The following is a 144,179-nucleotide window of genomic DNA, read 5'->3' as shown; positions in this document are numbered from 1 at the left end:
TAAATAATACTATTACTTTAGCTTACATTCTTTATATTCATTCTACTTGCTCTTATCCCAAAAGTCAATCTATTACCTAATAGTTTGATCTATCTTAAATAACGTTTATACTAATCTAGTTCTCTCGATCTACTTTGCCTTTAGCCACATAAATTACGGCTACAGATTGTGATAAATTGGCAAGAAAGCCAGATATGTTAGAGGTAGTAGCAGCAATATAAGAAAAACTGGGAAAAGGTAAAGAGAAAAGAGCCAGGCATTTTGTTACAGAATTCATGTACCTGCAGGCTTTATACACAAGAAATTCAGGAGAACTTGGTGATTAGGTAAGATATAGTTAAAAAAATAGAAGGAGAAGTAAATTTCATTCATGTAGCTGTGCTATATAAAATGGTTCTCATATAAAAATGGATCATAGTTCTCTGGCCCAACATCGTAGAACTCAAAATCTGAGAACTTCTAATTCTTGGATGTCTTTTACTGAATCATTGGAACTTTGCATTTCTAAAGCCTATTCTAGATATCTGGAAATTACTTGTGTGCCTTTCATCTCCTGTAAGACTCCCAATGATGGTACAGTAACTACTCCATAAGATCCTATCGTGAACCAGTTTCTTCATGTTTAAGATTAACTCCAGATGAGCAGAGCATCTTCTCCATTTTTGTAGTTACTTCTGAAAGGCTATATATATATACACAGATATATTTTTAGCATTAATAAATCAAAATAACCACAGTTTCTATATTAGAAAAATATATTTCTAATCCCTCTATTTTCTAGGTTCTTCTGTGAACTGATCTTGTCACCTTTAAGGAGGTAGACTATATGCTTCATTGGAAGGGTGGTCTTTAAAAATATATATATTTTATTGCACTTTACATTCTGGAGTACATGTGTAGATCATGCAAGATTGTTGCATAGGTACATACATGGCAATATGGTTTGCTGCCTCCATCCCCCGTCACTTATATCTGGCATGTCTCCCCATGTTATCCCTCCCCAACCTTGCCACCCCCTGCCGTCCCTCCCCTAGTCCCTGCTAAGAGACCCCAGTGTGTGATACTCCCCTGTCTGTGTCCATGTGTTCTCATTGTTCAACACCCACCTATGAGTGAGAACATGCAGTGTGTGATTTTCTGTTCTTGTGTCAGTTTGCTGAGAATAATGGTTTCCAGATTCATCCATGTCCCTACAAAGGACATGAACTCATCATTTTTTATGGCTGCATAGTATTCCATGGTGTATATATGCCACATTTTCCTAGTCCAGTCTATCATCGATGGGCATTTGGGTTGGTTCCAAGTCTTTGCTATTGTAAACAGTGGTGCGATGAACATTTGTGTGCATGTGTCCTTATAATAGAACAATTTATAATCCTTTGGATATATATCCAGTAATGGGATTGCTGGGTCAAATGGAATTTCTATTTCTAGGTCCCTGAGGAATTGCCACACTGTCTTCCACAATGGTTGAACTAATTTACACACCCACCAACAGTGTAAAAGTGTTCCTATTTCTTTCTCCACATCCTCTTCATCCTTTGTGGTCTCCAGATTTTTTAATGATCGCCATTCTAACTGGCTTGAGATGGTTTTGATTTGCATTTCTCTAATGACCAGTGATGATGAGCATTTTTTCATATGTTTGTTGGCCTCATATATGTCTTCTTTTGAAAAATGCCTGTTCATATCTGTTGCCCAATTTGGAATGGGGTTGTTTGTTTTTTTTCTTGTAAATCTGTTTTAGTTCTTTGTAGATTCTGGATATTAGCCCTTTGTCAGATAGGTAGATTGCAAAAATTTTTTCCCATTCTGTTGGTTGCCAGTTCACTCTACTGATTGTTTCTATTGCTGTACAGAAGCTCTGGAGTTTAATTAAATCCCATTTGTCTATTTTGGCTTTTGTTGCCAATGCTTTTGGTGTTTTAGTCATGAAGTCCTTGTCTATGCCTGTGTCCTGAATGGTTTTGCCTAGGTTTTCTTCTAGGGTTTTTATGGTGTTAGGTCTTACATTTAAGCCTTTAATTCATCTGGAGTTAATTTTAGTGTAAGGTGTCAGGAAGGGGTCCAGTTTCTGCTTTCTGCACATGGCTAGCCAGTTTTCCCAACACCATTTATTAAACAGGGAATTTTTTCCCTGTTGCTTGTTTTTGTCAGGTTTGTCAAAGATCAGATGGTTGTAGATGTGTGGCATTGCCTCCAAGGCCTCTGTTCTGTTCCATTGGTCTATATCTCTGTTTTGGTACCAGTACCATGCTGTTTTGATTACTGTAGTCTTGTAGTATAGTTTGAAGTTCAGTAGCGTGATGCCTCCAGCTTTGTTCTTTTTGCTTAGGATTGTCTTGGCTATGCAGGCTCCGTTTTGGTTCCATAGGAAGTTTAAGGTGTTTTTTTCCAGTTCTGTGAAGAGGGTCATAGGTAGCTTGATGGGAATAGCATTGAATCTATAAATTAATTTGGGCAGTATGGACATTTTCACAATATTGATTCTTCCCAACCATGAGCATGGAATGTTTTTCCATCTGTTGGTGTCCTGTCTGATTTCTTTGAACAGTAGTTTGCAGTTCTCCTTGAAGGGGTCTTTTACATCCTTTGTTAGTTGTATTGCTAGGTATTTTATTCTCTTTGTAGCAATTGTGAATGGCAGTTTGCTCTTGATTTGCCTCTCGTTAAGTCTGTTATTGGTGTATAGGAATGCTTGTGATTTCTGCACATTGATTTTGTATCCTGAGACTTTGCTGAAGTTGCTTATCAGTTTCAAGAGATTTTGGGCTGAGACGATAAGGTCTTCTAAATATACAATCATATCATCTGCAAATAGAGACAATTTGACTTCCTCCTTTCCTAATTAAATATGCTTTACTTCTTTTTCTTGCCTGATTGCTCTGGCTAAAACTTCCAATACTATATTGAATAGGAGTGGTGACAGAGGGCATCCTTGTCTAGTGCCAGATTTCAAAGCGAACGCTTCCAGTTCTTGCCCATTCAGTATTCTATTGGCTGTGGGTTTGTTGTAAATAGCTTTTATTATTTTGAGATACATTCCATTAATACCTAGTTTATTGAGAGTTTTTAGCATAAAGGGCTGTTTAATTTTGTTGAAGGCCTTCTCTGCATCTATTGAGATAATCATGTGATTTTTACCTTTGATTCTGTTTATGTGATAGATTAAGTTTATGGACTTGCGTATGTTGAACCAGCCTTGTATTCCCAGGATGAAGCCTATTTGACTGTGATGGATAAGCTTTTTGATTGCTGTTGCAATCAGTTTGCCAGTATTTTATTGAAGATTTTTTCGTATGTGTTCATCATGGATATTGGCCTGAAGTTTTCTTTTTTTGTAGAGTCTCTGCCAGGTTTTCGTATCAGGATGATGTTGGTCTCATAAAATGATTTGGGAAGGATTTCCTCTTTTTGTATTGTTTGGAAGATTTTCAGAAGGAGTAGTACCAGCTCCTCTCTGTATGTCTGGTAGAGCTTGGCTGTGAACCCATCTGGACCTGGGCTTTTTTTGATTGGTAGGCTAATAATTGCTACCTCAACTTCAGCTCTTGTTATTGGTCTATTCAGTTTCAACTTCTTCCTGGTTTAGGCTTGGGAGGGTGCAAGTTTCCAGGAATTTATCCATTATTTCCAGGTTCACTGGTTTATGTGCATAGAGTTGTTTGTAGTAATCTCTGATGGTAGTTGGTATTTCTGTGGAATTGGTGGTGATACCCCTTTATCATTTTTTATTGCATCTATTTGATTCTTCTCTATTTCTTTTTTATTAATCTGGCTGGTGGTCTATTTTGTTGGTTTTTTAAAGAAATGAGCTCCTGGATTTGTTGATTTTTTTGAAGGGTTTTTAATGTCTCTATCTCCTTTAGCTCTGCTCTGATCTCTATTTCTTGTCTTCTGCTTGCTTTTAAGTTTTTTTTTTTTTTTTTTGATCTTGCTCCTCTAGCTCTTTCAATTTTGATGATATGGTATTGATTTTAGATCTTTCCTTGCTTCTCTTATCGACATTTATTGCTATAAATTTCCCTCTAGAAACTGCTTTAAACGTGTCCCAGAGAGTCTGGTACATTATGTCATCCTTCTTATTGGTTTCGAAGAATGTCTTTATTTCTGCCTTCATTTCATTGTTTATCCAGTCAACATTCAAGAGCCAGTTGTTCAGTTTCCATGAAGCTGTGCGATTCTGAGTTAGTTTCTTAATCCTAACTTCTAATTCAACTCTACTGTGGTCTGAGAAACTGTTTTTGATGGACCCTAAATTTTACAGTTTTATTTTTCATAAAGTATTTTCTTATTTTACATTATCATGCATTGATATGCATACGCTCTTTCCAGTGGCACTCTTAACTTAAACCTCACGTATTATCTGAAAAACAAGAATTTTGATCTATTTTGGCACTGCCTGACAGTCAGCAGTTCTGTTTGTCATTGTTGCCAGTTTTGTACTTCATTGTCTGAATATTTTATTGCATTTGTCCTTATTCATTTAGAAAATAATGGATAAATAGAAAAAGTGGTAAGTGTAGGTTTCATAAACTTCAAAAATTGTGACAAAGATTGAAATAATTGGCTATGCAAAACTGATGAATTTTTAGCTCCAGTTGAATACTCAGCTAATTGAATGCTCAATTATAAGGGAAAAGAATAAAATTAAAGAATATGTACAAAATGTTAGAGATAGACTGTCAAAACTGAGTATTAGAATTCTATAAATTTAAAATTTTATAGGGATAGATCTTTACCTACACATCCTAATATTTTCACTTCACTTCTACAATGTGAATTTTTATTGTAGAAAGACATTATAATTAAAAGTCATGTCTGAATTTCTTCTTTACTTTATTAACCTGTGAATGTTGTTTGGGGATTTTGTAATCAGAAAGAAATTAATTGTTTCTTCTAGATCCTACACACACTGCATTCAGTTGAAATGTTCTATTTCTATGTATTAGAGACATGTCTCCTTAGTATTCTTCAATATTCTGCTTTTTTGGGGGGGTTCCATATATTTTCAAGTGTTCATGTGGAGAGTTGCTCCACATTAACAAAATTTTAGTAACAGAATATTTTGAGAGTTACAAAATTAATTTTATTAGATTTTTGTTATAAGCACATCTCATTGATTCTCACTTGATTTTGCTTAGCATATTATTCTCTTGCTCAAGTCATATAATCTTGGCTGGATCAAGACTATTTGGTCCAGTGTATTCAATTATTCTTTCCTCCCTCACAAATATTTTCTTATCATTCATTCATTTATAGCAAGTCAAAATGAGTGTCTCTAGACTCAATTTGGTTGAGTTTGCTTTAGATATTTGCCAGAAAATTTCTTTTTCAATCAATGTTTTCCTCATGATGTTAGTTTATTCAAAATACTCCATCCTATTCCAGATCTCCAGATCTGGATTTCAGTATACCCCATCATCTTTCTCCTCCATATTCTGTTCCTCAAAAGCTTCATTTTCATTATTCTTTTGCTTTTATTTATTAATGAAGTCAAATTTATCTTCTTGACATATTCACATAGTATTTGTTTTAGCATTCAGATGGAGGAGAGGGAAGAAAAAGGTTGAAGGAGACAGTGAAATGAGGGAAGAAGTGAAGACAGAAGAAAGAAAAAGGAAGGTATCTGAAGGAGGAGAGGACAAAACAGGCTCTGCTCATGAAGTTCTGTACCTGGTACAAATTTACACTGAGATCTGACACGTCGTAGCAGTGGTATCTCTGTAAATTTGCACTAAGTGCAGAGCTTTGTGAGCAGAGCCTGGGATGCATGGCCCTTGCACCCCACCTGCCTCTTTGGGTGAGAAGGGAACAGTTTTTGTAGATGCAATTCCATGCACTTGTGTTGGGAAGCAGGAGAAGATGAAGATTTCTGTTACCAGGAGAAATAAATGTCAACTTACCCTGCTTTCCAGAACATATATTATGATATTCTTAGAAAGCAGGTTGTTCCTCATGTGCAAGTAACCCTTCCCTGAGACAGTCGTTATTATTCTGACCCTCTCTCCCTCCACATGTGCCAGGACCTTGGAACTCCAAAGCATTTGCTGTTCTTTCTCTAAAAGCTGTCAGCTCACCCTTGTAACTAAGGCAAGGTGCCCCTTCCTACTGAACTCTATCCGACAGAAACTTTTATTTTTCAGATGTGCAGATTGAATATGTTTCACTTGATAGTGGTGGAAGTGAGGCGCTAAGGTAAGGCACACAGAATATTTAATTGTATAACACCACAGGGGATCAGCTAAACTTAGGTATTACACTTACCTAAGGGTTGCTGATTTTTGTCCTTCCATATGTGAGTTCTAAACTTACATAGCATCTCACATGTATGTAATTGGATTATAATTTTAAGTTAAACAACTCCTTGCAAAAGGGCAAAATTAGAAATCATAGCACTCTTTTAAAGATGTATGATAAAGCTACATTACATGATTATTTATAAAATTTTAAAAGTACCAAAAAATTTTAAAACATCAGTTGTGTTATTATAGATAAAATGCAGTGGTATCTGTAATTAGAACTCTTCATGATTCCTTCTCTGAATTGTAAAGACTAACTTCTCGTAGAGGACTGGTCTGTTGAGGGAAAAATTCAACTCTCTAATGTCAGGTTCACATTGACTTTCTTGAGTCTCAAGAGAGCATTTTTTACTGTCAGAATATGAGTAACTAATAACCCAAAATATTTTTCTCTGACAGTCTCTGGAGCTTAAAAATTTTGTCAGAGATATATTTCTAGTACATCAGGAAGTCCACTTGTGTGATGTGACTCATTTTCGCTTATGCAGGCATTTTCAGAAAAAATATGTTTTGTGGATGCCACAACAATATCAGAGAACAGTATATTAGCATTGGTGTCTTTCTGCATATATTGAATAGTTTCCAGTTGCAAAAATTGGAAAGAGGCAATGAAATACTTCAGTCAATATGTCTTCAAAGAATCTGTGTGAGTGTCTAAAGGGAATGCATTAAGAAGAATATTCAACTGATAGGCTTTATCTTAATATAGAACACATTTGCTAAATGTTATTTCTTTTTTCTTTTAGTAGGTGCATAGTAAATATGTACTTTTTATTTCAATTTTTTATGGGTACATAGGTGAACATGGTTATAGGGTATATGAGATATTTTGATATAGGCATGCAAAGCATAATAATCACATCATGGAGAAAGGGGTATCCATACCCTAAAGCATTTATCCTTTGTAGTTACAAACAATCCAATTTTACTCTTCTAGTTATTTTGAAATATATAATGAAATTATTATTAACTGTAGACATCTTGTTGTGCTATCAAGAACTAGGTCTTATTTCAATTTTTTTTGTTCCTATTAGTCATCTCCTTCCACCTTCCCACTACCCTTTCCAGTCTCTGGTAACCATCCTTCTACTCTCTGCCTCCATAAATTCAGTTGTTCTGATTTTTTAGATCTCACAAGTAAGTGAGAACATGTGAAGTTTGTCTTTCTGTGCCTGGCTTATTTCACATAACATAATGACCTCCAGGTCCATCCATGCTGTTGCAAATAGCAGGATCTCATTTTTTATGGCTGAATAGTACTTCATTGTGTATATATACCACATTTTCTTAATCTGTTCATCTGTTAATGGACACTTGCATTGCTTCCAAATCTCCGCTATTGTGAAAAGTGCTGCAGCAAACATGGGGTTGCAGATATCTCATCAATGTACTGATTTTCTTTCTTTTGGGTATATGCCCAGCAGTAGAATTGCTGGATCATATGGTAGCTTTATTTTTAGTTTTTTAAGGAACATCCAAACTGTTCTCCATAGTAGTTGTACTAATTTACATTCCCACCAACAGCTTATGAGGGTTCCCTTTTATCCATATCCTAGTCAGCATTTTTAATTGCCTGTCTTTTATATAAAAAATCATTTTAACTGTGGTGATGTGACATTTCATTGTAGTTTTTATTTGCATTTCTCTGATGATCTGCAATGTTGAGCACCTTTTAATGTACCATTGCCATTTGTATATCTTTTGAGAAATGTTTACTTGAGTGTTTTGTGCATTTTAATCAAATAATTAGATTTCTTCATTTAGAGTTGTTTAAGCTCCTTATATATTCTGGTTATTAATCACTTATCAGATGGGTAGTTTGCAAATATTTTCTTCTCATTCTGTGTGTTGTCTCTTTACTTTCTTGATTGTTTCTTGATTTTAGTGTTCACTAAGAGAGTCTATCCAGAGATGAATACTGATATCTGCCAAAAATAACCCAATGCTTATGAAGATCCAAATATGCCTAGGTTAGTTGTAGCGGTAATGTGCAGTACCATCACTAGACTTCCCTTCATTATAAGACACACCTACTAGTGATATTGTGGAGAAGGAAGCTTCTAGACTTCACCTGCCTCTGCCCTAGGCTTTCCTACTTTTTGGAAACTAAAGATGACCACTAATTGGAGGTGTTTTTCAGAAGGGAAGAAGGACCTCTTCTTTTAGTAGATTGGCTCGTGGGCTGTAGGATCAAGAACTTGGCATTACCGGGGTAAAGAGCATTGAAACAGGTTAAACTCATAGTTGGATTGTGTGATAGAATCCCCACTGACATGTGCTAAATTGAAGCTCTGGGCTGAGAGCACTCCTTGATGTGAAGAGGCTGCTATGATCATCAGATTTTAATACTCACACATATGAAAAGATAGAAGCACCTACTCACAGTTTGTAACCAATCGACTTTTCTTCCAACATTAATTTCAAGTTTTATTTATGGAACCCAGTAGTGCTACTTAGATAGTGATGGTTGAAGTTTGTCGAGGACGCTTCTGGACCCTGAACTCCTGACCCACATAATAATTAATGTGCTTCAGTTGGTGCTGTGCCTTAGGGTGGACACAAAGATTTCTCAACCTTCTGAACTGGATAATTCCTTGTTATGTGTGTATATTAGTGGGAAGTTGTCCTGTGCACTGTAGGATGTTTAGAAGTGTCTGTGACCTCTACTCATTAGATGCCAGTAGCACCCCCCCCAACACACAATTATGACCAGCAATGTATCCAGACATTGCCAAATGTCCCATGGTACCAAAACTCCCTGTTGAGAACCACTGGTATAGACAAAACTAAGACATCCATACTAACACATCCACACATATAGCACACTATTGCAGTTAAAGTATTTTGTAGCATTTATAGACACTAAAACAACACAGCAAGATCTCCATAAGCAGTTATGTTAGGCGGTGTCTGCTTGCTTTAGTTTTCCTGCCAACCTCAACTCCACTGAGGGATCGGCTTAAGGAAGGTGTTGCAAGCCTGAAAGAAAGTGGGTCTTGATCACTGAGGTTTCTGATGTCCCCTTAGATTTTGCATTGAATGTCTCACATGGTCTTACCTTAGTCCCAGGTCCTGCATTTACAACCAAAAGGACCCACTGGCATTCACACCTGAGTTTCAATTGGTTTTTACTCATTCTCAGCTTGTCATTCCATAGCACATCAATGGCTCTCAGCAATAGCCATCTAATGCTACTTCCTCCACGGGTTTCAAATGCTTGACACATCACACCTCCTAATGGATTCACTTCCAAATCCACCACCAGTGAGAGTGTTAGGAGTTGGACTTCTGCCTTGTACTGGGGGCTCTCTGGCTCCTTTTACCTTATTGTCAGCTTGGCAGCAAGGATTCCTCTCCCAAACTCCATGGCACTTTCTCAGGTTATTTTTGGCATGGACTGTCATACGTTGGGTTTTCTGGATGCAAATGCTGAGATTGAATTTATGGTAAAAAAAAATGTTTGTTAGGAATTCACAGTAAAAAAACAAAAAGGAAGGAGCAGAGTGAAGTAGTTCACAAAACAACTGTGGTGGAAACTTCAGAAAGCCTCCAGAAGCCCTGGGGCAGTGGTAGGGGGAAGTCTCGAGCAGACATTGGTCTTCAGAGATGTCTTCTGTGAGGTTGAAAGTTCTGGGGCATTTTATTCCCACCTTGCTCAGCTTCCTGATGTGGGTGTCCTGGGAAGGGTATGACTTTGAGTGAGGCAGCTTCTTTGCAACTTAGGTGGACCCTGAAGGATCTGAGCATTAAAGATTGTCTGTTGACCACATCCATGCCAGTGAGGCCAAAAGTCTTGTCTTGACGGGAATTCTGAGTGGGCGTCTTCTGTTTCCCACATTACTGTGTATTCCTTTTTATACATCTGCAAAACCCAAGACCAGGCAGGCAGAGACAGGTCCACTCTTTCTTATTTGACTCTGTGGTTTCAGCATCTTCAATTGTCATCTTAAAGCTGAATCTAGGAGAGGATTGGAGTAAAGGACAACTTTGGCTGGACCACATCCTGCTGAATTCTCTTAGCAAGTACACACTTATTTGTGGGAAGTTAGTATGTACCCTACTTCCCCTTCGTCTTTGTACTTGCCTTTGGAATCCTTTTGAAAATTTTGGTTCTCTGACTTGACAATCACGATTGGCTGACTGATCTTCAATCTGATCACCTCTGAGTTTATGTGATCTCTTAGGCATAATCAGTCACAATCATTGGTTCCTTGGGCTCACGTCCCTCCAGATCAGCCATCTACCTGGAGCCACCCTTTCCCTGGTCACACTGACTTAATGGATCTCTGATGGTGCTGTTGGCGCTATTCTTGTCATCAGACTCTGATGTAGCCATAGCAGGGCTCAGTTTCTCCACTGGGATGTGACATTCCCTCTTCTTCCCACACCCTGCCCACCCACATATTCTCCAGTTGGAAAGGGGAAAGGATTTGATGAGCCTGACTTGCATATATACTTCTAAAAATGTGTCTTCTCCTGTCAGTCGTTCTTCATCCGGCATCCAGAACATTATATTGTAAAACAGTCCTTTTAAAAGAGTATTCTAAACCCATGGGAAAGACTTTCATTTATGGAAATTTGAGCATTATGAAAGGCTGGTGCCAGTGAGTCTTCCTGGCATTTCCATATTATATTAATAATAAGTTACTGTATAGACTGACAAGGTGTGCTTTGATTGTATTACCTAAATGAAAAATGGGAATACCATTCCAAGAGCATCGAATTCTGCCAAATTAGTCTAGGGCTTCTCTTGGATTATTTTGCATTATATTTTAAAAGAAGAATTTCTTTTTATGTTCAGGCTCAGATTTTATTTTGTTGGACAATCTCAGTCTAACAAAGGTTACAGGAGCACTACAAGAAAAATTTTGTTTGTTTGATCTTAAACCATATGAGAGTAAGTTGCTGGACTGATGATCCATCACTCCTGAATATTTTAGTTTATTTTTTCTATAAAGCAGGAAGTTCTCCTGTGTATCTACAAATAAAGCATCCATATGATGACATTAACTAGGATGCACTACAATCACCTCTTCTTCAGAAGGCATTTAACTTTTGCTAATTGTCCCAACAATGTCCTTTACAACAAAAAGTATGTATAACGATAGTTCAGGATCTGCTGCAATGTTTCCTTCATTTCCTTCAGCCTGGAACCATTGTTTAGATGGTTCTTAATTTTCATAACCAGACACTTTTGAAAATTATGGAACTTTATAGAATTTATTATCTCAATTTGGGTTTCTCTGATCCTTTATCATGATTAGATTTAGCCCGTGCATCTTTGACAGGGATGTCACAAGAATGATGTTGGGCTCTTTTCCCATTAATTAGCATACAATTTCAATTAGTCCTATTACTGGTGATAAGTTTGATCAGTTGATCATAGTGGCATTTGCCAAGCTTCTCTGTTAAAAAAAAATACTACTCTTTTGGGAATGAACATTTTGTAAGAAATTACTGTAGGACTATACATAGACCATTCCTCATCAATATTTCAATTTATTTCTGTCAGTATGGATTCACAGCTTCCTGTTTTAGTCAATAGATTATAATCCATTATCATCAATTTTCATGTTCAAACTGGTGGCCTCTTCAAACAGCCTTCTGTCATCTTTTGACACATCTTTATCTTTCTTTGTATACTTTCTTATTTTTTGGCACAACAAGATGTTCAAGGCTCATCTGGTACTTTCCTTGCACAAGCCTTGAAATTAACCATTTCTCTAAGAAGTTCTATTTCCTCTTAGTGGAGAGCAGTATTGAGAAACCAAGATCTAGACACTAGTAGTTCTTAGTGCTTACTGCCATTGAGGTGTGCTACTCCCAAACCCTCTGTCTCAGTGGCTAGAGCTAAGGAATATATGGACGAATTTGTGTACGCACATGTACTGTACATTTACATCTATATCCACTTTTTATTTTGAGACGGAGTCGTGATCTGTTGTCCTAGCTGGAGCACAGTGGTGGAATCATGGCTCACTGCAACCTTCGCCTCCTGGGTTCAAGTGATTTTCCTGCCTCAGCCTCCAGAGTAGCTGGGATTACAGGCACGCACCACCACACCCAGCTAAATTTTTGTATTTTTAGTAGTGATGGGGTTTTACTGTGTTGGCTAGGCTGGTCTTGAACTCCTGATCTCAAGTGATCTACCCGCCTCAGCCTCCCAAAGTACTGGGATTACAGGCATGAGCCACTGTGCTTGGCTACATTCATATATATATTTGAATATATTTAATAGATATATGTATGTATGTATGTATGTTTGTGTAAAATATGTAAACATATGCTCATAGCAATACCTGCAATTTCAACTCAACACCACAGGGTTTGAGTTTTTTCTCTTTTCATTTATGTGTATACTGCTGATATGTTTTGACTGTGTCCCCACCCAAATTTCATCTTGAATTATAGCTCCTATAATTCCCGTGTGTTGTGGGAGGGACAGGGTAGGAGATAATTGAATCATGGGGGTAGTTCCCCCATACTGTTCTCATGGAAGTGAGTAAATCTCATGAGATCTGATATAAGGGGATTCCCCTTTCAGTTAGCTCTGTTTTCTCTTGCCTGCCACCATGTAGGATGAGACTTCACTCCTCATTCACCTTCCGCCACAATTGTGAGGCCTCCTCAAGCATGTGAAACTGTGAGTTCCTTAAACCTTTTTCCTTTATAAATTAGCCAGTCTTGTGTATGTCTTTTTTTTTTTTTTTTTTTTTTTTTTTTGAGATGGAACTTTGCCTGTTGCTCAGGCTGGACTGCGGTGGCGCGATCTCAGCTCACCACAACCTCCGCCTCCCACGTTCAAGTTATTCTCCTGCCTCAACCTCCTGAGTAGCTGGGATTACAGGCATGAGCCACCATGCCCAGCTAATTTTGTATTTTTAGTAGAGATGGGGTTTCTCTATGTTGGTCAGGCTGGTCTTGAACTCCTAAGTCAGGTGATTTGCCTGCTCAGCCTCCGAAAGTGCTGGGATTATAGGCGTGAGCCACCACACCCTTCTGGGTAAGTGTTTATTAGCAGTATGAGAACAGACTAATACAACTCCCCTCTCCAGTAGTGAAAAAACTGATTCCTTTATACTTAATTAATTTATTTTTTGGTCAAAATCTTCCCTCTCTGTGCCTTGGCCCAGTGTCTAACTTTCTGTCATTGCATGTCCTCTTCTTCTATGCGGAGTGCTCTCACTACGCTAATTGGGATCTTATACCCTGTGCTAGACCACACTCTACCCTGGAGGCATACCTTTGTCACCCTATTCAGGCTACTCCAGAAGTATTAGGACCTTCCTCACCTGGACTGGACTCTGATATTCTGCACCAGACTGACCTCTGTGTGTGGACACTTTTTTACCCCAACTGGGCTCCCATATACCATGCCAGAATGCCCCTCCTGTGGACACTCTCCTCACTCCCCTTGTCCTCTGACATTCGCTCTGTCATCATGACCACCCACCCATTGCCTCCTCCACTCCTGCACAAATCCCAAAGCTTGCTTGGCCCCATCAGATGGTTTTTGTATTGGAAGAAAGGAGAGGAAACAGAAGAGAAGGTGGAAGAAGAGTAGCTCAGTGCTTAATCATGTTTTACTGGAATTCACAGTTTCTGTTAATTGGCATTCAGTCTGATTCCTTAAGCTTAATCTTTTATAAATTTTGCCAAACACTAATTTAACTTGTACATATCTATACATATGTTAACATCTAAATAAGCTTTATTCATATTCATTGACCCAAATTATAAAAAAAAATAAGAAAAGTGATGTGGAATAGAGCTTATTAATAGTTAAGTATGAGAACCCATTTTCTGCAAACGTCCTGATTTTTATATAACTCCTTTTTCAAATCACTGTGTAGGTATACACACACACACACACACACACACACACACACACACACACACATATATATATATATCATATATATATATCTATATATCTAGAAAGAGAGAGAGAGAGAGACATGTATGCATTTTCTCATGGGTAATGAGAACACGTAAACTCTAGAAAATCATGATTGATTATTGACGGATACTATGCGTTTTATTTCCCAAGTAAAAACTATCTTGAGCATGATTTTACAAATATTTACTGAAACACCTAAAATGAGAGAAACAAGCCAGTTTTTATTTAGAAATTTACAACACATATTTTTCAATGTTAGGCTCTCTGTGCAAAAGAAATCTCTTTAACCGAACTGTTTTGCAGCTGTTAAACAATGACTTTGAATACCAGCTAAAACTAAATGTCTTTGTAAAATAACGTTTTTGGAATTCGGTTAATTTTTTTTTTCTTTAAAGAAAGCTATTAATAACAAACTGGCAGTCACTAAATGTCACTTGACTTTAAATATCGTGCTTTTCATCTTCAGTGAACATAGGTGGGGGGTTCTCTTTTTGTTTCTTTTTACACAAAAATCGATTCTGAGCAAACTCATTGAAGATTCGGGAATGAAAGTGTTTGACATGGTTGTAAAGTAGAGCAACAAAAAAGATTGACTGCAGATTTGCTTTCTAAGAACCCACTTCTTACTCCCCTCATTTTCAAATCGAACACCACTGAGCATTGCTGTGCAGCTGTAAAACACTGCTTTTCCGTCAAGAAGACTCTTGCTCACCAGTTTTCTGTCAGGCAGGTACCTTATAAAGCCTCACTTAAGCTGCCTTTCCTTGCTCCCAATGCTATTGTTATGTCCCTCATGGGATGCTGTCATCTTCAAGGCTAGACAAAATTCCTTGCCACCACCAAGACCAACCTGCATCCAAGACTCATCATAGAAATGCTAGTTCTTTATAATTGCATAATTGCTGTTTCTCAGCTCCCTTCCAATCAATTAATAGCTACCTAAGGACCAACAAATTGCTCCCGACAATGAGAGGTACCATGAGAGATTAAGAAGTGGTAAAAGGTAAGATCTTGGCCGTATAATTCACCATTTAATGGGGAGACAGAGCTGACATACATACCTCAAGGTGTAACAATAATAAAAATGTAGTTTTTAAAGATTTTAGTGTAGCTGAACATTTTTTATGGCCAGGCCCAGTAAGTGCAAGTTCTGAGGCAGGAGTACAAATGAAGTTTCACCTATGATATGTTAATTTTTAAAATATTCAGATAAAGCTAGGAAGTTGTTGAATAAAATATGTTTTTATTCTTTCATTGACAAAGATTATTTTATAATGAAGAAATAAAAACATTTTGGCAAAGCTTTGGTCTTTATATGACTGACAGTTGATAAAATACCAAAAATGAGTGATTTCATTTATTATTTAGTATGCCTGATATTCTTTTGAGTCTTGTTAATGTTTAGATAACTCAATAAATGTACACATAATTCACAATTCATTATATGCTTATTCTATGAGATTTATTTTTTCTTTTCATCAAAACTACTAAGTATTCATAGTTACAATCTTCATACACTTTGTTTTCTAGTTACAGTAATGATTTAAGACACTAAGATCATTAATATAATTGTATTAGTAATGAATTTAAACATATATTTCTTAAAATATAAATCAATTTCTTCAAATAGTTTTTTTATTCTAAAATATTCAGTTAATACTATCTATCACCATAAATGGATAACTAAAAATTATATAAATTATAATTGAGAAATATCATAAAAGCAACATTTAAATAAAATTAAAATTTTAATTCTTTTTAATTTTTAAATTTTTATTTAAAAAATTTAAAAAAATTTTTAATGTTTTAATTTGTAGTGTAAAATGTTCTTCCAGCTGCCCATGTGAATAATTTGTGTCATACCTCATGTCTACTGCATCTGGTAAAATATGTTTTTGTAAATAAATAAATTTTGGAATCGTGAACTTTTTAACATTGCACAAAGCTTCTAGTCACTGTTGGTAATTGTTGCAAATGCCATGCTAAATTATGACTACTTCCACAAGCACAAATTGGATCAGTAATTGAAGCAAGAAAAGGGCCACTTACACATGGCCGTCCTGGGAAACAATACTTCGTTATGCAAGACTCCACTACAAGCATGCAAACTGAGAATAAAGGTGCAGCAACTTAATTTGTCTTGTCCTTTACCAAAGCCCATCTGTTTTTCAAATATCCCTGTGCTCTAAAGCCGTGTTCCTATCAAACACTGACAGTGCCACAGCTCAAGTTTTTTATGGTATTTAGTCATAGTCAGATGCACCATAGGGAAATAGAGGTGGAAAAGAATTTCCCTAGGACCTGAACAGTGTTGTCATAAAAGTGAACGTCTAGGTTATGGGCAGGAATATTTAGATTACGAGCAGCCACTACTAAGCAGTGGATTCTGATTTACAGAGGCACACATGTGTTCTTTTGTAATGCAGTGTGTGTGTGTCTGTATGTCTGTGTGTGTAGGGGAGGGAGAGAGGAAGAGAGAGAAAGAGAAAGAGATAGGGAGGGAGGGAGGGAGAGAGAGAGAGAGAGAGAGAGAGAGAGAGAGAGAGAGAGAGAGAGACTGACTGAGACCTCCAAAGTTCAAAACCCTAAGCAAGGAACTTTCTTGCCTGTGTCTATAGTAGTCTATAAATTTGGAAACGTCAATTAATTTAAATTAGATAAGACTTTGTAGTGAGGGTGGGAATTGACCCTAGATTCAGAGACCATACAGGATTTAGGAAGGAAAAGTGAAGAGGGAGTGAGCATTCTGGGCGGAGGTAACAACGCACACACTGAGAACAAATTTATTATGGCAAATGGTAGTACCTGCCTGACTAGATAGGAGAATTTCTGCTATTGGAAAGAAATGGCACAAGCTCACAAGAATAGAGACTACATGAAAGTAAAAGGAATTTGATTTAGGTAATTAGTTCATGTGCTGGCAGTGGCATGCTAATAGTGGTGTTTCGGAAGTGCAAAAGTTATTGACAAAAGAAGAAACTTGAGAGAGAGCAATTAGAAATGTAGTACAACAAATCTAAGTGGGATTGATAAAAGCCAGGATAGGCTAGCCATGGGCTAGAGAAAATAGGATGTGTGTTGGCGGTGTCACAAGCAGGTCATAGCCAGAGTTAGGTGCGTTTTTGTTTTCTTCCAAATTTGGATGTTAAAATTAAGGAAAGGGAAGTCCTTTTGTTGATAGCCTGCTAATTTCTATGTCTAAATTGAATACATAAAAGACGTATGGAGGAGGTGTAGAGAGGGAAGGGTATAGGGTTGATTAAAGCCAGGGACAATGGAAGAAATTCTCCTATTTCACACTTTTCAATGGATTTCACTTTTTGTGCTTAAGCAATTCTACTGTCTCACTTCTTTGCCAGCTTTGCTAAATCTTTTGTTTGTGTTGTGACATCCTTCATGTTATTTGGCCTTCAAGACAAAGCTGAAAGTTACAGAAGGCAAATTCAAAAACGGTAATTTAGTAGGATTGGGAATCAATGATATTATAAGCTAGCTTTTTGGCTAAGAAAAAGGTGCAGGAAATGCTTAATCATTAAGGTAAAATGATTAGGCTTGGCTTAATTTTGCTATTCTTCTAATTTGTAACAAGTTCAGGTCAAGCTCTCCCCAAAGGCCTAAATCAGGAGACATGGCATTTCAGGCCCTCTGATGGGTTAGATAGCATTGTTATTACTGCTGGAATAGTAGAATGTTCTATGTCAATGTGTGTGCATTCACACATTGTGAACCTTTCTCATGCCTGCCAACGGGGTTTCCTTTTCAGAAGTTCAAGGATTTTGTCTGTCTTGGACTTTGAATGAGGTTATATTTAGGAAGCTATATTTCAAAGTTAGTGAGCACATTCCTCCCATGTTTCCCTGCCTTCACATATTGCTTTTGTTATTCCATAAACTGGCTAAATGGAGTAGAAGGTTCATTTAAATTTCTATCTAATTTGAAATTTGTGTATCTGTGTTATTAATATTTGCATTCAAAAAGATGCAGTGTACTTTATGATTTTGAGGTAAAGCATGTTTTGCAATTTCTACTTGAAATGTCAGGACACTTCGGGGGCATTAAAATGACTAATGTGAATATGGATACATAATTTGTTAAAAGTGAATTGTATAGATTAGTTTTACATAAAACTAAAAAAGGAAAGCTACATGTGGTTAGAATATCATATATGTGTGTGTGTATATTTTGTGAATATATCAATTATATATAATATGTAATAAATATAAAATATCTAAATTATATATGGTAATACATAATATATGTATGTATGCATACAAACAAGCCAGTTACATGTAGATACCTATATACACACATACATACAAATACAAAATACATTGGAAAGAAGTTATGAAATTCTTAAGCAACATTATTTTTATGCTGTGGTTTTCAGTAATACGTTGCCTCCTTTGAGGAAACTCAAATTAAATACACAAATATTTCTTCAGTGCCTTATGTTTAATGGCTCTGTGCTAGGCACTAAACCATTTTATACAAACTTATATGGTATAAACTGGGGCTATATATGTTATATTAGAGCTCTTTAGAGAATATAAGGTGAACAGGCTCCTAATCTTGACTCCTGTGTGGCAAGTTTGTGCTGTGGATTTATACTATGGGTTGTTTAGAATGGTTAAATAACTTTTGAAGAAGTAGTTTTTGTTTGTTTGTTTGTTTGTTTGTTTTGAGGTGGAGTCTCGCCCTGTCACCCTAGCTGGAGTGCAGTGGCATGATCTTGGCTCACTGCAACCTCTGTCTTCCTAGTTCAAGTGATTCTGGTGCCTCAGGCTCCAGAGTAGCCAGTATTACAGGTGCATGTCACCACAGCTTGCTAAATTTTGTATTTTAGTAGAGATGGGGTTTTGCCCTGTTGGCCAGGCTGGCTCAAACTCCTGGCCCTAAGTGATCCACCACCCTGGCCTACCAAAGTTCTGGGATTATGCACCTGGCCAGAGGAGGTAGTTTTTAATGATTACACAAAGTATAACCTACTGGCTTAAGAGAGACGAAATTTCAATTTGTTTTAAAAAGTCATTTACAAAAATGCTAACAAGTGGCCCAGTGGAAGGCTGCCCAGAGTTTAAGAAAGGGTAGAGCTTGGGATTCAGTAAAAGCCAAGTCCAGAGGAGATGGCCTTGGCCAGTCCCAGGAGAGTAACAGAGTTTAGCAGTAGGATTCTGGACTCAGGCACCATACCGTAGCTAAAAGAGAACTCATTTGAATTTGGGAAGCAGATTCAAATTAGAAAACAAAAGACAAGGCTGGATGTGGTAGCTCACACCTGTAATCCCAGCACTTTGGGAGGCCGAGGCAGGTGGATCACAGGGTCAGTAGTTTGAGACCAGCCTGACCAACATGTTGAAACCCTGTCTCTACTAAAAACACAAAAATTAGCCGGGCATGGTGGCACATACCTGTAATCCCAGCTACTCAGAAGGCTGAGGCAGGAGAAACACTTGACTCCAGGAGCCCGAGGTTGTAGTGAGCTGAGATCCTGCCACTGTACTCAATACTGGGTGACAGAACCAGACTCTGTCTCACAAAAAAAAAAAAAAAAAAAAAAAAACCAAGCAAAGAAAAATGAAAGACAATTTACTGAGAATTGGGGAAAGGAGAAGATTTAGAATAGGCTGATAATTATTGCAGGGTTTTCCTATCAGAGCTAAAGGATTATAATAAGGCAGTCTCCTGTGTAGCCATCTTCTCTCTTGGCATCTTGCTGGATCATGGATAAACCCCCACCTCCATCTCCTTTTTTGGATTGTCCTGTATATACAAGAGATGTCCCCAGCAACTGTGGTTGTCTAATGAGATTTGTCCTTTTGACCATAGCTTGCTGATCCAAGTGTGGATTCCTAACCCAGGGGGAGTTAACCAAATTTACTTTCCTAGGAATGTAGAGATTGGAGCTGAGCAACACAGAAACCATCTACTTTATGATGGTGTCTTGATAAGTGCTGCTCAGACAGTCCTGAGAACAAATGCTAACTCCAGCATGTGCTGAGGATACCTTACCAATTGGAGTCTCACTTTTCCTATTTATAAATGGTTAAAACAATCTATTTCTTATACTTTTGTTGTGAGAAAATGAAATACAATAGACTAAATGCTTACTTGAATGAATGGCAGTAGTAAGTGCTCAGTGAGTGTTAGTTTCCTTTCAATGTATTCTCCTATCTTAAGAGCAGTGATTCCAGAGTTTTCTTAAATTATTCTGTCAGTTTGGGCCTTGGCTATAGTCTCTTAAAGCCAACAAGAAACTCTTTATAATGAAAGAAGAGTAAGACGTTGCAAATAACTTTAGCAGTTGCATTACCTTTATTTAGTTTTCTAAGATGGGACTCAATTGAAGAGAGAACAATCCTTGACTTTGAAAAAACGTGATGACATCTTTGTGTAGCATGCTTTATAATAGCACAACATTTAAAAGAGTTTGTGCCAGACTCAGAATCCAGTGAGAAATGAACATTAATTTATTTCATGTAAACACAAGTGTCTGAGCACCATGCCCTAGATTTTAGCACCTGAACAACATATGCCTTAGTTACTAAACTGTTACTCGACCTTCCTTTCTTATTAATTTCTGAAAGTAGAGCAAGTATTACCTAAAAAAGAAGTCACGTGGGCCCAGATTTACAGCAAAAATATCAATGAGGGAGGATAATGTAAACCAGCAACAGATCTAACCTGTATCTGAAATGTCAGGAAAGCAAGTTAATATTAACTGGAGACAGGGGTCAGAAATTCTGGTATAATATTTCTCTGTAGTCTTTTCACTGAAATTTTGATCTCAATGTACATAAAAATACCCTTTAATCTTTTTTTTTAGTGATAGGACAAACTTCATTGCACATATGCTCTACAGTCTCAAATATATGGTGGTTCTCTAATCTTTCCAATGACAATATTGCCCCCTAAAGTTTTTTGGCTCACGTGAGGAGTGAAGAGAGACAAAAGTTTTGTCTGAAATGTGATTCTGGAAACTTCTTCCTATTCTCCTTTTTGTGAATTGACATCAAAGCCTGGGTTGACATTTCAACAATGATGTGCAAATGGCTAACAGTTAATTTTGGGCTTGGCTGGCTATATGGTGGTCTAAGGGAACAATTCAAGGCTATTTCCTGACTCAGGAAGCTTTTATTATATATTGTTTCATAGAAGACTAGATGATCCCCTTCCTGGGCTATACATATAGGTATATGATGCCATATATGAATATATGAAGTTCAACAGGGACAGGGTTTCCACAGTGGGAGGGCTCTTTAGATACCCAATTCTGACCACAAAGGGCATGACTGCCTCTCATGGAGTGACAATGGGGTTTTGGGATCCTGCGCTCTTTGCTGTTCCTTCAGCCTTCAGTTGTATGTTGTCATTGATAGATCTCATTCTCATTGTTAAACTATGTGTCATTAGTACTGTAGGTCACCTTACACCTTGCATGACAAGTAGGTAAAGTCTCAGGCATATAGATGATGTAGTCAAACGTCTACTTATATTTAATTTTTAAATTCAGCTATACATATTTAACATATTTAAATATATTAATTCAGAAATGCTCTTTACACTAATATTTAGGAAACAGTTGTAGTCAGATGTGCATTGCAGCTTTGAAAGCCGTGCCTTTGCCATTATGACAATGGTATTCTGAACCATCTGACATGATTCTTTCCATGTCACGTCATCTTGCTGTCTAGAGTGAGGTGTTGCAATTTCAGTATCTATACATGGAGATGTTATTGGCATTTTTTCTCAAGCTCCAGCTTTAGGACATTAGGTTTTTAATTCATTCTGAGTGTATATTTATGTGATCTATATTGCTCTTCCAATGGATCTTTGAAAGGCTTGTTTAAAATGAAAACTGCAATAGAAACAGATAGGTGTCCACAGTTGTGTGCTGTCTTACACTGTTTAGAATCATTAATAGAAAGTAACTTCCTAGCCAAATTACATTTTCCAAGCCCCTTCCAACTAGTTGGTCCTAGGTGACTAGTTTTGCCAGTGAAATATTAATAGAAGCAAAGCACATTGCTTCTGGGATAGGACTCTTAGAAAAGATCTGCCTTTACTGCATTATCTTTCCCCACTTGTGGGCTGGTTGGCAACTGTTTTACGTAAAGAGCCAGAGAGTAAATATTTTAAGAATGTCTGGCTATATGGTCTCTGTTGCAGCTACTCTATTCTATGGTGGCTTCATGAAAGCAAACACAGGCAGCACATAAACAAAAGTGTTTGGCTGTGTTCTCTGGGCTGTACTTTGCTGAAACTTGCTGTAGAGGTTTGTCATGGAACTAAAAACAAAAATCTTGGTACTTGAATCACTGCTAGAGGAACATCTCTGGACATCTAAGAATGACTGCAGTTTGTAATTAACTTAGCAAGACCTAAACATTCATTGTTTTGAACAATGAATATTTGGGGATTTGGAAATGTATTTGTTCCTGTATCCAGCATTGCCCTAATATCAAATCCAACAGCAGACTTGGAGATATCTCTACAGAAATTATTACTAAATGCAAATTGTATTTTTTTGTTAGCTAAAAAACAAACAAAGCAGATTCTATCCATTTTCAGTGCCCCAAACTGGAAAATTGTTTTAGACTAATATGTTTTCTCCCAACTGCATTTACTGTTCAAAATAGAGTGAATGACAGTGTCCTCTGTAATGTAACAAATCTTTTTAAAACTCAAATATAAGGTGACTTTTTTCTGGGGGATAACTTTAGGGAAGAGTTCATTTTATGTTGCAATAGAGGTTGCTGATTATTTTTGCAGCTTTTATGGCACCAGGTGTTGGGAATTAAAGAATGCAATGTCAGGGAGAATTGTGTCAAAGTCTGGGTGAAATTGAATCATTCCCCTTTCTCAATAAGAATCTGTATTTTATAATAGAAAGGACTTAAACTTTGAATTTGGATACACTTTAGTTATATATTTGGCCCACCTTTTGACAATTTATTTACACTCTCTTAGCCCAAGTGTTTACTTGGAAGTGAATAATCTAACCTCATGGAAATGCTTTGACTATTAAATGAGGTCATGTGCATGTAATGCTTAGTTAACTCATTTCCCTCTTAAAGAAATCCACTTTCTTATTTTCCACCTGAATTAGGTAATATGCCTTGTGGTATGCTTCTGTATTAAACCAAACATAATCAAAAATTTTAAAAAATCTTCCCAAAAAAAAAAATGCAATTGGCTGGGTGCAGTGGCTCACGCCTATAATGCCAGCACTTTTGGACGCTGAGGGAGGTGGATCATGAGGTCAGGAGTTTGAGACCAGCCTGACCAACATGGTGAAACCCTGTCTTTACTAAAAATACAAAAAATCAGTGGGTAGTGGTGGTGCACACCTGTAATCCCAGCTACTTGGGAGACTGAGACAGGAGAATCATTTGAACCCAGGAGGCGGAGGTTGCAGTGAGCTGAGCTCACTCCACTGCACTCCACTCAGTGTGGGTGACAGAGCAATACTCCATCTCAAAAAAAAAATTATAAGATGAGCTACAAAGTAAGAGAAAATACATTCAAAACGAGCAAGGGAGCCATAGACTGAGAGAAAAATATTCAACATGCACGTATCTGACAAAGTCCAGAATAAAAAAAAAAAAAACTCGTACAGTCAATGATAAGAGGATAAACAAAACAAATACAAATGAGCAAAGCCTTGAACACAGTTCACAAAAGAATACAAATGATCAGCAAGCGTATGGAAAAGTACTCAGTACCTTGTCAAAAAAAACATCCACAAGAAGGACTAAAGTTAAGGCTTAAAACACTAAGTGTTGTCAAGACTGTGGCATAATTGATGCTTCAGTGGTGGAAATGGGAAATGGTACTTACTTTAGAAAACTTAGCAATAAAAAGGAACAAATCACTGACACACCCAATAACATAAAGAAATAACACAATTACACTGAACCAGAGAAACTAAAAACAAAAGAGTTCCAGATACATGATTTAATTTATATGAAGTTCTAGGACAGGTAAAATTCATTTATGGAAATAGAAATCAGAACAGTGGTTTCATCTGGTAGGAGAGATCAAGTAGAAAAGGATCAAAGAAACATTTTTGAGTAAGGGAAATGTCCTGTGTCTTGATTGGTATGTTGGTTGTATGAGTACATATATTCATCCAAACTCACCAAGCTGCACTTTTATGGTTTATACTTCTTAGCATATGGAACTATTACTTGATAAAAAGTATATTACAAAAAGAACATGAATAATTTAGATGAGTTTTTTCCTCTATAACTGTGAACCTAACACATTGTAGATATGCATAAAGTCTTGTACAGATTATCATTTTCAAGTCTGATTCAGTTTTGGTGTTGTAGGTTTGTTCTTTTTTCCTAAAATGCATTTCGTTGCTCATTCTTTCATCATGTTGGTACCTTCGTTTATGATTAGATTAACTGGTTCCCAATAAAATCTAAAAACTCCATGTGGTTTCTTTAATACATTAATTTTCATTATTTGAAATGTACCGTTTTGTCATACATACTAGATGTGTATACATTTCACTATTTTTATTAAAAATCTCTATCTGTAAAGTGAAGTTTTCCAAATCATATAAAAATGGGCAGTAAATTTTCACTTTTCTCCAAATCACTGACCAATATGCAATTATGTAAAATTTACAGATCTGATGTTAAAGGAAAGAAAGTAGCTGAAATGAATGCATTATTTAAGGACTATAATCTTCAAATCAAAGAGTCACAGAGAGGATAAAAATGACTAGGAAAGGATCCCTGCTGTTAATCACTTTGAATGCTTTTATAATGTTTAATTTCTTCTTGCCAAACAGAATAGCTGAATAGCTTATATTCATTTTTTAGCCAAAGTGTCCTGTTTTGATGTTGATAGTAAACACATTATAAACTAAGAACCAGATGTATTCTCATTTAGGATGAGGGCTTATGGCCTTTTGAACAGGATCCTGGTAACTTTTGATACAGTCTTGTGGTGGGTAATTTTATGTGTCAACATGACTGCATTAAGCAATGCCCAGATAGTTGGAAAAACATCATTTCTGGGTGTGTCTGTGAGGGTGGTGTTGTAAATGAGCATTTGAATCCATGGACTGAAGATAGAAAATTTACCCTCTATTAGGTGGGCATCATTCACTTTGTTGAGAGCTCAGATAGAACAAAAAGGCAGAAGGAAGGGTGTATTTTCTCTCTCTTCTTGATTTGGAACATCCATCTTCTCCTGTCCTAAGGCATCAGAACTCCTGCTTCTTAGGTCCTTGGCTTCTGGGTCTGACATCTGCAGTCCTCCATGTTTCTCCCTTCTTTAGCTTCAGACTGGAAGTTACATCATTATCAGCTCCCCTATTTGCAGGCTTTCAGTCTTGGACTGAATGACACCACCAGCTTTCTTGGTTTTTCTTCCAGGTTGCAGATGTCATGTTGTGGGACTTCTTGGCCTTCATAATCATGTGAACAAATTCCCATAATAAATCTCAAATATATATTCTGTTGGTTCTGTTTCTCTAAAGGATACTGATGAACACAGTTTTACCTGTCAGCCATGCCTCATGCATACAAAGAAGATACCCATTAGATATGTCTTAAATGAACAAAGGAGTAAATGCTTCTTCCAATTCCTTGTAACCCTAACTCTCTCAGCACCCACACTCTTCCAGGCTAGCCTGACCTGCAGCGAGGTCCTGTGCATCCTTAAACCACTATCTAGATATGGTGTAATGTAGGGGAAATGGAGCTCATTTACTTTGTCTGCAGCTTTTCTGGTCTTCTTCATGATTGTTCCCCCTCTAAGAATGAGGGATAATTAATTTTTAGGTAAGTTAGGTTTAAAACTGATATGGTGTGAATCTATGTTCATGCCAAATCTCACGTCGAATTGTAATCCTGTGTTGGAGGTGGGACCTGGTGGGAGGTGATTGGATAATCGGGGCAGAGTTCTTATGAATGGATTAGCACCATTCCCCCTTGGTACTGTAGGGTGAAGAGTTCTCACAAGATCTGGTTGTTTAAAACTGTGTGACACCTTTCCCCTATCTCTTCCTCTTGTTTCTGACTATGCGAAGTGCTGGCTTCCCTTTTATTTTCCACCATGATTGTAAGTTTCTAGAGGTCTCTCCAGAAACCGTACAGATGCCACCATGCTTCCTGTACAGCCTGTGGAACCATGCACCAATTAAACCTCTTTATAAATTGCCCAGTCTCAGGTATTTACAGCAATGCGAGATCAGACTAATAGAAAAATGTATCTTGATGAAACAATTTAGAAAGTATCTTTAGGAGGGAGATTCAAAATAGTTAATGATTATTATTGCACTGACATGAACTAATCAGAGGGTCACCCTGAACCAACAGCCATGTAGCTGCAAAGAGTCGGGGAGGGGAGGGAAAACTGAACACCTGTCCTGTCTTTAGCTGGTGTTTACTGTCTTTACATAAAAATATTTAGGTTCTCAGATTTCTATCACCATCCTCTGCTCTCCATGATGGCATTTTGTATTTGGGTTGTATGGAGAAGGTTGGGGAATCTAGGAGCTTATATTACATTGTGATGTGAGAGTAAATGGGCACCATGGACCACATGCTGGTTCTTGATAAAAACCCTCTTTCTACTAAAAATACAAAAAACTTAGCCAGGTGTGGTGTTGTGCACCTGTAATCCCAGCTACTCAGGAGGCTGAGGTAGGAGAATCGCTTGAACCTGGGAGGCGGAGATGCAGCAAGCCAAGATCACACTATTGCACTCTAGCTTGGGCAACAAGAGTGAAATTCCACCTCAAACAAAAAGCAAAAAGAATTTTCTGGGTTTTCAGCTGGTGTCTTTGAGTTGGGATGATTTTTCTTGGAGTATTCAAGAGTTAGTGGTCTCCTGCTGATTCAGCATTGCCTCAACCTTGATACAAAGGACCCTCTCCAAGGTCTGTGTTCCTTCTTCGGCCGGGTAGGGCCACTCCATCAAGGTCCTCAGTCACACTTGCACAGATTTCTGGTCTTACTCACATATTATGGTAACAAAAAACAACTTGAGTTCCCTTTGGATAAGTAAAAGTTTTCAGCAGCGTCCTTCAATGAATGATACCAGAGTAGGTTGGAGAGCAATGGCCCTCCATGCACGTGTATTTGGAGCATCCAAAATTGGACCAAGGCAAAAGCCTTTTGCCTGCAGTTCCTCTCAAATATCCAAGTGTTCTAAAGTCATCCCTTTCTCTCAAGGCTGGAGGAAGTAAGTAAAACAAAGAGAAAATGAGGCCCTGTGTGCCTTTCTTTCTCTGTCTCCCTTCATCAGTTTCTCTCCTTTCCCTTACTTTTCTAGAACTACATTTGACTAGCTCATCTTTTGTATCCAATTGTTCCTCTTATTTCTAACTTCAGTCTTAGGGTAAATCAAGCATGCAAAGAAGTTTACAAATTGTTTTGCTCATCACTGCCTGGATGTATTAAATGGCAGCTCAGGGAATTTGTAAAATACTTTAAAACAACAACAACAACAACAACAACAACAACAACAACAACAACAACAAATGGGTACAGTGGCTCTCACTTGTAATCCCAGCACTTTGGGAGGCTGAGGCAGGTGGATCACCTGAGGTAAAGAGTTTGAGACCAGCCTGGCCAACATGGTGAAACCCCATCTCTACTAATAAAGACAAAAATTAGCCAGGCATGGTGGTGCATGCCTGTACTCCAAGCTTCTCAGGAAGCTGAAGCAGGATAATGGCTTGAACCCCGAAGACGGAGATTGCAGTGAGCCGAGATCATGTCACTGCACTCCAGTCTGGGCAACAGAGCAAGACTCTCTAAAAAAAAAATTTTTTTTCTCATTCTGTTGGTTGCCAGTTCACTCTAATGATTGTTTCTTTTGCTGTGCAGAAGCTCTTAAGTTTAATTACATCCCATTTGTCTATTTTGGCTTTTGTTGCTATTGCTTTTGATGTTTTAGTTATGAAGTCCTTGTCTATGCTTATGTCCTGAATGATATTGCCAAGGTTTTCTTCTAGGGTTCTTATGGCATTAGGTCTTACATTTAAGTCTCTAATCCATCTTCAGTTAACTTTTGTATAAGTTGTAAGGAAGGGGTCCAGCTTTAGCTTTCTGCACAAGGCTAGCCAGTTTTCCCAGCACCATTTATTAAATAGGGAATCCTTTCTCTATTGATTGTTTTTGTCAGGTTTGTCAAAGATCAGATGGTTGTAGATGTGTGTTGTTACTTCCAAGGCCTCTGTTCTGTTCCACTGGCCTATATCTCTGTTTTGGTATTGGTGCAATGCTGTTTTGATTACTGTAGCCTTGTAGTATAGTTTGAAGTCAGGCAGGGACATGGATGAAGCTGGAAACCATCGGTCTGAGCAAACTGACACAAGAACAGAAAAGCAAACACTGCATGTTCTCACTCATAAGTGGGTGTTGAACAATGAGAACACATGGACACAGGGAGGGGAATATCACACACTGGGGCCTGTTGGGGGGTGGGGGGTTAGGGGAGGGATACAGGGCAGGTGGGGGGATTGGGGAGGGATAACATTAGGAGAAATACCTAATATAGGTGACGGGGGGATGGATGCAGCAAACTGCCATGGCATGTGTATACCTATGTAACAGTCCTGCATTATCTGCACATATACCCCAGAACTTAAAGTATAATAAAAGAGAAAGAAAAATAAATTGGTATATTAAAGAGAAAGACAAAAACAAAAACAAAAAGCCATCTTGTAACTGTATTATTTTATTTGCTCTATTATGCCCTCTGCTACCTTATATTAATGCTTCCTACCCCTTTTAAAAATTGTCCTTCCCTAAAGAGTCATTTTAGACTCTTTTCCCCCTGATCCACTTTCCTTTCTAAGGTTGGCATCTCCCCTTTGAGTCCAGATCTCATCCATCCATGCTTATGCATGGACATCACACTTTCTATTCTCTCCTCTCTTCCTTACATCATTAATTTTTGTGTTTACTGGAAAATTCAAATCAACATATAAACATGAGGTTAACTTCTGATCTTTAAAAATCCTTCTCTTAACCCCAGCTTCTCCTGCCAGTGCTTCATTCCTTTGTTTCAGCAAAAAAACTTCCAAGGACTTTATGTTGTCTGTATCTCCAATTTCCCTATCCTTCATTTTCCCTGACCCCAAATCAGACATTGTTTCTACTTCTTCCCTGAAAAGTGTCTGTCTTTTCACTGGAAAATCTCTTTCTAATGTCTCTAGTGACTTTCTTCTATCAAATCAATTGACAAATGATCAGTTTTCCCTCCACTTCACTATTGGCCCTTCTCAGCATTTTTTTTTAAATTGGATCTTCCCTTTCTTGCTGACCTTTCAATATTGGGCTCAACCTCTAATCTTCTTCTCCTGTCTATATTCACTCCTTTGGTGATCTCATTTAATTGCATCCCTCAAGCCATCTATATCACAGTAATTCCCCAAGTTATATTTTAAACTTGGACCTCTACAATTAGCTCAACCCTTAGGTATCCAAACTTACATCTAACCTTAATGTCTCCATTAGGTGGAATCCAACACCTGCTCCATCCACAACCATTCACCATCCCATGCGATAACAACTCCATCCTGCCATATGCTCACGCCAGAACCTTGGCATCTACCCATGACTCTTCTCTTCCCTGACATACAACCTTCTCTCTGCTAGGAAATCCTGTCGGCATTACCTCCAGCATAAATCTAGAGTCAGTCACTCCTCAGTCATCTTATCTGGGATTATTCCGAAAGTCTTTTTACTTATATTCATCTTTCCCATTTTTACCTCTGATAGCCTGTTCTCAGGTACACCATCAGAGTGATCATCTAAAATGTAAATCATGTTACTCCTGTGCTCAATATTCAGCAAAGTCTCCCATTTGAGAGTTAAAAGTGAAATTCTTAGGGTGGACAATAATCTCTTCTCTAGCCTGAACTTTTGGTGTCTCTGATCTTGACTCCTCCTCGCCTCTCTTCTTGCCAATGGTCCTAGCCACATGGTCTCCTTGGAAGGCCCTCAAACAAGCCAAACATACTCTTGCCTTATGACTTTTGTTTGGCTATTTCTTGTGCCTCAAAATATCTTTTCTCAAATATCAGCATGGATAACTTTCTCAGTTTCACATCTTTTTTCCTAAGTCACTTGAAAATTGCAGGCTGCTCTGACCATCCTACTTAAAATTGCAACCTGCTCATCTCTCAGTGCTACTCTGCTCCTAATTACCCCTTCCACTAGTATTTACCTTTTCATTATCTTTTTCTTACTTTATAACATACTATGACAAAGACCCTCATGCTCATTAACTTGGTGCTACCCTAGATTTTCCAGCTCTTATTGCATTAGCATAGGGGCATGTAATCAAATTTGGCCAATCAAATATAAGCAGAAATATGATGTGTTGTTTCTTAGCTGAGGGCATTTTTACCTCCTCTATTTTATCTCCTTTTGCCTCTCAGCACAGTGACTTTAGATGTCACTTTTTCAGATGATACATCCATAGGACGGTTGCAGGAACCCAGCACATAACAGACTGTACTGTGGGAATATAAACCTTTATGGTTATGTGAGTAACAATATTAAAAATTCTACAGCATATTTATGATGTTTATTTTTATTATCTCCCTTGAACTAGAATAGAAATACCATTATGATGAGCATTTTTCTTTCTTTTATTCACTGTTTTATCCTAAGTGCCTGAATCAGTGCCTGGGATATAGTGGACACCCAATCAATATTTGCAGAATGAGTGAATGAGCTGGGAAAAAAATGTATTTTTTTGCATTTCTCTCCCTGGCTCTGACAAGCTCTCTGTGTCTTTTTTTCTCTTAGTGCATGTAGTTTTATTTAATGTAGTCATTTGATTAAGCCAGAGAGGGTCCTCTTCTGGAGGAGATTAGGATATTTGCAGTGGGATGTAGAAGTGACGGAATCCACAGGTAATTTTACCTTTCTCTCTCTCTTCCCTGCGTGCAAAGTAAACAGCTCTCATCACACTATCCACAGGGTTGTTTGGAATGGGCCACTGCAGACCTTCCATTGCTGAGCTAACTACAGATCAACATCCAGGAGAATTTCATACCCTAAACTAAATCATTTTCCCGCAGCAAACCCCGATTCCCCACTTGTAGCATTGCACACCTAAGTGAAATCCAAATGCATGTTTGAAATTCTATCACAACAGCAGCACCAGGTTTATTGGAAAGCCTCCCCCGCAGTCACTGTGAACATGTTGGCTCGCTGTGAGGGGCACTGCCTGCTGTATCAGCTTCGCTTCCAGCCGCGACACAGCTGCTGTGTCCTTCCAACTTCCACACTTCGACGTCTGGCAGCCTGCAGCGTGGGAAGTTGACTTGAGTTTTAGGCTGTTACTGCGGGTAGTCTCTAGCAACTATTCAACTCGAAAGACTGAGGACTTTGTGATGCCATTATACAGGAAAGCATCCCTAACCTTCTGCTTCCTTAATGATGTGAACTTTCCTGGAAATAGATATACAGTCTCAGGGTCATTATGAGTAGTAGCAATACTTTTTTCTACATTTATACAATACATGACAAAACACTTTTACATGGATTTTCACTTTTGGTCTTCGGACCAGGGCCCACAACAGTGCCTGCAACGTAGTAAATGCATAATATTTGTTGAAGAAATGAATAATAAACAAGTAAGAGGTTTTTAAAGAGTAACTGTAAACACAGAATGAAAGGAAAATGCAAGGACAGTTTTAGCCTTCAGATCTTCTGCTTCATTATCCGACCCCTGAGAAAACAATTAGGAAGGATTATAGGTATGTACAGTGGGTTAGATGGCATTTAAATGCATTTTCGTTATTGTTATTGCTGCTGTTGTTTCCTCTCTTAGAAGGCAGAAGTCATTTTGGAGCAGAATTTCTTTGCTCTGGGAAGAATCCCTTGAGTGGACCTTATTAGTTATATAAGTGTAAGAAAGAAATAACATTGCTTTGAAGGAAAAATAGAATATTACCCTTTTCTTTGTTTTGACCTGACACTTAGTGTCTCTTCCAATCACTCTATGTATTTAAAGCTCCTCCTTTGGGAGAAAGTAAACCAATTTGCTCCTAAACGGAAGAGAATTGAGCCCTCCAGTCTTTCTTTTTTGAGATGCACTGCATGTAGCCATTGATGAATAGATGTTTCCAGCCTAAGGCTGACGATGCTGAGGAAGGTATGGCAGGTCCTCAGGAGGGCACTCACAGTGAAGGCAGAATGCAGCCTACTACATTGCTTACTTGGGGTGCAACGTTCAGACTTAGCCTGTCTTGCAGGCAGAAGCCCCTGGAAACCCAGCCCCCTGGCATGGAGGAGGGAAGCTTTGGAAACTAGGTAAATTTAAACTAAACTAGTGTAACCTTGGGAAGGAAAGCATAAAACCCTAGCGAACCCAGCAGTCTCGTACCTGTCCATTGGAAACTCTGCTCCTTCTCACTCCAGTTAACTGAAGGCAAACCCCAGATCTGATGGAAACGCAGGCTGAGACTGCAGAGAAAATATCATTACATGTGCATGGCGGGAACCTTTCCAGCAAAGTGCTTGTCAGGGTGTTCAAGTGTAGAAAGTGGGATTTCACTTGAAAGGTGCAGGCTGTGGGGGAATCTTTGTGCCTTCTGGCTAATAAATGTACACTGTGTAGAAGAATTTACTGAAGATTTGTTTTGTCTCATACCATTCACACATATGGATTTTGAGCATGTATATGAGAAGGCACATGGCTTTTCTTTCCCTGTAATTACTGGAGGGGACTCCTATTTCACAAAACAACCTGTCAGTTGTTGGAGGAACAAATTGGCTCAGGTCAGTCTGCAACACAGATATTATGGAAAAATTATGGAACTTCTTCAAAAGCTTATCTATGTAGGTTACCACAGGTCAGGTACAAAAGGCACTATGCAGATACATTAAGTCAGTGAATACATGGAAAATATTTGGAACAGTGCCCAGGTACATAATAAGTTCTATAGATATTATATTAAAGAATATAATCATAATTGTACTAAACAGCAAGGAAGAAAAATATGGGTTGTATTGGGAGCGTGTAATAGTGGAATCTAACCTGGCGTGTAAATCAGGAATAGTTCTCCTCAAAAATTGAAGCTGTTGGATTAGTTTGCTAAAGAGATGTAGAAATAGCACCCCATGCTGCAGATCCTGGGTTGGGGGTCAGGTTAAGAGATGTCAGTCAGGGATTGCTAGATTAGAAAAAGAAAAGCTTTGAGATATGGCTGAAGAGCCATGTTCAGGATTTTTGGCTTTATCCAAAGGGAACTGGCCAAAGAATGACCCTGGTTAATGTCCATTTTAATGAACTATTATTTTTTGATAAAAATATAATTTGGTTCTAGTGGGGCAAAGTGTGTGTGTGTTTACATGTATGTGTGTGTGAGAGTGCATGTGTCTGTTTGTAGTGGGGGAGGGTAGAAAAGAGTGGATAGTTGAGTCCAATCAGAGATCTATTACTAACATCCAGGCAGCAATAGATGGTAGCTTGAACTAATAAGGAGGCCGTAGGTTGGCGAGAAGTGAAGGGAGGAGGGATAAATATCTAGAAAGAAAAATTCTAAATAGTTGGTCATTTGATGGAGGTTAGGGAGGAATGTACGAAAAGAAAGAATGCCCCTAAAATCATCGTTCCCTGGTCCTTTTTAAATGGAGATGAATACTAAAACTGAAAAAGGTATCAGGGAATATCGGGTACAAATTTATCTTTAATTATATGTAAAAAAATACCCATCTCAGATTACTAAGGGGAGTTCTTCTTCTCCATGTATCTGATTGTTTAGTGGCAGAACCTAGACTAGAACCAAAGTCAGCTGCTTTTTTCATGATGTTTCCTTTACTGAATGGAGGTAGCATCTTCTCTTATATAGTAATATTCACTTATGGCTACTAAATAATTTTCTAAATATACATTTAGAAGCACGTTGAAGTGTTTTTCAACAGTAAAGTCTTAACATACATTTTCTTTATATCACAAACATTTTTGATTGGATGTGATCTTGCTTAACTAGAGTTTAGTCTAACTGATGTTATTTTCCAGCTTTGGGAAGAATCTGCAGCATTGTGGAAACTCAGATGTTACCACTAAAACTTTAGTATTTCCATCCTTCTACTCTGAATAAATGCCAAGAACTTTTCTTTAGAATTCTTTTTCAGATAATTCAGGCTCACAACAATCTACTATAAGTTTAATCAAGGGAAACCAAGGGAAAAATGAAATAAATGTTGCTATTCAAATGGCAGCATTTAGATAAAGGACTGCATAAACATGGACATTTAATTTTATTGAAATTTAAATGAGTTTACTACTCATTGGATTTAAGGTCTGTTAATTAGGGCAGGAGTGCCTTGTAAATCCTGGATGAATGCATATTTGCCACATACAGTTGTAGCTGACAACAGTCCTTTGTACAAAATGAAGAATAAATCTAAACCAATTAAGATACTGTATATATAATTATGAATATTATAAATAAAATGATGTGACTGTGGCTTGTGCATTTAAACATGTGTTAGACTGATACTTCATTCATTCTTGGTAACTTTTTGCTGATTATCCCATTCTAATGGAAAACTTGCTACTACCTAGCCGTCTTTCAGACAGGTTGATAAAGCCCCCAATAAAGAGATATTATATAACATTGGATGTAAATCTGGTCCCTGTTCACAGTCAAGGAGGATGATCAATGCAGTAGTAGTAGTGAGGGGGGCTTTTGAGATACTAAGATGAAGGTACAATTTTTATATCAGTGAACTCACAATCTTGTGGTGGGGGTAGACAGACACAGAAATGAATGGCAACTGCTGTTATAACTTGAAAAGTACATGGCTGGACACAGTGGTTCCTGCCTATAATCCCAGCACTTTGGGAGGTTGAGGCGGGTAGATCACTCAAGGTCAGGAGTTCAAGAGGAGCCTGACCAACATAGTAAAATTCTGTCTCTACTAAAAATACAAAAATTACCCAGGTATGGTGGTGTGTGCCTGTAGGCCCAGCTACTTGGGAGGCTGAGGCAGAAGAATCACTTGAACCCGGAGGCAGAGGTTGTAGTGAGCTGGGGTCGTGTCACTGTACTCCAGCCTGGGTGACAGAGCAAGACTGTCTCAAAACAAGCAACCCCCCAGAAAAACAAAACAAAACAAAAACAAACAACTACAGGTAGCACAAAGGAGATTGCTAATGTGGGGAGTTTGGGGGATTCTGAGCTGGGTTTTCAAAGATGAAAGGCATATTTCAGATGGTGAAGGGCAATGAAATCACTACAACTCTCTTAAATCACCTTTTAAAAAAAGCAGAAAAACATTTCTTGAGAGGCAATTCAAGTTATCCAGATAACTCTATTTGCTCTCTGTTGGGATCAGGCCTATGCATAATTTCATGTTGCTAACATCTAGATTTTATCCTGTAAGGGTGAAAGAAATTTTTGTTCATCAAAATGAAGACTGAAGGTTGCAGCTTTACAGGCTGGCAGAACATGTGACCTCACATAGGATCCAGCATTCTTTCTTTCAGTTCCCGTATATACTCAGTCTTTCAAATTTTGCTTTGAACCAGTTTTACCATTCTGTAGGTTTTGTCATTAATTAGTGAAATATATCTTTGATATATCTGTATTCTATATTTGAAGAAGTCTTTTTTTTTAATTTTATTTTTAGCCAGGGTCTCTGTCTGTGGCCCCTGCTGGAGTACAGTGGTGCAATCATGGTTCATTGCAGCCTTTAACTTCTGGGATCAAGTGATCCTCCCACCTGAACCTCTTGAGTGTCTGAAGCTACAGACATGCACCACTGTGCCTGGCTGAAAAAATTTATGTTTTTAATTTATTAAATATGAGAGTTGAATAACATATACACTGGAATTAATAATTTTGGAGCCACTTACCCATTCCATATAGCAGCTGGTACCCATTCCATATAGCAGTTGGTACTCATCCCATCAAGCAGAAAGAATTGTCGTTTTCTTTTTGTGTCCTTTTTACTCCCTTGTTAGGTCTCTGGAGAATTCTCAGAGAAATTATCAGTCCTTCACCAGACTTTATAGGACCCTTCAGTTTATGGAAGAGGCTCAAAAAAAGAGCTGATGCAGGTTTTGGCATTGTGTCAGTCACAGATGAAGGTGAGAGTGAATATGCATGTTTTGGAACTTCCTGTATTTTGTTGGTGTATCTCCTGTAAAGCATCTTCCATTTGTTAGCTTTAAAAGTCAGAATCGAGAACTTTTTAAAAGATCCGTCCTTGTTGCATAAGCTCTGTGCTCCCATAAAGTAGCTGGATCTGAGCCTAAAATATGGATTTTTAAAAATTCACCTCAGGATATCTGTTTGGACTAAGACGACAATGCGTTTCTTGGGGGAAAGTGGATGGCGGTGGAAAGCCTCTTCTGAGCTGACAAAGAACAAAAATGGTACACACACCCTTTTGTCTAAAAACATGACATCTTCTCAGGCCTTCTGGGTACTGTTTCTTTTTGTCCCTATTTTTTTTTTTTTAAAGCTAAAGGTGAATTGACAGTGTCTACCCTGAATGTGCACTGTATTAAGCATTGCACTTTCATATGTATATGAATGTATATTTCATTTTATCCTCAATCCTAGATTGTGAGGTTCATATCTCTTTTTTTGGAAATTATATGCTAAATGTCTTGAAATTGTCTTGAAATCTGAGTTTACTTGTCTTGAAATTTAGGATGATATATTTCTTTATAAAGCAGTTTTTCAAGAATGACTCATCAGTGATCTTGTTCAAGGCTGAACCCTGTTGGTGAGGTTCCCAGTTTGCACATTTTCTACCTTTTGCTCTGGCCTCAGATGTGAGATAGCCAGTCTGAAGTCCAGATACAAGCATACGTCTTTCTCACATAAAAACAATCAATTCTAGACAAAGAAACCCAGTATTTTAATGGAAAAGCACGGAAAAAAATTATTACATGATGCATGTATATTGAAATTCTCCTGGCTAGTACTTTCTCCTTTTTCTCACAGACTTCATTTTGCTATTCAAAGCAACAATTTGCTCAGGGCACATTTTATTAGCATTTGGGTTGATAATGTACAGTATGCAAATTAGATATGAAAGCCACTGTTGCAAAAAAGAAAAAAAAAGCCAATCTAATTTAGGAATCTGATCTCTATTTGCAGTTGCTCATCCATGTCACACTGCCCAACATGTGTCCATGGGCCAGATGCATGATGCCCTGCAGAGTATCATAATACTCAGTTGTTAATTTCATAGTCTTATAGCATCAAAGAATGGCAGAGGCAGCCCACAAGCAGGAGAAGACAGCTAGCTGTGAAGCAGTTAAATGCTTGCCTTCCCTTGGTAAAAGAAATCTTTCTGAGGCAACTCTGCTGACTTCAGAACTTGAATATTTATGCTACAGAGGAAATCAGCCATAAATTTACATTTTTAGCAGCTAGGTTATCGCAGGGAGGGAAAGGAAGAATAATAATATTAAAAAAGGAATTGGACAATACAATCAATCCTTCACAAAATCTAGCCCAACTTTAAAAGATAATTATTGAAAATAGAAGTCCCTTTGTTCCTAATTAGACAAAGAATTGTCTTAATACAAATTGTTCTTAAATCCATCTTTAATCAAATTTGTTCAGTGTTTAGCACTCTATTATAACAACAGCTTATTTATCTGACTGTGTCAGGGAGTTAGTTGTTCCACATAAGTGAATTTCACAGATAACTGAAACATACACCCTCAAGTGAAAAAACTTTAGAAAAATGAACCATTTTGATGAAAACACTACTAAAATGTATTATGCAACACCTGCTATCTTCAATAGCGTTTGTCAAATAATTAATGCCTTTTCTTCATGTAGCCAATATTTCCCAAGAACTAACAAATAGGAACAGAAATGGGGCAGGGAATAAAAATGAAGACTCCTCAAATCTGCCACGGCTGCTGGCTTTGCAATCACAGGTGTTTCTATCACTTCTTTGAGTCACTGTCATCTGCAACTCTCAAGCTGTCCCTGCTGCTGTGGAGGCAAGATGTCACTAAGCGGACTGTTGCCCACGGATGCTTTGTGTCTGGCCCCTGCTTCTACCACTGTGAATAAGTGAAGACTCTGTTACTCACTGCCCCTGGAGGACTCACTGACTCTGGAACCACTTCTTGTGATGTCTGCAAGCTCCTATTGTGGTACGGTCGCATCTCTGAAGTTACTCTTAGGAAGTGGAGAGAACATTTTTCCTCTTTTTTTTGCCTTACTCTGCTTTTGAGGTCTCATGGAGATTTTGTGTGGAAACAAGTCTCTCTTTTCTTACTTCCAGCCAAATCATTTCTTAAGAATAGACAAGTTCGTGGGGACTTGGCTGAAGAGCCACAGGAACAACAGACACTATGGGGTGCCTCAAATATTTTTTTTTTCTTGGAGGCTTCAAAATTCTTGTTTTCTTAAACATAGATAATCTGTGCGTACCTCACCAGCCCACCTAATGTGCCCTCACATGGCTGAGTCTCAGTGGGAACCCAGCTTAAGCTCAAGGCATTAGGGCAGTATCTGAGAGGCACAGTTTTTGTGACAAATTGGCTTTTTTTCTGGGTAGCTAACCAGTGGTTAGGTGCTGAGTTCCTTATTACCTGGCTGTTGCTTTCCTCTTTTAACCCTCCCAATTCGAATTGACTGTTTTCAGTCTATTGTGATTTGACGGCAGAGATAACCAAGGTTGGTAGTTCCTTGTATAAAACATGAATCTATGAAGTATAATGAAAGCCCTTATTGCAGTTGTCTTCAACGTTTTTGAAATCATGCAATTGTTAGCAGCATATGGGAAGTGATCAAAGATTCCCCAAACAGTTTTAAAGATTGGGTTTAACTATAATACAAACAAGACTTCGGTGTAATGTCTTACAAAACACCCACCACTGTCTTTATTCTCTTGGACTTATTTAACCACATTGCCACTGTGTTTTCTTTAGAAACATTTATTTTCCTCACCCTACTTGCTTATACTTTTTCATATTCTGGTAAACATAAGACCTTTCTTTGAAATATATTGTTTTAAATAGCTCATATTTATGGAATGGGATCCACTCAGCTCAACCTTCCATGTGAAAGATATCTCTGAAGTCGTATGATTATGACCTATGATTATGACCCATAAATCTTTTTAAAAAATACATATTTTATTGCATTTTAGGTTTTGGGGTACATGTGAAGAACATGCAAGATTGTTGCATAGGTACACACATGGCAGTGTGGTTTGCTGCCTTCCTCCCCATCACCTATCTGGCATTTCTCCCCATGCTATCTCTCCCCACCTCCCCATCTGCCCATCCCTCCCCCATTACCCCCCAGCAGACCCCAGTGTGTGATGCTCCCTTCCCTGTGTCCATGTGTTCTCCATTGTTCAACACCCGCCTATGAGTGAGAACATGTGGTGTTCGATTTTCTGTTTTTGTGTCAGTTTGCTGAGAACGATGGTTTCCAGGTTCATCCTTGACCCATAAATCTTACACAGTGACTAAAATGTGATGGGCCCGCCTCCTAGAGAGCCACACTAGTGTGTCGTAGTACACTGATTGAGAACCGTACTGCTGCTTCTGCTGGGTTGCCTCCAAATTATTGGGTGCAGACATCAGTGTTGTGCCTGTATCCTGCTAGTGTCTGCTCCTCTGAGGCCTGATCTACATGCATTCACCTCCGAGGTATGCCAAAATGATGCCCAATGCTGTACCTCTAGGTAAATATCATGTCTTTAGATGAGATGATATCCGAGATTTCTTCCAACCCACACAGTTTATTTATGAAGTTGGAGCCTGAAACTTCCCATTAGATCTTTGCCAACTGCCACTCGGGCCTCTGATGCCATTTCAAAGGGCATGCACTTAAAATGAGCTTGCTCTCTTGCCTTCCCTTTAATCTCCCCTCAACCTTTTCTCTGCTTGCTCTGTTTATCCCCTTACTAATAATGAGTAGCGGTAATACTGCCTGAGTCAAGAGAAAGGAAATTTGGTATATTTCTTTTCAGATCATCTTTACATAGATCAATCCTTTGATACACCGGGGTTTATTATGGATGTTGGGAAAGCTGAAAAAATATAAGTAAAACTTAAAAAATTTTCTTAAAGCCACATTTCCCCTGAATGACCAAATATCACAAAAAGGAAGAACAGATACACAGTTTCTCTGTGTATCTGTCTTCCGCAATAGAGAGAACTATGTGAATCGCTTCTTTGCCAGTGTGGTTGCGATGTCAGTTTCCTTAGACTGCTGTAACAAATTACATCAAACTCGATGGAGTAAAACAACAGAAATGTATTCTCTCACAGTCCTGGGGTCTAAAAGTCTACATTCAGGTGCCAGCAGGGCCAGGCTCCTTCTAAGAACGTTCAGGGAGAATCTTTCCTTGCCCCACTCAGGTGTGGTAGCTCCCCGTGGTCCTTGGTGTTCATTGACTTATAGCTGCTTCACTCGTCTCCAACTCTTTATTGTCACGTGTGTGTGTGTCTAGTGTGTCTGGGCCCTTTTCAACCCAGGCCAGAAGCATTTCTGCTGTCCAAAAACCTTGTCAGTTGTCCACGTAATTCACAAAGGTCTAAGCCATCAGACAAGCAGGTCCTTTACAAATCTTTCCTGGATAACCTTATTTCTATTTCTGGCTTCTGTCGAGATGGTTGATTGGATCCATTACTCACGGGCCTATTCTCCCCAATAAAAAGTCATTTAGCCCCACACTACAAGGTTGAGAATTCAATTCGCATTGTCATTTAGCCACTCATAGGATGAATCTCTGCCTTTGGTTTTCAGAAATCTCAGCTACCACCACCTTTCAGGGCAGATGTGGAAGCTTTCAGGTAAGTTATACTGCATTCGAATTGGGAATTTGAAGCCCTAAGCTAATCCTTTCTTTTTCCTCCCTTCCTCTATTACAGTTCGGAGCAATAAACCACTTTAATTATTATATTACTTTTTGATAAAAATATTCTAAGATATCAAATACTGCATTCACCCAGAACTTTGCCTTTATAAGTATTTGACTGGGGATACCCAATAATAGTATTTTGTGTATTTTTATTGCCAGATGTTATAGACTGAATATTCATGACCCCCTCCCCAAATCATATGTGAAAGCCCTAACCACTAGTGTGACTGTTATTTGGAGGAAGAAAGCAATTAAGATTAAATAAAGACATAAGGATGGGGCCCTGGTTCAGTAGGATGAATGTCCTTATAAGAAGAGTCATCAGAGAGCTCACTTTTTCTCTTTCTGTGGCAGGCACCAGAGGAAGACCATGTGAGGACATAGTGAGAAGGCTGTCATCTCCAAGGGTGACAGTCCTCGCTGGGAACTAAATGAGGCAGAACCTTGATATTGGGCTTCCAGCATCCAGAATAAGGGTGAGAAAATACATTTTTGTTTAAGCCACCTAGTCTGTGGTTTACTGATATGACAGCCCAAGCTGATGAAAACATGACAGTATGGAGTATCAGTGCCCTCTTCACCACTGGAAATAGAGTCATTAGTGCCTTTAAGTTTCATAAGCTTAAAGAAACATTTCTGGAATCCCCAGAGCCAATTTAGAAACCCCAACCTTAAGACTGCATTCCTCTAGAACCGCTCCTGGTATCAAAATGTATATCAGTCAGGGTTCTCCACAGAAACAGAACTATATCTGTGAGATCTATATATTAAATGTATACATTTATATTATTTATGAAACATGCATTATATGTTATATTCATTATATATAATATTACATATATTATAAATTGTGTGTGTGTATATATATATATATATATAAATAAATAAATATATATATATATATATATATATATAATTTATTTCAAGGAATTGGCTCATGCAATTGCAATTGCAGGAGATGGCAAGTCTGAAAAGATAGATTGTAGGGCAGACCAGCAGGCTGGAAACTCTTGGGCAGGAATTGACATCTGACATGCTTTGGGCTCTGTGTCCCCACCCGAATCTCATCCTGAATTGTACTCTAATAATTCCCATGTGTTGTGAGAAGGACCTGGTGGGAGATAATTGAATCATGGGGCTGGTCTCCCTCATACTGTTCTTGCTGAATACTCTCATGAGGTCTGATAGTTTTAAAAATGGGAGTTTCCCTGGATAAGCTCGCTCTCTCTGCCTGCTGCCATCCATGTAGGATGTGACTTGCTCCTCCTTGCCTTCCACTGTGATTGTGAGGCCTCCCCAGCCACATGGAATTGTAAGGCCATTAAACTTCTTTCTTTTGTAAGTTGCCCACTCTCAGGTTTGTCTTTATATCAGTTTAAAACAGACTAATATAACATCTTTATCTTGAGACAAAATTTGTTCTTTCTAAGGGAAACATCAGTTTTTTGCTTTTAAGGCATTCTAAATGATTAGGTGATGCCCACACACATTATAGAACTTAAAATCAACTGAATGTAAGTATTGGTCACATCTACAAAATACCTAGCAACACCTAGATTAGAATTTGACTGATTACTTGGGTACTGCATCCTGGCCGAATTGACACATAAAAGTACACATCACAACTGCAGAGTAGTGGGTAGAAGTGTCAAGAAAGGGTTCTCACCCCAGCCAGCCAGGCCTCCTGCTGGGCTTAAAGGGTGTCCCTCTTGTTCCCTTTACAGAACAGCATAAAAAGGCACTATGACAGGGGCTCAAATGTTATCAAACTCTATTGGGAGGAAGAGAGGGAGTGGTTATTAGAATACATTGACTTATAAACCATCTTGGAATTTTTTCACATAACAATACTGCCAAGAGATTTACCAAGAGAACAAGGTAAACAGCAAAAATTCCCACATGTGGTTTTTCTAGCAAGCATACACATGATTCTGGTTACAAATGCCTGCCAGCTTTTTCTACTAAGGCAGCTCTTTGCAGAAATGTTTGGTTTAACAAGCTCTACACATGCTCCTTTTTAGAGCTCTGTCCTTCCAATATGACTATTTCAATAATGGCCCACATTCTATTGATTTCCTCCAAAGGACTATGGGTGATCATTAGAGGATTTTTAACGTATTGGCTTCAGGCTCCCAAGAAAATTTTTCCCTGGGTTCCTATTACACTCTCCTACATTTTTACAGCAGATTTGCTTTCAAAGAGCTTTCACATACAGTCCCACCTGATTTTCCATATTCCTTTCTGTTATTCCGCTCCCCTGTATCTCTCTCTGTCTCTCCCCTCTCTCTCTCCATAATTCTACCTCCCTCCTCCCTCGTGGCTTCTAGTTCTTTTTCACCACTCAGCTTTCTGACTTTGCCTCCCTTCTCTCTCTCCTATTCTCTTCTGTCATTTTTTTTTTAACTGAGCATAGTGTGATTTTTTTTTCTTTTTAGTAAATATTGGCTTAAGTTTCTTAATATATACTTTAGTGTCTGAGTAGATGCTGTGTTTTATTTTCTGTTTAAACATGAAATTAATATTTTATTGATTTTTTTTCTTGCTTCTGTGTGCCCCCTTCTCTTGCCTGCAGCTGTGTAATAGCTTTCTGCTTTATCTTGGCTAAAATCTGTTCTCTCCTGATAAGACCAAGGCTGCCTTAGACATTGGACACAGTAGTCACAGGGCCATGAGTTCATGACAATTTTAGGGGACCACAAAAATGTTTTAATTTCTTATAATATCAGAAGAAAAATGAATATAGTTTGGTCTGGATTATCTTAATCTTTTTGCCAATGCTATAATAAAATTTATATATGTGTCTATTGACTCTCTGTCTTCTATCTGTCTTATAGAAAAAGGGACCGACAAAGGTGCCCAAGACCCGTGGGAATCATAAAGCAGCCCTGTATGAAACAAAGTGAATTACTCTCTTATGACTTCCTGTTGCATTTAGGATAAAGACCAAAATCCTTCCAGGTCAGAGAATGCTTTTTAAACCCTTCAGCCCCATTTTATATCTTTCTGCCTCAAAATCACCTATTGTATGAAATACATCCTTTCAGTTTCTGGACAAACCTAATCTTTTCCCCCTCAGAGCCTCCTCTGTCTGGAACATTCTTCTCTGACTAGTCTTTGGTCTTCTGTCCATTCTTCAGGCTTCAGTTGAAGTGCTACTTCCTTGGGGGACTCTTCCCCACCATGCTTTTCATAAACCCCTTTCCATAACCCTAGAACTGTAACTGTAATTCAAATTATACACATATATATATGTGTGTGTGTGTGTGTGTGTGTGTGTGTGTGTGTGTGTGTGTATGTATATATGTAATTTTTATATATATATATATTTTTTTTAGATGGAGTCTCACTCTGTTGCCCAGGCTGAGGTGCAGTTGCACAATCTCAGCTCACTGCAACCTCTGCTTCCCGAGTTCAAGCAATTCTCGTGCCTCAGCCTCTCGAGTAGCTGGCTGTGCCACCATGCCCAGCTAATTTTTTTTTTTTTTGTATTTTTAGTAGAAACAAGGTTTCACCATGTTGGCCAGGCTGGCCTAGAACTTCTGGGTTTAAGTGATCCACCTGTCTTGGCCTCCCAAAGTACTGGGATTACAGGCATGAGCCAATGCACCTGGCCTGAATGGTATAATACTGATCACTCAGTTGTTTGATGATTATTAGTTTAATGTTTACTCTCCCATTTCACAGCATGGCCTCTGAAGGAAAGGCCGTTGTCTGTTTTGATCACCAATGTAGTCCAAGACCCTAGAACACTGCCAGGCCTGAGCTTTCAGACAATATTTCAGAGTACGTTAATAGCTTTTAATTGATTTAATATACGAACATATTTGAGAATGTTTATAAAACAGAAACTAAAATGTTTCATTATATCTCAGTTTGAGGTATAATACTTCAGATTTCCTCTTCCTTTTACTTACCTTCCTTGTACTTACTCTATTATTGGAAAAGGCGTTAAATACTGTGTAACTATGAGTTAAAAGTTAAACAGCAGACTTGACAACTCAGATTCAAAAACTCAAAGATAGGATAGATGGTTTTAAAATCTTATTAATTTTACTTGAATCTTTGGAAATTGAATAATATTTTTTCCTTTTCTTTTCAGAGAAAAAAGTATCCTAAGAGGCCAGGAGGGTTACTCCTGTGAAATGTTTTTTGTTTTTTTTTTTTTTGTTTGTTCTCCAAAGGTATTGTCAACTGGATTACACATTTTCCAAATGAAATCTCTTATATAAGCTTTCCTTGGGATTTATCTTTATTGAAAGTGGTATAACTTCAGATTGAGGCTGATTTGAGCAAACAAATGACTGTGACTCAGTCTTCTGCTTGACCATTCTCATTTAAGAAAACTCAGGTAATTCCACGTAAACCATTTTTTTTACTTGTTTAGTTGTTTCTGTATTTATTTATTTTTATATTACTTTAAGTTCTGTGATACATGTGCAGAACGTGCAGTTTTGTTACATAGGTATACATGTGCTGTGGTGGTTTGTCAGGGGCACGGGGAGGGAGAACATTAGCACGAGTATCTAATTCATGTGGGGCTTGAAACCTAGATGATGGGTTGATAGGTGAAACCAATGCCTTTTATGTGGTTTTGGCTTTGTTTTGATTCGATTAGTTAAGCAAGTGTTTCTCTTGCTTAAGAGAAAAAGTATAATCTATTTTTTTTTCCTGTTCATTCCTGTTGCTGACTGTACAACCTGATTTCATGAAAGGTGGCCTGGACCTGGCAGCTCTGTGCAAAGCAAACCTAATAGGAACTTGATTTTAAGCAAGACATGAATGAGTCCTCCCTGTCTCAGCGGATTATAAGCATCAAGGACCATCTCCCCTATCTTGAGACAAAGATTTTCTACACATGGCAGCTGGAGGGCAAGCTATGAGGCAGCTAACTGCATTTGCATTATGCTGGCAACCACTCCATTCTGCGAGAAGGGGAAAAGACCAGAGGGATTTCATTCGTTGTAAGCTGTTAACTTGGAGAGATTCCAAAGAATGTTTTCGAAATATTACTGTGACTTTTAGTTTCTTTGTCATTTGAAAGTTTTGTTTATAAAACAAAAGACCGGGATTAATGTCAACCCTGTTGCATTAATACAAGTTGGTGAAGTCTGCCTTATCTATCTGTAAGAAAACACCAAGTCCTATTTTACATGATGAAGTTAAGCATTGGGATCTGAAAGTTTTAGGAAAAAGGCCAGATAAGAAATTTAACAATTCTTAAGGGCTAGTCTCAGGGACTTTAAAGCCTGAAGCTACTTAAAGAAGGAGTTTGTTCATGACTGACACAGATGTAAAATCGCTTTTGCAAAGTGTGAGCTGGGAGTTAGGGTATTTCTCTTTTCAAATGGAGGTAGATCACCTTAAGCACTTTGGTCTGGCTTTGACTTGCCTGAGGGACTCAAGGTTCAATAATTTTTCTCTTGGTTATGGAGGTTCTTCTATATTTCTGCCTATATTAGGTTTAGCTAAGAATATAATTTCATCTTAAAAGTCAATTGCTTATTAAAATTCTTGCCAGCAACACAAAAACCCAAGCAATTCAATTAATAAAAAAAGGAAGATACTGAATTTATTTATATTTAAAATATCTCTGAATAAAAATAATATCAATGACTGCATTTGTCACCTATTTGGCCTGCAAAGAATGTAATAATCATAAGACCATAGCAAATAATATTCATTAAATATCAGACATATACTGAATATTACCATTATTGATAGAGTTTGAAAATAAACTGTGCTTTTGAGGTACATAGTCTAAGGCAATATACATTACTGACTTCTTTGAAAAATGAAGTAAATTCTTCCCCCTGCTAAGTAGATCTGTGGAATTAAGCAATTCATTGGGACTCAGTTTTCTCATCTGTGAAATAATAAAATAAAAACTCAAAGTGAGCATTGGGGTATATTATCTCTAAGCTGCCTTCTAGCTCAATCACTTTATGATTCTAAGTAATACATCTTCATTCCAATGTAAATTTTTCTCATCAATAAAACACTTAACTGCTCATTTTACAAATATAACTTAAGCTTTGTAAGCCAGAGCTGCTAAAAAAGCAATGAGAACCTAATTTGATGAAAGTGAACAAAAGTATTCAAATTTGACATATTGCCTTTACAAGTATTAATAAAAATCAAATAATACACAATTCCCACTCTTCAGTGATTACAGAATGAGAAAGTACTATTACTGCTTTTCATGTATGCTACTTTTCTCTTTCCAATTACTGCTTAAATCAGTGGTAAAAAAATTTTCCATTGAAATATGTTAGCAACTTCCTTCATTTTCTGCAAATAGAAATAACGAGTTTAAAGGAAGAATCTGAAATAAATATCACTGAGCACTTTAGCATTAGTGCTAACAATGAGATTTTAAAAGATAGGTCATTGCTATAACTCTATTATAGTAAAAATCTATATTTGGAACAACATAGACTATATTTGAGAAAATATAGGCATAGCCCTTTAAACGATCCCAATATTGTAAAATAGCAGATCATTCTATAAGTTGCAAAGATCTCAGTCTTGTAGGAGAGTGACGGTGTGACTGCAGTGATCTCGGAGAGATGACAATTACAAGCAGAGAGGGACCATTTCTGTGCTAAATAGGTTAATTTTTGGCAGAGAGACTCTCCCTGATCTAGTAAAGTTAATGAGGCTGTTACTGAATTAAACCAACTTGGTGAGCTTTGCTAAAGCTTTGGAGGCTGTCAGAATTCTGCTAGCAATAGACCCTTGATGTATTTGAAAGAAAGAGAATAAGCATTTCTTGAATAATCAGGAACCACTTTAAAGAATATTAAATGTATAGGTGAACAGAATTAAGAAAATGAATAAATATTTTAATCATAAGGCTAATTTTCAAAGAGTTTCAAAGTATAAAATGCTGTTCTTATTTTTTTCTTAAGCTTTTTACTATAATATTGATTGAAGAAAAGTATAAAGAAGAAGGGGGCTAAACAACCTAGCAATCAATGCCACAATTATTTAAAACCTCAGAGGTAAGAATACCATTATTATATAAAACCTAAGGGGTAGAAACCGTATTTAGTGACCTGTGCCTCTAATGATCTGAGGTTTCTCTTTCTAAAATTTGTCTCTTGCTGAGGAAACGTGCCTGTAAGCTCACGCTCACAGACCGTTGTACAACCACAGAGATGATTGTAAGTAAAACTGTGACTTCAGCCTTTGCCTTGGGCTCCCAATTCAGCTTCTTTTCCCACATTCAAGTAATGTGCGCTTCCCATTTCCCAGGAATCCCTCCCTCCCACCAGCCACCCATTCCCCAGGATCTGCTGGTTTGACATCTATGTTTCATAATTAATAGAGTACACTCATGTTGGTAAGAAACCACAGGGAATAAGGGCCCCAAATGGTCCATTCCTTTTACATCCTGTTATTTTCATCAACCATTATCGATAGTTCCCAGATTGGCAGATTTTATAGCCCAGTAAAAGTCCAACAACCACCGCAAAATGGGAGAGTGAAGGGGAAAGAAAGAGCAGTAAAACACAGCTATCGGTTCAGGATTGTGTTAAGAGAACATTCTCACACATACACTCAAACATACACTCACACCCACAGCCACCCACATCCCACCGCAAACACCCCCCCACTCACAAACTCAGACTCCCGCACACAGTCACCTACACTCATCCTCACTGATATCCACACTCACACTCACACCCACAAACCTCCCCCACACACTCACAAACTCACACTCCCACAGTCACCTACACTCATCCACACTGATACCCACACTCACACACTCACACCCACAGCCACCTATACCCCCCACAAACACCCCACACACACACTCACAAACTCACACTCCAGCACACAGTCACCTACACTCATCCACACTGATATCCACACTCACACACACCCACACCCACAGACCTCCCCCACACACTCACAAACTCACACTCCCACAGTCACCTATACTCATCCACACTGATATCCACACTCACACACACCCACACCCACAGACCTCCCCCACACACTCACAAACTCACACTCCCACCGTCACCTACACTCATCCACACTGATATCCACACTCACACACTCACACCCACAGCCACCCACACCCCCCACAAACACCCCCCACACACACTCACAAACTCACACTCCCACAGTCACCTATGCTCATCCACACTTATCCACACTCACACGTATCCACAGAAGCACAACCCCACACCCACACAGTCACAAACTCCTATTTCCTCCCACAGTCACTCACATCACCAACACTCATGTACACACTCACTACAGCCATAATCTCACACACACAGACACACCCCACACACACTCAGATACACACTCGCAAACACAACCACCTGCACTCACTCACAGAGGCACAACCACGCATACTCAAACACACACCAGGCACCACTCACACACAATTGCCCACACACTCTCCCCAACACTTGCTATGCGGCCCCAATCCGTATTGAGACTAGCACAGAAATCAGTAGGTATGAGGGAGCCCCGCAGAGTGTGAGCAGATGCAGTATGGTATTTCAGTGTGGCTTTCCCTCCCCGTGCTTCTCTAGAGAGCACATGGCTGTTGGTAACATCTTCCAAGCTGGTAGAAACCCGCCAGCATTGAGAAGAGGCTTGATTCTTGCTCACCACAAGCCTTCTGTGGCGTTCCTTTCAGCATTCCAGAAGCAGTTGTATTGATCGTCTGCACATTTCCATTAAAGAGATATCTATCTCACCTGCACTCCTGTGCAGATTTTGAACTGACTCAACCTAAGTAAAGTCCTATCCTTATGCTGGGGAGAGGAGAGAAAGCCAGAGGTGATGCCTGAGTTCTCTGATACCTCTTTTAGCCTTCTCCAGAAAAGCTGATCACCTCTCCCAAATTTATCCTATTTTTGCCAAGTAAGGAAATCAAAACATAATGAAATAAAACACCATCACCTTTTTGCACCAATATTATTAAAAATTAAAAATTTATTTGTTTTTATCATAATTTATTATTTGTAATATTATTTATAATTTTATTCTTTGTTAAAATAACATCATCAAAATGTCATAATCTCAAAACAAAAGAAAGCCCTTTCATCAGTTCTGCAGGCCACAGAAAGCCACATTATGGAATGAGATGTTCCCATATTACATCTGCGGCTCATTGAGCTACATCAAGGGTATTTGTCTGTTAATAAACTGCTTAGTCACCAGCTTCGATTTTCCATTGATAACTCAGTTGCACTATGCTATCTTTCCCTTGCATTATTTTAAAGCACACCAGGTGGCGATAAGGAAGCATGTAAATGCCAGTAACTTTCATCTGACATGAGAATTTATGAATTCAAAACAAAGCCCTTGTATCTCAAAATTCTATTCATTTGTTTCTTAAGAAAAACTCATCACTATAACAAAATCAAGTCTACGGAGCAAAAACCAAAAGCACTGTAACCTTCCAAAACATATATTTGTTATATTTTTTCATTTAATTTTTTGGTATGTTTCTCAAAATCTCTGTTCTCTCCAACGGATTTTTAAATGTGTGATTCACTCAAAATTTAGGTTTTGTTGCATTGAAGCCAAATCATGACTTCTAACACCCTTTAGTCCCTTGAGTCTCTCTGTGGCCATTTTTGCCTGCTTGTGTCTTCCAGATCCCCAACTGTTCTTAGCCCACTTTTCCCAGTGCTCACCTGTGTGGAGGTGATTGTTAATTCCTGCTCTTCCCCTATTACCAGGTCTTCAAAATGAGGCATCTGTAAGCTGTTTATATTTCCCCTCTGCAGAGCAGGTTGGAGAACAGAGAGAAAAGGATAGATAGTTTATAAAGTGACCCTTCTCAAATGGCATTTGCGCTCAAGAATGGAAAGGTGTGTGAGCAGGGCCAATGGAACAGATTTGGGACTTGAAGACACTCTTGCTTAAATTGCAGTAGGTAGCAGTTCTCAATTTTGGATTATGAAGATGATGAAGGGGAAGAATAGTGTGAAGCTTAGGGGAGGAATGTAAGGACAAGGGAGAAAAATGGGAATGTTACATTCAAGCAAGAGTGCTTGCCATCTCCCTTGTTTTCTGTCATTGGACTAAACTAGGCAGCCAGAACACTGGCTTTTGAGGAGTATCAGCTAATCTAGTTCTTCTCGGCCCTCACTTGGAGGGATTAAAAAATGTTGATGATTCAGTTCCACTCTCTCATAGTCTAAATTAATAGTTCCAGAATGAGGGTGTTTTTTGCTTATTTTACTTCCCCAGGTTGATTTTACAGTGAAGCCAGGGCTAAGAGCCAAGTGATATAACCAAAATATGAAGGGACATCACTTCAATTTTGGTACCTCTTCCTCAATCATGATAAGAATTTTTGTGATGCAATCAGTACCTGGAGCAAAGGGAAAATGAGAAAATAAATCCATTTTTTTTCCATTGGCTTGTATCGTTATTAAACTGATTTATAACATGTATCAATACTGTTTTATCAGAGTTGTCAGATAACCTTAGCAAATCTATTTTTCCCCTAGAGTTTATCTATAAAAGTGAAAATATATAAATTGGGAAGACACACAAGTATGCAAAAGAGCTGCCGTGTTTATCCGTTATCATAGAACATTAGAACCAGAGCAGATCATAAAGATCATCTGTGTATTTTTCAAACTGCAGCTATGATCTGGTACAGTGTTGTGAAATCAATTTAGAAAGCTGCAACTAGCATTTTTGTGCAAGAAATAATATGATAGAATAAAGTAGGTTGGGAGATAAAATACCAGAGTCCATCGCATGCAGTAAGTGTGTTTTGTGGCTGTTTGTGAGACTTCATTGTCATGACCTATTTCTTACAGTGGAGGGTCATCAAAATGTGTGACAGCTACTAGTTGAAGCCAGTTCTGTCTTCACAGATGAAGCAAATGGATTCCAGAGAAGTTAAGGAAATTACTCACATTCACACAGCCAGCTTGAAAAACGCTGGGTTAAGACTAGACTTCCTGATTATTGTTGTTTTTAGGTTTCCTTTTGGGGAGTATTGTGTCATATAAAATAGGAAAGTCTTTGGAAAAGCACTTAAGTAGGATGTCTTTGGTGTTGTATAAAGTAAAAGGCTTCAAATTCGAGGAGGCTAAAATGGAGAAAAATTAGAATTCAAATTTGTAGTATAAATGTAAGCATATTATATTCTGCTACTTTGTAGAGTCATTTTTACTTTTTGTTTCAGTCCAGAAATCGTTGTTTTGGGAAGATATACTGGATTAAAGTGCAAGTTGGATTGAGACATAGGGACTCTGAAGAAAGAACAGATGTGTGGCTATTGGAATGTGACTGAAAAATATCCAAACTGTCAGTGACAATGGCAATGGAAGGCAAAGAAACTACAGGACCATTTTAGATCTGTGGTACACTGGACATGGGAAGAGAATGACTAGAGGTCAGTATTTCTCAAAGTCAGTTTGGTCATTTACATCTTAATCACTTGGGATCTTTGTTAAAATTCATATTCCTGGGTTCTCCTTTGGCGCTTCTGAAATGGGTGAGACCTGGGATTTTGTGTTTTCACATATGCTGCCAGGTGATTCTTATGCTCTGTAAAGTCTGAGAAGCACTGGATTCAGATATAAAAATAAAAATCAGGTATCAATTATAATCGAAATAGTTCCAACCTAATTTTGTTAGCCTGTCTGTAAGTGAGGCACAGTTCCAAAAGATGATGGAAGTGATGATAGCAGCATATTGGGAGAGGGCCATCATTGATCTGGTATATAGACGTTCTTACTACTTAACAGGTGACAAAAATTGCCTTCTGCTATGTCTCTAATTGCCTTTACTCATTTATTCACTCAATCCAGCACTCAACATTGAACACTTCCTGTATGCCTGGTACTCTGTGGAGCTCTGGGGATGAAAAGGTGAGCAGAGGCTTATATTAGAAACATAATTCAATTTATGGTCGTATCCAACATCTCTAAAGCATCTTCTTTAGTCCTTGGAAATTATAGGCCCCTATTCCCTTTGGTACACTCTCATTCCCAAGTCACAACCAAACGGGTCAGGAATGTACCACTTGTCCTGATACCAGGCAGTCAATGGACCAAATACTCTCTCTTCAGAATTTGAAGATGGTGACATTATGGCTGCAGTCAGTAAATTGTTGAGTGTGAGAGTATGAGTTATAACTTTATATCCCAGTGATGGTCACAGCATCGTCATGGTTAAGTCCTTTACATTTCACTTCCTAAAGAAGTCCCTAATGACCTCCCAGAATAGCTCATATTCCTCCCTTGTTTCCTTCATAACAATTGAAATTAATTAATTGTGCTAATTATTCATTGCCAGGTTTCCCCCACCAGAATATGTTTCATGAAGGCTGGGTTGCTTCTATGTTGTCTTAAAATAGCTCTATGCTTTGCAACATAAATACACTTTTGATAAATACGTGATCACAAAATTTACTTGAATTCATTCTGTATTTAATAATTTCAGGTGGGCCCAAATAGGTCTTAGATTTAAGATTTTCTTAAACAGTTGCGTAATGATTTAGTTTTCTAGTTTAGTTTCTCCCATCACCTACTATTGTGAAAAGCCAGAAACCAGATTACATCACCCTTGCCATCATACTTGAAATGTTTCTTATCTGCTTGATTTGTTCAAAAAAAGTAAGGATCCTGGAGCCCCATTAATGCATCACGAAAGGCCTAAGATTTCAAACACTTCCTAATAATTTGTTTCTCTTTCTTCATCTAAATAAATAGTTTCCTTCCATTTCATTGCTCATATTTCCCACATCTATCAGCAAGTCCTGCCAATTCTTCTGTCAATTCCTATCTTAAATTCATCCAGTTTTCTCCACCTCCATCTGCACTACTCCATCCCAGTTCAGGTCACCATCATCTCTCACCTGAACCACTGCAATAGCCTGTTAACTGGCTTCTCTCCTGGAGCTCTTTTTCCCCAAAATGACAGAGTAATGTTGGTAAATAGGAATAAGATTTTGTCTCATCACCACCTAAGACTTCTCTGCAGTTTACCGAAGGCACTTAGAATAAGCTCCAAGCTGCTTTGTCTGACCTACCCATTCTGGTCCTGCCTATTTTTCTGACCTTAAATTATTCCGCTCTCCCAGTTGTTGACTATCCTCAAGCCACACTGAATTGCTCTCCAGTCCTTGGACACACCAAGCTCATTTCTCCCTTGGGCTTTTAGTAGCTTACCTTTTAGCTCAGCTCTTATTTCTGCTGTTTGCTCTCCTCTCCACATGGCTGGCTCCCTCTTGTCACACACTTTTAATGCCACCTTCTCAGAGAGGCTTTCCCTGACTACCCAATCTAAAGAAACGCCTGCTTACCAGTTTCTACAACATCCTACGTTAACTCTCTTCCTGGCCTTATCACTGTGTGTTGGTATTCTTGTTTCTTTAATGTTTCTATCGTTTCTCTCACTTCACTCAAGAGTAAGCACCATGGAATCAGGACATTGGCTCTCAAATTCACTCTTGTTTTCCTAAAGCCCAGACTGTGCCTCTGGAGGTATGGTAGAACCTTGATAAATATTTATAGAAAGCACAAACGATTGCATAAAGATATAAGAGCTCTGACCTGAAACACCTTCTCTGGCCACAAATTGAAAATTTCCCCCAAGTGGATTTATTTTAGCCGAACACACACAAAGGACAACAGTTTATTCTTTACCCGTAAGTGTGTACAATCTTGAGTCTTCCCTACATCAATTGTACCAAGGAAGAAAAAGCACTTTCACTGTCACCTATGTCAGCAGGGATAGAAACAGCTTCAGATAGAAGAACTCTGGAGTTCAGATCTTGTCCTCCACTGATGTCCATGGAGGGAAGGATGAATCACTTAACCTCAGGGCTTTTTTGCTCTGCCTTTGGATTAATCCTATTGACCTTTCTGGCAGGGTTCATAGAAGAGTTAACTAATCAATGTCTATAAAGCATTTGGATGATGAAGACGGCTACAGAAATAATGATGATAATAATCTGTCTTTTGCTGATGCATAGGATAAGCAAAGAAAAAAGTCCACAAAATATATTTTTATGCTGTACAGACTTTTATGGTGATGTGAAATACTGTATAGCTTTTACTTGGTACAGACTACCTTTTACTTTATGAGACCTAGACCCTCGAATTGTTGCTTCCTTAAAGGCTGCTATCCTAATATTAGAAAACAAAAACAAAAACAAAAAACTAAAATCAAACATTATTGTGCCAGGTTGGAGCAATTTTTTACTTTTTATTTGCCTAGAAGTGCAAAATTGTCACCTTTTTATTACAGTGTTCTTTTGTGTCATAGAAAACATAAAACATGCACTTAAAATTACTGTAGACTGAAACCATCCAGGTGGGTGTTCTGTTCAAATTTCGTTTGATTTGAAATAGCCAGGAATGTTTGCTCTCTGTTTGTATTTCTACTGGAGAAGAGCCCATTCTCTAGGCGATTGCCTTCCCTCATACTCTGTGGGTATGCTAAGGTTGTTGAATGGTTAACAAGAATATTAACCATTTGCTGTTTCAAGTAGGGCTGCCTCTTGGGTAAAAATGAAAGGAATGAATTTAGTTTGGTTTACCAACATTTTCCTGCACTTTAAGTATTCCTTCCTACTACTACTTTTTTTTTAAATTTTTTATTTATTTTATTTTATTTTATTTTTTTTGAGACGGAGTTTCGCTCTTGTTACCCAGGCTGGAGTGCAATGGCGCGATCTCGGCTCACCGCAACCTCCGCCTCCCGGGTTCAAGCAATTCACCTGCCTCAGCCTCCTGAGTAGCTGGGATTACAGGCACGCACCACCATACCCAGCTAATTTTTTGTATCTTTAGTAGAGACGGGGTTTCACCATGTTGACCAGGTTGGTCTCGATCTCTTGACCTCGTGATCCGCCCGCCTCGGCCTCCCAAAGTGCTGGGATTACAGGCTTGAGCCACCGCGCCCGGCCTTACTACTACCTTTATATTCTGTGTCCTAAACTCAAGTCAAAAGATTCTATTACATGTTTCACATCTGTACCCATCCATAAAATGGTGCTTTAAGAAAATTGTGGGGCTAATGAAGCATTTTATCCAAATAAATGCATTCCTAATGGAGCATCTGTTAAGAGGTTAGCATTTTAGGCAGAGAACTTTCTGGCATCCTGTAGATCATGTCCTGTAATATTGCCTTACATTACCAATATTGTTATGGTTTAAAGCTTGCCCTGTTTCAAGTTCAATAACTGGGTCAAGGTTGAATCCAAGACCATATTTTTTCTTTTTTGATAATCCCATTGTCATACCCTCTAGAAAGTTACTCCATTAGAACCAGGAAAGAATGCTGTATCATGACAGAACTTGCGGGCTAGAATGCCTTCACACTCTGTTTTTAAGACAGGTATAAATTATGAAGTGTTACTGTTGAATAGAATATAGATTTAATATATGGAATATCAAGAGAGTAAAGAGAGTAGGACCCACCATGACATGAGGCAAAAAAAAAAAAAAAAAAAATCAAAATCAAATTTCTAATATTCCCAATTTGAAAAGATACTAGCAAACTCGATCTTGCTAGCTTTAAAGAAGCCATAACTAAGAGACAATTTTCTCTGAGGTGTTTTGTGTACTCTGAAACATCTAGAAAGTCGTGCAACTTTGTCCTTCTAAATGCTGATAAAATAAAGTTTTGCATGTGTGATACTATCAAACTGGTCAGAGTATCATTGTGTTATGGAAATTCTTAAGGAGATACTCCTCAGAAATGAGCGAAATATGTTTTTTAATGAATCAAATTCATTAGAGAAGTACTCTTTCACAGCTGCTTGATATTTTTGAACATCCTGTGTCCAGGTTCCCTTTCATAATTAGAAGTGCAAGAGGAGAACTCAGCCTTCCCAAATTGCAGAGAATGTTTCATATAACAATAAAGGGCTGCCCTCATATATCTTCAGTTGACAGACAATAAAAGACAATATTGGTGTACTAAAAAATGATAGTAGGGCTTTGGAGATGGGAACGGTGGTGGTAGATTCGTTAAACTGTTATTTTGGCTCTAATCTTTCTAGAGGACAAAGAGGATGGAGAGATTTTTTTTTTCTTCTTCTCAACCCCCATATTGTGAAAAAGTGTATTTATCAAAAACAAAACAAAACACAGAAACAAGTTTCTCATATCCAGAAACAAGTCTGTAATAAATAACGTGGACCCTCATGTAAGAAAAATAGGAAGGCAGTTAACATCATGAAATCAGGGTTTGGTTGGTTCTTTCTGTTCTGGGGCCTTTGCTCCTGCTCTTCTTCCCACACTCTCTTCAGATACCCACATAGCTCCTCCTTTTCCTGCCTTCTGATCGTCTTCAAATGTTCCTGACCAGAGAAGTCATCTGTAGAAAATAGTACCAGAAAAACCAGGTTGCCTCCACCTCCACGTCACCTTTTCCCCTTATTCTACTTTTTATTTCTTTGTAGCATTTATCACTTCCAGGTTTATCACGAACTTGTTTACTGTCTGACCCTTATACTAGAATTTAAGCTTCATAATGGCAAGTACTTTGTCGCTTTCTGTGACTGTCATATTCCTGAGCCCACAACGGTATCTGTGCAGTGCAGGGGCTTATGAAATATCTGTGGAAGGGAATGGATAATTTGCTTAAAAGCTCCATTGTTTACTGGATTTAATTTTGCTCTTCCTTGAGACTCGGGGCATAAATTCATCTTCTAAGTAATTTTTTCCAGCATTATTTTTAGTTTATTTCTTATATGTACTCTACAATTAGCCAAGCTGGACTACTATATTTGTTGTTTACAAACCCACCCTGTAATATAATTGGAAAAATGCTGGTTTTAGGTTTAGACCAATTTCTAGTCCAGTTGTGCCTCATTTGAGCCTTGCTTCTTCTATGTACAGTACATCAAGGCATAGTTATCTAATGCTGCATAAAGAAGTAGTGGTCTTTATAAATTAGTGACTTTCCATGATGTGTTTCAGTTGCAATTCACAAGCACGGTGCACATCCTACAGCAGAAAGGGAAGGTCTCTGCCCTCCAAGGAAGATGCTGCTACAGACAACCTGTAATCTGGGAATGGAACAGAAGAGGGAGTCTTTCTTTTCTGCTGTTATGCTGAGCTCCGCTGGCTCCATGTCACAGTAGACCTGATCCTATAGGTCTTCTTGGCACCACTTCTTAAGAAGTATAGATTTGTCATTTACTTGTGGGCCCCTGAAGGTCCAGAGGCTGTTAGGATAGTTGTCTTATTCACCTGGAGCCAACAATGCTCTTCAAATATTAGGAGTGTGCCCTGCTGTTCTCATATCCTGAGAAATGTTCATCATTCTTCTACCCACTTGCCTGTGAGCCCAGTGGTTCAAAGCACCATTTTGAGGCTGGAACCTCTAATCCCACTGTAGCCACCAGCCTGATGGTGTGGCTAGAGTTTTTAGCCTGTTTTGGCATACCCAAGAGTAGCTCACCATCAATGAAAGAATCACACCCTAAAGAATCTTATCCAGCCCCAACATTCTCAAGGCCCACTTGAAATTTGCCTCAGCATGATTGACAGCAGGAATAGTCACTGGCTTCATCAGATATTCCCCTGGCCCCATGCCTCATTACAGGCAGTGCAAAACAATAGATTCCAGGATCTTCAGATTTGTCTATGATCTTGTGGCTCACATTGATCCATACACAGTCCTATTATGATAAAGAAAAACAAACATAGATTCTGGAGAAAGAGCTGCTCTTGTTAGAGAGATGACTTTGGTCTGGAAACCTTGAATATAAAGATCCCTATTCCACTCACTCTTCCTGGGAGATCTCAACTAGCACATGACTCCATCTTCCACCTCCATCTGAACTGTGTTCTCATTGCTGGCTGTTCAGAATCACTGGGAAAAGAGCTTAGGCAACAGTATTCTCTAATGCTCCTGGATGATTGTGAGGAACAACTAGGGTTGAGAAACACTATCCACCTTGAAGATTTTCCAGAATTTCTTTCTCTGGCCCACATTTCTCTACTGGCTTTGGCACCCACTTTAAATTGACTGGGCGTCTCCAGTTGGATACAGACAATAACAATGAATACAATGATTAGAGAACATTTACACATCAGACCCTGTCTCCTGAGCCTTTCCTACATTTGCTACTCACAATATTCCTAGGGGACAAGCACTGTTATAATCACCCCATTTTACAGAAACACTGCTCTCTTAATCACTATTCTATGCTGTTGCTTCTTTTCAGACGTTATCAAGGCCTAACTGAACTCAGCACATTGAGATGTCATCAAGGTTTTTTTTTTGTTTTTTTGTTTTTTGTTTCCTCCCACCTTCTACTGAATTTACTCCTCTTCCATATCCTTTATTCCGGTGAATGGCACCAGGATCCATGCAGCTGACCAGGTCAGACTCTTGGGAGATATAACTGGCCCTTCCATTCTCTCACTGTTTTCATAACCAGTTTGATGTCTCATATATTTCATTTCCACAGTATCTCCTACAATGTTCTTTTTCCTTTCCTATTGCCATTGCTTTAATTCAGGCTGCTTTTTCCAGAGTCTCTGTAGCTTTCTTCAGTCTTCTTCAATTCAATCTATACATTGCTGTCGAGAAGTTATTTCCAAAGTCCCAATCAATCCTCTTACTTCACTACTTAATGCCTTTTAGCTGATTCTCCTAGCCTTCCTGATAGAAATCAAACTCTTCAACATTGTGCACATTTTTTCTGGATCCGCTGCTCCAGTCTTTTACCATCCTCTTCTGTAACTCTGTTCTGACCTTCTACCACCCCCATGTACTCCAGTCTTCAGCTATTAAGTTGCTTAAGACCTTAAGCAGTATTTTTCTTGCAAACTTCAGTAACTTTGCTCATGCTGCTCACTTCTTCATTCCATTGCTCATGTAACAGACATACTTGAAGATGCTGCCTGGTTTTCTGCCTTAGGTAGATGTACTTTCATGGTACTCTCCCAGCATCTTATGCATCGTCCTGCAGAAAATCTGTCTATTGCACTATATCGATATGCTGTATTACACAGCTTTTTGAAAACAGAGCCACTACAGTGGTCCTAGGCTTAGAAAGTGGATCAGGCCGGTACCACACACTTAATAAATCCTCGGTTGAACAAACATATATGTATTGGTAATCTACTACATGCCAAGCATTCTCATAGGGACTGTTAAGAGAAGGTAAGATCAGGTGATCTAAGAGGTTGCTTTCAGAGTGATCGCAGTGTTGGTAATCAGTTCTTTAAAAGAAACATGAATAAATTACCAGAAAACTTACTGAGTATAGCCTTATTTAATGATAATCTAAATAATTATTGATTGTCAAGAATATTTAATTAAAATTAGGTATCTATTTTACAATTCTCTGCAGAGGCATTTATGAGTTAAATTTACCTCTGAGTTTAGTCAGACCTCACAGGTTATTAACTTGGTATTCTTATATTTCAGAAGATAGGCAATGCTGAATCAATAGTAAGCTTGTTTCACTATTCTTAAGCTCTCATACAGACAGAAAAATAAATTGTCTAGGTTTGTCTGTGTCAAACAAAGAGCCACCAACCATGTGGTGGCAGTTACAGAAATTTTAAGAGTGACATTTAGGAAACGGTAATGAGTCTCTGAGTAGAATAGCAAGAGAGTTTGTGTGATTTTACAAGCTATCTTTAGCAGGGAACTGAATGATTTTAATTCGACTCTTTAAAATTTATTTGATAGAAATGAAATAAATCCAAAGCATTATGATATTCCCATCTCTTCTAAAAATACACAAATTAGCTGGGCATGGTGGCGTACATCTCTTATCCTAGTTACTTAGGAGGCTGAGGCAGGAGAATCGCTTGAACCTGGGAGATTGAGTTTGCAGTGAGCCGAGATCATACCACTGCACTCCAGCCTGGGCAACAGAGCTAGACTCTGTCTCAAAACAAAACAAAATCAAAACCAAAAAACCGAGAAGAAGTACATCTACATAAACAGGAGACACTTTAGATGTCTAGACAACTAATAGACACTTTAGTTTAGCTAACTTTGTTTATTTAGCAAGATATCAGCGAAGAGAAAACATAAAACATAAAGTAAAAGCCATGCAATTGTATCTCTCCAGTTTGTAGAAACCTTACTGCTAACCATAATGCTATCACGGTAATTTTAGTTAATATTTTATAATTAGTTTTGTTTATTTGGAGCACGTATGTGTAATTACATTCTACCAATTTCCTTCCTTCAGCATATTATTAACCAAATTACTGAAATGTGAAAGTGCCTAAATTTTAGAAAACAATCCTAGCTCTTGTATAGTGGTGTAGAGAAATCTAAAATAACTAAGAGTAAGAAATAATTTTCAAATTTTCAAATTTAGAATATTATCCCCAAGAGTCATTTGATTTGGGGTATGTATGTGAAAATAATTACCTTCATGTAAATGTTCTCATGTGGATATCTTTCATAGCGCTTCCAAACACAACTGATATTTATAAAAGTATTCCCCAGATTCATTTAAAACCACCTGGCTAGATTCATATTATGTAGTATCACAGATTTCTTTGTGAATCATTAATGCATGCGTTCATTTACAAACATTTTTGTTTTTTAGAACTAAATTTCTCTTCTTTGTGAGGCTTTTCAGAAACCTCTTCTACATTTCATGTCTAGTTCTATTACATCCTGAGCCACTTCTAAATAATCTTCTCACCTTTGAATATCACCTTGATCTTGTTGAAGTTAAATTTAAGACAGAAGTATATCTTCCAGGAACTAATTTCTGACACATACTTGGATAGCAGGGAAACCATTTCTCCTGTGCCTAATAGAAAGGAGATTTGCATGCAGGTTGTGAAGATTTTTATGTTGCTTCACTATACCTCCAAAAATTCATATAAAATACATTGGCTGTCCTGAAAACTTCCCCTAAAATATGGCATGTGTTGTTTGACTTTCAATCCATTGAAGTCAGGTGAGACAGCAATGTGATTTTGGCATTGTGATTAAGTACATGCACGCTACAGCCAGACCACCTGGGTTTCAATCCCAGCTGAATTACTTATTGGTTATGTAATATTAGGCAATTTGTTTCTCTAATGATTGATTTCTTGATATCTAAAATGGGCAATATTCCATTTTACAGACTTTATAAGCATCTATTTTATATGCTTATTTTTGAGGATTAAATACATAAATACTTATAATTAGAGGAGTACCTAGCATTGGCATATAGTAAGACTTCATAAAAAATAAAATGAAAATAAATATAAAATGCTGTTCATTGTGGCTGCAATTTGTGTACTTAAAAGCATTTTCATTTATGTTCCTGTGTACAGTAGTCACCACTTATGTACAGGGGATACACCCACAGTGGATCTTTAAAACCTAAGATAGTGCTAAACCCTATATAGTGCTAAACCCTATAGAGGATCGCATGCAGGAAATACAAAAGAAAATGTAGTCGGAGCCCAGATAAATGTAGGTACTTAGGGGAAGACTAGGAGCCACAAGAGGAGACTCAAAAAATGGGCATTGTTAGAAGTATAATGTAGTATCATGGAAATAAAAGAAGTGCAACGAGAGGATATGGTCAGCATTGATAAGTAAATCCTTACATTATTCAAAAAATAGAATGCAATGAAGGATCTAAGTGAAATATCTTTGAGTAAGAAAAACAAGGCAAAACATTGATTATGTTAATCACAACTTTAAATAATTCTTCTCATTTTATATGCAGACATGGTAAACTTTGCAGGAAAGGACAAGTAGTTGAATATTAGTGAAAGGACTTCATGAATTTAGAAAGTGTAATAACATGGAAATTTATAACAATCTATTCCTGTTGTAGATGGAAAGGTAAGGTGGGGGCAAGGAGAGTGATTTGCCTAAAGTCACCCAAATAGTCAATGAAAGGAGCAGGGACAAAGTACAGATTCCTGACTCTCACTCCTTGGCTGGAAAAAATGACTAAATCAAAAACAAAATAATTTGTAATAGCAAGGGCTTCTTAGCCTTACATAGAGCAGATAAGTATGAGCGACAAATTGTTAGCCTTATTGTTAGATGTATTAACAGCAAGTATAATTCTTTTTCATAATTCTCTTATTTAGCACAAACCCTGATCTCATAGGATGTCTTTCTAGGTTGTTTCTTTCAAACAACCAGAATTAGGCAAAAACATATATTGTTTGAACTCGGATAAAAGTAAATAAGTTTTTATTTCTGCATTGAGTTAGAGTTATTTCTCTGTTTAACTAACTAAAGAAATATAACCAATGAGTGATTAAATTAACCAAAGAAATCACTACTTTGACAGTAATGATGACATGGAGTGCATAAGAAAAATTATTGCCTTTAAAGAAGAAGTAATAAGAAAGCCACAATATCCTCAGCAGAAATGGGGAAAGGGATTTGTTACCTGTCTGGGAATGATTGAAGTATTATAAGGTCTGTCTAGAGGATGAATAAGGACCTATCTTCCCCTTTTGTCATCTTGAGAGGTCCCTGTGACAGAAAGTCACAATCACCTGGCATGTGTTGATAATGTTTCTGAGAATTATTCTAAGTATCAGTTGTAGTCAATGTGATGTAAAGAGATGTAAGTTTCAGGTGTGATCTGTACTTGTAATTTAAGAAGGACAGCACTGATAAGCAAGATAACAAAGGAAACACGATCAACTAAGCACTCATTGAGTGTTATTGTTCAATTACTGATAATGAATATGAGAATAATTTTATTTGGAGGGTAGTGAAATCATGAAGGATTATAGAAATTGGCTGTTTTTATTCATAAAATTGAAGAGAAATTATTACTGCTTTTCCAAAGCCACAGCATATTTTATAGTATGATCTCAGGAAGGAAAGTTTATTTTTAGAAAGTCCACCTTGCTGTAAAGTAGAAAGCACTGAAATTTTGAGGCAATCTCTTGGAAGTATTTTCCTCAATGTTTAATAGCATAGTATTTTTTTGTGTGTATGCATGCTCTTATTCTGCAAGAATGCTGTGCATTAAGAATCTTGAAATTTAATACTCCACAGTTACAGAATATTAACTATTTAAATGTGGTCTCTATATTTTACAATAATGCATCCTGTTAGGTGAGACTAGGGAGACAGATCTCTTTTGATTGGCTTCTGTTTCTTCCAATGGAAGGAGCTAGTTAATTTAAACGTAGATTCTACAATCAACAAGCTTGGATACCGAAATTTTCTGGTTTACCATAAATACAGGTTCAACAAACTATGACATTTAGGCCAAATATGGTCTACTTCCTCTCAGTGAAATTTCAGTGGAACAGAGCCATACCATTCATTACTTGACCATGGCTCTTTCATGCTACAGTGGAATAGTTGAATAGTTGCAAAAGACGGATTATGATGCACAAGTATAAAATATTTTCTATCTGGGACCCGGAGTGGTGCCTATAGTCCCAACACTCTGACAGGCTGAAACAAGAAGATAACTTGAGGTCAGGAATTCAAGCATAGCAAGACTCCATATCTTAAAAAAACGTTTAAAAAAGCTGAGTGTGGTGGTGCATGTAGTACTAGAGTTTCAGGATGGTGAAGTGGAGAATCTTTTGAGCCCAGGAGTTGGAAGATACAGTGAGTTATGATTGCACCACAGCATTCTAGCATGGATGACAGAGACCCAGTCTCTCTAAAAACAATTAAATATGACCTTTTATAGAAAAAATTTGTTGACCTCTGCCATAAAGGAAGATATTAAAAAGTTCAGTGAGATGGGAATTTTGGAATTAATCTTCTATGTTCATTGGGTTCGGGCATGCTAAAAATATCCGCTCTCCCTCTTCCTCCCTTCTTCCCTCCTTCCCTTCCCCTCCCTTCCTTCCTCCCTCCTTCCCCCTTGTTCCCTCCCTCCCCCCTCCTTCCTTCTCCCTTCCCCCCTTCCCCTTTCCATCTTCGCCCTCCCCCTTTCCTCCCTTCCTCCTTTACTCCCTTCCCCCCTTCCCTCCTTCTTTCCTTTTTCCTTTCTTTCTCCTTCCCCTTCCTCTTTCCCATTCCTGGGTCTCACTCTGTCACCCAGGCTGGAGTGCAGTGGCACAGTCTCAGCTCACTGCAGCCTCCACCTCCCAGACTCGATGATTCTCCTGTCTCAGCGTCTCTAGTAGCTGATATTACAGGTGTGCACCACCACACCCGGCTACTTTTTGTATTTTTAGGAGAGATGAGGTTTCACCATATTGGCCAGGCTGATCTTAAACACCTGGCCTCAAGTAATCTACTCGCCTCGGCCTCCCAAAGTGCTGGGATTACAGGCATGAGCCATCATGCCTGGCCCTATTGCTGCTTATCTTTCACAGAGGATATTTTAACATGTTTTAGAACACTGAACTCCAGCAATTTTCTTGATATGGTAGGCCCCTGTCTTTTCACGAGATTTATCTATCACTTGCCAACATGTGTGTGTCTTACTAGCAGAATACTATGTCACCAGGTCTAATTAGCATAAATGCAATCATGTAAAATGCTAGCATGATATTTTCTGGAATACGAGAAGTTTCTGCAGTCTATATTATAAGATATGACGAGAATATAAATACTTTGAGATAAGACAGAGAGGGAATACTGTTGCTCCTGTCAGATAAAGGTCATTTGTCATCTTCTGATTGTGTTTATCTATTGATATTGAGAAAAATGCACTCAATAGCCCAATAGGTACGTAAATGCATACCAAGTGCAAGGGCTCTGATAATTCGCACCAGTTAATATTCCATATTTGCAATGGGAGCTGTGATTGGCATCTCTCTCTAATTAAGTTTATGATAATCTACTGTCACCCTCCAAGATCCATTAAGCCCCTGTATTAGCCAGAGTTGAGTTATGCAGGGATATGATAAGAATTAACATGACTGCATCTTTCAGTTCTGTACCTTTGGCATTAATCTTGGGAATTCCTCCAGAAATGCGTATCATGTTAGTTTTGGTTTATTCTGGGTTCCTGGAGGGGCATTTGCTGTTAGCCATTTCTACTATAGCAGTACACACACACACACACACACACACACACACACACACACATACACACACACAGAGTTTAGAGATTTTCACAGTTGCATAATATGCTTTTCCAAATAATAAAAGCTCAGAATGATCCCTCAGGTCTACTGGACTCTTCATAAGATAAACTATTTGTAAGACTTTAAATATATTTGAGCTCCAAATTCCTCACTCTGGTGAACCAGTGTGGATGGGACTTTGAGTTTCCTGAAATTAGTGTCAACTCAGAGCCAACAGCTAATAATTCCTCATGGGTGCAACACATACTATATTTGATGTGTGCTGTTGTGGCCCATTTGCCAGAAGTAACCAATTAAGTTGCCAGTTTCTGAATGAAGTCTAGAGTAATAGAAAGCTCCGTAGCACCAGATCCTGGCTGCCGCTTTTTCTCCTTCTCCCACTTTTAAACTCACATACTTGTTATTTTGTCAAAACATGTTGTTGTGTTGTTTTGTATAATTTTTTGGAGGATGTGTGCAAGAATTCTATCTAGGTGACTGCTTTTTTTCTCTGAACTTCTGGAAGGTCTCCTATAAATCCTTGAGAGCCACTCATTCTAAAATACAATGCTTCTGTGTTCAAGAAATATTTGTTATTCCCTAAAGTACAAAATAATGTCCAAGCATAAAAAGTGTCCACAGTCCTTGTCCTTGCATTCTGTCTTCTCCATGGCTCTTTTAGGAAACTTCTACTTCATCCAAAGAGGTCTATCACAAAAAGGAAAACCACAGATCCTATAGCTTTGCTTTAGAGTAGCCTAGCAACTGCTATTACCCAGCCTAGTCCACTTTGTTTGTAATTTCCACTTCACTTACTCAGTTTCTAGCCTTTCCTCTAGACCAGTTTAGTTTCCATGTTTTCAATGAAATTTTCCATTAGTGTTCAGGTGCAGATTAATTTAACTCTGTGTGATCTATCATCTATCTCTATGTCACACACATTGCAATAGGTTTATCTTTATCTCAATCTCATGTATAAATGTGAACATGTCTCTTATTATTAGTACATGCTAGTATACTTATTTTTTCTTGTGCCAGTCTCCCTGGCTTGAGAGCCTATGTTTTTACCATTATGCATGCTGCCTATCTATGCAGTTCACTGCTCTCTCCCATGCCAATTACAAACTTCAATAAACAAAAATGGGCTCCTTTTCTGTCAGGCTTTGATATTAGATCAGTTACTTTTACTATGCAACACTCCAGAAAACATCACAAATTAATTGTAGCATTCGTAGTGAAGCCGATCTCCTATCCCTGATTGCTAAACTTTAAGCTCAGTAAGAACAGAGAGCATTTCTTAAATTTATTTTTATCCTGTACATAGTATAATGCTTGCATGTAATAGGAATAGGGGCTTCATTTGTATTTGTCATCAGGATGTTGATAGTGATTTGAAATTTGCTCAGAGCTAAAAGTTACTGTAAGTTTCTTTTCTTTTCTTTTTTTTTTTTTGAGATGGAGTCTCACTCTGTTGTTCAGGGTGGAGTGCAATGGCATGATCGCCGCTCACAGCAAACTCCACCTCCCGGTATTGTACAGTTTCATCAAAATTCTTCTAGAAAAAGCATCCTCCATCAGTTGGTTCATTTTGTTTCCCTAAGATTTAACTTTTAAAATGATGGTTTTATTTCTCCACATATTTCTTTTCTAACACGATATTCCACAGTGGAACTTTCTGTTCTTTAATTAGCTCCTTGTCCTAGAATTATAACACATTGTTTGATTTCTGTTAAAAGACCGATGTTTGCAGAGTTGATAGTTGCATATAATGAATTATTGGCTTCTTTACAAGTTGAGAATAGATGTATTTTACAGTTAATATCTGTTCTTAGAAAAATATCTGTTGTTTGACCTTACTAATCACAGTGGGACCTAACAAGCAAATGTAACAAAATCCCAAAATAGACAAATGGGACTTAATTAAACTAAAAAGCTGTGAGCATGTGTATGTGTATACATATACATATATCTCTCAACAGCGTGAACACACAGCCTGCAGAGTAAGGAAAAATATTTCCAAACTATGCATTTGACAAAGGACTAATATCCAGACTCTACAAGGAACTCAAACAACTCAACATGAAAAAGCAAATAACCTCATTAAAAAGTAGGCAAAGGACATGAACAGATATTTTTTAAAAGAAGGCATTAAAATGAACAATAAGCTATGAAAAACTGTTCAACATAGCCAGTCATCAGAAATGCAAATTAAATCTTGACTAAAGAATCAGGTTGTAAATAAGTCACTCTTAAGTATGTATGTACTAGAGTACAGCATTTGTGATCAAGATTATGAGGGTTTCTGTAAGGTGAACAGGCTGAGCTTTTTACTGTCTGACACTGGAATCAGTAGGGCCACACCTGATACTTCTCTGGTGGTGTGATCTCTTATCACCAGTCATCTTACAGCAGTCAGGATGAGATACCGTCTTCTACCAGTCAGAATGTCTGGCATTAAAAAGACAAAAAACAACAGATGTTGGTGAGAATGTTGAGAAAAGGGACATCTTGTACACTGTTGGTGGGAATGTAAATTGGGGCAAGCTCTATGGAAAACAATACAATTTCTCAGAGAGTAAAATAGAACTACCATTTGATCCAACAATCCCACCATTGGGTATATATCCAAAGGATAAGAAATTATTACATAAAAAAGAAACTTTGACTTACATGTTTATTTATTGCAGCACTATTCACAATGACAAAGATATGGATCATCCTAGAGTCCATCAATAGATGATTGGATTAAAAAATGTGATACAAATACACTAGGGAATACTATTTAGCCATAAAAAGAATGAAATTATGTCTTTTTCAGCAACATGGATGAAACTGGAGACATTATCCTAAGTGAAATACTCAGAAACAGAAAATCAAATACTACATGTTCTTACTTATAAGTGATAGCTAAATAATGTGTATACATAGACATAGAGTATAAAATAATAGACACTGGAGACTCAGAAGTGTGGAAGGGTGGGAACAGGTGAAAGATGAGAAATTACTTAATGGGTACAGTATAACTATTTGGGTGATGACCACACTAAAAGCCCAGACTTTACCACCAAGGTAACAAAATTGTACTTATACCCACCAACGCTGTACAAATAAATCAATAAAAACATTAACTTTATAAAAATCACTGTCACTTTATTTTTAAAAATAATTTCTGGAAATGGATCATTGTTCTATATACTAGTCAGGACTCTGCCTTGTCCACATGAATGGTTTTTACCATATTTTTTTTCTTTTAGAATAGTAAAAGCTTCTGCTTTGTATCTTAGTGAAAAGAAAGGATGTTTATCTCTTTAAGGAACAGATAATGCAAAAATATTTATGTAGTTTCGGTAACATGCCCAATTATCATAACTATTGATAATTATCTGGCTGGAAAACATTACAAATTATAAAGTATTTTTGTCTTATATTGTTTTATCTTTTGGTCAGAGAAGATAAAAAGTACAACTAATGTTTATGTTGCATATATTAATATATTTATATATTTTGCTCTTTATGTTTTAATTTGTTAAGTTGACACCAAAAAGAGTGCTTGTAGTAGATCTATATTCCCTTAATTCAAGGTATGTAGATAGTCCTCTAAGATTTTAAACAACACTCTACATTATATAGCATAATGATATCATGAGACCAGGACTAATGTATATTATAGAAAATTATATTTATGGTATTGCTAATCATCTTACATTTTCAAATAGAATAAGGTATAAGATTCATTTGTGGACCCTACTCTACAAAGATTGTTGCACTTTCAATTTTATTTTCCCCTTATGTTTATCTAAATACATTATGGGGAACAAGTATATCATTATAATAAATATAATGTATGCATTATTTCAAGATCTATAAACTCTGTTTGAAAAACTATCATGACATTCTATTTTTGTTAAATGACTTATCCCTTTTTTTTTGTATTTATTTATTTGTTTATTTGAGAGGGAGTCTTGCTGTGTCACCCAGGCTGGAGTGCAATGTGATCTCAGCTCACTGCAACCGCCACCTCCTGGGTTCAAGGAATTCTCCCACCTCAGCCTCCTGAGTACATAGGACTACAGGTGCCTGCCACCATAACTGGCTACTTTTGTATTTTTAGTAGAGATGGGTTTTGCCATATTGGCCAGGCTGGTCTCAAACTCCAGACCTCATGTGACCCACCCACCTCAGCATACCAAAGTGCTGAGATCACAGGCGTGAGCCACCATGCCTGGCTTAAATGACTTATCCTCAAGCAGAAGGTCTCTGTTTTTTAGAAGTAGAAAAATCCTTCTTATCATTGAGCTCAACAAACATTATGAGGCTTCTTTCAAAAATATACTTCATGGAGGAGAAATCTCACCATATCCTGAGAAAGAAGACTAGTCTTTTAAAACTGGTACATGTGTTACAAAGTTCTTTCCTAGGCAAAACCAAAATGTGCTTCCTCATGATTTCTAGACCCTTTTTTTCTTAAGCATCGAAGAGCAGGCCTACCCACTCTTTGACATAGCACTGTTTTGAGTAGATTATGACTTTTCTTAGGCTTCATGTCTTAAAGTTAATCTTTATCCCTTCACTGATTTTCCCTAGGCCACAGGTGCCAGAGTGTTCTAGTGGCTTCAATCTGTGTAATTGCTAGTGTAGGTGTCATTTTAAAAATGTTGGCTGTGGTGTTTTAACATGGTGCTTGTATTGAATACTGTACTGTAGATGTTGTCTTCCCAGATCAGAGTAGAGCTGGTTATTCTACCTTTTAGTGATCTGAACAATGTGCTTCTATTAACCCAGAATAACTTTGACTCAGATAGTTCTGAAAGCAATATTCTACTATTGGGTTTTCCATAAATGTATAATCACCCCAGTACCAACCCAAAACCTTGACCAGTTATCCCTCATTTCTTAAAAAGTTAATTTTTATTACATTTTCTAATTTGTCGTTACTGATGTATAGAGATTCTATTCACAATAGCAACAAAAACCTGGGTATATATCTAGCAAAATATACATAAGACTGTTCATGAAGAGTATTGCCATGGTCTGAATGTGTCACTCAAAACTCATTTGTTGAAACTTAATCACCAAGATGGTAATATTAAGAGTTAGGACCTTTAAGGACTGATGAAATCATAATGGCAGGTCCTCATGGATGATATTAGTACCTTATAAAAGGGCTTGTGTGTGTGTGTGGAGTGGGGGTTATCTGTTCCTTCTGCTGCATGAGAACTTAGCATTTGTCACTTGCAGAGGAGCCAGAATTCAAGGCACCATCTTGGAACCAGAGACCAGGCCCTCACTAGACACTGTACCTGCTGGTGCCTTGATCTTAGACTTTCCCATCTCCAGAACTGAGAAAATAAACTTATGTTGTCTGTAAATTTTTTTAAAAAGTTAATTTAGCACTTCACCTGAAATCTGTTAGATGTCATCTTGTACCACATAATCAAAAGCATTTTCATCACTTTTGTGGCTTCAGTGCATAGAAGAGGATCTGTTATGTAGCGGCTGCTCAAATACCACATGTTCTCACTCATAGGCGGGTGTTGAACAATGAGAACACATGGACACAGGGAGGGGAGCACTACACACTGGGGTCCGTTGGGGGGAAATGGGGGAGGGACGGGGGGGCGGGGAGGTGGGAAGAGATAGCATGGGGAGAAATGACAGATACAGGTGAGGGGAAGGAAGTCAGCAAACCACACTGCCATGTGTGTACCTATGCAACAATCTTGCATGTTCTTCACATGTACCCCAAAACCTAAAATGCAATAAAAAAATAAATGTTCTTAAAATAAATTTTAATGAATTAGATATCTTAGAATTTTTCTTTAATGTGTATTCTATCAGCATGGTTTTAATGGAACAGTTAAAGCAGATTATATAATTATGATTGCAGGCTCTATTCAATTCACTGATATAAATACCATGTAAGACAAGAATAGGGTTTGATGGCAGTCTATCAGGGACTCCCTAAGGCTTCAATTAAATTCCACAAGCATTTATCAGAGCTATATATGCAGCAGGCCTGTGTAGTCATTAACAATATGTTCCCCTCGAAAAATACAGAGGCTACTACTTTTACATGGCCCTATTAATCAATACTTATTGGGTACAGCGATACAACTAGCTGTTAATTCATCCATCCATACCATTAGTTATGTCTCATTTAACCTTCTACTTATAGAGCTATTATTAGAGATATTTGATGTACCAAGATAAACTATGCCTTCAGCATTTATATAATCTGACAACCTGAAAATACTATCAAGAAGATATTAGGATGGATTTTAATGATTAATTCATAAGAAAACCACCTCCATTAGACTGTATAGTTTGGCATTATAAAGGCCCCCACCCCCTTTTTTTTAAATGGATTCCTCCAACTATTGTTCCAGTGATCTTGGATAAGTTACATATGTTTTCTAACTTCAACTCTTTCTTCACTTGTAAAACATAGATGAAAATAGCACACGTCTCAGAGAGTTGTTTGTAGATTAAATAATATAATTATCTCAAATCTGATTCCTTAGGAAATGGATTCTGAGCCTCTGATATTTGCATACAGGGGGTTAATTGGAGAAATTTCAGAGAATCAACAGCTAGGAAGATTTGAGGGACTTCTAGGAAATTTGAGATTTGCATAGAGGGAGAGGCTGAACTGCTCTGCAACAGAAGTGACAGATGATTCCAGAGAGCTCTGGAGATGGGATGTCTTCAGGTGTCTCCAGCAAAGCAAAGGAGTAGTTCTTTGCCATATTACCAGAACCAGTTATTGGATATAGGTAACTCCTCAGGAAGAAAACATAGTCTTGGGTAGGCAGCCTCCTTGAAAAGAGACAGGAATAGCAGAGGAGGATTCAGCCGTGAGCTGTCATCAGCTGAGCATGCTACCACTAGGTAAAATGGCTGTTGTATGTTAACTGAATAATAAATACTAGATATTATTATTATACTTATTTATTTCTTAATTTATTTACCTATTTACTGTTTAAGATATTCTCTTTTAGAATTATTCTTTGACCTCCATCAGAAATTATTCTGGTGAGCCCATTAAATTTATCAGTTCTCAACTTTTCTTCTCTGAGAAAGTTATCTGTTTCTTAAAACGGTATTGATTCATAGTGGACCTAGAATAAATTGGATCTATTTAAAGTGTAGAAACTAACAAATTTTCTCTCTCAAACACACATGCATGCATACCTGTGAAACCATCACTGCAATCGAAGTATGGAACATATCCATCCCTTCCAAAAGAAACCTCTTGCTGATTTGTAAATAACTGTCCCTCTACCCTAGCCCCCAAGTAGTAACTGAGCTGCTTTCTGTCACTATACACTAGTTTGCCCTTTTAATAATTTTATATTAGTGGAATTATACTTTTTTGGGGAGGGGGTCTGGCTTCTTTAAATCAGCATGAGTAATTTGAGATTCATCCAAATTACAGTGTATAGTGTATCAATATTTCATATTTTTTATTGCTGAATGGTGTTTTATTGTATGGGTTTACTGTGATTTATCCATTCACCTGTTCATAGATGTTAAGATTATTTCAACTTTTTAGCTATTTTAAATAAAGCTGCTATGAACACTCAGATGCAAGCTTAGTATAGATATATCCTTAAGTTTCTCTTAGGAAAATATCTAGGGAGGGAATGGTTTGGTCAGATGTGTGATTAGCAAATGTTTCTCCATCTGTGTTTTGTCTTTTACTATATTTAACAATGCCTCTTGAAGAATAGAAATTATTAAATTAATGAAGTATTGTTTATCATTTTTTTCTTTTATGGTTTATGCTTTTGGTGTTGTATCTAGGAAACTTTTGCCTTACTCAAGGTCAAAAAGACTTTCTACTATGTTTTTTGACTTATTTAGGCCTATAAACCATTATTGATTATTATTTTTTTCATAAGGTATAAAGATCAAAGTTCATTTTTGACATACTAATATCCAATTTTTCCAGCAGCATTTATTAAAAAGACCATCTTTCCTCCACAAAATTAGCTACTTTCTACAAATAATATTTTAATAAAACAGCCAAATGATATATTTTTTAATAGCCATAACATCCTTTAGGTTATGTATATCTTTTTTTTTTTTTTTTGAGACGGAGTTTCGCTCTTGTTACCCAGGCTGGAGTGCAATGGTGTGATCTCGGCTCACCACAACCTTCGCCTCCTGGGTTCAGGCAATTCTCCTGCCTCAGCCTCCTGAGTAGCTGGGATTACAGGCATGCACCACCATGCCCAGCTAATTTTTTGTATTTTTAGTAGAGACAGGATTTCACCATGTTGACCAGGATGGTCTCAATCTCTTGACCTCATGATCCACCCGCCTCGGCCTCCCAATATGTATATCTTTTTAAGTGTCCTTTGGTAGTATATATGTTGCCCCCTCCACTCCCCCTTCCCTCCCTTCCCCCTTTCCTTCCCCCTTACCTCCCCTCCCCGTTCTCTTCCGCTCCCCCTTCCCCTCCCCTCCCCTCCCCTTCCCTGGAAGAGTTTTGTTCTGTCATTTACCCAGGCAGAAGTGTGGAGTACAGTGGCCTGATCTTGGTTCACTCCCCTCACCTCCACTCCAACCTTCTGGTATGGGTTCTCAGTCCTCAGCCTTCTAAATAGCTGGGACCACAGGCCTGCGCCACCACCCCTGGTTAATTTTTGTATTTTTAGTAGAGACGGGGTTTTACCCTGTTGCCCAGGCTGATCCCAAACTCCTGATCTCAAGTGATAGCCTGCCTTGGCCTCCCATAGTGCTAGGATTACAGTTGTGAGCCACCACGCCTGACTGGTAGTGTGTATCTTTCAAGGAATCATCTCATCTAAATTGCCAATTATTGGCATGCAATTATTCAAAATTTTTATTTTAATGCTTTGCCTATATATAGAATCGGTGATCACATCATCTTTCCCATTTTTAACTGGTAGTGTCTCCTCTCTTTTTATTGATCATAGTTTATTCTATTGATCTCAAAATAATGGCTTTTGGTTTCATTAATTTTTAAAATCATTTTTCTGTTTTTTTTTTTTTTGTTGTTGTCCGCTCTGGTCTTTGCTGTTTCTTATACTTTCTTTGGAATTAATTTGCTCTTTTAGTTTCTTAGGGTAGAAACTGAGGTCATTGGTTTGAAATATTTCTTCCTTTCTAATATAGACATATGGTTCTTTAAATGACTATTTAAATACGGCTTTAACTGTGTCCCAAAGGTCTGCATATGTTAAATTTCAATTTTCATTCATTTACTTGTAAAAAATCTGTAAGTTTAAAACATTTTCAAAATACCTATCTCTGTTATTGATTTCTAACTAAATTCCATTGGGGTCAGAGAACATATTTTGTACAATATAATGTTTTCAAATATCCATGAGTCTTGTTCGTGGCCCAGAAAATGGTTCATTTTATTAAATGTTCTGTGCGCAATTGGAAAGATTGCATATTCTGCTTCTGTTGAGAGTGTTATACATGTCAATTAGGTCAAGTGGTTAATAGTTTTGTCCTTTATGTCCTTTCTGATTTGTATTCTTATCTTTTGAGAGGATGGTGTCGAAATCTTCAACTATAATTGTAGATTCCTCTATTTGTCCTCTCAGTTTTATCAGATTTTACTTATTTATTTTGAAAATCTGTTATTGGGGCATAAATATTTGCAAGTATTATGTTCTCGCAATGTATCGATTCACTTGTAATTATGAAATGACACTCTTTATGCCTTTTAATAATTTTTTAAATACACTTGTCTGATGTTAATAGAGCCATTCAAGCTTTCTTTTGTTATTGTTAGCATGATATACCCTTTTTCTATCCTATGACTTTTACCTTATTTATGTCTGTATACTGAACATGCTATTCTTTTAGGCAGTGCACCATTCATGTGTTTACATAATTTATATTTTTTAATCTAATCTAACAACATCTACTTTTTATTCGGGTATTTAGATTATTTACATTTAACATGAATATTGCCATGGTGGTATCAAATCTAATGTCTTGCTTTTTGTTTTCTATTTGTGTTATCTTTTCTTTATTACTTTTGCTTTCCTTTCCTGCCTCTTTTGGCATCAATACGTTTTTTAATAATTCCATTTTATCCCTGGTAGTGTCTTAAAAGTAAAACTCTTTGTTATATTATGTTAGTAGCTACTTTATTGTCTATAGCATGTGTCTTTAAATTGTCAAAGTCTACCTTTGAGTGATAATGATACCACTTTACACATAGTGTATACACTTTATAACAGAATATTTCAATTTTCTGCTTTGTCCTATTGTCATACAGTCTAATTGTTGTAACAGTCTACCTGTCATAAATGAAAAGTTCATTGTTGTTATTTTTACTTGAAGCAGTCAAATGTCTTTTAAACAGTTTAAATATTAAGAAAAAAGTATTAAAAATAAATTTACACATGCAGGTACATTTCCAGTGTCCTTTGTTTTTGTGTAGATACTTATTTGCAGATGGCATTATTTTCCATTATCTTTAGGAATTCCTTTATTCTTTATCGTGTAAGGCTGCTGCTGCTGAGTCCTTTTGCCATTTTTCCTTCCGAATTTTTATTTTGCCTTCATCCTTGAAAGCTATTTTTTTCTGGTCATATAGTTATAGGTTAAAAGTTTTTATTTTTTTGTCCTCTGGGCAGTCCATTGCATTCTGCCTGCTACTGCTTACAATGAGAAGTCTTCTTTCATTCTTATTTTTGTCCCTCTACACACAAACTATTTTTTTTTTTTTTTTGAGATGGAATCTCCCTCTGTCACCCAGACTGGAGTGCACTGGTGCAATCTCAGCTCACTGCAACCTCCACCTCCTGGGTTCAAGTGATTCTCCTGCCTCAGCCTCCCGAGTTGCAGGGATTACAGGCACATACCACCATACCCAGCTAATTTTTGTATTGTTACTGGAGAGAGGGTTTTACCATGTTGCCAGGCCTGTCTTGAACTCCTGATCTCAGGTGATCCACCTGCCTCTGCCTCCCAAAGTGCTTGGATTACAGGTGTGAACCACCACACCTGACCAAACTTTCTGTTTTGTTCTTTTTTTTTTTTTTTTTGAGACGGAGTTTCGCTCTTGTTACCCAGGCTGGAGTGCAATGGCACGATCTCGGCTCACTGCAACCTCCGCCTCCTGGGTTCAGGCAATTCTCCTGCCTCAGCCTCCTGAGTAGTTGGGATTACAGGCACGCGCCACCATGCCCAGCTAATTTTTTGTATTTTTAGTAGAGACGAGGTTTCACCATGTTGACCAGGATGGTCTCGATCTCTCGACCTTGTGATCCACCCGCCTCGGCCTCCCAAAGTGCTGGGATTACAGGCTTGAGCCACCGCGCCTGGCTCTGTTTTGTTCTTAAAGGTTATAGGATTTTTCTCTTTATCACCGATTTTAATCAATTGGTTATACTGTATCTTGGTTTATTTTTCTTCTTTTTATTTTCTTACTGTGGTTCTGGAAGTTTGTGGCACTTTTCTTGTCCGAAGGCTTAGAGTACTCATTACATTGGAAAATAATTAGCCATTATTTCCTTAAATATTTTTCTGTCCTCCCTCTCTTTAGAAGATTCTAATTATATGTATATTAAACCCACAGATTTTTCCCAGTGATCACTGAAACTATTTTTTTCCCCTCTCTGTTTCAATTTCGAGTTTTCTATGGCTGTGTCTTCAAGTTCATTGACTCATCTGTTTTCTATCCATCTGTGCATTTGTTGTCTCAGACACAATTTTAGTCTCTGAGTGCTTGGTTTTGGTCTTTCTATATCTCCTTTTTGCCCTTAATATTTTTTTTCCAGCTTCTTGAACATATAGATTACACTTATTTCACTTTTATTAGTTTTTCTACTGATTATGTGATCCTTCCTAGGGTTGTTTTTATTGAATTTTCCTCTCATTGTAATTTTTTTTTTTTTTTTTTTTTTTTTTTGCTTTTGCTTTTTTTCAGATTCCTGGTAAATTTTTATTAGGCGCCACTATGGCCCATTGTGGCTTTTACATTGTTGGGTTATCTTTTTTTTTCTCCTACTCTTTTAAATACTCTTCAAGTCTGGTCTGGCTTGTAGTAACGTTCTTTGAAACAGTTTGTTGCTTTTTTTGCTTGCTTTTAAGTTTTGTTAGGCAATATCAGAGTAGTGTTTGTCTAGGCTTTAATTTCTGTTCTCCTGAGGCAAAACTCTTTCGAGTATTCTTTTTGATGTACCATGAATTATTTGATTTTTCTAACATTTCCATGGTGAACAGAGCTATTCTTGGTCTGTGTAATACCCAGGGATTTGTTCATTATATTTATCTTTGGAGAACTCTAGCTGCCTTGCCCTCCCCAGAAACCAGCTTCATCTCCTTAACTCACCAATATCACCAGGTTCCGTGTATATTCTCTCTCCTTGCACCATGGTGTGAGAGCTCTCTGTAATACCTTTTTGCTATCCTAGAGCACAGGCACCCTTTTCTCCATCTCTCATGTGTCACTGTTCTTTATGGCCCATTGTCCAATGTCTTGAACCCTGATGTTTTATACAATTTTTCAATTTTTTAGTTTTTTTTTTTTTTTTCAGGTAGAAAGATAAACCTGGTTCCTATTACTCTGCTTTGGCCAGAAAATGAATTAACAATGTCTTGGCTTTTTTTCCTTACTTAATAAACTTTTTTATTTTGATGCCAGTTTAGGTTTAAAGAAAAATTTAACAGAAACTACAGAGAATTTCCCTATATTCTTCTAATCTCCACCTTTTACACACAGTTTTCCCTGTTATTTGACATCTTGCATTAGTGTGGCAGATGTTGTACCATTAAATAACCAATATTGTTACATTATTATATACTGAAGTCCATAGTTTACATTAGGGTGTATTCCTGTGTTCTACAGTTTTATGGGTTTTCACAAATGCATAATGTCATGAATCTGCTATTATAGTATCAGACAGAATCATTTCACTTCCTACGAATTCTCCTGCACTTTGCCTATTCGTCCTTACTTCCTCCCCTCAATCACTGGTAACCACTGACCTTTTTTACTGACTCCACAGTTTTGCCTTTCCTAGAATGTCATAAAGTTGGAAATATACAGTTTGTATAATTTTCAGATTGGCTTCTTTCATTTAGTAATGTGTATTTAAGATTCCTCCATATCTTTTCATGACTTGTTCACTCTTTTTTTACTGATGATATTCCATTGTCTGGATGCACTACAGCTTGTTTATACATTCATCTAATAAAGGCCATCGTAGGTACTTCCAAGTTTTGGAACTATGTATAATTTCCAAAACTTGGAAGCAACCAAGAACATTTTTTTGTATGCTTATTTGCCATCTGTATATTTTCTTTGGAGGAGTGTCTGTTCAGATTTTTTTGCACATTTTCAAATTGGCTTGTTTGATTTGTTATTAGTGGGTTTTAAGACTTTTTTGTGTCTTTTGGATACATCATTATTAGACGTGTTCTGCCAATGTTTTCTCCTAGTCTGTGGCTTGAATTTCCATTCTCTTAACAGTGTCTTTCATGGAATAGATTATAATTTTTATGAAGTACAACTCACCAAGTTTGTCTTTCAGGAATTGTGGTTTGCTGTCATATTTAAGAAAAGTCATTGCCAAACCCAAGGTCATCTAGATTTTCTTCTAAATTATCTTCTAGGAGTGTTAAATTCTGGCATTTTATTTTCAGTTTCAAAACTCCTTTTGAGTTAATTTTTGTGAAAGTATGAGGTCTGTGTCGAGATTAGTATTTTAGCATGTGGGTATTCATCTGTTCCAAGACCTTTTGTTCTCAAGGTTGTCTTTACTCTATTACATTGCCTTCGCTCTTTTGTCAAAGATCAGTTGACTATATTTGTGTGGATCTATTTCTAGACCCCCTATTCTGTTCCATTAATCTATTTGTCTAGTCCTTTGCCGATACCACACTGTTTTAATTTCTATAGCTTTGGAGCAAATCTTGAATTCATGTAGATTCATCTTTGGACTTTGTTCTTCTCCTTAAATATGTGTATTGGCTATTCTTTGTCTTTTGGGTCTCCATGTAAACTTTAAAATGCTTGTTGATATCTGCAAAATAACTTGTTGGGATTTTTGATAGGGGTTGCCGTGAATCTACAAAGCTGGGAAAAACTAACACCTTGACTATATTGAGTCTTCCTATTTATGAACATGAAATATGTCTCTATTTAATTAATTATCTTTGATTTCTTTCTCCAAAGATTGATAGTTTTTCTCATATAGGTCTTATACATATATTGTTAGATTTATACCTAAAATGGGTTTTTGTTTTTGTGCTAACATAAATTGAGTTGTATTTTAAATTTCAAATTCCAGTTTTTAGTTGCTGGCATATTAGAAAAGAATTGACTTTTTTGTATATATACATTTATGGGGGTACAGGTTAATTTTGTTACATACACAGATTGTATAGTGGTGAAGTCAGGGCTATTAGTGTAACCATTATCTGAATAATATACAATGTATCCATTAAGTATTTTCTCATCCCTTATTCCCATTCCACTCTCCCACCTTTTGTGTCTCCATTGTCTATCATTCCAGGCTCTATGTCCAACGTGTGCATATTATTTAGTTCCCACTTATAAGTGAGAACATGCACTATCTATCTTTCTGTGTCTGACTTGTTACACTTAAGATAATGGCCTCCAATTCCGTTCATGTTACTGCAAAAGACGTGATTTTATACTTGTTTATGGCTGAATAGTATTCCATTGTTTATATATACCACATTTTCTTTATCTAATCTTCCATTGATGGACACTCAGACTGATTACATATTTTTGCTATTGTGAATAGTGCTGTGATAAATATACAAGTTCAGGTATCTTTTTAATATAATAGTTTCTCTTCCGTTGGGTAGATACCCAGTAGTGAGATTGCTGGATCAAATGGTGGTTCTATTTTTAGTTCTTTGAGAAGTCTCTACACTGTATTTCATAGAAGTTGTACTAATTTACATCCATCCCCACAAATTGTGTATAAGTGTTCTCTTTTCTCTATATCCTCATCAACATGTTATTTTTTGTCTTTTTAATAAGCCATTCTGACTAGATGCTATCACATTGTTTTAATTTGTATTTCTCTAATAAGTAGTGATGTCAAGCATTTTATTAATATGCCTGTTACCCATTTTTATGCCTTCTTTTGAAAAATGTCTGTTCATGTCCTTTTTTTAGTTCTTACCTTCTTCCTCCAACTTTTGCTATAATCACAAGTTATAATGGCTGTTTTTTGGTTGATCCACTAGATTTTTTAAATATAGAAAATCATGTTATCTGTGAATAAAGACAATTTTCTTTTTTACCTTTCAATAAGGAATGATTTTTATTTATATAGCTCGACTTTTATGTGCCTAAATAGACCTCTAGCACAGTTGCATAGAAATGGTAAAAGAGGACCTGTTTTTGTTTTTGTTTTTCCTGACCTTAGGAAAAATGTATTCAGCATTTTATTACTATTATATTTGTTACATAATTTCTGTAAATATTTATTTTCAAGTTGAGGAAGATTTATTCTAGTCTTTGTTTTCTGAGAATTTTTTGCTGTTTAGTTAGAAATGGATGCTGTTTATCGAAAGGTCTTTTTGTATTTCTTGAGATCGTTTTATTTATTTATTTTTATCTTGCTAGTATAGCAAATTGCATTAGTTGATTTTTTAAAATATTAACAAAACCTCACGTTCCTGAGGTAGACTCCCCTTATTTGTAACATATTATCATTTTTGTATTGTTAGGTTCCATTTGTTCATATTTGGTTAAGAATATTTGCATCTAGGTTTAAAAGAAATTTTGGAATTTCTATTACATTTGACCCAGCAATCCCATTACTGGATATATATACAAAGGATTATAAATCGTTCTACTATAAGGACACATGCACACGAATGTGCATTGCAGCACTGTTTACAATAGCAAAGACCTGGAACCAACCCAAATGCCCATCAACAATAGACTGGACAGGGAAAATGCGGCACATATACAGCATGGAATATTATGCAGCCATAAAAAACGATGAGCTCGTGTCCTTTGTAGGGACATGGATGAACCTGGAAACCATCATTCTCAGCAAACTGACACAAGAGCAGAAAATCAAAACACCGCATGTTCTCACTCAGGCGGGTGTTGAACAATGAGAACACATGGACACAGGGAGGGGAGCACTACACCCTGGGGTCTGTTGGGGGAAAATGGGGGAGGGGCGGGGTGTGGGGAGGTGGGGAAAGATAGCATGGGGAGAAATGACAGATACAGGTGAAGGGGAGGAAGGCAGCAAATCACACTGCCATGTGTGTACCTATGCAACAATATTGCATGTTCTTCACATGTCCCCCAAAACCTAAAATGCAATAAAAAAAAAGAAACTGCAACTCAAAAAAAAAAAGAAAAAGAAATTTTGGTTTATATTCAAGCTTGAGCACCTTTTTTATCCCCAGGCTAATCAGTTATTTCAGTTGCATGTGACAGAACCCCAAATCTAACAAGCTTAGTTAAAAAGGGATAGGGATATATTTTCTCATGTCAAGGGCAGGGATCTTTGAAGGGCAGGGATGCATCCCAGGGAAAACTAGAATCAAAGACATGAACTCCTTAGGATTTTTCCCAACTCTTCTCTCTGTTGCTCTTGTATGCTGGTTCAGTTCCCTCACATGGATTCCCTCTAAGACACTGAATTTATGAGTACAGTAGCTCTCAGGTGTATGTCTTCCATTTCACCACAGTGATAAACCCGTTCTTTCTTTAGAGCCAATTTGTGATATCCTGTGCAAGGCCTCTGTTTGGCTCAGTATTTGCCTAAACCTGTGCTGGAAGAGAAAGTGTAAGAAAGTTAGTAGCCCCTTACTTCTGCAGGACTAGAATTGGATAGATATTTATTAAAAGGAGACATATATATCCCAGGAAAATAAGAGAGGAGAAGGCCAGAGGCTAGACAGAATATTAGATATGTATGCTAATCCCATAGGCTGTTTTTAAGACACATTGTTGCTAGTGTTATTAATAACAACTTCAGGTGGCTCAGGCCTGGTAATACCAGTTATTTGGGAGGCCAAGATGTGTGGATTACCTGAGGTCAGGAGTTCAAGACCAGCCTAGCCAACATGGTGAAACACCATCTCTACTAAAAACACAAAAATTAGCCAGGCATGGTGGCAGGTGCCTGTAATCCCAGCTGCTCTGGATGCTGAGGCAGGAGAATCTCTTGAGCCTGGGAGGCGGTGGTTGCTGTGAGCAGAGATTGAACCACTGCACTGCAGTCTGGGCAACAGAGCGAGACTCTGTCTCCAAAAAACAAAACAAAACAAAACAAAACAAAACAAAAAACCAAAAACCAACGTCATACTTACTGTTCACTTTATATCATCTCATTTAGTACTTGCAACATTAGGTACTTAGGAATTGTCCCTATTTTGAATGTGAGAAATCTGAAGTTGAGCAGGGTTAAGTTACACATTTAAGAACAGATGTTGCCTACTAAGTAGCCAAGATTTGAGACCAAGTCTTTTTGTCTCTGTCTGTGCTCATGATCTTAACGATCACACTGCACTGCTTCTAAAAGACTTAGAATTGACCTTCTGCATACTATTATGATACTCATTCCTCTTATCTTCAATATTTTTTTATCACAAATGGGGAGCATAGTGCTCTAATATAAAATCTGTATCTTTTAAAATTATGAAAAAAGCATTACATCTTTATCCATGCTTTAGTCAGAAAGTGATATTAACTCTTCGATTTTTTTTTGCTTTGTTACTCAATAATTTACCTTACTCACATAAAGACAATTCTTAAATAAGAAAAAGGGTAACAGAATAAACTTTTACCAAGAGCTTACTATTTCCAGATATTGTATATATAATATTTCTTAATATTCAAATCAATTTTGTGATAAGAAGTATCACCTAAAAATGAGAAAGCTACCCCAGAGAGTTGAATGTGAAAGATTCATTTATTCATCCATCCAATCAATCATTAAGCCTCAAACATTTATTAAGTATAAATCACACTGAGCACCATTGTTGCGAACACAAAGAGCACAGGATCCCTGCTCTGAAATAGAGCAACAACAATCTTCCACAACAATCTGTTGTGGAAGACAGACATGTGAACCAAACCCTTCCATGCAATGTAAGGGAGATTGAGCTGGAGACCCTGACAGAGGGTTCAGGACACACATGCATCCAGGATACACCAGACCTCCCAGGACAGGCAGTAACTGAGCTTAACCCTGGAGGTCACTGAGAAGAGAGCCAGGAAGAGAAGTGGGATTGGGTTAGGTAAGGGAATCTGTGCAGGTTGTTTTAGGCAGAAAGAAGGCATATGATAAAAGAGAAAGTGTATAAAAGTGAATGAGGGAGACTGAACACCTGAAAATATTTAAGTCCTTATTGCAATTGGATGAATCTAGATGATGAATTAAAGACTTTACATCTATCTAGCTTTTCTCTTTGTGTCCTTACTAGAATTATAAAGGATGAGGAACTTTCCCCAATGTTGGAAGCAGATGCTTGGTGCCACAAAGAAAAATTAGCACTGAAACAACAGATATCTCAGCAAAGCAATTTTTGCTTTTTTACCATCGCACTGAAGGAAGGGTACCTTCGCTAGCCATCTTGCCCTGAGAGTATAACAAACAAAGGAAAAGCAGACATATTTATCCCTCGCATATTTGGAATTGTCCTTACTGCTGTGTTTGATCTCCCTTGGCTGGAGCCAGACCTCACAATCTAAACTAAAACCTGATTGGCTAACAACTTAAAACGTTCTAAACAGGTAAAAGCAATGGAGAGCTGGGATATGCCTGTGAGCATGTCCAGCACAGATATCTTGGTTAAAGTACAAGGTCATAGAATATACTATGTGCTACGTCTAACAGCTACATAGCTTGGAGCTTAACAAAGGGTTATTAGCACATTTATGATTTATTGTTTAACAAGAAAGGAAACTTTAAAGAGGAACTTTTCTACTTCCCACACCCAAGGACCAGGAGCTCTGGAATTTCACCTTGTTCTCCTGTTTAGGAGCTTTTATGATGAAAAATAACTCCACATTCGTGCATTATTTTCTTACATTGAGGAAGTTTGTTTATAGCCCAGATCATTTTGGTAGCTTAAGGGAGATGGTCCTCTTTTCTTATCTACTGTAAATAGTTTATGTAAGCAAGGATTTGTGGTATAAGATGCTAGAACTTAAAGTGAGGACACGTCTAGACTTAGAGTATAGGCACCTGGTTGTCAAGGGTGGCTGGGGCCATTTGGAAATTTGCAACTTAATCAGTAAGCTTTAGATTATAAACTGTAAAGAGCTCCCAAAGCTGACACCAGATCTTGCAAGGTGCCCCTCTGAAAGAAAGAAAAAATGCTTCCCGTTGTGCCTCTCTTGGTAATGATATTGTTCATTATGGAATATAGATTGTTATAGTGCTAGTGATACTCAATAGGCAAGAGGAATAATATTATAACTATTATGATCAACTATGAAATCTTTGATAAAATTTACTACTCAGACATAGGCTTGTTACCAATAGGCTTTCAGAAGACAAGTAGGATCTCCAAAGATATTGTGAGCTAAACTAATCTTTGCCTTTCTTATGTTGTTTAGGGGCTATAGTGAAGCTCAAACAGCAAGAGATACGTGATATATGGTGGATGTGAAGAAGTGAGTTAGAGAAATAAGACATGAGGCTAGAGTGATTACACACAGTCTGACTTGAAGGAACGAAGATGCTGTATTGGTGAGTTTGGACAATTTAACCAAGACTAGAAGTGTGGCATTTGAATCAGAAGAATCACTGAATCATATGGGAATTGGAAACTGATCAGTTTAGCAGAGTGGTTCCCAATCTCTCCTGCCTATTAGGATCACCTGGAGAGCTTTAAAAAGTCCAAATACCAAGTCACATCCCGTAACAATTAAATCAGAATGTCTTAAAGTAGGAGGCAGGCATCAGTGTTTTATTTAGCACAGAAATAAGGGCATAAGCCCTTTGCAATACTGAAAATACATTTGTGCATAAAGTTTTAACCTGTGTCAAATCCGATCTAAAGAAACATTTACTACTTGGGCTGAAGATAGAGGCCCAGTGAACAAGTTTCCAAGAAGACCTAGTAAGTGAATTCATTTGCACATCAGGGCATTCATGTCTTACAGAAAAAACTTGGAGCACTGAGTTCTTAAAAGTATTTCTGAACCTCTAATCAGACACAAATAGCAAGCATATTTGCTCCTATTGAAAGGCTGGTAAAAGGCTCATGAGCGTGTGGTTTTTTTTTAACCTAGATTTTTAAAACATTTCAATCTGTCTCAGAAACGTTATAGAAATGAATTGAAAAGTGGATATTTATGGCTCTTATGCAGAATCTCGCTATTTATGTGTAATGTTTCTGTGAGCTTCTAGCTGTTTCATCTGAGGTGGTTGTGGCTTTTCTTAACTATATTGTGGTTATCCATCTTTAGGATGGTTTGATACTTTTCCACAAAAGGGAAATTTATCTGAGGTATATGCGCTTCCTACATCTCTGAGATAAAGTTTTAAAAATGTACCGTTATGTGAGAACTACTGACGTATTGAGGGTGTATTATTCATTTCAGGTCTTGTAAATCTACCAGAATACATGCATATTGGCCTACAAAGGGTAAATTATTTTTTGAAGGATTTCCTACTGTTCTGTGATCTTAATGACAGATATTTAAAAATGGCTTTCAGATTTCCAAATTAGCTCCAAACAACCCAAAGCAATTTTCTATTCTGTCCTTATCTTACTTCATTGAGATCCAATTCACTTCATAAAACAGTAGGAAATTCTAATTGTGGCATGGGTGCCGTCTTGACTCAATGAGATTAGTCTAAGATTTATTCACTTTATTGTGCTTTTTCATTTATTGAATTAACCCTCATGAAGAAGGATCATAATATTTTGGATAAATATTTTTTGGCAATAAAATTTGCTTTTATGGAATGCAAATAGTTTTAGGAATTGCCCCATTGCACCCATGATGAACCAGTGAACAGGAAGGTCACTTCATTTATCCAACCATCAAATGTTTTTTAATTGCAATAGACTTGGTAAATACATTTCCTGGCTACTTTATTTGTAAGCATACAGAGAGATTCACTGGGACTTCAGTGAGCATAAGACAGGTTTATAAGGATAACAGCAAACAAACATTTTTAGATAATTTTCAACCCTGAAAACTCTGAAATAATTTGTTCGAAATGTTATCTTCCTACTAGTTCTTCCAAGTCTTTCTACCCCAAGCACTGTCAAAACCACCGTTAGCTCTGCTCCAATCACCATCACCCAATCTTTCTGGATCTAACTGACCTATTTATTGAAATGGTCACTATAAGACCCCTATCCAATACTTGGATCTTACCCTTAAATATTTTTATTTAATTTGGGGGGGAGCCCATATTTCCAAGTGACTGAAAAGTGAGGGTAGGACTGAAAACCACTCTGCTTATTTCAAAAGATGATTGAGATGCTCTAGCAGAACTTGCAAAGTTTCCAGGGATAAAACATTTCTTTTGCATACTCTTTATGGTTTGCATAAAGTATTGCAGGTCTGACATAAGTTCTTATCTTTGTACCTTTGCTTTCTGTCATCCATAGTTAGGAGCATTATCCTTGTCCTCAAACAGTCTCAGTTCAAATTCTAGATAGGCTGGCTACTGTGGCTTGAATATCTCTATTGCCCAATAATTCATAGGTTGAAACCTAATCCTCAATGTAATACTATTAAGAGATGGGGCTTTTAGGATGTGATGAGGTAATGAGGGAACAGCCATTTGGATGAGATTAGTACCCTTATAAAATAAGCTCAAGAAAGCCTGTTCACCCCTTCTACCTTGTGAGGATTCAGCAAGAAGTTGCTGTCTTTGAGGAATAGACCCTTACCAGATACTCAATCTGCTAGTACCTTGATAGTGGACTTTCCAGCCTTCAGAAGTGTGACAAATAAATTTTTGTTTTTAATAAGATACCAGTTTATGGTGCTTTTGTTTTAGCAGCCCAAAAGCACAAAGACACCTATCGTTAGGAGCCCCTGATAAATTACTTAAACTTCCCATGTTTGGAAAAGTGGAAACAATGAAACGTATATCTCAGTGTTCTTGTGCTGTTTAAATAAATGAAACCAGTGTATAAAATCCATAGCAATATGCAAGTAGTCTCTGCTATCAGAGTAGAAAAAGCAGGAGCAGCAATATATACCAGCCATGTATGAATTTGCGTTCTTCTGAGACAGTATTTGGGACAAAGAGTTTTTGCAAGTTAGATAAGATGTTCAAGTATTGTTATTACTCAAATTGGTGTACCTAAAAGTGATGGGGAGAATGGAACCAAGTTGCAAAACACTCTTCAGGATATTATCCAGGAGAACTTCCAAATCTAGCAAGACAGGCCAACATTCAAATTCAGGAAATGCAGAGAACATGACAAAGATACTCCTCAAGAAGAGCAACCTCAAGACACATAATCATCAGATTCATGAAAGTTGAAATGAAGGAAAAAATGTTAAGGGCGGCCAGAGGAAAATGGTCAGGTTACTCACAAAGGGAAGCCCATCAGACTCATGGGATCTTTCAGCAGAAACCCTACAAGCCAGAAGAGAGTTGGGGCCAATATTCAACATTCTTAAGGAAAAGAATTTTCAACCCAGAATTCATATCCAGCCACACTAAGCTTCATAAGTGAAGCAGAAATAAAATCGTTTACAGACAAGAAAATGCTGAGATTTTGTTATCACCAGGCCTGACTTACAAAAGCTCCAGAAAGAAGAATTAAATATGGAAACAAAAAACTGGTACCAGCCACTGCAAAAACATACCAAATTGTAAAGACCATCAACACTATGGAGAAACTGCATCAACTAAGGGACAAAATAACCAACTAGCATCACAATAACAGGATCCAATTCACACACAACAATATTAACTTTAAATGTAAATGGGCTAAATGCCCCAATTAAAAGATACAGACTGGCAAATTGGATAAAGTGTCAAGACCCATTGGTGTGCTGTATCCAGAAGACCCATCTCATGTGCAAAGACACACATAGACTCAAAATAAAGGGATAGAGGAATATTTAGAAAGCAAATGGAAAGGGAAAAACATCAGGGGTTGCAATCCTAGTTTCTGATGAAACAGACTTTAAACCAACAAAGATTAAAAAAGACAAAGAAGGACATTACATAATGGAAAAGGGATCAATGCAACAAGAAGAGCTAACTATCCTAAATATATATGCACCTAATACAGGAGCACCCAGATTCATAAAGCAAGTTCTTAGACACCTACAAAGACATTTAGACTCCCACACAATAATAGTGGGAGAATTTAACACCCTACTGTCAATATTAGATCAACGAGGCAAAAATTAATAACAATATTTGGGACCTGAATTCTGCTCTGGACCAAGTGGACCAAGCAGACATCTACAGACTCTTCACCCCAAATTGACAGAATATACATTCTTCACAGCACCACATCACATTTATTCTAAAATTGGCCATATAATTGGAAGTAAAACACTCCTCAGAAAATGCAAAAGAATGAAAATCACAATAAACAGTCTCTCAGATCTTAGTGTAATCAAATTAGAACTCAATATTAGCAACTCACTCAAAACCACATAACTATGTGGATGCTGAACAACCTGCTCCTGAATGACTACTGGGTAAATAATGAAATTAAGGCATAAATAAATAAGTTCTTTGACACCAATGAGAAAAAAGGCACAAAGTACCAGAATCTCTGGGATACAGCTAAAGCAGTGTTTAGAGGGAAATTTATAGCACTAAATGCCCATAGGAGAAAGCAGGAAATATCGAAAATTGACACACTAACATCACAATTAAGAGAACTAGGGAAGCAAGAGCAAACAATTTCAAAAGCTAGCAGAAGACAAGAAATAACCAAGATCAGACCAGAACTGAAGGATATAGAGACACAAAAAGTCCTTCAAAAAAATCAATGAATCCAGGAGCTGTTTTTTTTTTTTTTCGTTTTTGCAAAGATCAACAAAATAGATACACCACTAGCCAGCCTATTAAAGAAGAAAAGAGAGAAGAGTCAAATAGACACAGTAAAAAACGATGAAGGGAATATCACAACTGATGTCACAGAATACATATTACCATTAGAGAATACTATAAACACCTCTACACAAAAAAAATAGAACATTTAGAAGAAATGGATAAATTTCTGGACACAAATACCTTCCCAAGGCTAAACAAGGAAGAAGTTGAATCCTTGAATAGATCAATAAGTTCTGAAATTGAGGCAGTAATTAATAGCCTACCAACCAAAAAAAGCCCAGGACCAGACAGATTCATAGCCGAATTCTACCATAGGTACAAAGAGGAGCTGGTACCATTCTTTCTGAAACCATTCCAAACAATAGAAAAAGAGGGACTCCTCCCTAACTCATTTTGATGCTAGCATCATCCCGATACCAAAACCTGGCAGAAAGACAACAAAAACAAACTATCAGGTCAATATCCCTGATGAACATCAATGCAAAAATCCTCAATAAAGTACTGGCAAACTGAATCCAGTAGCACATCAAAAAGCTTATCCACCATGGTCAAGTTAGCTTCATCCCTTGGATACAAAGCTGGTTCAACATATGCAAATCAATAAATGTGATCCATCACAGGACCAATGACAAAAACAACATGATTATCTCAATAGATGCAGAAAAAGCCTTTGATAAAAATTCATGCTAAGAACTCTCAATTAGCTAGATATTGATGGAATGTATCTCAAAATAATAAGAGCTATTTATGACAAACCCACAGCTAATATCATACTGAATGGGCAAAAGCTAGAAGCATTCCCTTTGAAAACCGGCACAAGACAAGGATGCCCTCTCTCACCATTCCTATTTAACATAGTATTGGACGTTCTGGCCAGGGCAATAAGGCAAGAGAAATAAAGGGTACTCAAGTAGGGAGAGAGGAAGTCAAATTGTCTCTGTTTGCAGATGACATGATTGTGATTGTGTATTTAGAAATCTTCATTATCTCAGCCCAAAATCTCCTTAAGCCGATAAGCAACTTAAGCAAAGTCTCAGGATACAAATTCAAAGTACAAAAATCACAAAGCATTCCTGTACACCTATAATAGACAAACAGAGAACTAAATCATGAGTGAACTCCCATTCACAATTGCTACAAAAAGAATAAAACACTTAGGAATACAACTTACTAGGGATGTGAAGGACCTCTTCTAGGCTAGAATTACAAACCACTGCTCAAAGGACACAAACAAGAAAAAAAAATTCCACGTTCATGGTTAGGAATAATCAATATTGTGAAAATGGCCATACTGCCCAAAGTAATTTATAGATTCAGTGCTATCCCCATCAAGCTACCACTGACTTTCTTCCCAGAATTAGAAAAAAAACTACTTTAAATTTCATAAGAACCAAAAAAGAGCCCACATAGCCAAGACAATCCTAATCAAAAAGAAAAAAGCTAAAGGCATCATGACCTGACTTCAAACTATCCTACAAGACTACCATAACCAAAACAGCATAGTACTGGTACCAAATAGATACATAGACCAATGGAACAGAACAGAGGACTCAGAAATAATACCACACATATACAGTCATCTGATCTTTGGCAAATCTGACAAAAACAAGCAATGAAGAAAAGATTCCCTATTTAAGAAATGGTTTGGGAAAACTGGCTAGCCACATGCAGGAAACTGAAACTGAGCACCTTATACAAAATTATACAAAAAACTGAGCCCCTTATACACCTTATGCAATTTATACAAAAATTAACTGAAGATGGATTAAAGACTTAAACATAAGACCTAAAACTATGAAAACCCTAGAAGAAAACCTAAGAAATACCATTCAGGACATAGGCATCGGCAAAGTGTTAGTGACTAAAGGACCAAAAGAAATGGCAACAAAAGCCAAAATTGACAAATGGGATCTAATTAAACTTAAGAGCTTCTGCAAAGCTCTTTTTAAATTTAGTTTAGATTGTCTCTTTTGCTAAAGAGCAAAAAAACTATCATCAGAGTCAACAGGCAGCCTACAGAAAGGGAGCAATCTGTCCATCTGAAAAAGGGCTAATATCCAGAATCTACAAAGAAGTTAAACAAATTTACAAGAAAAAAACAACTCCATCAAAAAGTGGGTGAAGGATATGGACAGACACTTCTCAAAAGAAGACATTTATGTGGCCAAGAAATGAAAAAAAAAAAAAGGCTCATCATCACTGGTCATTAGAGAAATGCAAATTAAAACCACCATGAGATACTGTCTCATGCCAGTTAGAATGGTGATCATTAAAAAGTCAGGAGATAGCAGATGCTGGAGAGGATGTGGAGAAATAGGAACACTGTTACACTGTTGGTGGGAGTGTAAATTAGTTAAACCATTGTGGAAGACAGTGTGGCGATTCCTCAAGGATCTAGAAATAGGCATACCATGTGACTCAGCAAACCTATTACTGGGTATGCACACAAAGGATTATAGATCATTCTACTATAAAGACACATGCACATGTATGTTTATTGCAGCACTGTTCGCAATAGCAAAGACTTGGAACCAACCCAAATGCCCATCAATGATAGGCTAGATAAAGAAAATGTGGAACATATGAATCATGGAATACTATGCAGCCAGGAAAAAGGATGAGTTCATATCCTTTGGAGGGACATGGATGAATCTGGAAATCATCATTCTCAGCAAACCAACACAAGAACAGAAAACCAAACACTGCATGTTCTCATCTATTAGTGGGAGTTGAACAATGAGAACACATGGACACAGGGAGAGAAACATCACACACTGCAGCCTGTCTGGGAGTTGGTTGGCTAGGGGAGGGGATAGCACTAGGGGATATACTTAATGTAGATAAAAAGTTGATGGGTGCAGCAAACCACCATGGCACGTGTATACCTATGTAACAAACCTGCATGTTCTGCACAATGATCCTAGAACCTAAAGTTTATTAAAAAATTTATTACTGAAGAAAGATATGTTTCAGAAGTTTAATGTAGCCTAAGTATACAGGGTTTATAAAGTCTACAGTGGTGTACAGTCATGTCCTAGGCCTTGACATTCGCTTATACTCACTGACTCACCCAGAACAACTTCCAGTCCTGCAAACTCCATTTATGGTAAGTTACCTATCTAGGTGTAACCATTTTTATCGTTTATACCTTTTTCTTAAAACTGTAACTTCTCTATGTTTAGATACACAAATGGTGTTTCAGTTACCTACAATATTCATTACAGTTACATGCTGCACAGGTTTGTAGTTTAGGAGCAATACGCTACACCATATAGCTTAGGTGTGTAGTAGGCTCTAGCATCTAGTATTGTGTAAGTACACTTTATGTTTACACAGTGACAAAATAGCCTAATGACACATTCTCAGAAGGCATCCCCGTTTCCAAGTAGCTCGTGACCATACAATAATATTTTATATTCAGTTTTGTGTTCTGCCTTATTAATGAAGACTTTTGAATAGTTGAATTTCAAATGGCATTTCTCATTTTGCTAACGTACAGCATTGGAACCAAACAAGCGGAGACTGCAGCAGAGCCCTACCCTATCAAGGACACACAAACGGCCACTATTCTTATAAAGGATAACCATGAGTCAGACAACCCCTAACAGGCCCACTGTTTTTCTCCCATTTTGTGACATGTATCTTCTCTTGTTTGTGTAACTGATGCGTGATTGAATGCATGAACTACTTCCCAGCACATAAATCAGTTGTGAGGACAATGATAATCATGAGATGAATTAAAGTCTTCATATCAAAAAACACCAAAAAAGAAAATGTTCTATAGGTCGCCAATTTCAACATTCATTAAATTCTGAAAATGTAGAATTTTAAGGTTGAGGATCTTCACAAACCAAAATCCAAAATGCTTTAACGCTTTTTCTCCTGTGTGGAAATGGCAGAAGTCTGAAATCATCTGCCAAGATGATAAACTGAAAGAAATCTGATCTCTGAAGTAATCAGAAATAATCAAGGCCAAGTTCCATCTAGTGGATAGGGTTGTGTCCCATATGCTTCTAGGTGCTCCCGATTAAGATAAATGCTTGGGGGTCCCTTGAATCATGTATTCTAGGAAGACCCCACAGGCTATTAGTGCATAGGTACAGTGCCTAGCAGTGAGCCTAAATGGGTAAGCTCCAGCAGCTCTACCAGCTGCTGTTCAGACACGGCCTTCAAACAGAAATTTAAGTGAAAAACAAAGTTATATAGTTTATAGATTTGTACATGTCTCTTACAATTCTCATTTATTGCTGGGGTTTATGACTATTTACATATATATCGAATTTGTGCTACAATCCAGATTCGTACAAAAGATGAATTGCTGTATAATTTTTTACTTCGTAGAAGAAAATTGTGCCGTATAAAATAGCATGCACTGCAACTTACTTTAAATAATAACATAATACAGCAAAGAGGAAAGGAATAAATGCTGAAACCAGACACTCAACTTGAATTCCCGTTCCGGCACTTATTAGCTGTGTTACCTAATGCAAATTACTAATTTCTCTGACCCTGATATTTTCAGTAATAAAAGGGAGTTTATGATAACTGTTTCAGAAGGATGTTGACAAAATTAGTTATCAAATCACCACTTGTGAACTGCCTAGCATAATGCAAAGCACAAAGCCAAATGATCAGTATAGAGATTTGCTGGTTTGTTTCCATCCCATTCACACCCTTCTTTCTTCATTTGGTTCAAATAAAGTGCAACATTCCATCTATCCCTCCCCTCCCCTCCCCTCCCCTTCCCTGGATCCCCTCGCCTTCCCTCCCTCCCTCCCTCCCTCCCTTCCTTCCCTCCTTCCTTGCTTCTTTCCTTCTCTTTCATTCAGATGGCATCTTGCTCTGTCACCCAGGCTGGAGTGCAGTGGCACAATCCTGGCTCACTGCAATCTCTGTCTCCTAGGTTCAAGTGATACTTTTGCCTCAGCTTCCTAACTGGCTGGGATTACAGGTGCATGCCACCACACTCTGCTGTATTTTTCGTAGAGATGGGATTTCACTGTGTTGGCCAGGCTGGTCTCGTACTCCTGACCTCAGGTGATCCACCTGTTTTGGCCTCCCAAAGTGCTGGGATTACAGGTGTGAGCCACCATGCCCGGCCTCTTCTTTCTTTTTATTTCAAGGCTCATTTGCAAATGAGCCTTAAAGTATTTTAGGAAATAGGATAACATTTTAGGAAAAAGGGTACCCATACAACTAATCATAAACTTGGTTGAAAGTAATAAATGCTGTTGAAAGCTCTTCAGGACAGATGAAAAAAGAGTAGAAAGATAGATACAACTGAGAACAGCCTTTAGACTGTGTAGGCTTCCCACAGGATCTGATCTTTGTAGACCCTATTTTGATCCAATACCCATTAGCACTTCTATGCATAGGGAGCCTACCTGGGAGATTAGTGTTTGGGAGGAAGGCTGGTAGCAGAGGACTATATGAGAACAGTAAATTCATTGGTCAAAGTGGGCTGGGAGTGGACAGTGCAGGGGTGTGAGAATGTCTTAAATCAAGAGAGATGAGAGAACAGAGGATGAGGTAGCCTGAAGCACTTCCTCACAATTTGTCAAAAGCTGCTTTCCACTGTCTGTAGATGACCTGTTTATTGACAAAGTTGTATAAATATTTCCTATGTTACTCTTTAATCTATAATGAATAAGATAGCATTGAAATAGATCACAAGCATCATGATCAGGTCAAGGAGTTAAGCCAACTTATTCTAAGCATAAAATGATTGGGGATTAGAATATTATAAAGTTTGGAAGACAGATTTAGCTTATCTACAGTTTTTTTTTTTTTTTGGTAGAACCAAGCCTTTTGGGCAGGAACTGCAGAAATTGCAGAAAAAAATTGGCTCACTTGTTCATAGGCATAAGATACTTCAGATGTGCTCATGTGTCTGACATACTAAGTAGGAAAAAAAATATAAAATTTCCAAAAAAATGTGTAATTAAAAAATTAATATACATTGTCTAGAGTGAATTACAGACTGAGGGTCACTGACCATCATGCCTAGAAAATATTAGATCTTTGTGCCTTTGTTGAATTTGTCACCTCTTCAACTGGGATTCCAATTTGAGAGAGGGGGAATTTTTGTGCATATTTTACCAGTGACAAGAATAAGAATACTAATGAAAACAACAATCATAAAAATTCAACAACGAACATTTTTTGTAAGGCTTACAATGTAGTATTGATCATTGTATTGAGTATTTTACATACATTCTCTAATCTCCATGAAACTATGTAAGATCAGCATTATGCATACATATATCTATGACTGTTATTATTACTACTATAATTTTGCCAACAATTGAGGAAAGTGCTTAGACAAATTAAATTTAATTTTTGACAGGCAGGGTTCAAATTCCAGAATGTTGATCTGCAGAACCTGAGCTACAAACATCCAGGAATACTCATCTTCTAAAGCAGAGGCTAGCAAAACGTTTCCTGTAGAGGGCTACATATTAAAAACTTTAGATTTTGTGGGGCATGTGGTTTCTGTTGCAACTACTCAGCACAGCTGTGATAGCACAAAAGCAGTCATAGATAGTGCATAAAGAAACAAGCATGCCTGTGTTTCAATAAGCCCATTTAGTAAAACACGTGGCAGCCTGGCCTTGGCTCAGAGGCTGTAGTTTGCTGCCTCTTGCCCTGGAGCAGCTCTGAGCCTTCTGCAATGACGAAATGAACGGTCTATATCTCCACTGCCAAACATGGTGGCCGTTCCCTGCCTGTGTCTGTCCAGCACTTGAAATGTGGCTTCTGTGAATGAAGAGCTGAATTTTAAATTTTATTTTACATTAATTAACTTAAATTTCCATGCAAATAGCCACATCTGCCTGGTGGCTACAGCATTAGACAGGTTAGATATAGATACTGGCCTATAAGGCATTTCTAGCTATCATGGAATAGATTAGCCAAGATTAAACTGAAGCTCTTTTTAATATGTCACTTCAAAGGACAAATAAACTAATCAGTTATAAAGCATGCAGGGCAAAAAAAAAAATCAGAATGAAATAATTTAAATCAGTCAGAATTATTATCTCAGCCCCTTTCTTCTTAAACTTTTTTTTCCAGATTACTATAATTTTTTTTTCTCAATTTGTTCTGTCATACATAGAATTTTGATTAAAAAATACAGCTTTTTCTCTCTGGTTCCACACAGAGTCAGGGGCCATTACCTGCTCTTTTCTTTTGAAGTTCAGCATCCTGGGATTCCATTCTGAGCTTCACAACTATCAGCTGTGTGACCTTTGGGCAAGTTATTTCTTCATCTGTAAAACTAAACTATTATTACTTTTATCTTTCTTTGAAAGTTTTAAGAATTACTTGAAATAATAAGTTAAAAATGGCCAGCATTGAGTATGAAACACGGTAGGTGACTTAACTAACATAAAGGTCATTTGCTTTTTTACCTTCACCCTAAATTCATGTTATAATGTTAACTTGATTTCACACTGTTTTAAACTATTTCCTAAACCAAATTAACAACCTGGATGAGCCTTGTCCTTTCAGTTTTTTAGTTGCTGATACTTTGTTCATGGATAAGTTATTGACATTTTGCTTCCATTTTTGAAAATAACCTTCTAGGACACCAAATGCTGATGGTTTTTAAAAAATCAGCATTCAGATAATATTCACTAATATAAAAATTAAGCTAATGTGTATCCTTCTCATTTTTATTATTTAGACAATTTACAAAAACTGATGCTTCTGCTAAGATGGATATAGATGTGAAGTCCTTGCGTGTGTTTCTGCTTGAGCATGCCTGCTGCAGCATAACTCATGTTCTCCTTCCTCATCTGAAAATAATAAATAATGTTCCTTTTTAGGAATGTTTGTGAATTAATTTGAGATCCATAAAAATCATTTTGATATGCACCAGGGCATCATATACATGTCAGGACAAATTGTGACTACTTAAAACCAAAACACAGTAGCAGGGGACAATGGCTCAGGCCTGTAATTCCAGCACTTTGGGAGGCCAAGACAGGTAGATTATGAGGTCAAGAGATCGAGACCATCCTGGCCAACATGGTGTAACCCCGTCTCTACTAAAAATATAAAAATTAACCGGGTGTGGTGGTGCACGCCTGTAGTCCCAGCTACTTGGGAGGCTGAGGCAGGATAATTGCTTGAATCCAGGAGGCAGAGGTTGCAGTGAGCTGAGATTATGCCACTGTATTCCAGCCTGGCAACAGAGTGAGATTCCATCTCAAAAAAAAAAAAAAAAGTCATTATAGGTATTAAATAAGTTACTAATGATGTAGCATCATAATAGTTATGCATATGAAAATATTTTGAAAGTTCAGAGGAGGAATGAATTTGATAGTTTCAAAGTAATATTTCAGTGCCCATCAATTTTTCACTTCTCAGCATTTGATCACTGATATATACTTATTGGTTTAACACGGAGCTTAAGTTCATTCATACTGACGGATTCACATGTCACCATACACAGAAACATAAAGGTGTTTCAATCACACATAATGTGAATCTGTATAATTGCACACTTCTGGCTAGCTTCTCTAATTTTCTGTGCTAAGGTTGATACAAGTCATTCAATTGCTGACATTAAATTTATGTAATGTAAAACCGACCATGAGGTTTTGAGGTTGAGAAGAAGAGGCAGCATCATTTCACATAAACATTATCTCAACCTTCTCCAGCTGCTTTCATGAACATATTTTCTGCATATTTAAAGTTTATAGCAGAGCACAGGTTCAGAGTTTCTTTTCATATTCAAACTTTATAGCAAAGCCACAAGTACATATTAATATAGCAGCTGTAATGTATTTCTAGTTAAGCTGTCATAAAGTCTAGGCTTTTCACATCATCACTTTTGAAGGTCGGTGCCACAGAGAAGAAAAAGCCATTTGTACTGGATCACCATAGTGGTTTGTAATACACAGGGTAATAAATATCACAATATATTTCATTTTTATATGTTTTTGATGAAGAGGTAAAAGCGAATCTTCTATAGTTGCTTTTCAGAAATTGCTCATCTGTTTGGAACGAGGGTGAAAGAGACTGAAGTTCAACATTATTTATCGAGACATTGCCACTCTTCACTTATGCCACAGCTGAGATGAGGAAAGGATGCCACTGATATTTCATTTATGCTATTGATTTCCCCAGCTTGCCCTATGAAGGTACTACATGTGTATTCAGGATTAATGTGAGAAAATGGAAATATTTTGACTAGCACGGTTTCTTTTTTTTTTCTTTTATCATTCTGATAGTGTATATCCTTTTGAAATGTAACTGGAACATCTTTCAGGCATCACTACTTTTATGACTGATATTTGTGACTATATTAGAAATGTTTAAAAACTCAACTAGTAGTGTGTATATACACATATGTATGTATATAGTTTACATTAGCATAGTTTCTTATAAGATTTCAAAGAAAAATGCAGTTGTGTTTACTTAGAAAACATATTACATAGGAGAGATAAACAGGCGTCTTCATCCTTGCTTTCCTTTGGTTTTTCTCCCATTTGACTTTCCTCTTTGGACTAGTGAATTTGACTTATTTCCATGTAGAAATCACACTTTCCTGTTAGCTAAGTGAATTATCTTCCTTTTTCCCTTTGGAGGTGTGCTCCGTGACATCTTCTGCTACAAAGCTTTGTTCCTTTTACCATGAACATCTACCAGGATGAAAAGAGGGATGATCAGAAACAGGGCCTTGTGGACCAGTGACTTGGATGAGGGTGCACTGACTCTTGGGAGCATAGGAAGGAGTGGGAGGAAGAGATGCTCTAGCACTGTTGTGTGATTTCATGCGGTTTACTCCCCCTATGCCATCTCTGAGCCAGATTAAACTGCTGGCTCCTACATCCCTGCTTCCTCTACTCTCCTCTCCTACCTTTGAGCCTGCAACACTGAATGAGCAGGAGTCTTAGCTGCGTTTGGGAATGGAGACACCCCTTTTGGTCTCTTCCTCCTTTCCCTTTTTATTGATTCTCAAGTCAGGTGTCTGCACCCATTCACATTTCTTCTTTTCTTTTGTTTCTTTTCTTTTCTTTTTTTCCCCCTTCTTCCCTCCCCTCCTCCCCTCCCCTCCTCTTCCCTCCCCTTCCTTCTTTTTTTTTTTTTTTTTTTTTTTTTTTTTTGGACAGAGTTTTGCTTTTGTTGCCCAGGCTGGAGTGCAATGGAGTGATCTGGGCTCACCACATCCTCTCCCCCCCAGGTTCAGGGGTTCTCCTGCCTCAGCCTCCCGAGTACCTGGGATTATAGGTATGTGCCACCACACCCAGCTAATTTTGTATTTTTAGTAAAGACAGGTTTCTCCATGTTGGTCAGGCTGGTCTCAAACTCCCAACCTTGAGTGATCTGCCCACCGTGGACTCCCAGAGTGCTGGGATTACAGGCATGAAACACTGTGCCCAGCCAAGTTTCTTATTTCTAAGGCCTAAGAGTTTATTTCATTAAGAATGAGGGAACAGTGAACAGCAATGGTTTCCCTTAAACAGACTCATCAGGAAACCCAAAGATGCTTAAGAGTTTCAATAGTTACCAAAATGTAGTCTCATAACCATGGTAATTGATGCTGTCTACAGATTAAGGTATTTCACCACTGATTTCAGCAATTTCTATGTGACCTTGTAGTCTTCATTGAATTTTTGATTAGCATATTCATTTATGACATTGGATATATACTAGTATGAAAACAGGAGAATAATAAAGATATAAGTCACTTTCTACCTATAATTTTAGAAACAATGTGAGGTCTTCAGCCAGGCACATGAAACTCATCATATAAAAATGTGTACTTTTAATAACTGCAATTTTAGAAATATAGAATTGAATTACATTGCAACTTGCAAAATGAGAAATTTTTCAGTGAAATATAGCTGTGTCTATGCTTATGTGCATATGTATACACACATTTGTATATTTTAAAAAAGAATACCTAAGATGTATACCCTCACCATAACAATACATAAGATTTATTGGTGCCGTTTCTAAAGTTGGAATTTTTCAGTGCTACTCCTGAATGAGTTATTGAGAAGGCACACAATGAAAAAAAAACAAACACCATTTCTGAAGAGGCCTATCCTTCACAGCTGACACGTTTTGAATGTTTATCTTGTCTAAATCCCATGTTAAAACATGTTTCCCAGTGTTGGAGGTGGGACTTGGTGGGAGGTGACTGCATCATGGTTGGGGGTGGATCCCTCACAAATGGCTTAGCACCATCCCCTTGGTGATAAGTGAGTTTTGGCTCAGTTCATGTGAGTGAGATCTGATCGTTTAAACTGTCTGGAACCTCCTTCTTCTCTCTGTTGCTCTTGTTCTTACCATGCGACATTCTGGCTCCCCTTTGCCTTTTGCTATCCTTGTAAGCTTCCTGAGGCCCTCACAGGAAGCAGATGCTGACCTTGTGCTTCTTTTACAGCCTCCAGAACTGTGAGCCAATTAAGCTGATTTTCCTTGTAAATTACTCAATCTGAGATATTCCTTTGTAGAGATGCAAAAGCAGCCTAATACAAGGGCCTGTTTCAAGGGTGAAAAATTTAATGGAATAGAAAATGAAAACACAGAACTCATTTGTAAAACATTGCACCACATCTCGGACATTAGCTGTGATTGATAATTTTGTGTGTCAAGTTGACTGGGCTAAGAAAGTTTCCCAACTAAAAGTCAGACTCCACTCAAGGCATAAGATAATATGAACAATTCAAAGACTAGTATACAATTTTAAGTTTATGGTTAAATCCAGGAAAAGAAAGTAGGAAACAACATTTTGACCAGGATGTTAAGGTGAGCAGCATACTAGTAGTTAAACACAGTGTATTGGTCCACAGCCTAGTTTCAAAACCCAGGAGTCTGAAAATCTATATTCAATTGCAATAGAATTCTTGTACAGTTGGACATCCCTATGACTGCTAAATGATGCCTTTATATTATTTTGTTATTTATGTCAGAATTTATCATTGTTTTTGCAATGATGACATTTAAACTGAAACTATTCCCCCTTTTTTACTTTAATCATATACTTGCCATCCTGAATTGTAGATTTCTATTTAAATTGCACTTAACTAATTCCCAGAATATCTATTTATTCATTTATATTTAATCTGCTTAATTGGAGCAAAATACATATAAAATAAACTTACCAGTTTTAATTTTACAGTAGGTTTGATCTGACAAATGTATGCAGTCATATAGCTAGACCCTCTAGTACTATGCTGCATAGGAAGGTGAGGACAGGCACCCTTGTTTTATTCCTATTTCTAAGCAGAAAGTGTTCACTCTTTCACTAGGACAGAAATGATGTAAGTTGTGGGCTTTTCATAGACCCACTTTTCACTTTGGGGAAGTTCTTTCCAGTCTTAGCTTATAGAGAATATTTATCATAATGATTATAGAATTTTGCCCCATGATTTTTCTTCATCTATTAATATCAGCAAATACTTTTCCATTTTAATATAATTTGATAAATTATAGTGATTGATTTTTAATTGTAAAACCAACTTTGTATTCAGTAATGTAATTAATGATGCATTTAAAAATATATTTCTGAACTGCTAATATTTCATTGAGGATTTTTGTAAGTATTTTCATTATGAAGAATACTTTGAGGTCTTAATTTTTTTCCTCTGGTTTGAATATCAGGATAATGCTGTCCTTGTAAAATAAACTAGAAAGCGTTTCCTCCTTTGCTAGTTCCCAGATAAGCTTATGTAGAATGGGAATTATTTCTTCCATAAGTGTTTGGTAGAATTCAACTATGAAGCCCTCTGGGCCTAGAATTTTCTTTGTGGGAAGGTTAACAACAAATTTATTTAAAATGTAAGTGTTGAGATACTCAGGTTATCTACTTCACCTTGAGTAAGCTCTGCTAGTTTGTGTCTTTCAAGTAATTTATTAATTTCATCTAAATTTTGAAGTTTATTGAGATAAAGTTGTTCATGATGTTTATTATGTTTTTAATGTCTATACAATCTGAAGTGATGTCCCTTCATTTATAATATTAGAATAGGTCTGTAAATTTTTTTTCAGATAAGTCTTGATATTATTTTATCAATTTTTACAATTATTTTCACAATGAACTCACTTTTAGGGTTTTCCCTATTGCTTTTCTATTTCCTATTTCTTTGATTTCTAACTGTATGTTTGACATTTTTTTCTTCCACTTGCTTTCTGTTTAATATGCTCTTCTTTTTCTAGTTTCTTAGAGCGGAAGTTTAATTTGTTGATTTTAAATCATTATTATTTTTACTGTAAATATTTATTGCTAATATTTTCCCTGTATACTCTGCTTTAGTTACATCCAACAAATTTTAATGTATTGTAGTTTCATGTTTTTTTTTTGGCTCAATATGTTTCTAATTCCCTTGCACTTCTTCTATGACATGTGTAAGTTAGAATTATGTTGTTTATTTTCCATGTTTGGGGATTTTACCTACATATTTCTGTCATTGATTTCTAGTTTAATTTCATTGTGATGAGAGAACATGCTGTATGTTTTCAGTCTTTCTAAATTTACCAAGACTGCTTTTTTTTTGTTTTGTGTCTGTGTTTTTTGTGGGTTGGTTTGTTTTTTGAGACAGAGTTTTACTCTGCCTCCCAGACTGGGGTGCAGTGGCACAATTATAGCTCACTGCAGCCTGGAACTCCTGGACTCAAGTGATTCTTTCACCTCAGCCTCCTGAGTAGCCAGGACTACAGGCACTTGCCACCACATCTAGATAATTTTTCAACTTAATTTTTTTTTCCCAGAAACAGCAACTATGTTGCCAGAACTGGTCTCAAATTTTTGACCTTAAATGAACTTCCTGCTTCTGCTTTGTTTACTTTTATCTATCAGTTTTTCTATATTTTATTTACTTTTTTCTATCAGTCACTGAGAGGAATATTGAAATCTTTTAAATTCAAACTGCCAATTTTTGATTTTTCAAATTCAGTGTTTAGACCATTTATATTTAATGTAATAATATAGTTTGACTTAAATATACTAGCTTATTATTGGGTTTGTAAATGTGCCATATCCTCTTTGTTAAAACTTTTCTTATTCTCTAGTGTGTTTTCTTTAAATGATTCCATTTTCTTCACTTTATGCTGTCTTACTATCAATACTTCATTGTTATTATTACGGTGATTTCTTTAAGGGCTTTAATATACATCTTTTAACTTATAAGTCTATCACCAAATAATATTGCATCACTTCACAAAAGTTAAGACATTTGTACAAAATATACTTTCATACTTGCTCCCATTTTATGCTATTGCTGTCACATATTTTACTCGTAATCTGCTAAAATGACCACTATTCATTACTATTTTTTTATTTTAAATGGTGAGATGTTTTTAAGGTGTGCTTTTAAACTTTTGGGGTTGGTTAACTTTTCATTTTCTGACATTGTACACATAGCTGCTCATTAATTGGCTTTATCATCACTGGTCAGTAAATACACATACAACCATATTTTTTTTCCCAATCCCTTGCACTTATTTCTAATTTGCATTTTTGTATTAATCCATAACTGAAATAATCAAATCAGTTGCTTCAATATTATGTACATAAATAGTTTACATGCATCTTGTTATTCTGAAGTTTACCCTTGAATTGCTTTTTAATACACTTTATTTTATAAATGTTCCTTTAGGTACAATATGGTTCTTTCCATAAAAAAAATTTGCTTAAGTGTAATTTTACACTGATGCCTGATAAAACACATCTACACATATTTTGTATTCTATCGTGACATGCAGTTTTAACTATACTTGTTAATAAAATATTTTAATCATTACCATTTATGAACAGTTTTGTTTTTGTTGTAATGAGAACATAACCAGAATGTTCAAATGACTGAATTAGAGCTACTAGAATCCTGAAATAGATATTTCCTGGAATTTAATGCTTGAGAATAAATTTATATGATTTTAGCTTTATGAAAAATGAATTAGTTCTTCAAAAGCGCTGAGCACATTGATTTGAAAATTTGTACCTTATTCACTAGCAGCTGCAGTAAAACACTCCCTTATATAAAAGTCAAGGAAAACATTACCTAGAACTATGTTTAAATGAGGTGATTTTTCATTCAAACTATAGCCTGGTCATAAAAAGCTAGGGGTCACATTTATGATAGAACTCTATAACAGGATTTAGTTCAAATAAAGACCTTAGTTACACCTGGGTATCTTGCTCAACCTGACCAGGATTAATATAAAATGATTTTATTTTCAATATTTAATATTTTTAAGGTAAATTATCTCCAGGCATTTTGAGCTAGTATGGCAGCAGGAATATCAACATTTCTTGGAAAATAATACAGAGATAAATCCCATTACTTCTGAATCTGATTCTCTTAGGTACATGAAAATCATACAGAGATGGCTCCATACTTTGAGGCTCATAAAATTGCTATAGGGGACCATAAATTGGCTCTGTGAAGTTCACTTTGTCCCCAGGAGAGACTGTGAAGAGCAACACGATTTGAACTATGCTTGTGTGGTAGAGAGAATTAATGCAGCAGGAAGAAAATCACTTTAAGATTAAATTTAACTCAAAGTAGCAAAAAGACCAATGTGTGAATAGAAATTAGATATCCATAGTGACTGAAAATGTGACTATTAGTCCCTCTAAAAATAAAATTATGAGCCTAAGAAGTATTTAAAAATGTAGAGGAAGCATGGTGTTTATATCAACAATTAAATATAAGATTTGTGAATTTCTAGGGACCTAGAAAGAGAATAAAACCTATCTGCTCTTCTTGCTTCTTGCTTATATTTAACTAGTTCCTCAATTTTAGGGGACTGTTTTCTGTTCTGGGATCCTAACAGTGAGTTAGGGGGGATCAAAGAGATTGCTTAGCGGGCTCTTTTGTATTCTGATAATGAGGAGAAAAGACAGTAGTGTAAATCACTGATTGGGATTTACACTATTTTTCTATACATTGATGATTGAACTTTCTTCCTTTTGACATTAGAAAATTCTAGATGTGGTTCAACTTATCTGCTATCATAGGAGATGATACGTGATACTATTAAAATATGTCAGAGTACCTTTTCTGGCACTAAAATTTAGAAATAGGTAATTGTTCAGTCTTTTTTAAAACAAATCATAATTTAGTGATGTAGTTTCTAAAACACAACTTTTTCCAATTTCCTTCAAAAACCCTTTAGGGGAGTTCATTCTGCTATAAAGTGTATTCATTCCCTTTGCTGCCTTTTGAGGCCTTTGTGTTGTGTAATTTCCAGCTCTCTAGTCTTATTTTTAGCTATTTTCTTCATGTGTCTTAAGTTACAGCAGGTGCGAATCATTTTCCCTTCACTCCTTCCCTTATACCTCTGCTAAAGCCAGTATTGTTTGGCTTCTCCCCGTTGCACTCCTCTCTACCCTGTGCTCTACACTTACTCCTTCACGCTGTCCTGCCAGGGATCTCCAAGCAGGGGGCAAAGGGAGAAATTCTCTCCCATGATTCTCCAGGATACATTTTTGTTGCATTCTGTTATTCTGATGTAATTCTAATAGAAACTCTGTTTTATATCTACCACGATGTTTAACACATTGTAAGAACTTAATGAATATAATTTAAATACATGCTAAATAAATTCGGAATTATTATAACATGGATTGTCTGTTTAGTCTGTTGATAGTTTCTTTTGCTCTGCAGAAGCTCTTTGGTTTAATTAGATACAGTTTGTCAATTTTGCTTTTGATGCAGTTTTTTTTTTGTCATCTTTGTTATGGAATCTTTGTCAGGTCCTCTATCCAGAATTTTATTTCCTGGTTTATCTTCCTGGGTTTTTATAGTTTTAGGTTTTACATTTAAGTCTTGAATCCATCTTGAGTTTGTTTTTGTATGTGGTATAAGGAACAAGTCCAGTTTCATTCTTTTGCATGCAGCTCTCCGGTTATCCCAGCACAATTTATTGAATGGAAATCCGTTTCCCATTGCCTTTTTTTGTTGACCATGTGGAAGATCAGATAGATCTAGGTGTGAAGCAGTTTTTCTGGGCTCTCTATAAGTGATTTTCTTCAACACATTTTTATTTCAATAGGTCATCTGAAAAAGATTCTGGGTCCATTCTTCAGAACATGTAGCTATTTAATAATTCCCAGTTTTGTAAGCACCAAATTCATAATGTTCTGGATATTTAAAACAACTTTCTGATACGTTAATAACCAGGTAACTCAAACAATTATATTTGTTGATTGGAAAATTGAATGAATGAAGGGAGAAGATTTACTCCTGGGGTTCTGTTTTATTTATTTATTTTTTAAATGAGCCAGACACTATACTCATGACCTCATTGGTTAGTTCTCTTATTCATACCATTTCATTGGTTATCAGTAAGGTGACATGAAACATACAGACTCATGTAGCTTGTGAATCTCAAAGCCAAGACTAGAGCCCAATTGTAATAGACTCTCAAGCCTCTCTTGTAATAGCTCAACTCTTCTACCTCTGAGAAAGGTACAGCGAACACAAGGACTTCATCCTTCCCTTCTGAAAGCACGTGATCTGGGTTCCCGCACTGGCTGCCAGGAGCTGACCTTGCTTAGACTGGTGCTGCTCTGCTACTCTCTGGCCATCTAATCTCAGCTGGCCCAGCCCTGCTCTGAAAACTGTAAAGCAGAGTAACAGTCAGGAAACTGGCACAAGTTCATGAATATGTGTGTGTGTTTGTCTTTGAGTGGACTGCTGGGTCAGACAGAATGAATCAGAAAAAAACGTCAGCAGCCTCTGGACTTACTTCCTATTCCACTTGTTCCCTTCCTTCCTATCCATTGTTCCCCTCCTTGACTTTTCAACCAGTTTGGTCCTATCCTTCCAGCTGAGGCTCCCCTCGTCTCCGTCCCTTAGTGTATCACTTGTAAATTCACCTGGTTCACCACCAGTGGTGCTTAATCCATACTTCAGCAAACAGCCATCATCCTGGAAACTTTTTGTATTGTAAACTTTTGAATATTTTTAATAAACTGGTTTGTAGACCTGTGGATTGACAATATTTATTGTTTCTTCATTTTTTTTATTATATAAATTCATTATATAACTGTCTTTTTAAAGACAGTTTCATTTCATAAGGGAACTGTAGGTAGGATGACATGACATATATTTTATAACTTTTTAACAGCTATGGATGTAAAATAAATTAGTAGGTGAAGGAAAAGTAAGAAGATTGAGATTCATGGTCACCATGGGGATTGGTGCTATGCCAAGTCTGATCAATCTGTGCTGACCCAGTTCTTTGCTAATATGGACAATAAGGAGTGTGCTCTAGTTATGAGCTTGAAGGTCTAGGGTCAGATCAGTTCAGCAATATTTTAAAACATCACTTTTTCACTTATGGATTCTCTCTCATATATCATGAGTCCTGCCTGCTCAACCATTTCATGCGTTATCAGCATATACACATGCTCTCAAACCATCCATCTTAAAATAAATAAAAACCACACCCAAAGAAAAAACAAAACCTCAAATGTCCTTTGACTCCACATAACTCTTCAGCTAACACCACATATTTTCCCTCTTTTATAGAAAAATCTCTTAACACTGTGTTCTCTCTTCTCTGTCTTCTACTTCTCACATCTCTTAAGTCCATCCAATTTGAGTTTCATCCCAATGATTCAAACATGCTTGAAAAAAATTATCACTTGTTTTTATTTTTCATGTTGTCAAAACCTATGGCAACCCTTTTCTTATTAACTTCTTAGAAATAGTGGGCCCAGCCCACTATTCCTTCTTTCTTTCAACACTCTTTATTTTTATTTTTAGTTGGTGATTTATTTTAAAATTTTTAAGTTCCAGGATACATGTGCAGAATGAGCATGTTTGTTACATAGCTATATGCCCATACTCTACATACTGGCTTTTGTGATACCACACTCACTTGGCTTCCCTCATGCCTTCTTGGCATGATCCTTCTCAGTGTCACTTCTTGGCCACTCTCTTTCAGGTCTTTAAAATCTTGAATGTTTTAGGGCCAGTCCTAGTCCCCCTTCTCTTCTAACTACTTGGCCTCTTCAATGGCATCTTGTCTCTCAGCCTTAAATACCTTCTATCACTGATAGTTTAAATCTTTTTGCCAGGAATGGTGGCTCATGCCTGTAATCCTAGCACTTTGGGAGGCCGAGGTGGGTGGATCACCTGAGGTCAGGAGTTCAAGACCAGCCTGGCCATCATGGTGAAATCCCATCTTTAAAAAAAAAAATCTTTTTATTATCAATTCATAGTCAATGACCAATAGGGAGCTTTAATAATTTGGTCTTGTAAAAAATGAAACCACAACCTCCTATCACAAACTTGTTCCTTTCCAAGTGTTCTGTAATTTCAGTAAAAATGGCTCTTTCATCAACTGGTATCTAATTCTTTATATCTTAAACTGATTTCTCAAGTCATCTACTCATCTCTATTTTCACTGCCTGCACCCAAATCCAGCTGGGATTATCTCTCACCTGGGAAAATGAAAATTGCCTTAAATCTTACCTTCCTGCTGCTCTTCTAGCTCTTCCCCAATCCGTTCTTCACATATCATCCACAGTGTCACACACAACAGTAAAAGCAAGCATGTTGCTCCCTTGTTTCATATCAATTTATCAGCTTCTCATTTCTCTTACAAATAAGTCAGATATTTTCAATCTCTTTCAGGAATGTTAATAGGCTTGTGTCCTTTTCCAGTTTTATTTCATATGTCTCACCGTCTTCAATAGTCTCCAGACACTCTGTTCTCCTTTCAGATTATTCAGCACACAAAACCTTTCCTACCTCAGAGTCTTTACAATTACCATTCCTTATGCTTTGGATGCTCTTCCCTCAGCTAATATAATGGTTGGCTCTTATTCACCATTTAATTCTTCACACAAATACCAATACCACTGCCTAGGATATTCCTTTTCTAATCACCACAAAGTTGACTTCTCCCACTCTTCTGTATCACATTCTGTTATTTATTTGTCTTGCAGTCTTCATCAAAATTCGGAAATGTGTTATTTAGATAGTTATTTCTTTGTTATTTGCCTTGCTGTTATTATTTGTGATCAGAATAGGTACCTTGCCCATAATGCCTGAAACATAGTAGGTATTAAGTGTTTGATGAATCCTGGGTCGCAGGATCTTATAGTTGGCTTTGGGAAAGCAAGGGACATAAAAATATTAGAGACATAAGTATTAGTTGAAGAGAAACATCAAGTAAGATTAAAAAGCAGTGTCTCATTAAATTCCATGTGAATGGATGGATAATAATTTTTATAAGCATTAAAAAAGGTAGAACCCTTTGTAAGAAAAAAGGAAATATACATATGAAGTAGAGGGACATAAAGAGAGCCATGTTTTACAAAAAGGAAAATTCAAGAATTTGAAGATATGAGTTAAGCAAAGAGTTTGACCTCATGCATGATTTAAAGGTGAAAGAGTTGCAATCTTAGGATTAGATTACATTTTTTTAGGGCTTTAAATACTAAGTTAAGAAATTTGGACTTTTCTTTGAGCAAAAGAATCAGTAAAATTTCGGGGCTAAGAAACAAGGGTTGGTGTGATATATTAAAGGTTAATTTAGTGAAGCAGTCAATTACAAGTGAAAAAAAGAAGAGATGATATAGAAGGAATGATTAGGAAACTATTATACAGGTACATGAAAGCATTGGTTAGGAATAGAGCAGCAGTGACTATGGAATGGGAAAGGAGGGGATGCATGTGGAAGACATTTCAGAGTAACCAGCAAGAATTGTTGATTAAATATGAAGTGAACAATTACCAGAAGGCTATTGGTGCCATAGGGAAAAAAGACAAAATTGAGTCTGGGTCATATACGTACACATTTTAAAGGGAAAAACAGTACCATTATTCACAGATGATATAGTTGGATACTTCAAGCATTAGAAAGAATCCATGAATACAGAATTAAAATTTAAAAATGAATTTAGCATGTATGCTGGATATAAAACCAATATAGAAGACTAAATTTTAAAATATATTACACTAGCAGACAACAATAGAAAATATAATTTTAATAAGATTTGATAATTAACAGCATCTACAGACATCAGATTCCTGTGACAAAACTGAATAAAAGCTGTGAAAAACCTCTACACAGAAAACTAAAAAACTTTACTAAAGAGGAATTAAATAAATGAGGTGATAATCTCTGCTCATAGATTGTAATATTGTAAAGATGTCAATTCTCCTCCAAATCTATAGGTTCAATAACAATATCAATTAAAACTAATTCTGGGAATTGACAAACTTACTCTAAAATTAATCTGGAAAGGTAGAATGGTGCTTGGGCTGTGTGCTGAAGAGGGCTTTTTGCAGTACTCATAACACCAAGGTTGCAGTGAGCTAATTGGCAGGTGTTTGGTGATGAGCTGAGTGCAGGAGGGGTGCATGTCCTGGACCGTGAAGAAAGGCAGACATAGCTCATCTGCTTTTTCTTTTTGCCTTCCCCTGATCCTGTGAGCTTGATTCCTTTTCACTTATTAGAACTCCACAGCCAATAGTGGAGTGACTTGATCTAGCCAATAAAACACCTGCAAAGTTGATGTTGATACAGGCTTAAAAAATGCTTGTATATTTCTGTTTCCTTTTTCAGCATCTTGCCACTACCATGAAAACACATGTAGGCTGATCTGCTGTAGGAATGCATGCATTAGTCTGTAGTGCTATAAATAAATACCTGAGGTTGGGTAATTTATAAAGAAGAGGTTTATTTGCCATACAGTTCTGCAGGCTATACACGAAGCATGGTGCCAGCATCTGCTTCTGGTGAAGCCTCAAGAAACAGTCATGGCAGATAGGGGAGCCATCATATCACATAGCAAGAAAGAGCAAGCAAGAAAGAGAGGTTATCAGGCTCTTTTAAACACCAGATCTCTTGTGAATGCATTACCACAGGGAATGCACCAAGCCAATTCATGAGGAATCCACTCCCATGACCCAAACCCCTCCGACCAGACTCTACCCCCAGCACTGGGGATTACATCTCAACATGAGATTTGAAGGGGAGAAACATCCAAACTATATTAATGTGAGATACATTTTTTCATATATTGTATGTTTACATTTAAAGTCTACATACATGCTGTAACTCCAGTGTAATAAAAAATATGAGCCCTTAACCTGTAGAAACAGCTCTGAGAACACAATGTTCTCTCTCTTCTTATGTCTCACATAGAAAATAAATGGTTAAGAAAGACTAGAAAAAAATAGGCTTACCAGGAGCATGGAACAGACATTGATAGCATTGCTAAGCATTGCTAAGGGCATGGCAAGGAAGCAAGAATACAAATCCATATAAAAGTCTTTAATGCTCATTGTATCATTTCAGTTAAGGCCACCTTAGACTAGCTAGTCTCCAGCCCAGAATCCTGCTAACCAAAGGCGGATGAATGAACTCCATAGTAATCAGCCAAACCTAGCACAGATCAGCAGAACTGCCTATCGACCCATATACACATGAGAAGTAAAAATGGCTGCCATTTAAAATGACTAAGTTTTGATATGGGTTGTTAATCAATAATAGCTAACTGATAGCACAAAGGAGATATAGGATTAAATAAAACACAAAGAAGCCCTGCCTCCATATTTCTTATTTCAAAGTAATAAACAGGTCGTATGTCAGGTGGTGATAAATGCTCTAAAAAACATAAAGGAGTGTAAGATACATAGGGAGATTTGCTTCAACACAGCTAAATTATGTATGCACAATAAAAAATATTTCATGTTTAATTACAAAAATAAATTTTCACAGTTTCTTTTTTTAAAAAAATAAAACCTTTACTTTAGATAAGTTTTAGATTTACAGAAGAAATTGTGAAGATAGTTCTGAGAGTTCTCATAGTCCATGCTCAGCTTCTCCTATTTCTAATATCTTAACTTAGTATTGCACATTTGTTAAAATTAAGGAATCATTACTGACAAATCATTAAGTCCATATATCATTCAGGTTTCCTTAGTATCTGCCTAATGTCCTTTATCTGTTCTAGAATCCCATCCGAGGACATGTTATATTTAGTCCTGATGTTTCCTTAGGATCCTCTTCACTCTCGCAGTTTCTCTGACTTTTCCTAGGCTTTGGTGACTGATAGTTTCAAGGAATACTGGTCAGTTATTTTGTGCCATGTTACTTAATTTAGACTTTTTGGATGGTTTTCTCATGATTACACTGGGGGATGGTGATCTTGGGAGAAAGACAACAGAGTTAAAGCGCCATTGTAATCACATCATATTGAGTACACAGTATCAACATGACTTATGGCTGATGTTAACCTTGATCACCTGACTGAGGTGGTGTTTGCCAGGTTTCTCCATCACAAAGTTGCTCTTCTTTCTCCTTTTCCAGTTTGCATTTCTTGAAACAAAGATATCATACACAGCCTAGAATTAAAAAGCTCCATCTCATTGAGAACAGAGTACCTACATAAATTATTTGGAATTCTTTTACAAGGGAAATTTGTCATTTCTCTCTCATTTATTTACTTATTTTAATATTAATGCAGACCCCTGAATATTATTTTCTCTACTGGGACAATCCAATACTATTTTATTTACTTGATTGCTTGAATTTCTCCATCCTCGGCAATTGGGAGATATTTCAGTTTGTTTCTCTGTCCCTTCGACATACCTACATAATTGTGTGTGTGTGGGCAGGGTGTGTGTGTGGGCATTGTGCATACACTTCCATCCTGCCTGGCACTGTAAAATGCTTTAAGATTATCTGGTATATTTCCTGCCCCAGTTCTAGATTCAGCTATTCCTCTAAGGAATTGAACTGGGTTTTTTTTGTTTGTTTGTTGTTTGTTTGTTGTTTTAATTGAAGAATGGTGTCAGAACTACTAAACTCTAGGTGGTAGGTGTGCTTATTGCTATTAGGTTGTTGTTTGCTTCTATGTTCTCAACCGACAGAATAATGGAATATGTGTGCATATACAATTGCCTTTTAAGAAATTCAGATTTTTATCTATACTTTATTTATTATCATAGTTAAAATATACTTATATGAAAAGTAGTTTATTGTTTTCCTATAAGGACATAACCTCTGTAAGTTTGTTATTATGCTTCCCAGTAACTGGAAAAAAAATGTTATATCTTTCAAGAACAATTCTTAAACTTGCAAATTTAGAAGAAAATATTTCTTCCCCACTATCATTCTTAATAGTGCTTAGTTGCTGATTGTGTTACCTGGTAATGATATTTAAGAAACCATTGAGGCGAGTAACACTGAATAACTTTCACAAATCCTTTGACTTACAAATCACAAGGTTTTTTTATTAAAACCTTAAAATACCTGTTAAAGGAGACAAGTAAGTGAGCCTGCATAATGCTGCTTTGTATATAGCCACTTTCATATAAGGCAATGAGGGAAGGAGTCATTGTTTGGAGTAATCAAGGAAGAACTCATTGAAATTTTGTGGACATATCTGAACACAAATATATGTATATTTTAAATAACATTGACTGGATTAAAAATCTGGAAGATAATAAAACTCTTTATTAGGCAAATCAAAGATAAGATGTTCCACATATGAGATTATAATAACAGAGTACTATAAGCATCAAAATGTTCCAGCTCAATGTGTTAACATTGTATTTTTCTCTCTGAAATATATTTGAAATATTTTTGGATTCCACAACTGAAGCCTGTACTGGACTAAATTTTGCATTTTCATCTCGAGTTTATAATTATTATGTGCATCATTTTTTATGCAAAATATTGATAAACTCTGAAATAGTGTTTTATAATTCATTTTACTCCTATTAAATTACCCCAGGATGTTATGTTACTTGAGTTAAAATGCCTATTTTTATAAATATTTTAGGTGTATAACAATGTATAGCGATTAATATAATGAACAGCTTTGCAGCCAACACAGAGTTTAAGAAAAAGGGTCATTACAGATATGGTTACTGACCCTCCCTTTTATTCTTCTATTTCATAAACTTTCCCTCCACACTTAATTACTATTCTGAATATGATGTTTATCACTTTTTCATGCTCTTACGCTTTTAGAATTGTGTGTGAATCCATAAATATCATGTATTAAAGTATTTCATATTTTTATACTTTATCACTTTGTGTATATATATCATTCTGGAACTTACTTTTTAAATTCCCAATTGTGTTTTGAAACTTGTTTGTATTTCTTCACCTAATTCTACATCAGGGATTATTAACCAGAGCCTGAATGGCAAATTGACATTGCTTCCTGATTTTGCAAATAAAGTTTTATTGTAATATTAGCCATTGAACCTAGCTTGGCTTATGAATTGGCTACGACTTATTTTGTGCTACAGTAGCAGAATTGAGTAATTGTGACAGAAAGTATATGGCCCACATAGTTTCTGAAATCTTTACTATTTGATCTTTTACTGCAAAAATTTGCTGACTTCTGCTCTAGATCATGCAGTTTGTTTGCTATATTGTGTTCTAGTATAAGAAGAATATGCAATTTGTGAACTTTATTTAGTTTCCCCCATTTCTAGGTAATAACACTTTTTACAATGTAAATGTCTCCAGCTTTTCTTCCATTAAAATTCCTGATTTTCACAGCTGTCTAGTTTGATGAATATAATATGAAATGGGAAATTATATAACTAGACTTATTGATACTGAGTCTAAAATATGAAGAGAACACTGAATGAGAATTTTGGAAATATCTCTAAATATTACATATGTTAGTTTAGGACATGTATTACAGCATAGAGTCTTGTTTTTCTCCTAATTTTAATTCCTCAGCTGTGTTTCTGATGGTTAAGATTTCTTTCAGGGCAGAAAAGTGTTCTCATGTTATGTACAATGAATTACAATAGAGGCTATGGAGAATGTGAAATAAAAAAGAAATGTAGGTTGATCCCTTAGCATGTAACCCATCCCTCTTGGCAAAATCTCAACTTTGGCTATAAGAAACATACGAAGGTATGACCTTCAATGAAATACAGTGACAGATACCCAGTAAAAACATTTCCTGAAATAAATTACAGATTGATGGTGGAACTGGAAAGAGAGAAGTTAACGCTGAAAAAAATCCTGCAGCTGTTCTTTAAGGGATCAAGAGAATGAAATACACCTGCCTGCTGGTAAACATGCATAACAAGACCTTTCCAACGATCATCTTGTGTTCTGAAAGGCAGAAACACTATTCTGATTTCAGAATCTTGAATTTTCTTAATGAATTATCTACTAGAATACCACAAGCTGTTCTATTAAATCTGTTTCATGAGACGTAAGCAGGATTTGTATTAAAATGATTGTATATCAATCATTTTGGTAGAAGAGGGAAAAAATGAGACTGATTGAAGGAGAATGCAGTATGGCTTCCCTAAACCTGAATTTATTCTATTTTTCAACCTTCTCCTCATACAAGTGCTTCCTAATGTAGGCTGAAGCTATCCATTTAAGCATGACTTATTCATGTTCAAAAACGATTGATTTAGATAGCCAATGAAATGCTGAACTCCCTATTTCTGTTGCTTGACATACTTACACTACAGATACTGATGGTTTAAAGCAGCAAAATTGACCATATGGAGGATCAGCCAGAATGCCAAGATGGATCAGTGACAGCCACATTGACTTTTAAATACAGTTATGACCATAAAAGCAAGTGGGTAAGAATGTTATTCTGAGAATCCATTTATTCCTCATAGTGACTTCTATGGAAGATTTGTTAAGTTTAAGCCATAAGAAGAAATAGCTTTCTTGCCCATAAGTTGGCAAAAGATATGCTGATGTTGGTAAACTGAGATCTACCTTAAATATCATGGTCAGGTATGAGGTATTAGTAAACAATCCAGCACAAATGAGGGTGTTAAAAAGGCTCAAGCCAGTTTTCCCAAACCTGTACTCTTAAGTCATCATTTCTAGGGAGAATTTGTCTTTAATTTTTAGTCAAAGTGAGAACTATCTATCTACACATCAAATCCTAAGTTGTGGATGAAAGGATATTATCTTTATAAGAAAAATTAACATTTTTTGGATAAGAATTTAAATTATAACAGTCCAACTATAGGTAATATTTAACTCTTGAAAAGGAAACTTTACAAGGCAATTGTCTTTGTTTCTTGTGGGACTTTCAGAAGAAAATTTATAATCAGTCAAACATATTTTAGAATTGTGGAGAAAATAAATAAGCTCACCTTTTCCCTCCCTCCCTCCCTCCCTTCCTTCCTTCCCTTTCCTTCTTCCCTATCCATTTCCTTTTTTTCTTCCACATTTATTTCAACATTTATTGGATAGCATCTATATGCGAAAATGTGTCCTAGCTAGCTCTGGAAATTGTGCATAGGTACAATATGCAAATATATATACATATACATGTGTTTTTGCATATATGTGTTATCCAGCCTCTCTTCTTCCTGGCTTGTTCTTGTGTTTTATTAGTAGCCAAGTATTCTATCACTATTTGTACTGGATATGTTAATCAATGAGATACTCAACAGGTATGCATGTCTCCTGTTTTCCCATAGTTTGTACCTTGTAACTTTCCTAGGGACTTTCCATTTAAGTGAGTAACCCAGGGGATTATTTTAAGGACAGAAAACGGTTCCTAAATAATAGTTTGTAAAACCAGTCGAAAAGCTAAGCAGTATATGACTTTCGTTCGATTTGTGTTGAACCTATTAAGACACATTTTGTGTCATCATGGGTATGTGCTGAATTTTTATTCTCAGCATCGCAAATTCTGCTGAAATTAAGGATACCAAGAGTTATCAGGGGTAGTCTCCATTCTGCAAACCATAGAAGTATTTAAGAAGTGATTCTATTTTAAAAGCCAATAAAATATATTATTTTTTCCATAATTATTCTCCAAGCCAAGACAATACACAATTTTGTTCATATCATTTTGCCCAAGAGGAGGAATTTGAAAAGGAGCTAATCAGTGGTGTTAAGTGCCATATAGGAGATTTTAAACTGAAAAAATATCATTGAATTTGATGCTTAGATAGTTGATCTTTGATGAGATAATTTCAACATAAGCTTGGAAGCTAAAAAGAAAAAAAATCAGATTGTGCTATTTCTTGACTCAAAGTGGAACCAACTCTGTGAGCGCAATTAATGATCCAGAGCTGTGCCATGGGATCAGACTTCAGCTAGCCTGAAGGCAGAAACACATTCTTGTTGGATTTTTTTCCTCTTCCTTATCCTGTTTTCACTTCTTTCTCTTGAGGGCATTGCATTTAATAAATCACTGGAAGAAGAATCCCCATCTCAGACTCGTCTTTGGAAGACAAAGGAGTATAAAGGAACCAAGGGATTGCAAAGGTACAATGATTGAAATGTGGTGGAGTTTATCAGAACTTTGTGATGGTTGCTGGACTCTTCTTTGTTTTGTCTAACTTTCTAGCTCTCTACAGCATTTGGAAATAGGAGTAGTGAAAACAGCTGGTGGGTTAACAGGATAAAATGGAAGGAAATTAATTGTTCTAGAATGGATAATATGAAACAACTTACCATGAGATGTAGGCTGGGAGAGAATATGTAAAATCTAAGGGTACTCCTGTTAGCAATGAGGGCTAAAGTGAGAAAGCAGAAACTCTTTATTACATCAGTTACATTTGCTCTTGCCTTTACCTATAGATTATCCCAAGTTTTTCAGGAGTCTTTGATTCTGAACCTTCAGAAATTCTATATACCCCAAAAGAGAAAGAGTATGCCTTTGAGATATAACAGTATAAGCTGTCTCCAGCAGATTGATAAACAATTCTTTACCACAGGAAAGATGAAGTCATATATTTATATCTTGATGTTATAACTATATTTAAAAACACCCAACAGTTAACTGGACCAGTTACTAGAATACAGGAAAAATCAGCATCAGTGCTTACTCTTTGTCTTGTATTTATAATATTAAAGGTTTGATATTTGAACTAATACAATCTCTGCACTGGGTTGAGTGTTTTAAATATTCTGATGGATTTCTTCCAAAGCAAATATAATCTCTTTAGAATAAGAGTTCTCTCGTCTTCCTCCTCCCTAAAGTCAGGGCTGCTTTGGGAGAAGAAAATGGATCTGATTTGACCAGGTGTTCATGGTACTCTTAATTTTGTTTTGTCTACATGAAGTCAATAACCCCTATTTGTCAATATCTATGCAAGGATGGTTTCCCATTGATTGTTAAGAACATTTATGCAAAAAAAAGCATGTGCTGCAGGATAGAATTTTTGAACACATATTGGGGTGGAAATTAGAATAAGGATTTTTTAGTCCCTTTTTTGTCATCAACTATCTGTGAGCTTGAGTAGTTCCTTTATTGTCCAATATCCTCAGTTTCTTCATTTGATCAATAAAGATGTGTTGGTCTCTTTTTGAATTTAAGATTAATTTATCAAATATTTACTAAAGGGTTATTCTTTGTATGTGTTTGAGGAGTAGTGCAAGTTTCTTGCCTCAAGAAGCTCATTGTGGAGAAAGATGCTCTCTAGAATCAAATCAACAACTTGACTTTTCAGATGGGACCAGTTCAGGGGGTAGTGATAGAAGACTATTTCAGGCATATGAACATAGAGGTAATAGCAGCAGGAAAACTACAAACTACTCTTCACCTGGAGTCTTAAAACACATTCCTGAAAAACTGCAAAGACATCTTAAAGTATAATGCAAACTGGACTCAGACTAATTATTGAGAGATGTCATTCAAAACTAGATATGATTGTATAATCTGATGGCATTGTGGCCAGTTTTATTTATTACTATGATGTTTTAGTAGGTTTACCTCTTACTTTCAGCTACAAGGACACCATCATAACTGTTTAGTATTGCTTGTCAATCTGATCTATTTAGTGCAAATAAAATATAGACAAGGTGTTCACTTTCTGTTTAATTACGTTTATTATTTTTAATTTTTGATAATTTACATGAAATTCACAGTATTTATCATAAAACACTATTGTAGTTTCTTTTATGTGTTTCTGAAGGAACTCATTCTATTTATGGCATTTAAGAAAGTCCTTAATTTTTACTCAAGGCTGGGTCATATTGTTTTGATATAACTTTATATAAATATGAACTCTGTTGTTAACATGGCATTTTAAACATAAGCACAATACAATTTAAACACTTGGAACCCAAAAGGAAGTGATACAGTTTGTGTTGACATAAGCTCATACCTAGGAATTCTAACGAAAACTTGTTGAGAAGTAGCAAGATACAAATTCGTGTACTTCAAGTTATGTGATTGAATTATTGTCAATGATGTTCTAAGAAAACTTCAAAAAGACAGAATTTCTTTAAAGTATCACAGAAAAGCTTTTTAAAAAAACATCTTGAATATGCTATAGTGTTTGGTGAGAATAAACGGTAAAATTAATTCAAACAATACCAGGTAGAGTGAAACATCCAAAGAAGTAGAAGAAAACATTGTTGTCCTTGAGATGCTTTGAGCTAATTGGAGAAGACAAAATGGCAACATAACAAATGCCTGATACAGACCTCAAGTGCTACAGAGCCGCAAGAAGAAGATGTCGTGGGACTGGAATAATCAGGGAGGCTCAAGAAAGTTCAATATCTTAAAGTCATTAGAGAACATTATTTGATTGGACAAAATGTGAAATGATGGCAGATAAATATACTATCAGGATTGTAAAATGGTCATGGGAGCAAAGAGGGGCTTTAAATTCTAAAGATTATGATTTCGTAGCCTTGACAATAGCTGCTGCCACTTAGTCATCCCTTAATGTGTGATAGGAAGAATGCTATTGTGTTATCTATGTTAATCCTCATAGTAGGCATATTATTCTCACTTTTCTGGTGGAACAATAGAGGTTCTGAAAGTGTTTACATTGTTTTCCTAGGTGCGACAGGTTGGAAGTCATGAAGCTGTCATTTGATTCTAAATGTGTCTGACTCTAATTCTCTTCATTTTTCATTGTATAGCTTCTTTTTGAAGATTGTTTTTGAGGCAGAATTTCACTCTTTTTGCCCAGGCTGGAGTGCAATGGCATGATCTCCATTCATAGCAACCTCCGCCTCCTGGGTTCAAGCAATTCTCCTGCCTCAGCCTCCCGAATATCTGGGATTACAGGCACATGCCACCATTCCCAGCTAATTTTGCATTTTTAGTAGAAATGGGGTTTCACCATGTTGGCCAGGCTGGTCTTAAACTCCTGACCTCCAGTAATCCATCCACCTCGGCTTCCCGAAGTGCTGAGATTACAGGCATGAGCCACTGCACCCTGCCCTCTTTGAAGATTCTTAAGCAGAGTAGAGCTATGACACATTGCTAATCAAGAACAATTACCAATTCAGTGCTGTAGATGGTGAATTGAAGGGAAAAAAGGTAAAAGATAAGGATAGTAAATGGAGCACATTAGCTGTACTCTTTTTTTTTTTTTTTAAATTTCAACTTTCATTGTACATTAAAGGCTACACATGCAGGTTTGTTACCTGGGTAAATTGCATGATGTTGAGGTTTGGGGTCCAACAATCCTGTCACACAGGCAGTAAGCACAATACCCAACAGGTTCTTCTTAGTCCATTCCCTCTCCCCCCTCTAGTGATCTCTTGTGTCTATTGTGTCCATCTTTATGTTCATGTGTATTCAGTGTTTAGCTCCCACTTGTGGATGAAATAAATGTGGTATTTGGTTTTCTGTTCTTCCATGGGTTACTTAGGATAATGACCCCCCAGCTCTATCCATGTTTGTGCAAAGGACATGATTTCCTTTATTTTTATGGCTGCATAGTATTCCATGGTGTATATGTACCAGATTTTCTTTATTGAATTCACTGTTGAAGGGCATAAAATACATTACAGGTTAATTCCATGTCTTTGCTATTGTGAATAATAACTCTGCAGTGAACATGTAGGTGCATGTGTCTTTTTGATAGAATGAATTATTTTCTTCTGGGTGGCTAGCCAGTAGTGGGACTCTTGGGTTGAATCGTAGCACTATTTTAAGTTATTTGAAAAATTTCCAAACAGCTTTCCACAGTAACTGAATTAGTTTGCATTCCCACCAGCAGTATCTGAGCATTGCCTTTTTTATCGAGCCTTACCAGCATCTGTTATTTTTTGACTTTTTAATAATCATCATTCTGACTGGTGTGAGATGATTTCACACTGTTGTTTTGATTTGCATTTCTCTGATGATTAGAGATGTTGAACATCTTTTCGTGTTTGTTGGCTGCTTGTATGTCTTCTTTTGAGAAGTATCTGTTCATGTCTTTTGTCCAGTTGTTTTTTTTTTTTTTTTTTTTTTTTTTTGAGACACTCACTCTGTCACCCATGCTGGAGTGTGATCTCAGCTAAATGCAGCCTCCGCCTCCCAGGTTCAAGCAATTCTTTGCCTCAGCCTCCTGAGTAGCTGGGACTATAGGCATGCACCACCACGCCTGGCTAATTTTTTGTATTTTTAGTAGAGATGGGGTTTCACCATGTTGGCCAGGATGGTCTCAATACCCTGACCTCTTGATCTTCCTGCCTAGGCCTCCCAAAGTGCTGGAATTATAGGTGTGAGCCACTGCACCTAGCCCTTTGTACACTTTTTAATTGGACTTTTTGATTTTGCTTATTAATTTAAGTTCCTTATGGATTCTAGGTAGTAGACCTTTGTTAGATGCATAGTTTGCAAATATTTTCTCCTATTCTGTAGGCTCTTTATTCTGTTGGTAATTTTTTGTTGTGTGCAGAAGCTCTTTAGTTTAATTAGGTCACACATGTCAATTTTTTTGTTGCACTTGCTTTTGAGGACTTAGCCATAAATTCCTTCCCAAAGCCTATGTTAAGAAGGGTATTTCCTAGTTTTTTTTTTTAGGATTTTTATATTTTGAGTTCTTATATTTAAATATTTACTCCATCTTGAGTTAATTTTGACATATGATGAAAGGTGTACAGGTTTATTTCTGAATTCATTATGCCATTTCTCTGCTGTATGCATCTGTTTTTATACCAATAACATGCTGTTTTGGTTATTGTAGCCTTACAGTATAGTTTGAAGATGGATAATGCAATGCCTCCAGCTTTGTTCCTTTTTCTTAAGATTGCTTTGCTTGTTCAGGCTGTTTTTGATTCCAAATGAATTTTAGAATAGATTTTTCTAATTCTGCAAAAATGGTATTTTCATAGGAATAATGTTGAATCTGTAAATTGCTTCGGCGTGTAGCCATTTAAATAATATTGATTCTTCCAGTCATTTATTTGTTTCATTTCTGATTTCTTTCAGCAGTGTTTTGTAGTTCTGCTTGTAGAGATCTTTCACCTTCTTGGTCAGGAGAATTTCTAGCTGTTTCATTTGCTTTGTACCTAATGTAAATGGGATTGTGTTAATAATTTCGTTCTCAGCTATTATGTTGTTGGTATATAAAAATGCTAACAATGTTTTATATTGCTTTTATATCCTGAAACTTTACTGAATTTATCAATTCCAGGAGTCTTTAGCCAAGTCATTAGGGTTTTCTATATATATGAAATCATATTGTCATCAGAGATAATTTGACTTCTTCTTTTCCTATTTGGATGCCTTTTCTTTGTATCTCTTGTCTGATTGCTCTGACTAGGGCTTCCAGTACTATGTTTAAAAGGAGTGGTGATAGTAGGCATCCTTGTCTTGTTCTAGTTCTCAAAGGAAATGATTCCAGCTTCCATGCAGTCTGATATTGGCTGTGGGTGTGTCATAGATGACTCTAATTATTTTGGGGTATGTTCCTTTAATGCCAAATCTGTTGAGGATTTTTATCATGAAGAGATGTTGAATTTTATTGAAGGCTTTTTCTGTATCTATAAAAATGATCATATAGTTTTTTATTCTGTTTATATGGTGAATTACGCTTATTAATTAAAGTATGTTGAACCAACCTTGCATACCAGAAAAAAAAAAGCCTACTTGATCATGGGAAATTAACTTTTGATATGCTGCTGGATTTGGTTTGCTAGTATTTTGTTGAGAATTTTTGCATCCACATTTATCAGAGATATTGGACTAAAGTTTTCTTTTTTGTTGTATCTCTGCCAGATTTTTTTTTTATCAGGATGATGCATGCTTTATAGAATGAGATAGAGAGAAGCACCTCCCCCTCAAGTTTTTGGAAAAGTTTCAGTAGGATTGGTATTACTTCTTTGTACATCTGGTAAAATTAATCAGTAATCCATCTGGTCCTGGCATCTTTTGATTGATAGGTTTTTTTTTTTTTTAATTACTGTTTCAATTTCTGAACTTCTTACTTGTCCATTCAGGTTCCCACTTTCTTTCTGATTCAGTCTTGGGGGGCTGTATGTTTCTAGAAATTTGTCCATTTCCTCTAGATTTTTAAATTTGTATGCAGAGAGGTATTCATATTCCTGTCTGAGAATCAAAATCTCAGATATCGGTACTAACTCTAAATGTAAATGGTCTAAACTCCCCACTTAGAAGACATAGAGTGGGCCAGGTGTGGTGGCTCATGCCTGTTATCCCAGCGCTTTGGAAGTCGATGCAGGTGGGTTACTTGAAATTGGGAATTTGAGATCTGCTTGGCCAACATGGTAAAACCCTGTTTCTACTAAAGATAGAAAGATTAGCCAGGTGTGGTTGCATGTATCTGTAATCCCAGCTATTCAGGAGACTGAGGCAGGAGAATGACTTAAATCCAGGAGGCAGAGGTTGCAGTGAGCTGAGATCATGCCTCTGCACCACTCCAGCCTGGGAGACTCCATCTCATTAAAAAAAATGCATACAGTGGCAAGCTAAATAAAAAAGCAAGACCTAACTGCCTGCTGTTTTCAAGAGACACATCTCACATGTAATGGCATTCAGGCTCAAAGAAAGAGGATAAAGGAACATCTACCAACAAAATAAAAAACAAAAACTTAAGACTTAGCCACACAAAATAGTAGGGGCTTTAATCCCTACTAACAGTATTAGATCATCAAGGCAGAATGCTAACAAAAAAATTCTGGGTTTAAACTTGACACTTGACCATTCAGACCCTAATAGATATCTACAGAGTACTTTATCCAACATCCACAGAATATACAGTCTTCTCATCCATACATCATACATATTCTATGCTCAATCACATGCTTTTCTGTAAAGCAAATCTTAATAAATTAAAAAAATAAAAACCATATCAAGCACACTCTTGGTGCACAGTACAATATGAACTAGAAATCAATGCTTATAAGACTCTTAAAACTACAAAAAAACATGGAAATTAAATGATTTGCTTCTGTATAACTGAAATTTATTCAAAGGTGAACAACAAAATTATTGCAGAAATAAAAAAAACCTTTTTGAAGTTAATAAAAATGGAGACACATTTACCAAAACCTTTGGGATACAGCTAAGGCCCTGTTAAGAAGAAAATTTATAGTGCTAAATGCCTTCATCAAGAGGCTGGAAATATCTCAAATTAATGACCTAAAATTGTAACTAGAGGAACTAGAAAAAAAAAAACGAAACAATCCAATGCAAAGCAAATAGAAGAGAAGAAATAACTGAAATCAGAGAAGAACTGAACAAAATTGAGACCCATACAAAAGTCCATACAAAAGATCAATAAAACCAAGAGTTTGTTATTCAAAAGAATAAAACAAATTGATAGGCCATTAGCTAGATTAGCAATCACAACAAAGAAAACAAAGAGAAGATCCAAATAAACAGAATCAGAAATGACAAAAATGACATTATTACTGCTCCCACAGAAATTGGCTGTACTTTTATATTTTCCATTCAATTCTTTTTAATTTTTATCTCTCTGATGAAATTATCTATCTAATCTTGCATGTAGTCTATCTTTTCCATAAACACCTCTAATATATTAATCATAGATATGTTAAGCTCCCTTTTGCATAATTACAATTCTGTGTCATGTATCAGTCTTTTTCCAATAATTGTGTTGTCTTTTCAGACTGTACTTTCTTGCCATTTTGCGTGCCTTGCAATTTTTGGTTTCACAAATATAGGAAAATAAATAATGAGGTACATATATTTTTAGTGTATAGATTTATGTTAACTTACTTAGGAGTGCTACATTTAAAGTATCTTATTGCTGTGGTCACTAGAGGCTCCAAATTACCCTAGCAACCTTGGGTTTTGATCTTTCTTTTGTGTAGCTCTCTCTGCTGTACTGGAGGCTTGTTAACATGATGACTGGGTGTTCTTATGAGATTTGCATCTTTGGCCTTAGTCTTGTGGGTTCTGTCTTCACAAGCATCCCTCTCCTGGTGGAATGGATATCCTCCAGGGTTCTCAGCCTTTGTTTTAGAAGTACTCTCCACTGAAGATTAAGGCTTTTATATGTCCTTAGGTAATACAGGGATATTGAGGCTGGTTAGAGTTGCCTTCCATTAGCTGAGATGGAATTTTACCTATGCTTTCAGGTGGTATCCTTTACCCTGCAGATTTAGCTTTTTGCTTCAAAAAAGAGAAAGGTCTGGATAGATTTTACAATGATTGCTTTCCACATTTTCCAAGTAGTACTAGAGGGGACCTTTCTTGTTTCTCTCCTATTCTGCCTATAAAAGTCTGAAGAAAAATCCTGCAAAGTGGAGAAGAACTTTCCAAGGCTTCAGGCCCTGGGAGTTTCACACTTTCACTCTAGACAACCTATTCCTAAGAATTTTTAGTTATAGTTTCTACTGACTTACATGGCATCCAGTAGTGGTAGCTTCTTTGCCAGGTAAACAGATTCTTGGCTTCTATGTTTCCCTGGAGGCTTCTGCCTCTTTTCAGGATGGCCGTTTGTCCTATGACATTAGCTCTTTAATGAGTTCATGAAAAGTCATTAGTTTGCTGCATGTCCATCTTTTTTCTTTTGCTGTAAGCATAGTGAGACTTTTTTCACCTCACTACATGTTTCTGCTGAAACTGAGGTCCTCAATCCGTTTACTTCAGACCTATGTGAGCCTCATATTTAAAGTGGGTTTCCTTTGGGCAATATATAGTTCAATATTGCTTTTTAAACCCAACCTGATAATATCTGCCTTGTAATTGGGGTGTTTGGACAATTAATATTTCGTATTATTATTGATTAGGTTTAAATTTACCATCTTCCTGATTTTTTTTTATCAGACCTTTTTTTGTTGTTGTTTTCTTTTTTCTTTTCTGCCTTCTTGTGAATTAAAGCTTTTGGATGAATCTTGTGTTTATAATGATTCTATTTTATCTTCTTTGTTTGCTTGTTCAATATAATTCTGTTTCTAATCTTATTCATTGCTTTGGGATTCAGATTCTACAGCTTTGACTTATCATTGTCTACACTCAAGTGATAATATAGCAATTATATTACTTCACATGTAAGAATCCTGTAGTTATATTCTTCCGTTTCTTCCCTCCTGGCCTTTGTGCTATGTTGCCATACATTTTACTTCTACATAGGTTATACATCTAGCAATTCAGTGTTATTATTTTAGTCAGTTAATTTTTAGAGATATTTAAATAATAAGAGAAAATCACCTATGTTAATTTCTTTATGTAGATACAAGTTACCATTTAATATTTTCTTCTACCAGCTAAACTGGCTTTAACATTTTTGTGTAACAAGAATTCACTATCGGTGAATTCTTTCATTCTTTAGTATTCTAAACAAGTCATGGTTTCACTTCATTTTTGAAAGCTACTTTTTTTCCGGGTATAAGATTCTCAGATGACAATTTTTTCTTTTTTCCCTTTTGGTGCTTTGAAATGTTGTTTATTGTCTTTTTTTTTTTTTTTTTTTTTTTTTTGCATTGTTCAGAAATAGGTGCTACCATTCTTACTTTGTTGCTTTGTATGTAACTTTTCCTTTTCTATGGCTGCTTTTATGTTTTAACCTTTATCAGTTTTTTTTTTTTTTTTTTGAGATGGAGTCTCCTCCCAGCACCATCACCAGGCTGGAGTGCAGTGGCACGATCTTGGCTCATTGCAACCTCCACTTCCTGGGTTCAAGTGATTCTTCTGCTTCAGCCTCCCGAGTAGCTGGGACTATGGGTGCCTGCCACCATGCCCAGCTAATTTTTGTATTTTTAGTAGAGACAAGGTTTCATCATGTTGGCCAGAATGGTGTTGATCCCTTGATCTTGTGATCTGCCTGCCTTGGCCTCCCAAAGTGCTGGGATTATAGATGTGAGCCACCTTGCCTAGCCAACCAATTTGATTGAGAAATGTCTTAGCATTATGCGTTTGAATTTCCTTGTTCTTCAGGGTCATTGAGCCTTTTGAATTTATGGGTTGATAATATTCATTACACTTAAAACAATTAATAATCTTTTATTCAAATATTTTTGTCTCTCCTTAGTCCTCTGACTATTCCAATTTATAACATAAATTGGAATATATATCGAAATGTGTATGTGTGTGTGTGTGTGTGTGTGTGTGTGTGTGTGTGTGTGTGTGTGGTGTCATTTAAAGTTGTCTCAGAGCTCACTAATACTATTCATTATTTTGGGGGCTTTTTATCCTCTTTGTATTTTATTTCGAAGTGTTCCATTTCTGTCTTTAAGTTCATAAATTTGTTTACCAGCAATGTTTAATATTTTGCTATCCTATCTAATATTTTTGTTGTTTTTATCTCACACATCATGATTTTCATCTCTAAAAGTTTAATCTGAGCTATTTTTGTATCTTTGCTTAACTTTTTGAACATATGGAATACAGTTAAGTGCCTTTTAATATCATTGTTTGCTATTTCTAACATTTGTATCAGTTCTGGATGGGTTTCAATAGAGTGACTTCTGTCCTCATTATTTGTCATATTTTCTTGCTTTTTTCATGTTTGTGAATTTTCAATTGAATGTAACTGTTAACTTTTATAATGTTAGATGTGTGTGATGTTTGTATTCCCATTCCTAGCCTTGTCCTTTATTGTGGGCTGAGTTAGGTTACTTGGAATTAATTTGATTCTTTCTGTAAAGAGTATTAAGCTTTGTTCTGATCAGCAGCTAAGATATTTGTGGTTCATTTTATTCCTCTCTGGCTTGCTTTTAAGCTTAGAGAAAGCATATGTAATGTAGTCTTTAGTGATTTTTTTTTTCTTACTTGGATGTGCTAATTAGTTGTCACTAGTGAATGTGATCAGTGACAAGAGAACATAATACTGTGATAATCTGGAATCCTCGTCCTGTATAAATTCTGGAAACCATTCAGGGCTCAGGTCCACGAACCTTCTTTACCTAACCTCACGGAGGTTCCCTCTTCATTTACACTTCTTATAACTCAGCAAAGACTTAGGGGACATTTAGAAGATTTTTTAGAGCCCCTTTGTTTAGACCTCACTCTTCTTTTGAAGTCCGCCTTAGAAGTCTAGCCACCTCAGATACTTTGAATTCTGTGCTCTGGAATTTCCCTTCCTGCTCCAAGGTTGAGAATGTTAAGCTGGGGCAAACATAGGGGCCATCTCATTCACTTTTTTTCTCTTACAAAAGATTACATTTCTGTTCTGTGGCTTTCTAAAAGTCTGTAAACAGTGGTTTTATATATTTTGACCAGTTTTTTAAATTAAGGTAGTAAAATAAATCTGGTGTTCGTTACTCCATCATAGCTACAAGTGGGTGTTAAAAAACAAGGCAATATGCAGCATTATACGTGTCCAGAGCTATTTTCCAGTGGTAGACGGTGGTTGCCTCATGCTTATCATAGGGCCTAGAGCATGAGCGGGTTCCTTTTCATCTCCTTCTTCACCCTCAGGCCTAGGCAAGTCCTCTGTAGCTGACTTTCACAACACATCTCTCAGCACTCTTGTTTCTTCCCCAGGGGTAGATGTCAGCCACTATACATACGGTGAATGCCAGGGAATGAGAGTGTTTTCCTTGAATTTCTTATTCTGTCCTTAGTCTTAGAACCGGTACAGTGTGTCTCAGAGGAGGCCTCTCTAAATTTTTACTGCCCTACATCCAGTCTTTCTCATGAGCACTTGGTGATGGCTCAGGATCCCCAATGGACACCTGTCTGTGTATCTGAGGGCTTTTAAACTGCTAGGCAAGCTTGCAATCGTCCTTTACATGTGTTAAAAGTTCAGCTGCTTTCTTTCTGAAGTAGTCCCACCTTATCCTCGAGGGATATATTCTAAGAGCCTCGGTGGATGCTTAAAACCTCGGATAGTACTTGGATAGTACTATGATTTTTTTTTCTATATATGGACATCTATAATAAAGTTTAATTTATAAATTAGGCACAGTAAGAAACTAAAAATAATTATTAATAAAATAGAACAATTATACTAATATAATATAATAAAAAGTATGTGAATGTGGTCTTTCTCTCTCAAAATAACTGCCCTGGATCATGGGTAACTGAAACCAGAGAGAGTGAAACAACACAGAAGGGAGGGAGTACCGGGCCTGTTTCTACGGTGACTTCCTTCCACCTCAGCTCTGCCGAAGATGAAACTCTTGTATGTCTTTATCTTTTTTCCAGTAGGGTCTTTTTTCTTAGTATGAGTTCATTTGGTTATTTTGTTACATCAGCTCTCTGATGGGCTTAAAATAATCACGATTTTGTAAGATAGCCAACTTATTCTTGTCAGAGTGGCGATGATTTTCTTTGCTAAAATTCCACACGTTAAATGGAAGCAGAATCTTCTCAATCACTCCCTTCACTCTACTGTCATTAACCCATCATCTTGTCAATCTCTATTCCAAAGGCATATGTTGGGGATTTTTTTTTTTCATTTTGCCTCCCTAGATCACAAGACTATCTATTCATTTATTCATTAATTCAACACATTTTGTTGAGTACTGAGGCTCTAAGAATGTGAGATACTGTTCAACATAAATAAATAAGTGATTCCAATCAATATTAAACACTGTGATTAAAGAATTTCTGAGTACTAAAGAACACTGTAGAACTCGATGGCAACAAATTGTAATCCAAGACATGGTATGCTGGATGTGAGTATATAAAGGCAAATACATGTAAACCAACATCTGAGTAGGAATTACTCAGGTGAAGAAGGAGTGGGCGGTGTCCCAGAATATCTAAAAGCATTGTTAAAGTGTGTGAGAAAAAAGATGGCTTTTACAGGAGAGAAATTAAATGTGGTTAGAGGAAAGCACATTTGAGAAAGGAGTGGAGGAAAGAGTAGCAAAAAGTGTAGCTAATTTGTAACCACAGGCCAAGTTATGAAAGGGTGATTAAACTAAGTTAAAAAGTTTGGGCTTGGCAGCAGAGAGGGTACTTGACACTTGGTGATAGCACCATGTTTCTTTTTGTCTTCTTATTCTTCCCTACTCCTCCTCTTCTGATATGATTCCCTAATGGCTTTTAGTTCAGAAAGAATACTTTAAATCTGAGAAAACACATCACAGCACTTCAAGTTGAGAAAAAAGCATGTGGGAAATCATGGAAGAGTTAATATCTTCGAACAATCACTCAGTGTAGCTGGAGGATGGGAAGATTTTAGGTTAAAAGTGGCAAAATACATTAGCGATAGCTCACAAAGAGACTTTATCATTATTATGATCATGAAAAAGAAAACAAAGTACAATTTGTTACCTTCATGATTTTTAAGTGTATATTTCAGTAGCATTATGTATATTCACACTGTTCTGATACAAACCTCCACAACTGTTTTGTCTTGCAAGTCTGAAACTCTATACTCATTAAATAACAGCTCTCTTTCATCCCTCTTCCCAGCTGCTGCTGACCAACATTCTATGTTCTGTTTCTATGAACTTGACTATGTTAGAGGCCACATATGAGTGGGATCATGCAGTATTTGTATTTTGTGACTGGCTTATTTTACTTGGTATAATGTCATCAAAGTTCATCCATGTTGTGGCATATGACAGTATTTCTAGGACTTCTCAAACCTTTTCTGATCTCTTTCTCCTCCTTGTATCTGGCTGCAGAGCTATAAATGTAACATGATGCTCACCTCCGTTTTCAGTAGCTTCCAAACTTTGACACAGATCCAGTCCATTTTCCATATCAGGTAAGAGAAAAAACATTCCCTTCAGTAGTTCCCAGACAAGCCAGAATGTTGAATGTATGGTCCACATTTTCCATCCTGAGGTTGAAGTCTCAGTACATGAAGTGTGTTCCTAGCTGTTACACTCTATCTCACATGGGGTAAGAAACATGAAGGACATGCCAAATGGACAAGTGTATTTATTTATTTATTTATTTATTTACCATTTTTTTTTTTTTTTGCTGAAATCCCTTCTTGGTTAACAATAGCATAGGGGCTATAGCTTCTCCATTAAACTCTAGAGTTCTCACAGTGGCATTCTGGCCCATATATTGCCATTAGTGTCTCCATGGGAGGGGAAAAAACCCAATAGCTTCCTGGTTTGCTGTCTTGATGACTTCCCCAGAACTGTTGTATCATCAAAAAAAGTTGAATTTTGGTCTTGTAAAAATAAAGGATAAGCTCCTACAGAATGAAGTATAAAGATTCAATCACAATTGAAAAATGGGAATTCTGATGCTATACTCAATTTGTGGATGAAAATGTTAAGAAAATTAAATGACTTTCCAAAGCTGGCCAGTGTGTAATCTCCATTTTCTCACTTCTCTTCCTTTCACCACGTGTTCTATGATAATCTAAATAATACTTTGTGTACACTAATTTTAATGAGTAGTCAATAAACATTTAAGAAACTAAAGTTTTCATTACATACTCAAAACACTTTTATTATGGTTATATGTTCAAATCACTAACTAAATCTTTTAAAATTCACATATTTAGAAATCCCTTGTTTATTGAATCATTCCAACAATTGTAGATATGATATTTTTGGTTTTAAGATACATCTAATGTATTTATTTATTTATTTTAAAAATACATCTAATACATCTCTTATTTTATTTCAACAACCTTGCTAACACATTTGAGGACTTCCCCATACTGATAGGTTTAATATTCCTTAGTGTTCATTACTAATAAATGAAAGACAAAGGTCTAGAATTCTAAAGTACTGAATTTGCATTACTTAATTAGAGTTCTAACACATTTTATTTTAAAGACTTTTTCTACACAGAGGTCTGGGAGCTGGTGAACTTCCAGCAGGAGCAGGCTTTCAAGGACAAGACCCATATGCGGAGGCTCAGCCTGCAGGCCCTACAGGAAGAAGCTTCTCCAGGCTAAGGAGTCATCTCCTGCCCTGGAGGGGATCAGGGAAGCTAAGGAAAAATGAGGCCAACTAAAGGCTGTTCCCACCAACCAAGGGAAGATGTGGGAGGATGTGCCTTCAAACACTCAGATGCCTTAGAAATGCTCCAGAAAAAAGACTCGGGGATTGGACTCCAGGTTCCAGCACGTGGAAGATGGAGTCTGTTCCGTGGAGATGGCTTCTGTGCCCCAGGCTGAGAGCCTGCAGCGTCTTGTCCAAGAGCCAGGAGCAGACAAGGAGCCTGGCTGCGCTACAGGGACACCTGGTGGCCCTGAGTCCTCGGAGAGACAGGGATGGCCTGGTGGTTCAGCGAGGAGCCTGGCCAGGCCCAGTTGGTGCTCCAGGGCACTGCACATGAGATGATGAGTGTGGGCAAGCTCCCAGCACCCACTGCCCAGCCAGGACCAAGCCCAGGATGCCAGTCTGCCCCTTTAGGACTGCCTGGACAGCTGTTCTTCTCGAGACAACTGGAAATCCTCAGCCAGCCTAGTGCAATTGGACTTGAAAATGCTTAGGACCGTCAGGAACAAGTTTGCTTGTGTACCCAGCCACAAGAGAAACCAATGAGAACAGCCTGGAATCAGCCAAGGGTTTACTAGATGACCTGAAAAATAATCTGGATGAGTTGTTTGTCAAGGTTGAAGAGATCTGTGAAAAGGTCTCAGTGAATTGCATGCGCAGGGCATGGATTTAAAATACAATTTCTCATGACTATAAAATGTGTTGTTTTCTCCCATGTAGTCTCCCTCCTCAATTCCTTGTCCCCTCTGAAAGAGTGGTAGATACCATCTGAACACCAAGGCTTGTATTAATTGATTGGCTCCTTCTTCAGTGGTGCCTATCCTTTCTTAATCAGCCAACCTGATAGCCTTGAGTTAGTTACGTGAGCAACTGAGGGGAGGGGAAGTCGAGAGAAATGCAACACCCTTCACTGGTCCCACTTTGGTGGAAGTATCACCTTGTAGAAGAATCCCAGCACAGGCTGCGGGTGGTGGCTCACACCTGTAATCCCAGCACTTTGGGAGGTTGGGGTGGGTGGATCACCTGAGGTCAGCAGTTCGAGAGCAGGCTGGCCAACAAGGTGAAATCCAATCTCTACTAAAAATACAAAAATTAGCTGGGTGTGGTGGCGGAGGTCTGTAACCTCAGCTACTCAAGAGACTTACGCAGAAGAATCGTTCGAACCCGGGCGGTGGAGGTTCCAGTGAGCCGAGACTGTGCCACCGTACTCCAGTCCAGGCAGCAAGAACAAAAACCCAGCTCAAACAAAAACAAAAAAAAAGTATCCCAGAACAAGATCAGCCATAGAGTGCAGCCCAAGACAAGGAGTTAACACTTAGGAATCCAGGAGCAAGAATGTGAACCAGTTTAGGAATGAGTATGAGACAGACCATCTTATCTTGAACTGCTAGAGGAAGGTGACACTTGAAAGGTGAAAAGGCAAAAATGTAGCAATATGATAATCAACTCTTCCCTTGCATAGCATTTAAAATCTGAATGTCAAATACATATGCATAATTTAATTTGAACTTTATAGGAATTTGGTGTGATGTAGGTAGAGTAAGCCGTATTACTAGTTTCTCAATGAGTAACATCCCAGTGTGAGAGTTCATCTTCTCAGTCCGAGGTCACAGCTAATAAGAGGTGGAATCTGGCTTACACCTAGGTTTTCTGAGTCTTAAGTTTTTTTTCCACAATAATTAAACCACATATAAGCCATATGTGTCTAAAGAACACCTCTGCAGTCACCTTCACCTCTAACCTGAAATGGGATGTGTTTGGCAGTATTTGGCTATCATTGACTTGACGTGATTCTTTAAGACCTTCCTGGTGGTGACTGAGCAGTGCCAGCGGAAAACCCAAAATAAGAAGAGGAATCGAGCCACCAAAAAAGAAGCTGAATTTTGATTTACTAAAACTCTGATTACACTTAATCGGATTACACTCCAATGCCATTTCCGTGCACATTGGATAGCTCTCAAGGTATTTCCAACTGCAATCAAAATATGTATGTGTGTTTTCTTGCCTTGAAAAATGATGACTCTGCTAAAAGTAATTCAGTAAAGATCTCTAATCATTGCCAGTTTGACAGATATGAATCAAAATAAACTTCTTTTAGAGGAAGCAAGTTGCTCAATGATTCATCTTTGAAATGTGCTTCTCGTCGTCTATGAATATGATGCTATGCCTGGATGACACCTTAGGTTTCCACTTGGCCGCTTGCAAAGATTAATGACCAGTGTCCCAGACATGAAAGACAAATTGTACAGATTCTGGATAAATGCTTAGCACATCTTATAGTTTCCCTAAATAGCACTTAAGGTATTTTTTTTCCTCCTCGTGTGAAAGCTATATTTTTACTCCTACCAATAAATGAGAGCATATTCTAGACTTTCAAAGGGTATTAAGAAAAATATAATGTAGTTTGTTAAGCTATATTTTGCCTCAGTAAACCCCAGTCCCCATGCCTTTTGTTACAAGTAGGGTCACCATCTTGCATTTCAAATTGTTTGACCCTGTACAAATGGGATATGTTTGACAAATGCACTCTTCACACATATTTTAGAAACAATTCCAGAATATGAATCTTAAATTTACTGATTGCAGAAGAATAAAACTATTTAAAACTTTTTAGGCCCTGTGAAGACTAAGTGCCCTTCTATGAAACCTAACAGTGTTTTTACTGCTGTTATATATTTTAAAGAATTATGTATTTTAAGCAGAATAGGCAAAATAATTTTATGTAATCTGACCCTCAATTGCTAGCTCCAGGAGACTAGCTATGATTAAAATTATTTTCTACTTGTTTTATTTATTGGACTATAGCGAGCATCATCTATGTGAATTTTAATAAAATGCTGATAATGATAGGGTCCGTCCAAATGATACAACCTCATCCTGCTTGTGACAATATATGAACCATTCATAAGGTTGACAAAATGTAGAATCTACAGAATATGATTTCCTTTCTGTCCACAGCCAAACTAAACTACTGCATGCGAATGAACCTTACACTGAGGAATTCCAGATGGCTGAAATAATAGTTTCATTTTGCAAAGAAATAAGGAGATTTTAAGTTGGCTGTCTTTGTTAAATCTGAATTTACTTTTCCTTAGAAAGAAACTTTCACCCAAATTAAATAAACTCTGTATTGTAGTTGATTACTTAAAAGTTAACTCCAATTGATGCTAATTGTAAGAAAATATTTAGAAATACTTGCTGTAACAAATATAATTGATCATTTTCTTATAATATTTTTTAGTTTATATAGTAATTTACAATCTATTAAGTTTATATAAATATGAACAGCAAGATTCTTGAAGATAGAAACTCTCATTTTAAAAAAAGTTTATTGTGATAGAAAATGAAACCTTTGGCCAAGTGTGGTGGCTAATGCCTGTAATCCCAGCACTTTGGGAGGCCACGGTGGGTAGATCACCTAAGGTTAGGAGTTTGAGACCAACCTGGCCAACATGGTGAAACCCTGTCTCTACTAAAAATACAAAAAATTAGCCAGGCATGGCAGTGCATGCCTGTAATCCCAGCTGCTCAGGAGACTGAGGCAGGAGAACTGCTTGAACCCAGGAGGCTGGAGGTGGAAGTGGCAGTGAACCAAGATTGTACCACTGTACTCCAGCCTGGGCAACAAGAGTGAAACTCCATCTCAAAAAGAAAAAAAAAAGGGACTTTGTACATTTTCATTCAATGAATGCTGTGCAGTGGATAACCTGGTGAAGACTAGTGCTCAAAGTTCGTGTATAACAAGATGTAGAAATAGCTTCACTTTTGAAACGCAATCCTTTTTTTTTTCCTTAGGAGGATTCATGTATTAATGGTAGTATCTTTTTCAACATAAAAACAGAAATAAATGTGCAGTCTTGAATTATTTTCAGGGTAAAACCCACTAAGTTTGTGTGTGTGTGTGTACGCACACTTTTGTTTCTTCCATTTAATTTGATAAATCATTGTCTTAAAATGATTTCTTCCTCACTTTGTGTTAACATTTGTGCTCAGGAAAAGCCAGTGAAAGTCTGACATTTAAAATAATGCATCATTTAAGTGAATAGTTATTTAGATAACTGTCAAATGAAGAAACATAAAAACTCTTTTACAAAGAATTAGAAGATGGATTTTGGTTATAAGGAAGTTTCATAATTGGGAAAGAAGACAGTGGAAGATGTCTATGTCAAATTTATAAAAGCCAATTTATACAAACAAACATTTTTAATGCAAAGGAAAACAAACATTCCATGTCATGGCTTTGGGAGATAGTTTGTTTTCTTCACTTGCATTATGAAGAATCATTTTTATTTTATTATTTCTTCATTTGTACAAATTTATGGGGTAGATAATGTTTTGTTACATGTACATAATGTGTAGTAGTCAAGTTATGGTATTTAGGGTGTCCATCACCCAAGTCAATATGTTTTTATTAACCATAGTCATCCTGCTCTGCTAGCAAACATTACAGTTATTTCTTCTGTCTAATTGTATGTTTGTACCCTTTAACCCACTTCTGCTCATCTTCTCTGCTCTCCCAACTCACACTTCTCATTTTCTGTTATCTTTCTCTCCTCTTTCTACCTCCATATGATCCAATTTTTAGGTTCCTACATAAAAGTGAGAACATATGATATTTGTCTTTTTGTGCCTGGCTTATTTCGCTTAATATAGTGACCTTGAGTTCCTTCTATGTTGCTGCAAATAACATGACTTCATTCTTTTTTTATGCCATTGTGTATATATGCCACATTTATCCATTCATCTTTTTATGTTAATTGAAAGAAAAATTCGATTTTTTTTCCAAAATCAACATTTTAGAACTCTCTGAATTAAGACTTCATAATTATATTTGTTGTAGTCATTTTATTTGAAGAGACATAAACTTTTATTTCCTACTGTTGTCAATTCCTGCCAACCCCAGCCCAACTCATTAGCTGGTGGTGAAATTGTTATCCTAGAGAATAGCCTCTGAGCTTGCCTGAAACTCATCTGCTAGTAGACTCCTGAGAACATTACTCACATAAGTAGCAGACCAAGTATCAATCTTGCCTCCCTAGGAAATTTGCTTGATGGAACTCTCTGGACTCCTTTGGACTCACTGACTTTCACGAAGGTATCATCAGTTTTTCCCAGTTGTGAGGTGCTACATGGTTTTCTACAGATTTCTAGTTCCAGGGAACTGGGTTCTACAGTACTTGGCTGGGACCCTGATAAATCCCTTCATTCTTGCAAACTTCCTGTTCCCAGAGCAGAACACTGATACTCTATCCCAGTAGAACTCTGATATTCTGTCCTAGCCAGGGCCTAGGATCCCATTTCAGACCTGGTAGATTGCCTGGAAATCTAACATCTTCCTCTTCTAACAGCATTTTAAGTGTCGTAACTGATGAGAGATGCTCTTAATTATAGTTCAGCCTGAAGATAGGACTTTTAAAACTATGGTCAACAACCTGTATTTTTATTTTGTTTTTTGCTTTTGATCTATGATGCAAAGTTGGAGGCACCGAATATACTCAGAGAGAGGGCCCACTTTGGCTGCATCAGATACCATTTCCTTAGTAAATTGACATCCACACTAGCATTCCTAATCCTCGAGGAGGAGCAGCTGTAGTGAGCAGATTTACAGTTATAAGATGAAGTGGGTCAACTGCAGGATGTGCTATCATACTTTGAATGTTAATATTCCATATCTAAACAGAGAAGCAGTGAAAGAGAAGAACTAGTAACTTATCTAAGAGAATTCATTGTCAAACTTTTCCTTCATCTCATTACCTTTGGTCTTTTTCCAAATAGGAACAAGAAATAAGTAAAAGACATTTAAAACAGTAGCCAAAATGATGGCAGGTGTCCCTGCCCAACCTGGATCCCCTGCCAGAATCAGACAGAGGTGACTCATTGCCAGTTTGGGAAGCTATTATGGATTGGGGAAATCTCAGGGGATAGTCTCTTTCATGAGGTGACTTTCTATACTGCCTGAAATTGCTTTAATGGTTTTAAGACTAAGGTAGGGAAGGACAGGGAGAACATTCTGTTTTATTTCGGTATCTGGTTTCAAGCCTGCATTTATTGCTCTATGGTTAGCTCTGTTTACATTCAAAAACCCCTGGCAATAATCCATTCTTTTATGTGACAGTGTAAGCTAGATCCATTCTGGTGGATTACTCCTGAAACCTACAATAAATACAGTGTACATAGAGTATAAATGGGCCAACACAACATGGTCCATTGCTTCTTAATGTTAATGCTCTATGTCTAGCTATAATAGGTACGTAGTAGTACAACCTCTGAAAATGATTTGTATCATATCATTTTTGCTTATTGCACAAGAGTAGCTTATGCATTTATGTTGTATACTTATGAGTCCAACTCCGGTAGGCAGATTTTCAGCTTTTAAACACAAGGAGGAGAGCATCTTAATTTTATTGGTTTTGCTAATGCTGTTAACAGCTGTCCTGGCAATAGCTTTTATGAGAATAACTGCTTTCTGACAAAAATTTCCTGTTAGCGGACTCCTGCGAAACTCTACATCAGATCAAACTAAACCAAATTTGTCTCCTGCTTGTTACACTTCCTCTGCAGTCTTGTTTCGGTCGTATTGGATCTCTCAGGACAGGCTCTTGCTTTTTCAGTAAGCACCCTGCTCCAGCAGTCTTAGTCAAAACTTTCATACAATTACGTTTAACATCCAGTAATCTTTAATGCATGCAAAAAGGCATTCCATAAGAAAGTGCCTCTTATCTTTCGTCATTTTTTTTTTTTTTTTCCTGAGGCAGAAAGCTGGTCCAGGTATTTTTTCCTTAACCCTGTCTCATATTGCTCTTTGTTGCTCATTTTGATTTCATAACACATCCAATTATCTACCAATGAAAAAATGAAGAAACATGAACTCTTTCCAGCAGATATAGGAAAAGAAAAATTTTACCCTTGTCTATGTTTTCCTTAATTCTGACAAATGTAAACAGCATCTCATTGAATGTGCAGCATTTCTTTTGCCCTAAGTATTTTCAGCTGTCCTTGAATTCTTTGTTTTACTTTCTTTTATTTTTGGAAGTTGCTAGTAATGTTATTTTTGAAATACTGTTCATGATTCATTTTTCAAATCTATAAAGAAAAGTCATGTCAACTTGTACACTTTATACATTAGGGAGAGGGATTTAAAGATGAGATATTCATAAAGTGTTTAATAATAAATTTTCTCTTACTACAAAATCAATTCATCAAACTTAGAGGTTTGTTTTAAGTACATAAATGAAAATGACCCCCTAATGAGCAATCATAAACTTCAGAGAGAGTATAATGTTAAGTCCCAGAAACAATAAAAGGATAAATATAATATAGCTAATAAAGTGCAGATATCTTAAAACAGAAATACAAAAGGAAAAAAAAGGGAGTAAAAAAATCAACACATATTAGGCATAAGTGAAAGGCAGAACAGTCCACAGAGGTCCCTAGTGAGTACTAGTGAGAGATCATTTAAACCAAATGAGTGCAATATTTTTGAGGGTTGCAATAGGGGGTTGCCATAGAATAATAAGTCATAGTCTCTTGATACTTCTATCATTCCCTAATTTTGAGCAAAGTGCCTTTGAAAGTAGAATTACTTTAAAGCAAAGAAACCTCAGCGGAGCAATATTTCCTACTGAAAAGTGCTCCACATGAAATGGGACTTCCTTGGCTTCTTCCAATGGAATTCAACTAAGGAAGAAGATAGACTTTCTTTAGGAAGCACTGTTAACATATTAGGTTGTCCCAATACATGGATCTCAAGCACAACCAGTGTGTTAGCATGAAAGTGGAAGCTAGTAAAGTACATCTAATGTGAAATAATATATAACAGTCAAAATATTGGGTCTTAACATGGAAGTATTAGTTTAGAAGGACATTAACCATTTATTACATAATGTTAAAATATTATTTGACCTAATAATTGTGAAAAGAAGACAACCTCAGAATAATCCTTGTTGAAAAAAATAACTGTATGGAATTCCATGCTGAAAGTTAATTTATTAAACATTCCATGTTATAGAACATAAATGAAAATACACTCACATACAAATTCCTAATTTAGAGTTTATTATTAGTGTTTTGCCATAGTCACTTCCCTGCTTCAAAGAGCTTGCAAAGTAATGATACTTTGAATGAGAGTGTTGTCTTTCTAGACTTGGGTGGACAGTATCAATTTATTAGAACACAATCGTTGTTATTTATAAATGTGATCCTGTTACTTATTACCCTCTTCAAGAGGCTTGTTGTATCTATTTATGTCTCTTTCATGTTTTTTTTTTCCAATGCTGGAAATCTTTTTCTCAACATAGCCTAAACTAATTCAGTTTTAAGCATTTAAAGATTTAAACTTTAATGGCAAAATACTTGGAACCCTTTGGAAATCATGTTGAATAAACATCACACTTTCCTAACACTTAATGGTTATTGATGTTAAAGTACTATGCCATTAATGAAAGATTATAAATCAAAGTACTTGCAGAGGAGAGGAGAAATAAAATTAGAAAATAGTCTCAGAAGGATGAATTATTAAATAAAAATATCTTAAAATATAATGGATTCTATTTTCATTAGAACTTCCAATGACAAATCAGATTTTCTTTCTCTTATTAAAATTGTTGGACTGTATTAAAGATGCACTTTCTCAAAATATTGAAAAGCAAAGGGAAGAACCAGAAGTATGTAATTCTGACATTTAATAAACCCCAACCATTAAGAACCTTCCCCTCCTGTCTCCATGTGCCTTGACCTTGCTCAACTCTGTCATCTTACCTAATCAATTTTCTTCTTGTAGCATCATGCCCAGTCATATTGGTTTCTCTTCATTTCCATGATCACAACTAGCCTATACTCTGTCAGATTCTTTGAAACCAATTTTTTTTCTACTTTGAATTATCTTTCTTCAGCAATTTTAATAAATGCCTATTTTCACGCTTCATATCTTCATTCAATACGTCCCTCACTGTGGTAGATTGCTTCCAAATAAGGCCACCTATTATTATTCCATTATTCCATTCCTCTTCATGCATGCAATTCCTCGTATTCAACTCCAACAGGTGAACTCTATTTTTACTTCCTTTTGAATCTGGGCTGGTCTCAAGATGGGTGGATCTTTTAACTCTCTTTTTCTCATTGAATGCAGCAGAAGTGTCACCTGAGAAATCCTAGCTTAGACTTTAAGAAGACATGTAGCTCTTGCTTTAGCTCTTTTGGGATTCAGACTCCACATTTTGTTAAAAACTTGACACCTCCACATGGTCAAGGAAAAAGAGAACAGCCTCTTTTGGTAACTTCAATGGATTAGAGGGTTATTTTTTTCCAGGAGACACAAGAAAGCCGTTTCTCTATTCTAACACTAATTGGCTGGTATACCCATCTCTGAACCACTTGCTAAGGTTATGAAAAAGAGCCTCATCTATTGTTTTACAAGAGAATGTGTTTCATTTTAGGAGAATGTAAAACTACCAAGAGATGTATTAGAAGGGGCTAAGTTATGCCCATATCCTCAAGATTTTGTTTTTAGCAGTTTAATTCATAAATCCTGGCAAATGTTTATCCATATTTATCACCTAGAGATTTGTTATTTACTGTTTCTTCTGCCTCAGGCTTTTGACTCAGTGCCAGTACAATTTGTAAATCTGGATATGGATTTCTTGGAAATTTGAATTCCTGATTTAACTTATTTATATTAGTTTTCTTTAGGATAATATTTTTTTTTTCTGTGGTAGGTACACTCTAGGTTATATCTTTCCATGTTTTTATCTCTGGTATCTAACCCATTCTTGCACAGAGTAGGAACATATCTCTTTGTTTTGAGAAAATATGATCATGTTAAGGGCTACACTTTTTAATAAAGTGTGTGTGTGTACACACACACACACACACACACATATATATATATATATATATATATATATATATATATATATATTACAGTTTAAAGGCCTTGAAATACTCCTAAAAGACAGGATATTTTACAGAAATACATCTAAGTTTCCAGAAATAGACTCCTTTTCCATTAATATCACTTCATCTGTGGGTTCAGTAAGTTCAATAAGTCTTCAGAATGTGAGAGGGAACATGATGAACTCTTCAAGAAGGTATGGGACAGAATTTGTGCTCTGTTTATTTTGCAGTGTTCGAGGGTAAATGTAATACTCTCTGGATGTTGTTTGGGAGCTTGAAAATCTCCCAGGTTAAATTTATGTTACAAGTATATTGTATTCCTTTAGAGATCATTAATATTAGTCCATCTCTAATTTTTCTTCTTTCTTTTTCTTTTGCAATAAAAAGTAATTCAAAACCCTAAGATTGTGACATTGTTGGTCTCTACTGGCTTGAAACACTCTAAGGAGGCATTTCAGTGGCACAAGTCATTGTACGCCATTAGGAGTCAGTAGGCAAATTGAGTCGTCACAAACTATTGTAAAACAAAAACAATAAAAACCTTGATGACATGGTTTTTTAGCTTCCTTCTTGTCATCATTTTTCTTTACGCTGCTTTATTTTTTGTTCCTTAAAACAAATTTAATACATTTTTTTATTTTGGAATAATTTTATACTTACACAAAAGTTACAAAGATAATCCAGAGAGTTTTTGTATACCCCTCATTCACTTTTGCAGATTTTTAACATCTCACATTACAGTTCATTTATTAAAACTAAGAAACTGGTGTTCCTATGCTGTTATTAACTAACTCCAGAATTTATTTGGATTTCTCTGCTTTTTCCATTCATGCACTCTTTTTTCCAGCATTAAATCCAACATATCCCGTTGCATTTAGCTGCCATATTTCTCCTTTCTTTTCTTTACTTCTCTGCTTTCTTGTCTTTTGCTTCACTTGACTCTTCATTCCCTCTCAATTACAGCATTATTTATGTTACTATCTAAGTTTCCTCAACACCTGTTTTTCTCCTTAACTGTCTGCAGTCTAGTTTTGTTCCCAGGTGCTTCACTGTTACTGTTTATTCCCTCAGTTATTTAATGAACATCTACTATGTGCTGGACCCCTTACTCAACATTTATTGACAATGATGAGCAAGGCAAAGTCTTGAATACAGAGAGCTTACAACCCAGTTTCTTCTTAGGTTTCCAACCTTAATACAATAGTCTTTTCTTACCCAAGTCCTGTTTCTTGACCTTGGCTTCTTTTGATCATTTTGCTCAACCTCTTCTGAAAACTTCTTGTTCTTGATTTCAGTTGTATTCTGATAAAAAGAAACTCTCAAGTAAA

The 144,179-nt window shown here is 36.8% G+C and overlaps 2 long non-coding RNA genes across 2 annotated transcripts; both read left to right on the top strand.

Moving 5' to 3' along the window:
* Positions 1 to 37,781: 37,781 nt before the first annotated feature.
* On the top strand, positions 37,782 to 44,111 carry LOC141580164 (uncharacterized). The gene is made up of 4 exons (XR_012512256.1): positions 37,782 to 38,322; positions 40,934 to 40,980; positions 41,403 to 41,524; positions 43,883 to 44,111. It is a non-coding gene; the product is annotated as an uncharacterized LOC141580164 (long non-coding RNA).
* A 1,657-nt stretch (positions 44,112 to 45,768) lies between these two features.
* LOC141580163 (uncharacterized) lies at positions 45,769 to 118,917 on the top strand. The gene is made up of 6 exons (XR_012512255.1): positions 45,769 to 46,009; positions 47,957 to 48,049; positions 52,225 to 52,434; positions 52,853 to 52,912; positions 85,554 to 85,686; positions 118,106 to 118,917. It is a non-coding gene; the product is annotated as an uncharacterized LOC141580163 (long non-coding RNA).
* The last annotated feature ends 25,262 nt before the right edge of the window (positions 118,918 to 144,179 follow it).

The sequence above is a fragment of the Saimiri boliviensis genome, chromosome 10 (assembly GCF_048565385.1).
Source record: "Saimiri boliviensis isolate mSaiBol1 chromosome 10, mSaiBol1.pri, whole genome shotgun sequence".
In the NCBI taxonomy this organism is placed as follows: domain Eukaryota; kingdom Metazoa; phylum Chordata; class Mammalia; order Primates; family Cebidae; genus Saimiri; species Saimiri boliviensis.
Note: the sequence above shows the minus strand (reverse complement) of the source record. Positions and strands in the feature narration are given on the sequence as shown.